The 137,726-nt window shown below is 43.1% G+C and overlaps 1 protein-coding gene across 3 annotated transcripts; it reads right to left on the bottom strand.

Moving 5' to 3' along the window:
- Positions 1 to 41,623: 41,623 nt before the first annotated feature.
- LOC115354602 (protein jagged-2-like) lies at positions 41,624 to 121,424 on the bottom strand. Of its 3 annotated transcripts, none has more exons than XM_030045017.1 (26): positions 121,128 to 121,424; positions 119,536 to 119,859; positions 98,826 to 98,886; positions 85,390 to 85,644; positions 83,780 to 83,840; positions 75,680 to 75,810; positions 74,113 to 74,232; positions 73,744 to 73,857; positions 72,221 to 72,334; positions 69,570 to 69,683; positions 69,078 to 69,124; positions 67,750 to 67,923; positions 66,683 to 66,833; positions 65,602 to 65,766; positions 64,801 to 64,914; positions 63,591 to 63,704; positions 62,426 to 62,539; positions 60,905 to 61,021; positions 60,342 to 60,369; positions 54,684 to 54,769; positions 52,306 to 52,419; positions 51,996 to 52,111; positions 50,341 to 50,619; positions 46,101 to 46,232; positions 43,307 to 43,466; positions 41,624 to 42,276 (listed from the first exon to the last, which is right to left on the bottom strand). In XM_030045017.1, the coding sequence occupies exons 1-26, from the start codon at positions 121,194 to 121,196 to the stop codon at positions 41,762 to 41,764; spliced, it is 3,789 nt and encodes a 1,262-aa protein (XP_029900877.1). In that variant the 5' UTR covers positions 121,197 to 121,424; the 3' UTR covers positions 41,624 to 41,761. The 3 variants fall into 3 exon arrangements, with proteins under 3 accessions (XP_029900877.1, XP_029900876.1, XP_029900878.1); XM_030045016.1 differs by having other exon boundaries at positions 67,750 to 67,926; XM_030045018.1 differs by lacking the exon at positions 69,570 to 69,683 and having other exon boundaries at positions 67,750 to 67,926.
- Between the last annotated feature and the right edge of the window lie 16,302 nt (positions 121,425 to 137,726).

The raw sequence follows: 137,726 nt of genomic DNA on the forward strand, positions 1-137,726 counted from the left end.
CATTGGCACATAACCTCCAAATGTGTTGCACCGGGTTCATTTAGCTTTGGAAGACGTCCATGTCTTGGGACAGTGGCATCACGAACATCTATCATAGGTCAGTTTCCTTGGCGTCACATCGATTCAAACACACTTTGGGCAATACTGATAAATTAACCATGCATAGCTGAAAATCTTGGGCCTCAGTTTTGTCTGTGAAGGGAGCAGATTTTCATGAACTTTGTTGTGATTTAGCAAACTAGCTTTCAGTCTGAGGGCCTTTTCCATTGGAAGATGACAGTCTGGTTTTGTCTTGTAATTGCATAGACACTCTTGAGAAGCATCTGAAGATTGTGGAAGAGAGAGGCCAGCAGAGAGACTTAAAAAAGATCTGACATGCTTATTTTCCATGTTTAATTTATCTGATTTTTTTTTAAATGGTCACATAAATTGCAGATTGGCCCTTTAAGCTCATAAAGGCATGCTGGGAAACAAAACCTCAGAGCCTTGAGACGTGCTGACCATCACCTCCACAACCCTGAACACACACGCTGCACCTTATCACCGCTGGGTTTGTCACCGTGTGTGTTTGCTCACCTTGAGATCACCTTGTGCGTTCACGTGCGCGCTCCCACATGCACACACATGCTGACTCATGCGGGCCCTGTGGGATTGCTACTGTATAATAAAGCGCAAGATGATGCATCAGCTCATCCTCTGCAGAAACACCTGAGACACACCGACACACACACGTACACATAGGGTGTGTAAAGGTAATGAAACAGACACATCAACATGCTAGCACACACACTACCTTGTTCTCACACAGATACACACACGAGCAAAGATTTACTGACAGAAATGTACACAGACGTACAAGACAAGACACTAACATGTTAAAACACACAAAGCACACACACACACACACACATGCTTGCCACCTACTGCGCCACACCCTCTGGCTGTGCGCCCGCTCGCCATCTCAACTCCATTTAAACCCAACACAGAGTTTGAACAAATAATGTAGCAGAAGAGGAAAGCGGTTTTCAAACACAACGCTTAGCAAATCATCATAAACTGTGATGTGATGATTACCAGCCAAACCACTGGAAAAACACAAACACACACATACACACACACACACACACACACACGCTGCTCTGTGCTTCATGCTGAAAGAAGTGCCTTTTCATTTTCTGAGAGAGAGGCCAAACTTAACGTGTGAGAACATGAGCGCCAGAGAACATTACAGCTCGGCGAAGACAGAGCGAGGCCTGAGAATCCCGACAGCACAAAGGTGGGAACTTCACCCGCAGAACCGCCGGACAGCCCGACTTTATCCTCCACAAACCTCCAGAACAATCCTCTTCCTCTGGGAAACTTTGTGTAGGATTGAATGATAAGGCACTGAGACAATAGTGACATCAACGGGACTAAGTGTAGCATTTTAACATCAATGAATCACTGCCACATTCATTTGGAGACGTCGGTGTAATTACTGAAAACCAGGGGAGGGAACCGAAACTTTGTTGGTTTGTTCAAAATGTCCCTTGCTTTTTTTTTTTTTTGGCTCCAACAGTCTGACCTATAAATTCAAGTTCACTACTATGGACCGGAAAAAATGGATAACAAGTTTACTATACCATTCATTTGCTTCTTCTTAACCTTTCAATCCCCCGATGGCATGTCTGACTTCCCAGCTCACTCTGCACGTTACGCAGAGTGTAAACATATTGCTTAACTGATGCTACCGTAAACCTCATTTATCCTAACCCCAGTATTCATAACAAATATATTAAAAAAAAAATCTAAACATCACTAACTGCTTTAATTGCTGCAGTGATAACAGCTATGTTCCACAATGGTTAACCCTTTGAATTTTTTTCATGAAAGATGTGGAAAAGGGCAATTAATCAGAATCAGAATACTTTATTGATCCCCAGGGGGAAATTACTTTTTGTTACAATAACAACTCCCACTCCAAGTGTACAAGTAAAAAGAGCAAATAGTCAAGAAAAATAAAGGAAGAAATATAAATATAAATATATATAGAATAAAAAATGTACAAGTGCAAACATGGACAGGAGTTATTGCACTAGCTTAATTAGTAAATTAGGAAGAAATTTTGCAAGAAAGTACAAATACACAGGTGATACACAGCTGGAGGGTGATAGTGATTTGAAAGTGGTTAGCTGAGTATCAATCCCTTTTACAAATGTGAAAATGATATGCAATTAACTCTACACTTGGGAAATATGCTATGAGCTGTTTTTACCACCACTGACCGCTGTGAGGTTATAGTTAGCAGCAAAACACTGACCTCCATTATAATTCCAGGCTATGATGATGCAGGGAAAAATTTCTGCCTGCAAAAAAAAAAAAAAAAAAAATGACAGAAAACCCCTGGCTGGCAGTGCAAGAGCTAGGCTATGGCTTAGGTGAGGTATTTTTCTGCATGGAAACACATCTTTCATTTATGGAGTTATCATGCAAACATAAGATATTCAATGCAAAGCTGTTTTGTGAGATAAATAGGCCCACATGCTGTGAGCAACTACATACAATCATTTCATAGTAGAAGATACTGAAAGAGTGATATACATGGATGTGTGCAGGCTCTACGTGAAACCAAAACTACTAAGAGACCAAAGGGACTCCCTCATGAGTACAGGGTAGACTAACTGGACAAGGGCCCCAGGTTCCCCCTAAGACCATAAGAGCAAAAGGCCTCAAATTAAGTCCTGGAACATTTTTAAAGGTAGTCAAGAACATGGCAATGTCACAAAACAGCTGCAAGCAGGAAATATCAGTGAAACTGTTGAAGGTAGGGTAGACACTGGACGCATAGTGGCGGTGATGACCCTTCTAGGGAACCAGGGGATTGCTTTTCAGGGTCACAATGAGGGGGGAGATAGTGGTAATCAAGGCAATTTCATAGAGTGCATGCAGCTATTTATGCATTTCAATCCATTTTTACCGACATGCAAACCTCCATTACACACTAGCTTCATCTCACGATCATTCAAAAGAAAGTTGATCCTCTGACATCATAACAGCAGTAATTATTTCAGAGATCAAAGCAACAAAAATGTCTTCAAGCATAGTAACTGAAGCTAGGGATTTGCATTCAGAGCTACTTGCTCTATGTGTTCGTTGTGTAATTTCACAAGATTCACTCCTGATCAAAATTTTAAGACCAGTTGAAAAATTGCAAGAATTTACATTTTGCACTGTTGGATCTTAAGAAGGTTCTAAGTAGAGCTTCAAAATGCAAAAAGAAGAAATGGGAGTGAGACAAAAAAAAAAAATAATAATTGAGTAAGCAAGTTATTGCAAACAACCATTAAACTGAAATAGGCTGTTCATCAGCTGATCAAAAGTTTAAGACCACAGCCTTTAAAAGCCCAAATCTTTGCAAAAATGTGGATTCAGTGTCATTTTCTGTCAGGTATCCACACTGTCACACACACTTTTGATCAGGAGTGTATTGTAAAGGAGTGAGTCCCTGGGTTTTGAAAGCTTGATGCATTTGATGCCAGCACCATCAATGACACCATAAAACAGCAGCTTGTCAAACATGGAGTTGAGCATCTCACATGTGTTGCTCAAACATATGATGGCACAGGAGGGGGTGTTCTAGTCAAATCAATCCTTGAAAACATCTCAACACCCTCAGGCATGGGACCGCAGTCAACACTTTGCAGATTTGCCACCATCTACATGCTGGAGATGTTCCTAAACTGGCTTTAAGTCACATAGGGTGTCAGGCAGAGGTTGTTCTTTCCGGTTCTTGATGCTGCAGGAGCTCGAGGGCAGGTTTTCAGGAGATGGAGCACAACTTACAACAGGCATACAGCCATGTCATCCAGCCTCAGAGCAGCTCCTCACTGAAAAATTGCTGAGACACCTTACCACTCATTTCAACATCCACCTACTCTTAGAGGAGATCATGGTCGCAAAGAGTTTATTGACCAGGAAAGACAATCCCTCATATCCAAAGTGTCTTTTCCCGCCTGGATGTTGACATGTCCCCCATGCTTAAGGTCATCTTTCAGGTGGCTTTGACGATCCCTCTCAGCAGCCTCTCTGAGAGAGCTTTCAGTGCCTTGCATCGACTGCATACCCAGCTTAGAAGCACAAAAGGTCAGAAAGAGCTCAGTCACTGACTCTAATGTCCATTGAAAAGGAGATACAGGCTGGTGTGGACCTTGGAAAGGTCAGTGATAGATTTGTTCAACCTAAGCTGAGAAGCCACAATCTCATGCTCACCTCCTTCAAGGTAATGAGACAGACAAGTTGAACAGAACAAGTAGAGACATGATGGTGACAAGGAAAAACAACATATATACTTAAAACCTGAGGAGAATGGAAAACAGAATGAGGAATACTGACGATACACACAAGCTTTGAGATCATTAACCAGAAGCAGAGGCAGACAATGTACTGAATGTAACTTAGAGTAACTTAGTGCTTTGGCCCTGCAGGATTAATGGTATTTTCTGTTTTCTAAATTTAGCTGAAGTGAGCAACATGTGACTGACATTTTGGGATCAACAGACAGAAAGAAGAGCACTATTTTGTCAAGTTAATTTAGGGAGAGGCCACCTGTGAGTCACTTCCTTTGAGATGGCTCAAGGCTTAAATTTCTGAGCAAATACTTTTCATTTTCATTATTTGACATCTCTTTTTTCCCTTCAAATGTGGCTACAAGGGTTTCTGTGAGTGAAAACTGTCCATTTAGAGGTTTAAGTTTTCAATATTTCCTTGCAGTGGGGAAAATGCCCCCCAGTCCTCTTGTGTTTACTGTGCAGATCTGAACATCTACGAAGCTTCTGTTTCCTCCATCGAAGAATTTTTGTTCACTTTCACTTTAGAGTTCTTGAAAACAAGTTAAACTGAAGAGGCACAAGTGGAATTAACTCACACCTTTGACAGGCGCCCTCAATTATTTGAAGACAGATAGTGTTTTAAGAATGACTCATAGGATTAGCTGTCTTCAAATGCCATTTCTTGAAATGCGGTAGTCTTGTTCCAGGTGATTGAAAGCTTAAGTCGAGGGGAATGGACGGTCAAAGCATTATGAGGCACTGATCCTTTCTTTTCTTCTCGGGAGTTTGTATTCTTGCAGGGTCTTTGCAGGAAGTTGCTGGTTGAAAAGTTTGGATAGGGGTGTGCCGCTGGGAGCCTCTCCTTTCGATCAAAGATGGAGAGACGGAGCCAAATCGCCCACTCGTGGAGGCTCTCTTGTTGAGTCACTCGTACAGTGCATGGGCCCCCGGGGCTATGTGTAAAAGATGTGTATTCAATGCCAAAGTATTTCAACCCACCAGTGAAATGCTCTCAGCCTCAACGTGCTGGCCCGCTGTTTGTCCGGACATGCAAAGGCTGGCATGGCGAAGGTGGCATGTTTATGCAGGGGAGAGGTTTAGCTCACTGTCAGTAATGTTCAAGAAGCAGAACAAAGAAACGCACCTTAATGTATTAATCACATAAGTCTCTGTCTGTCACACGGAGCTGTCTTTCTCCTTTGCTGTCACGGGGGATCAGCGGCCGAGAGAGAAAGTCCTTTTGATTTGAGGCGACGGTGGATTCCGCTGGATGCCGCCACTTGCGTTGGCAGGCGCAAAATTTTAAGAGGGTAATCATAAGATTAATAAGGAGACTTCACACAGAAATATCAAAATATATCTCCCACGCTTTGGATCAACTAAGTGAGGTCTCAGCTGTTGACGTTCTGGTCTGTGGACATTTCTCAAGTCAATATTTAACAGGTAGATCTCCAGATTGTTGATTCCTCTGTAATGACCCAAACGATGGCCTACTGATAAGCACATCACGCCTACAGTTTGTTTTCTTTGCTCTCAGCCATTTTGAAGGTGGAGACAAAATAATGCAAAGGAGAAGAAGTTATTCAGTTTCAAGATCTTTTATTCAACAGTGACCTGAGTTTGTCTCCGCAGAGCACAAGACTGGAAATCAATAACAGTTCATGTAGTTTTATAAACATGAACCTCCTCCTATCTTTCCGGGGACAACACCCATCTTCTCCACCAATGAGATTTCTCCACTCACTCCCTATAATCCTTGATAAACCCAATGAATGTATTTCTCCTGCCTCAGACATCAGTCATTTCAACAGATTTCCCAGAACGAGATTCACGTTTCGCCAAAACTACCTGTACCCTTTTGCAGAACAGCTGACTTTGATGCTTAGTTTATGTTCACGCTGTCCAATTACAAACAAACCAGGGCTTTTAAACAAAAGTCAAATGGGCTTATAGGTAGCTAATTTATTGGATGACTTGTTATCCTGACATGTTTAAGATTTTGGCAGATTCAAGGAGGCAAATCAAATCTGATTCTGGTTCTTGTACTTTTTCCTAAACTGACTACCTCGCCTAGTTCACACCAATTAAGAACACATGAAGAAATGAGGCACTGCTAGCTATTAGATGTCGACATGCTTCTCCTTATACCCATAAATCCATGTCATTTCCTAACATGGCAACATTGCAAAACTATCTCTCCAACCAAAGCCTCAAGCCACCAAATGGGCGGACCAGTCAGCGTCCTTTGGTGAACTGCATGGCTTTGGTCATGATGACAGTGTCATTGCAATAATATCCAAAACTTAAGCAATGGGGCAAGAACTCATTTACAATTTCCCATCAAAATTGGCAAGAATCCAACACACGCTTTCTGTTAGGCTTGCTGACTTTCATCATCGCAATTGCTGGATTTGTTAAACTCACACCACATTACATTAGCCTTGACACAGCTCCCTTTTTGTTCATTTGTTTTTTTTTTTTTTTTTTTTTTTTAGAATCAAGGGAATTTGGGGGGTTCTGTTTCCCCTTCTTCCAACTCTTTAAAACATGGTTCCACCGGGAAAGAGTGAAGAAAAAATGTGTGGTCGGCAAATACGGGGTTCTTAGAGGCAACTATTGAAAAGACCTTTACACATCAATGGGGCAATTAACAAGCTGCCCTTTCCTGTTCAAATTTGGATGGACAACTCAACAGACCAATAACAGGACGATGGGTGAGTCTTATTAGCCTCCCCCTTTCTCCACAGTTGGGCAGCTTCTTCCAGGCTTCACATTCAGTACTGAGGAGATGGTTGGCTTGTCTGAGTAGGTAAGTCATTTAACCATGGAAGGACGATTGATCCAACCACTTGCTATTGTTTAAAGACCTGCTGCCACCCTTATTTCAAATGGTTTGATCCCAAAAGTGCCCAGACCTTGTTTCGTGAAATGAACAATGAAAAAAAAATCGGACAATGGCTCTGCGAGGTTTTTCTGTTGCTTCTAATTCTGTTCTTATTCCTAATGAACTGCACCACGGCTCTGTTAGAGGAGGGCTGGGAACGGCGTATTCAGGCATTTTGATTCGGCCATTTGCTGCTGCCTAACTCTGAAAGACACTCTCACCTGCCCAACACAACTGCGCTCAACCTCAACGACAAACACCACTGTGAGGATGACAGGCTAGAAACAGCATGCTTACTGTGGAAAAAGGGTGAAACATGACAAAGATTAGGATTGAGCAATAATCTGGGTTTGTTGCAATGTTTTGGTTGCTTTTAATTTGTCTTTTTCCCACATACCTTTTTTTTTTTAAATAAAATTTGTGGTGACTGTTCCATGTTATGGCCTATCCCAAACGAAACTGAACCATCGCCTCCGGTTATCGGCAAAATGACTAACTGCGAAGGTTTGGCTCACTCTCGATCATTCTGATTGGTTCAACAACTACAAAATAGCCCAGTAATGTTTTTGTTTCTGTGCTTGAAAGATAATGACTTTCTGTGAGATTACAACATGACAAGATGAACGACGGAGTACAGAAATGTCTGGTGTGAAAGCGCCCTCCATGATCTCATGGTAAAATACTTTAAAATGCTTGTGGTCGCTGTCGCCGCACTCCACAGGGAAATCTTTAATAAATCACCAAAGACTGGCTGATGTAAATTCTCACCTACATAATATTAAAAAAAAAAAAAAAAACACTGCAGTGCTTTAGCTGTTGATGATTCAGTCCAGGACAATTATGATATCTGCAGCTCTGTAGATGTGAGCACAGATCTGGCTCCTTCCTACACATCCAAACATGGCCTTCTCAAAGGTTCGTCTCTTTCTTCAAGTTGTTTTTTTCTGTTTTCCTGCCAGAGGATCACTGATGAATCACACTGGACGCGCAGGTTTGCGTTAGCAGTCACAGATTGTGGAAGGGCAAGCCGTTCGACCGACAGAGAGAATCCAAGAAGAAATACAAAAATATACCTCCCACGCGCCGGATCATCTCCATGCACTGAGACTGCTGATGTTCCGGTCTGAAGGGGTTCCTCGAGACAATATAATCAGTAATTGTGCAGAGCTGATTGGACAGACAAACACCTGCGTTCTGTGGACAGATTGAAACATGGCCGACTAAGCTTTGAGATAATTAAGGGCAATTGCTTTGCAGAGTTTGTGTTGGCTACCAGATTCACCATCATTAAACTACTGTTGACTTACTGAGTATCTATAGAAATAAAACTTAAGGAAAAAAAAAAAGTCGGTTCCCATGGAATCCACTGCCAATGGCTTCTTTTGGTTGTTGACATTTCAGCCCGAGACTTTAGCCGAGACGACAGAAACGGGTAATTAGCAGATGAAGGAGACATGCAGATTTGCCAGAGCAATCATCGGATTATCGTGGCAAATGAATCAGTAGAACAAAAGACCAGAAGCCTCCCATTTGGTTAATAATAACTTCAAATGACAATTATTAATGTTGTTTGTATTGCATGTTTTCAAATGGATCCTCGTGGCCATCAATCACTGACAGACGAGCGCCAGAGAGAAACAATGAAAAGTGTCAGATCTGACTTCACGGCGGGATTAAAGAGGAATAAAACAGGAATCAAACACAAAGACCAAATGATATCAAACTTTACTCCTAGATATTTTTTTCTGCAATTGAAAGACTATTGATATTTACATCTGAAACCTTTTGTAAGACGATAACAACATGCAAGATATTAAAATGTAAGGCAATTAAGAAGTAATGGTGAGGTGTTAGATGAAGAGGAATCGAAATATGGCCAAAAATCCTCTATCTTGAAATAACCTATTAGTATTAGTTTTGCATGAGCCATTATAAACATTTTTACGTTTTTTCTTTCAGTTTTTCCATTTTATTGCCATTGCACATGCCTCACTGTTCTGCTCAAGCCATTTTTAAATCATGTTTGATTGTTAAATGCTGTTTTACTGTTTATTTTATTGTGTGTTTTTGCTGTCATGTGTTAAGTCCAGTAGTAATCAGGCTCACAGCAGCGGTGGAAGAGCAGGAATATAATGTATAATCATCTCTACATCCGTGATTCACTCGCTGACGTCTTGCTTTAACACCTCTTTAAAGACAATCGGGCAGATCTGGAGAGCCGGTCGGTGGGAATCGGCTCGGCCTGTTTCCAGGTTACAGATCCAAACACGAATCGCTAAGCCACTCTCCGGGAAGAGAGACGGGGAGGCGGGATTAGAGGTGATGCAGCGTCTTGGTCATGAGCCTCGCCGGGTGTTCGCTGTGTGAAAGGTCACAACACGAGGGCAGCACAGTGAAGCCATGCTCTGTGCGTTTAGCGACACATTTTGGGCTCAACACCCACATTTTTATCACGAAAATGAGCAGCGGGACATTAGATTTATTACATTTCTAGAGTGACAATGTCAAAATTGATCAGCCAGCATTTTTGCCAGTTTTTCCAACTAGATTTGAACTGATTATTGATATTTTGGGTTCATATTGTCATGGAGATTCCTCCCTGGTCACATGAGGAAAAATCAAGCCTGTGAAATTTGACATTCAGTTTTTCTTTTCTTGAGATATTTTATTTATTTCATTGTTTAATGCTTGTTCAGTGGATCCAAGAGTTTCTTTCACCAGTAAATGATTGGTAACTTTAGTTTAAAGGAAAATATGTTCATGTTTAACTGACCAAGTTAAGTTAATTGAACCAAAATGAAGAGCTGGTAGGTAAAATCAATCTGAGGTGGCCTCTGTGCTGCCTGCATCAGCCGAACCCAAGGAGAGGCAGAAGAAAACTAAAACTAGACTGACATGAGGAAAAACAGCTGAGGCCAAACACGATCAGAGGAGTTACAGTCATTACAAATTACAAATCTGCCACAGACTTGAAAAATGCCAGATTAAGATAATCCATCCCAATAAACATGCTGCTGTCATTATGTTGTTTAAAAAATAAACTGCTAACGTGTTTGAAACTCATTGGTCAGCAGCCTCGTTTTTACATCAAACTTTAACCATTTAACAATAAAGGCTTTTCAACATTTTTTCAACAAAACAATGTGCCTTGGATGATTTTTTTTTTTTTTTTTTTTTTTTTTTTAAGTTTGCCGGTCATATTCCACACAGGATATTAATATAAAAAAATTTAAAAATATATTTTCCATTGTTCTGACCCACTCCAAAGTAAAGAACTCCTGATTCTTATTTGCCAGATTGAGCACCCACACAAGCACTCCTAATTTGCCTTCTTTTTTGCAAACAAACAAACAAACAAACAAACAAACCAATAAATCTTTATTTTATTGTACTGGAGTGTGAATAAATTTTCCAATTGTCCCCAAAAATTGTTGCGCTTCAAAATTTCAGCTTGCAAATGATATCACTTTTTTTTTAATTTATGGCAGAATTGTTTATGAGGACAACATTCAAATTTAAGCCAGTCTGGACGTTTAACATTTATAAAGTCATAACGACAAAACTTTGAATTGTCTAATTAGATATGAGCCGCTAACTCCAAACAAAATATTCGTCTGAAAACTGTTTCAGAGGCTTTTCCATCCGGGCAAAACTAACATTATGGTAGAAATACGGAATATTTGATGTTTTGAGGAGCAGGATCATAAAAATAAGTTGATTTCTTCAGAAAACGCCTGTGAGGAGCCTCATTGGTCTGCCTAGCCGCATCATAATGTTACATTATTAGGGGAGATTTCATTTTCCCTCATGATTTTTTTTTTTTTTTTTTTTTTTTTTTTAATTTGTCAGTTCCCGTCCTCGCTGAGGGTAACACTCCTCACATGTCGGGGTAGAAATTTATTTCCCTGCATGTTTCTCTGTCGTACATCGACGAGCTCGTTCCCCCAGGCTCTCCTGACGCTCCGCTGACTCGCGTCTAGTCGGTGTGTGTGAGTCAGGCTGGACGACAATACAACAATTCTCTAAATGATGATCATCACCTCAGCCAAACTGTCTTGACTGATTTTCTCCGATAGACACACACACACACACACACACAGAGAAATATGCACACCCAGAAAGAGCAGCTGCAGAGGATCTCCTGCCCAACCACTGTCTTAACGGCATGAATAATCAGGCATGGTATGACTTCAACACACACACACACACACACACACACACACACACAGTGGAGAGCTGCTGTCCTGCATTTCTTAAATCCTACTACATAAAAGTGACTATTAAAGTGGCGTTTTATTGTTATTTCATGTTATTGCTTCACATTTTTCAAGTGAAAGGGAGTTATTCCTCCAGGACATATTGCCCCTTTAAACCTCAGCTTGCCCAACATGTGCCGACAAAACGATTAGCATCCTGCAAATCTGCTCATTCAGGTCACCGCTGCTTGTTTAGCGCGCCGCTGGAAACACGCAGGTGGGACGCAAATGGAGCAGAAAAGTCAGCTCAGGCTCTTCGGGGGGTCAAAGTTCAACACGATTTAAAAAAAAAAAAAAAAAGAAAGACAGGCGGCGACACTCGATGCTGACAGTCCAGCTGTTACAGCAGCCGTCACCGCTTGTAATGTTTTCACTCCGTGCAGATCTGCTCGCCATTTCCTGTCTGAAGGGATTCCCACATGGAACGAAATGAAAGAACATGATTTTGACCCGTGTGTGTGTGTGTGTGTGTGTGTGTGTGAGAGAGAGAGAGAGAGAGAGAGAGAGGAAGAGCACAAGTTCAGTGATCACAACCACATCCAGGCCAGGCGGGTGGATCGATCTCGACGTCACTCAGAGTCAAGATTAAAAAAAAAAGTCCATTTACTTATTTTTTTTCTCTCTTTTTTCCCTTTTTATTATTTATTTTATTTTTATTTATTTACTTAATTTTTAATTTTTTTCTCTAATTTATCATTGTTATCATCATTATTATTATTTTCATTTATTTATTTATTTTTTATTTATTTATTTATTTATTTATTATTTTATTTTTATTTTTATTTTTTTTTTTTTTGTCACAATTCTAATTTCATTTTACATGTCGGGCTGGGGTGTTTTTATTGTTGTTGTTGTTGTTGTTATGTCTTTTTTTCCTTAAATATAAAACAATAAATTTAAAAAATATATTTAAAAAAAAAAAAAAGTCCATCTGTGAAATTTTAATCCATTTATTGAGTCACATCTTCTGAAAATGTGGAACAATTTTTCAGAGATTTGAATTGAATCTGGCTTAGAAAAAAACAGCCTCACACACACACACACACACACACACACTCCAACATGAGAGCTGACCTCCTTAAAAAATAAAAAATGTAGCTATGATTGGTATTAAAAGGTCTGCCAGGGGAAACAGCGCCCACATTCTTTCAGGATTAAACGTCGGTCTTTGAAATAGCGAGTGATGAATTTCACATCATATTTTCTCTGCACATGGATCTGAGTGGATCCAGCCTCTGGGAGGACGAGCATGTGTGTGTGAATCAGAACCAGGTGTGTGTGTGTGTGTGTGTGTGTGTGTGTTGCTGGGTTTCTCTGTGTTTTGCTGTTTGGTGGATGTGTGCAGCCCGGCGGGTTCGACCCCCCGTCCCGCTGCAGCCGGAAGGAACCGACCTGTGAAGGTGTTTCAGTGTGTGTGTGTGTGTGTGTGTGTGTCTGTGTGTGTGTGCATATCAGTAAGTGTTAGTGTGTTTCAGTGTGTGCTGGTGTGTTTCAGTGTGTGTGTGTGTGCTGCTGTGTTTCAGTGTGTGTTTCAGTGTGTATTGCTGTGTTTCAGTGTGTGTGTGTGCTGCTGTGTTTCAGCAGTGTGTGTGTGCTGCTGTGTCTGTGTGTGTGTGCTGCCGTGTTTCAGTGTATGTGAGTGCTGCTGTGTTTCAGTGTATGTTGATGTGTATCAGTGTGTGTTTCAGTGTGTATTGCTGTGTTTCAGCAGTGTGTGTGTGTGTTGGTGTCTTTCAGTGTGTGTGTTGCTATCTGTTTTTCTGTGTTTCAGGGTGTGTGTTTCAGTGTGTCTAAGTGTGCGTGAGTGTGTGTTGGTGTGTTTCAGCAGTGTGTGTGTGTGTGTGTGTGTGTGCGTGTTGGTGTGTGTCAGTGTGTGTGTGTGTGTGTGTGTGTGTGTGTGTTCTCATGAACCTGCAGACAGAGGTCTCCCCTCCTGTGAAGCTGCTGTTGGGAGGTGTGGCACGCACGCACACACACACACACACACACACACACACACACACACACACACACACACACACACACCGGCTGCTCCGTGTCTCCAAGTCTGTTTCTGCTGAGTCGCTCTCTCAGGGAATGACGAGGCATCACACACACACACACACACACACACTACAGGTAAACTGTGTGAATATGATAATCATCATAATCAGGGCATAATAAAAAAACATAATGTGCAAAAATGTAAAGGGTGGAGTGTTTTAGATGATGAATGTATAGATAATGACACGGTGTCAGATTGGATCTAATTTTCTGATTTGTCTGATGTTTATATTCACTTTTTCTTTTTTTTCCCATAATGCCTCTTGGGCGTTGCCGTGCTTTCTTGTGCCAAATATTCATGTTTTTATTCCGCTACATAATTACAGCCTCTCTAAATGAAGTTAAATCAAAACGTCAGATATGTAACAACTCTGTATGCTTGTGTTTGTTGTTGAGATTAGGATCAAATCCCGACATCGGCGCGGGGATTTGTAACCGGGACGGTGACGGCAAAATTGGTTATGAGCTGGCAGATCTGGACGCTCACCAAAGCGTATGTATCCCAGTTTTTCCTGTGTTTTTTTGTTGGCGCTCATTTTCACGAGCAAATAAGACACAACACCTGGAAATAAACCGTTCACATTTATGTCAAACTGGAACACTGTCATCGAAACGTCAAAAATCCTTTGTCAAAACGTAACTCTGATGACAGAAGGAAACACATTTCCATCACGTGAACACACTTTCACATCAGCAGCAACACAATAACACACTGAACACAAAACACTGCTTTTTTTTTTTTTTACTGCTTTTCATTTATTTCTTCAAAAAGAATTCTGAAAAGCTCAAAATAGAAATTAAGCATCTTTTATTTTTCACAGTAACAACGGTTTCCAAAATAACCAAAAAAGAAAAATCAATAAGAAAGGTGTCAACTCAAACCTGTATACAGTGTACAGTATACTGTACTTTACAGGAGAGTAAAGCAAACATAAAACAATAGCAAAAAATAATATAAAACATAGTATGTAATGCAAAAAACAAACAAACAATACAACAAAATCAAACTAAGTGTTTTCCAGAGATGGGGACTCGAGTCATTGTGACTTGGACTCGAGTCGACTCGAGTCATTGCGACTTGGACTCGAGTCGCTGTTTTAATGACTTGCGACTTGACTTGACAAAAAATAAAAAACTTGTGACTTGACTTGGAAGTTTAAGACTCGGGACTTGACTCGACTTGAGACACGATGACTTGAATGACTTGATTGTTGTTCATTTCATGTTTTCAGTTTGAATATAAAATATATATTCAATAATATCATATATCATATATATTCATATTCTCTACTACCTACCTTACGTTTTGGAGAAACACGCCCCTCATATCAGACGGTCAGCATCATGTCGGCGGGAGCGGGAGGAGTGCCGAGAGTCGTCCTTTTTGGCTTTCGTAACTCCACATGTGAAGGGAAACGGCGAACTGCCGAATGCAAGATCTGCTCAACAAAGATTTGGGACAGAAACGCTACAACGTCAAACTTTGTCCGTCGTTTGAAGAGCCGTTCTGCCGAGTTAGTGCTTGTAAATGAGCTAATAGCCTATTACCCTGTTAGTCGATAGTTAGCTTAGTTAACGTTAGCTTGATACAAGCATGGATACGAGATGGTTTGTGTGTGATTTATAGTCTCTTACTGACTTGGCGAGTTAGTGCATGACATGTAGGGCCTGATTGACGTTAGGAAAGCAGATCAATAAAACAGAGCAATAAAGCAAAAAGTCATATTTTTTAAACAGGTTAACTAAATTAGCCGATAATATTATTTGACATTAGCAGGTAAGATTGTAATAATGTGACTTGACTTGACTTGACTTGACTTGACATAACCTGTGACTTGACTTGACTTGACTTGACTGGACATAACCTGTGACTTGACTTGATTTGCCCAAGAAAAAATTACTTGGGACTTAGTTGTGACTTGAAGGTTAAGACTTGAGACTTACTTGAGACTTGCACATGGGCGACTTGATCCCATCTCTGGTGTTTTCCCAATGGTAACCACATGATTTCATTTTTGAGCGAGGTATCTTCTGTATGAAATAGTGTCAAGGGTTAAGGAGGAAGTGTGTTGCACTTGTGTCTAAGGTATGGCCACGCTGTGTTTATGTTCTTAGTGTGTAAGCAATCGAAAAAAAAAACTGTAATCTTTATTAATCTGCATTCAAACGAGGAGCCTTCTCTTGCCAAATAAAAGTTTCCTCCATGTTTTTTCTCCACCAAGGTTTTCATTGTATTTTTTCTCTTTATTCTCACTGAGAACCTAAGGTGTGAAATTCTCATTCACAGTTTCATAATGCGAGCACTGTGAAACCCGGTGAAACGTACAAGTCTATACACACAAACTACACACACACACTGAATGTGATTGACACATTTGGCTTTGGAAACAAGGGGAAATGAAAAGCTGCAATGTTGTGGCCAAAGCTGCCAGCTGCCTTGACCCCTACGGGAAGTATTTCCTACTTTTTTATTCATGTTTTTTGTGTGTGTGTGTGTGTGTGTTTCTCCAAGGTGCGACTGCCTTATGGCGTCAGGAAACCGCAGTTCTCGCCCCTATCTTTAGACATGGGTGTGTCTGTTCAGCCAATCCCTCTGTTTTGCGGCGTTTCTACCTGTTTGGTCGTCAGTCATCATTCAGATCCATCTCCTGGCACGCTGCTCCACTTGCACAAGAAGCATCTGGGATCGTCTCTCTCTCTCTCTCTCTGCATCAGTTTTTTGTTAGAATCAGACATATTTTGCCTCTTTGAAGCCCGAGCCAACACGCCAGAGCTCCTGCACTGTTCAAGGTGCAGGTTAGCGAGCTACAGGGGCATTATGGGTCAGGGGGCAGGCTGGGAGCTGCAGCAGTAGGCCCTGATGTGTTTTTTTTTTTTTTCCACCTATGTAACACACAGCTAATCTTTTCATCACTGCGTGCTGGGATGTTCAAATTGCACGTTGCCGTGTTTAAGCTGTGAGATTTATGTCACCTGGATCCATTTACAAGCGGCATTCAAATTCCACTGCAGTCGGATGACGCATCAAAATTATTTATGCCTCCAAGTGGTATCGAATCAGTTTGAAGTGCACATGTAAACACACCGAGAGCAAAGAGGAGCTCGATCATAATTTTCTCCAAATGTATCACACCTCCAGGCACAGTAGCTTATATCACACCTGTAGCCACATGTCACAAAAAACTGCCATGTAAACCCAAACGTCAACTGTTCAAAACTAAAATCCTGGATAAAGAAAGAAAGAAAAATAATAAAACTGATTAACAATTCCTGTTGGTGTAACAACTCCCTTTATCTGACACATTTTTACCCTTATTTAATTATCACATTTTTTAAAAATGTATGTTAAGTGGAAGTTTGAAACCATAGCATCTTAGTCAACTACAACATATAAAAATGACTACATAAAGGTACTGAATTTTTAATTTTGTCATCATCATGGTGACATTAAGTGATCATTGCACATAAACAAGTGCATAAATTGTTGTAATAAATGCTTGTTAACATATATACCTATCATAAAGCGCAAACTCTGTGTATTATTTAAACATTTTGACATAAATAACAGTGTGTTACTGTGCAGAAATAAGTCTTTAGCCAAGTTTTTGTTAGATACTTGGTTAGGCTCAGGGAGAGGTCATGGTTAAGGTTAGGAATCGTAACATGCATGAACATCGCTAGCCAGCATAAACCAGCTATGTAAGATCATTGTCCGCAGATGTGGAAATTTGCCTTTTGGCCTCACAAGTTGGTTAAAACACATCACATGAAATCACCATAGATACAACAATAAAAGACATGCTTCCGGTGTGAATGGTGTTTATTAATTTACCTGAGTTATTGCATTTGGTATGAAAGACTTTTAGTAAATGTTTAGTTTGGCCGGTGTTTTGTTTCACCTGCATTTTATATGTACATCCTCGTTGTCAGCTAGATAAAAATGAGTATTGCTGTCACTTCACACGGCGCTCAGGCTCAGGGATCTCACCCACCACCGCCCAAACTTCTTTCAAACAGCCTTCAAACCCACTAGAACAGGGGTGTCAAACTCATGCCATGGAGGGCCAAGAGGCTGCAGGTTTTCATTCCAACCAAAAACTCCACCAGGTGATTTCACTGATCACCCTACCTCCAAACAGAGAGGCGGGACTAATCAGTGAAATCACCTGGTGGAGTTGTTGGTTGGAATGAAAACCTGCAGCCTCTTGGCCCTCCATGGCACGAGTTTGACACCTGTGCACTAGAAGGTACAGTATGATTGATAACGCCCGCTCAGTGGTGTGACAGCAGGCGACTCGGGCGTCTCCTCCGTCTTGACTGCAGCGAGAGGGGGAGGGCAGGGTTTTAAAGACCTGTCTGTCTGGGAGTCCTGATGTGTATCTTGAGATCTGACCTGGAAAGTCAGGGGTGAAGTGTCCCATTAACCTCCGTCTAGGTGGGGGTCTGCGGGCCGCCGAGGGCTCTTCACCACAGGAGCCACTTAGCGTCCCACGCCTCCGTCTCAGGTCAGCTGCCTCTGAAGAGCGGCGTCCCGCCCTTTCAAGGCAAGTCATCCGTCCCTCCAATCCATCCATCCATCCAGGTCCGGTTTTTCAAGGACAGGGGCGACCAGCTTGTGAAGAGGTGTTCACTTCAAAGGCCGTTTCTAAGTCGGGACATCAGCAGAAAAAAGCTCACCCCCCCCTTCTCCCCTCCTCTCTTCTCTTTCCCTCTCTCTGAAATCCACTGAGGTCTTTGGTTTCACTTGCAAGGTGGAAAAACACAGGTCCATTCTTGTTTTTGGACATCAAAGCAGAGGCCCTGGAAGGAGACGCTTTATATGCCGGTTGTGTCCTCCTGTCAGGTTGATCAATGTTTATACATGGCTCGCTCTGTACTTTGACAGCTGCTGTGGTCGGAGCTATTAATCTTAGATTAGTTTGGCAAAACCTAGTGGTAAGCTTGCTTTGTTCAGAGACTTATGAAAATGATTTGCAAACCTCACCCTGGTGATAATGATACCACACCGGTACCCAAACCCCTGTAAATTACAGATTACAGAAGTGTCTGGAAAATTTGATAGTAAGCATGGCATGAAGATCCGGTGGATGAACGAGACAAACCACAGATTAATTTAACCGCGTGTTTGCACCGATTCCCTGGTGGATGATATCGGCAAACTGAGCCAAAAGATTGACATGTTCATACCTGAGACAAGGGAAATAATAGATCATTTGCAGGTTGGCAGGCCGATCAGTGGTGAGACCATGCCCACAGTAAATCACGTAGCACACACTGAGGTAGGGTCATGAGTCATGATTTATAATGTCTTAATGTCACAGTATGATCCAAAGCAAATTCATCCTTCACCATTTAAGACTTAAAAGGTGCACGACTCAGGATGCAAATGTAAAAATGCGCCTGCCTCTCCAGTCTAAACACTCCGTCCGCACGACTTGTCAGCCCACAGAGGCACCAACATGCCCAACCAGCAGTGCACTTTATCGACAAAACTGAATAATAATAATGCTAAAGACAATAACAATAATAGTAACTTCATTTCATAATCATTTGAACTATCAAAATAACCTCTGCCACCAAAAGTTATGTTTTTGCCCCTGTTTGTTTGTTTATTTGTTGACAAGATAACTCAAAAACTCAGTCCCTCCATGAAACTTCATGGAGGGACTGGCAGCGAGTGAGGGATGAACCAGTTAAAGTTGGGATTATCTAGGTCAAAGGTCAAGGTCAAAGATCAAAATCCCCCAGTGGTCAAAATTCACATAACTGTACACTATTGAAATTGTTCATTTAACCATTTAACTATGCAATAATTTGTACCTGTAGGACTTGACAACAATTATATAGGTGTATATAGGTAGACTTGTTTTTTTTTTTGTTGTTTTTTTTTTTTACATATTGCCAGTTTCAAATTCCTGTATTTATTGTTGTAATATTTTGTAGGATTAATGCGCACACTTGATGCACATACTTTTGATACGACTTTATTAGTGTTGGAAAATTCCCGGAATTTTCAAAGTTGGAAAATTTCCATGGGAATTTTCGGAAATTAACAGGAATAAACAGGAATTTTTGGGGAATTTATATTCACTGCATTCACCCGGTCATATACATGTATACATAATTAACATTTTGGTTTGTTATAAGCAGATATGCATGCAAACATGTTACATTATAATGAGTTTCCAGGGAATTTTCGGGAATTTTCATAACTGGCAATGAGTCTTTTACATCGCTGTGGAGGAATTTTGGCCCACTCTTCTTTACAGAAATGGTTTAATTCAGCCAAATTGGAGGGTTTTCGATCATGAAAGGCCTGTTTAAGGTCATGCCACAGTATCTCAATTGGATTTAAGTCTGGACTTAAATTCAATTTTGTTTTAAGTCTGGACTTATATCCAATCCAATGACTGTTGGTAGAGATGTTATTTTCATGAAATGCTGTGTTAGTTTTATGCCAGATGTGACGGGATGCACACTTTCCAAAAAGTTCAACCTTTGTCTTGTCAGTCCACAGAATATTTTCCCAAAAGTCTTGGGGATCATCAAGATGTTTTTTGGCAAATGTGAGACGAGCCTTTGTGTTCTTTTTGGTCAGCAGTGGATTTCACCTTGGAACTCTCCCATGGATGCCATTTTTGCCCAGTCTCGTTCTTATTGTTGAATATTGATGCTGACATTAATTTTACTGATTATTGTTTATTTTAGCCCCATTCACCTTAAGTTAACAACAAAAACGAAAATTTCCAAAATTCTTTAAAATTTAAAATTTTAAATTAAACTTCTTTAAAAACCTCATTCAAATTGATGACAAGAAAAAAAAAAAAAGAAAGAAAATTCCCAAAATTCCCGAGCCGAATTTTCCCGGGAATTTTCGGAAAAATTGGAAAAAAGTGACAGCAAAAATCTCCTGAAAATTTCCAAAATTCCAGAGCGAAAATTCCCACAAGAATTTTTGGAAACTTTCCGGGAAATTTACCGGCAACTCTCCACCCCTTTGCAACACTAGACTTCATACATAGTGCACTGCAAATACTCCTTTAACAAATTTGTAAGGCACATATTTCCTTATATTTCTGATTTCTTTCCATTTCTTGACCCAGTTTTTGCATTCTGATTCATTATCTCCGGGATTAACCATCACGGAAAGATGCAGCATCGTGCTGATGAGGGGGATCGTGCGGCACGGTGGAGGTTGCCATCCATGACTTCTGGTGCTTTATTTTTTATGACTCTATCATTAAATACTTGCACTATAGTGCTCTATCATTAAAAATTTGCATAAACAGAGGTTTCGGTCATGGTTTGATCCGGGACCAAATTCCCATGGTTCTCCAGGTGCACCACACCACAATCACAGAACCAAGTCTTACCAGTGTCTAACCAGTGTCTTGTTCGATCAAATTTTGGCCTCATTAATTTGACGCAGATGCACAACCGGCCTGCTGGATGGGCACCGAAACAGATTTGGTGCTGGCTCGCCCCCGCTGGCCGCTGGCAGGGGTGTTTCTGCACATTCCTCTCCCACACTGAACCTGCTCAGTGTCCGACCTGCAGACCAAAGGCTGCCGCGACGGTACAAGTTTAAAATATCACTTTTTTTTTCTTTTTCTTTTTTTTTTTTTTAACAGAGGACATTTTCCTGTTTTAGGGGCATTTTTGTCCCCTCTGCGGGCAGGCACCACTGCATTTTGGAAATTAAACCGTAAATCTGTACGATGGAGATATGTCATCCCATGCCATAAAGCGAGCAATAAGCAGAGACATGTTCTGCCGCTTCAGGCTACTCGGTTGTTTTTTGATCCATTGCAAGGTCATGAGCTCCAACCGATCAAGTGACAGACACGTTCACATGTGAACTTATGACAACTCAGCCACAAGAATGTGTGTATGAGTGTACGATTAAAATAATAAAATACTCACAGTCATCTGGGGGCATTTTTTTGCAGCCTCGGTTTTAATTACACAAGCATGAAATGATCTTTCAAGGGCATTCCTGCTATGAGCGAACAACCTCTGAACATGTGCACCCATTTTTTTGGGCAGCATGATATTTGTGTATTGGAAAAGCCATTAACATGAGAGCGCTGTGTTACAGATGGACAGCAGAGGAATATAGACAGAAAGTCACATGTTAGTCATTAGAAACCTCATGTTCATCATACCCTATCATATCCTTTTGTTGTGTGTGTGTGTGTGTGTGTGTGTGTTGGCCTACACTGCTACACTCAGAGGCATCAGTCCAACAGCAGAGCAGCAGGATCAGGGGACAAAGCTAAATAGAAATAAACATATGTTGATGATCATGAAAGCTTCCCTAATCTGGGCAAAATCCTCATGCCTATCATGTAACTGTGTTCGGCTGGTGTGCAGGGATGTTTTTTTGACGTGAGGTATGAACACTCCTGCAATCAGAAATGTGCAGGAGTACAGTAGATCCCCGCTGTTAGGTGAGACCAATCTCCAAGGCCAGGACTTTGAAAAGACAGCGTCACTTTTTGGATTGACAACCTCGTATTATTGAAATTATACAACTGGCTTTCACGGGGCTTTCGCCAGCCAAAGGGTCATAAAGTCTTCAGCTCAGAGAGCATGTATGCAAAGTCTCCAAATTTTTTTTTTTTGTAGCTGCTCCTCTGACAACCCCGATATTCAAACGTACTCTCAGGGAGGCTTTTCTCTGTCTAATAAACTCCCTGCCCCCCTTCCTGCTCTTCCACTCTCTCTCTCGCTGCACTGCACCACGAGTACAGATCTGAACATGTTTGACTTAACATGCAAATTTTCAGCTCCTCCAAAACCCGAGGGTGACACTGGAGGTTTCTTCTGATTAGCCCGAGCTAACGAGACAAAACACCAAAAAACAAACAAGATTGATTTATCGTTCCATCATCAAAGCGTCTGATCGACCCGGGCCTGCGGTGTGGCTGTGATCGACAGGCAGCGAGAGGCGGTATGAGCAGAATGACACAGGGAGGCGAGAGCAGAGGCAGACGGTCCGGCGCAGGGCCGTGCACACACCTCGAGAGCGTCAGGTTCCCCCGAGCTGCAGGAGGGCACATGGATGAAGATTTCCCAAACAAACACCAACAACATCTTAACCTGCTGACCTCTAGAAACCAATAATCAACCACAGAATCTTACAGCAAACCGCAGGATTGCACCATAGTATATGATTAGACTGGCATCCCATACAAAAATATGGCCATATATGAACATGTATATTAAATAATGGGACATATAACTTTACATATGTGGACATACACTATATTACCAAAAGTATTCGCTCACCCATTCAAATGATCAGAATCAGGTGTCCTAATCACTTGGCCTGGCCACAGGTGTATAAAATCAAGCACTCAGGCATGCAGACTGTGAAACAAGACATTTGTGAAAGAATGGGCCGCTCTCAGGAGCTCAGTGAATTCCAGCGTGGAACTGTCATAGGATGCCACCTGTGCAACAAATCCAGTCGTGAAATTTCCTCGCTCCTAAATATTCCACAGTCAACTGTCAGCTCTATTATAACAAAATGGAAGCGTTTGGGAACAACAGCAACTCAGCCACGAAGTGGTAGGCCACGTAAAGTGACGGAGAGGGGTCAGCGGATGCTGAAGCGCATAGTGCAAAGAGGTCGCCGACTTTCTGCACAGTCAATTGCTACAGAGCTACAAACTTCATGTGACCTTCAGATTAGCCCAAGTACAGTACGCAGAGAGCTTCATGGAATGGGTTTCCATGGCCGAGCAGCTGCAGCCAAGCCACACATCACCAAGTGCAATGCAAAGCGTCGGATGCAATGGTGTAAAGCACGCTGCCACTGGCCTCTAGAGCAGTGGAGACGCGTTCTCTGGAGTGATGAATCACGCTTTTCCATCTGGCAATCTGATGGACGAGTCTGGGTTTGGAGGTTGCCAGGAGAACGGTACATTTCAGACTGCATTGTGCCGACTGTGAAATTTGGTGGAGGAGGAATTATGGTGTGGGGTTGTTTTTCAGGAGCTGGGCTTGGCCCCCTTAGTTCCAGTGAAAGGAACTTTGAATGCTTCAGGATACCAAAACATTTTGGACAATTCCATGCTCCCAACCTTGTGGGAACAGTTTGGAGCGGGCCCCTTCCTCTTCCAACATGACTGTGCACCAGTGCACAAAGCAAGGTCCATAAAGACATGGATGACAGAGTCTGGTGTGGATGAACTTGACTGGCCTGCACAGAGTCCTGACCTGAACCCGATAGAACACCTTTGGGATGAATTAGAGCGGAGACTGAGAGCCAGGCCTTCTCGACCAACATCAGTGTGTGACCTCACCAATGCGCTTTTGGAAGAATGGTCAAAAATTCCTATAAACACTCTCCTCAACCTTGTGGACAGTCTTCCCAGAAGAGTTGAAGCTGTAATAGCTGCAAAAGGTGGACCGACATCATATTGAACTCTATGGGTTAGGAATGGGATGGCACTTCAGTTCATAGTATGAGTAAAGGCAGGTGAGCGAATACTTTTGGTAATATAGTGTATATTTGAGATTCAAATATGTTTAACACATATATTTCAGGATATGTGTGCAAATATGTAGCATAAATATTTGGTCTCTGACATAAGGTAACATATGTGCATATACTGGATTGCATTATTTATTTTCCACATATATTTGGAACTTTAAGTGTGAACATGTGGCAGATGTATTTGTTTTGCACATATATAATGCAATTATGTATACATACATGCATTGTATATTTGGATCCTTAATATGATTAACAGTATATGACTAAATCGTATATTAACATTTATGCAATAGAAATATATTTGCCATATATGTGTATATCTGGAAAAATATATGGAACATATTTGAAAGTGGCCATTTTTGCTATATTTTAAAATATATTTGTAATATATGCCTATATATGGACTTATATGTATATCACATATATAACTATCATATATGTAAGAGACATACATGGACATATATAATTAATATGTAGTTTACATATTTTGCCATATATCAGATTTATGTAAAGTTGACAATGCAGCTGTTCAGTTAACCTAACAGAATTATTTTACCTCAATTGAAATATACAATAAAGAAATAAATAAATCTGTTGGGACGAAAAATCGATTTAGATTTGAATTTCAAAATAAATAAATAAAATAATTACACAACTTGTAAAAATGGAGTATAGTGTGCTTATATTTAAAAAAAAAAATGTAATAATCTTATTTTTAAGTTTATTTTTAAAAAATAGATCTAAAATGCATGTATGTATCCATAATTGCATTATATATGTGCAAAACAAATATATCTGCCACATATTCACACTTAAAGTTCTTAATATATGTGGAAAATAAATAATGCAATCTAGTATATGCACATTTATGTTACCTTATGTCAGAGACCAAATATTCATGCTACATATTTGCACACATAACTTGAAATATATGTGTTAAACAGATATTTGAATCTCAAATATGTCCATGTATGTAAAGTTAGATGTCCCATTATTTGATATATATGTTCATATATGGCCATATATCAGATTTTTGTATGGGTTATTAGCAAGTGTCTGCACTGTACAATGAGGCAAAGCAACTGATAATTTAGCTGTAGTTTATTACTTAAAATATACACAAAACAACAAAAGTACAACAATTCAGTGTCTATTTCTCCAATTTGAGCAGTGAATATCAGCCAGAAATATTATACAGAGTATTCTCATGGTCAATGCAAAACAAATATTAGTCTGTTTGGCTGTTTGAACTGTTTCACACACAAAAAACACAACACAAGGAAAATAAGATTTTTCCACTGTAGGAGCAAGGCAGAGCTCGCCACTGTGTCATTAAACTACTCATTCATTAACCACATTACCGATAAATAACTCTTTCAACCAATCAATAATGAAGTCAGTCTATTAATGACAGAAAACATAAATCACCAGACAGTTTTTAATTGTCGTTTGGTTCTATAATTGAATCTCTTCGTATTGTAAATGGTGCATGTCTTCTTTCTTTACCTTGATCTTTGTGTTACCTGCAGAATGAATAATGAATGTTTATCCTACATCTTGATGAATATGATGGATAAATTAGTAAAATCTGATGACATGTATAAAATTGTGATGGAAATATCACAGCTGCAATGTGAGCTCTTCAGTCTAGCATTGAATCAGAATTCAAAGGTGCATCATCTGGATATAACAGTAATATCAACACTACAAAGCACTTTTTATTGCTACACACATTATTGATATAAATGCTGAGTTCTAGATAATTGCTGGCCTGCAGGGAACGTGGAGCCGACAACACACAGCACTTTGCATCACCTACTGCTGCATGATTGACTCACAACACCATAAACAAACATAATGAGACAACATATTAGCAGCCGGGAGGCAACCTTATTCATTACACAATCAAATTAAACTGTAAACTCGCCGTCTGTGGTCGGATCATTTTTTTCTCCCTGAAGCAGAAACGCAGACCAGGTCACATGATGTCAGCTGACAGCACATTTCCTGTTATTATTAATTGAATTATTAATTGAAAAAGGTGATAAAGAACCTGGGCAAGGCTGTTCACCTCATTCGTGAATGCGGCGTTTACACTTTGTTGACAGTCTGTTATGTTGTTCCATCAACGCAACATGAGGTCGAATTTATTTTTAAGCGTGCGACAGTCTCAGAGGAAAAACACGGCCCTTGGTGTGCAGAGGCCTTTATTGCCTCGGACTAGATCGCGCTGCATGTCGGCCATCAGCTGTCGTCTGTGTGGCGTCTTCATGGACAGTTTTTGGGCGAGAGACGTGCAGGGACGCGAGGCGATTTGCCCGTCTGTCCCCAGTCGGTGTAGCTGCTTCCTCTCTGAAGTCAGTTTAAAGTCACTCTGCTCACTAAAGCTGCACCTCACAGTTTTAGGGTGTACTCAGACCTGTCTCGTTTCAAGCGGTTGTTCCGAGACAGGGAGCGTTTCCCCCCAAAGATCGGTTCATTTGGACACGTGTGAACACAGCGATCAGACTGAGGTCGCCTAGAGGGGGCGGTCTCGGCTCGCTTCCTTTCGAGCCCTGGAGCAGCTCGTCTGGAGTGAGAACAGAACCGACTCATAACTGTGGTTCATCCTCCAACAGAGGGGGGGCAGTAATGCACCCGGCTGCCAACCATCAACCAAAAAAAAAAAAAAAAGAAAGAAAGAAAGAAACAGCAGAAGAAGAAGCAACAGAAGAAGAAGGGCCCTGCGTTCCAAATCGCATACTTATACTTTTTACTTTTAGTATGTACTGCAGCTGCCCTTACAGTAAGTATGTAGTGTAGTATGCAGCATGCATGCGTATGCATCCTTTTGGGACACACTACATACATCGTCCCTGAGCTCCGACCCTCTTGCTCACTTCCGCCGCCGTCACATTTGAATGTTGTTGTCAAAATGCCGGTGCTGTTTCATACTGCGCTGTCCTCTGTCATATTTCTGATCTTCTGTCTTCCTGTCGCTGCTGCTGTACCTGAGCCAGTTTTGTGCGACATGTGTGTTTTGTTGTCCTCTGTATGTGGGCGTGGCTTGTACATGCAACTCAGTCAGTGCGACGTAACGTCCGCTGCGCAAAGGATTGTGGGTCAGAATGGTCAGAGCAGCATGCTGAAATCTGACCGGATGTAGGGGAACATCCTGGTACTCTTGGCATACTGCATCTGACATACTATGTATTGGGACATACTAAATCTTTTCTTTCCCTACTAAATAGTATGGTAGTATGAGTATTGGAATGCAGGGGGGGGGGGTTTCCTTCCGGGATTTCTGACCAATGAGAGAATAGTCGGTCCGCGCATGGCATTTGTTTACAACTTCGAAAATTGCAACACTTGTATGGATTTGGCCCCCGAATCGGAACAAAGCAAACGAGCCACAGGTCTGAATACACCCTGAAATACAGGATCATTAGCAGAGGTAACACACGGACGCTGGTGTCCCAGTAAAGGCACACAGACACAGACACAGTGAAGCCCTGGGTGGACTGGCTGACGGTGAGGGGGGGTCCCGTGGAGGCCTGGGGGGGCAGATCTGGACGCCGGGTTTGGTTTGGTGAAAGGAGGCCACGCCGCTGTCATGGTTGACGTGCTCACCCGTAATGAGAGCTGATCTGGGACTTAATCGCGCATTAAGCCGTATTGTTGCACCTCCGGCCAACTGATGACACAGTGGTCAGCCGATCCGGTGAGCGCACCGTTCACACTCAGCCGGCCCAGGCCCCCCCCCTCGCCCTCCCCTTGCCCCCCCCCTCAGGCCCACCCGCTCCACCGCCGTGCGTGCAAATGGCATGACGTAAAGCCAGTGAGGCCGGGCTCGGCCTGTGTCGGGGTGTGTGTGTGTATGGATGAGGGAATGAGTGTGTGTGTGTGTGTGTGTGTGTGTGAGACATCCAGGGTGAGAGAGGGGGGAATGAGAGGTCAGAAGGTCAGTGTGGTCTGTGCAGCCAATCAGCTGCCAGATCTGAAACTGTCAAAAAAAAAAAAAGGGCACAAAGTCTTTTCTAACATGAAATGCATGTTTTATCATAAACTTAGTTATTTCATTTTATTATTTTCATTGTATTATTTTTCTTGTTATTTTATATTCTAAAATACTCTAAAATACTATTTTATTTTATTTATTATTTTTTATTATTTATTTATTATTAATTTATTTTCTAATCTGGAAAAAATTGTCTTTATTATTACAAAAATGCACTGTATTAAATAAGAACAATAATATATTTATAATTTAATTAGTTTAACTTATTATTTCTTATTATATATTTTAAAATAAATGTATGTTGTGCATTTTCAATTTTTAATTTCATTGAGCTCTTCTGTTTTAGTGTTATTGAAATAAAAGTCTGTGTGTGTGTGTGTGTGTGTGTGTGTGTGTGTGTGTGTGTGTGTGTGTGTGGATTGCTACTGTGAGCCACCACAGTGGGTTTCATAATTACACTTGTTCACTCAGCTGCTGCTCTCTCTCCTCCAGAGGCTGTTTTCTCTGGCGTGGAGACAAATCACCCAAACACGTCATTTGACAAATTAACGTTTTGCATTGCACGCACAAGTGTGTAAGCACACGGGGATAATATGTTTTACCGTAACACATTAAAATCCACTTTCCCTTTTTTCCCGTGGCAGCGTCTCCCGAGCGTTTCTTCATGTGTGTGCAGATCCAGTCCATTTGGGATGATGAATAGGCGAGCGATACCGGGAGTTAGACGGCGTTCCTCTCTTAGTCGGGGCTTGTCTTTGAAATGCGTAGCCTTGGGTGGTGCGCACGTCAGCCAGGCGTGCCACATCAAACTCCACTTTCAAAAAAAGGCAGTGAAATGACTGGAACCGCTCGCCCTGCATTCACGCCGAGGGCTCGGCGCTGATCCCTGTACCTCTGATCACACCTGGGGTTTTGTCTCGGCTGCCGACAAACCTGGCAACCCTCTCGTGTTTCACGGTTTACGGTTGCCGGGGTGCATAAAGCGCAAACATGGCTGCATCGCTGAGACAATCGGATGTTTTCCTCCTACTGACCGGGCCAATAGTGAAACAGATGTTGCTGTGAATAGTGAATCGAATCCCCCGCTGCATGTATGGATGAAATTAGGGACGGGGATGGGGATGCGGGCGTGGGCGCCAAGTATGTGTTGGCCTTCTCTCTGTTCTCTGTGTGCATACCCACAGGATATAGGCATTAACGTCAGCTATTCTGATGAGGGGCCCAACCCACTTCTTACCCTCCTAAATCATTTATTCTCTCTCCCTCACACACACACACACACACTTTCACTCGTTCTCTCGCAGCCTGGAAGTGCTCATTGTTTTGAGTCCTCCTCCAGACTTTGAAGTGAAGGGGTCAAGCGGAGGCTCCCTCCTCGTCCCCGGGGAGAGGCGCAGAGGAGAATATTCAGTGTCAGGAACATCTGGGAGAGCGCACTAAGCAGGGCTTACTTGGCAGGCGGCTGGTATTGGCACCGACAACCTTCCTACCGGGGGCCTTTCATCTCCGTTTGAACATGTGGACTCTGCCCTAACCCTGGGAGGAGTCGGAGGGCTCGCCGCCAGGAGAGCGAGGGCGAGGCGTGGCCGCTCCGAGGAGGAATCCGGCTCTCCTGCTGTCCCCAGGAGCTCCGCCGAGCATTCCTGCCTCTCTGCCTTTTTCCCTGTGCAAACTTTTCCTGGCCTCCTCTCAACATGCCATCGATCCCCGGGCCCTCGGCTGTTTGAGTTGCACCCGATCGGTCCGTCAGGGCTCGGCCGGTGTGAGTTTTGAACCGAAGCTGGTGATCATTTTTATGACCACAAAATTCCAGGTATTCAGTGTTTTGCCTGCAATTTGACTCTCATCAGGGTGGAAAAACCTCTGACAGCCTTCGGACCATCGTGGGACACCAACACATGTCCATTAAAGGCCCGGTTTCAATGCTGCATGGTTTAGCAGCTCTTTAATGTTCTGCAACCACCAGCCTGCCTTTTCGATCATTTTTAATCATGATATTCATCTGGAGATGGCACGTTTGCCACATTAGACTGCTAATAGTCTCACAAGCAGCCCTCTTGATAATATCACACTGCAAAAACTCAAAATCTTACTAAGATTATTTGTCTTATTTCAAGTCAAAATGTCTTATTTCTAGTCAAAATATCTCATTACACTTAAAATAAGACATGATCGCCTCAGAAGTAACTTGTTTTTAGACAATTTTCACTTGTTTCAAGTGAAAATTTGCTTGTTTCATTGTCAAAATTTGCCAGTGGAAAAAGTGAAAATTCACTTGAAATAAGTGAAAATTAGCTAGAAACAAGAAACAAATTTTGCCAATGAAACAAGCAAATTTTCACTTGTTTCAAGCAAATTTTCACTTGAAACAAGAGACAACTGTCTAAAAACAATTTACTTCTGAGGTGATCATGTCTTATTTTAAGTGTAATCAGATATTTTGACTAGAAATAAGACATTTTGACTTGAAATAAGACAAATAATCTTGGTAAGATTTTGAGTTTTTGCAGTGCAGGGGGTCAACAATGAAAATCTCCGCTGTCCATCAGCTGATCTGTTTTGTTGTGACCAGCTGAAACTTCCCAGAAACTGGAATTTAAAATTTCACCTTGAAGCCTATGACTATTAAAGTAGACTCCACACAGTCTAGCATGAGCAATTTGTTAACGTTTTCCCGGCCAGAAACTTCAGTATCTCATAAGTTCTCACAGTATAAATCTGGAGCTCCATTTTGATCGAGTTTATGTGTTTTTTTTTTTTTTTTTTCACTGCAATAACAGTGGAAGAGCAGCTTCGGACCTCCTTGTGGCCTCTTTAAATTTCCTGCATGGATCCACTATTGGCACCAGAGGCTTCGCAGCTCTCTCAAGAGTCAGAGATTAGATTGCTGATGAGGCAGAGCGCATGAATAGATATTACATTTGAACTTAAAAGGCTGAAGTCTCACCGTGTGGCGCGACTCGGCTTTGAACCCGGCCCAGGCTCTTTGCTGCATGTCATGCCCTCTCTCTGCCCCGTCTTTCCTGTCTCTCTCCACTGTGTCTGTCTAATGATGCAGAATAATGCATCATGTGCAAAATAAAATCTTTCAAAAAGACAGCCGACAGTCTGTGCTGAATTGCACAGCGGAGAAAGTAAGGACAGCAACACGCCGAGCAGCCAAGAGTAAGAAGCATAAAGCCTGACAAAAGATTTAAAAAACATTCCCGCATCCCAAGAGCATATTATAGGAAAGTGCAGGGGAGAAAGTCGTTTTTTTTTTTTTTTTTTTTTTTTGAACAGGGAAGTGAAAGCCTACATAATGGTGCCAACCTGTGTGTTTGTTATGACGAGATGTGGCCTGAGATAGCAGCTCTGCGGCGCGAGCTCGACGCTGACGCGAGGACCGAGAGGGACGCCAGCCAACAGCAACAGCAGCAGCCGTGGTTGTGGCGGTATTTCATCATCGGCCAAGTGTGTGTAACTAAAGCACGCTGCTGGTGATCAGGGCAAAAATAGGTGTGTGTGTGTGTGTGTGTGTGTGTGTGTAGACAGGTATGAGCCTGTGGGCACAGGAAGCTGGAGCAGGCCGGGGAGAGCCAGAGAGGCTCCTGGGTTCAGGCCCCCGGCTTGGTTTTCTCTGGGTCACTGTGGCGCCGGAGCAGCAGGTCAGGGAATACCCTGGATGCTGGCACCGCCGCGGTCCCCGGCTGACTTCCCCAAAATCACTCGCCTTGAGCCGTACGAGGCCGCGCTTAATCCGGCAGGTCTCCAAAGACAACCGTTCCACGTGATTTCAGCCACATTTTCAAGGTCTGATTCTGAGCTTATGATGGCTTCGTTCACACCGACGCTGGAAATGTCCCGGTTTGGTTTTTTTTGGGGGTTTTTTTCTCCTCACAGACGAGATGTTTTCTCCAGCGGCCGTGCACACGTTCACATTACAAGCTGAGGTAACCCAGTGCTGGTTGTTTTCGCCGACATGTGACACACATTTGATTTTCTCTGAGCACAAACACCTGATCTTTTCAAATCAAGATTTGGGTCACTTTCCTAAGATCTCCTAGACTGGATATGAATCTGATTCCTGGCGTTGTGAGTGCTACTGATAATTAAAGTTCCCCTTCAGTCATTTAAAAAGCCATCTGTTCATCAGTGCTACACATTCATAAGTTTTTTTCCTTTAAAAAAGCCTCCCTTTGTGTCTTTAAAAGTAACTAAAAATTGCCCTCATTGAAAATCACAGATCTATGAATATGCAAATAGGCCCCGCTCCGTCATAAATTAAAGCAATGTTTTTGAGGAAAATAAAGAAGGTTATGAGGTAAATGTTGGACATTTGAACACAAAGCTCAGTGGTTTGGCTGCAAAATACTTTTTAATATCTACAAGCTACAAACTTCAAAGGATTTTAACTGACCAAGGGGTGAGCTGTTAATGACTTTTCATTTTGGAGTGAACTGCACCTTTAAAAAAAAGCCTCACTCAGCTGCACCTGGACAGAAGTTGTTGAAGAAGCAGGTTTCATTCAGTTTCCCAGGTAGAGGATAGTGGGCTACCAAAGGCTGTTCTTCCAACACACCAGTTTCAAAATAAAAGCTCTACATGGGAAGGTGTAAAAGCCACTGAAAAACAACACTTGTCAAATTAATAACAATAAAAATCTTCCTCCTCATCAGTATCTTCTCCTGTTGTTGCCATTCAGACTTTCTCAATGCAGATGAAAGAAAAGTCTGATACTGAATGCCTCCATAAACTGTCTTTTGGGGAGCTTTCATCCACTGTCCCTGCCCTGCTGGTTTCCCAGGGATTCAAACCAGCAGCCCTCCAGGTGCACTCTCACCTCTCTAGCCAACATGTTTTCTCTGGGATGAATGCGAGGTGTGGGATATGAGGCAAGTCTGTGCAAAATGCCACTGAATAATATTATTACTTGTATCTTTTTTTATGTGCAGCAGGCAGAACGCTGACCTCATCCCCAAGCTTGGTTAGCTTTGGTGGAACCACTATGCTTGGGTTCATCCATCCACCCTCGCATCCACCCATCCATCCATCCATCCATCCATCCATCCATCGCCCCAGTAAACCAGCCCACTTACCTGGAATGAACTGCCTGTGCAGGTAATTGAATCCCGGCTGAGTGTGGAAAAGGCGGCCATCCGTCCTCTGAGCAGATTAGCTGCTACACTGAGCCGTCTGTCTGCGTGCAGGAGATGCGAGACATTTGGTTAAACATCAAGCAAAGCGTCCGTCGCATCACCAGGGAGACCGGCCAGCTCTGCGCCGGCCGTTTGAGCGATCCGAGACGGCGAGCATCAAATGGGCCGCGAAAACTGCCGCGGCGTCTCAGTTAGAGCAGATTACTGCAGGCGGACAGGACAGCAGGCCCGCCACGAAACGGTGTTTGCAGAAACAGCTGCACGGTTCGGTTAGTGCTGCCGTGGTGCATGATGGGGGTTTTGTCATGTTTGGTCCCGGGTATTGATCTGTGATTGAACCCAAGAAGGAACAGTGTTTAGTGAATTAATCAGTTTATTGGCAGAAAATTAACTGATCATAATTGTGATAAATTGTCATTATCAAGTCAAAATGCCAGACATTTGCTGATTCCAGCTTCACTAAGATCAATACTGACGTTTATTTTTCTCTGTGCATGTTGTGCTATAATCAATTTGAAGATATGATGTCATTGCTTTGGGCTCTGCTGTCATCATTTTTGACTTTATTGACTGAATTATTAATTGATTCATGAAAAAATACCGATGAAGAATGAAAATGCACATTAGTCGCAGCCCTAATAAAATAGAAAATATCGATTACGAAACTTTCTATGACGGCCTATTGCAGAAACATTTAGAAGCTTTGCATTTTAACATCATTCAGAGGTGTTAGTTGATTCATGCACACTGCAAGACTTTTCTTTGCAAACACATGCATCTCAAATTGTATTCATGTCTATAAACCGTGATAATTAAAAAAAAAAAAAAAAAATCTGAGTCATGCTGAAGCAACATTTTGGCGTTACATACAACTATCCGGTCTTTTTTTCTTTTCTTTTCTCAGGAATGGCATTTCTCTGTTTTTGCACGTGAGTTTTCTCTGGATGTTTTAGACACTTTTTTTTTTTTTTCTCACATCCAGCCAGGACAAGACTGAGTTTGTGAACTTCTATTCTTATCGGCGGGTGAAAATATACCGCCGAACATCTCAATTGCCTTGATCCGGGTAAAGCCCCGACCCTGTTCCAAGAAGGTTAAAAACGAACCGCTGAGATGATTTGCGGCCGCTCTGTGACCCGGCTCTGTTTGGCGGTAGTACTTCACTCCAAGGCTCCACACGCTCGCTGGCACTGGAACAATGTGATGGCGAACACGCAGTATGGAAAAACTAACCTGCGTGCCTCCGACCAGCACCTCTAGGAATCCGGTATTGGCTTACACGGAGCATTCTGGCGTGGAGGCGGGAGACGTGCCGTCCTCTAGGCGCCCCCTCGCTCCACCTTCGCCCACAACACACACACCCATCCCTCTTTCTCCTCCATTGTGGCTCTTTCCAACTAGGTCAGTAATCACACACTGTACATACATGTGACCCGGGTGATACGTGATCCAGGATTCTGGACACGTCCCCCCCCCAACAACAACTGCCGGGTTAATGATCACACAGCGGGGCGCATCCCGAGCAGGACCCTCCACACAGCTGCTGGACGGCGTTCATGCAGCGTGGATTAGTGTTAATCATTACCTGCTGTGTCAGTAAAGGGCAGATGGAGACACGCAAAAGGACTCGCCTCATTGGCCTGCCGCTAAATTGGACAGGAGGGGCGGAGACTGATGGCTGATTGGCCGGCCGCGCACGGATTCCCGTCTCCAGGAGATGGGAGTTAATCTCCAAACTGTTGTCGATGCGTTTCTGAAAGTGGCCCCGTGAGATGACCCCACATGACTTCTGCTTCCTGTAAAACACAGTAACTTGAATAGTGGCATCGTCCTGAACCGGTAGGGGTGAATTTAAAAAAAAAAAAAAAAAAAAAAAAAATCAGCCAATAAAATCTTTAAACATCATCTCTCATCCAGATATTCACTGCAAAAACTCCAAATCTTACCAAGAATATTTGTCTTATTTAGTCATTTAGTCAAAATATCTCATTACACTTAACCCTATAAAACCATTTGTATCATATATGATACACATTTTCAATTCCGTTTTTCATTTTCAGTTTAATCAATACTTGACCAAAATCCTGTTGTATACCTTTGAACACTTCCCCTGTTCACCCTGGACCATACCATTGGCACTTCAAGTACATATCATATATCATACAACAGAAAGGTCGTGTAATAACATATATTTTTATTTATATATATATATATATATATATTTTTTTTGTTTTTGTTTTGTTTTGTTTTTTTTTTTTTGTTATAGGACTAAATAAAGGGTTCAGTTTCAAAAAAATGGATTTTTCTGCCAATTCTTTCATAGTTCAGGCTTTATAGGGTTAAAATAAGACATGGTCACCTAAGACGTAACTTGTTTTTAGACAATTTCCCCATGAAACAAGTGAAAATTCACTTGTTTCATGTGAAAATTTTCCTGAAACAAGTGAAAATTGTCTAAAAACAAATTACTTCTGAGGTGATCATGTCTTATTTTAAGTGTAATGAGATATTTTGACTAGAAATAAGACATTTTGACTGAAATAAGACAAAGATTCTTGGTAAGATTTGGAGTTTTTGCAGTGTTCCTTCATAATAAAACTGTTTTTCTCTCTCAAACTGAGATCCTGTTGGTTTGCTCTTGTCCCGCCCAAACTTCCTGTTTCAACAGGAAATACATCAAATCAAGAAAGTAGCCCTGCGTTCCAAATCGCATACTTACACTTTTTACTTTTAGTATGTACTGCAGCTGCCCTTACAAAGTATGTAGTTTAGTATGAAATATGCATGCGAATTCTTTTTTTCCCTACTAAATAGTATGGTAGTATGAGTATTGGAACGCAGGGTAAGAGTCCATTTCATTGGGGTGTTTAAATGTGAAGCACACTGAAAAAAAAAAAAAAAATCTGCAGTTTGACACGTCGTGCAGTCTGATCTTCAGCGTTAAAATCTTGGTTTTTCTCACTCGTGGTCACTCACTCGGGGACGTTTTGCAGGAAGTTTAGTGGGAAGCGTGTGCAGTTTGTGCTGCTCCTCTTCCCTGGAAAATTCCAGAAACAAGTGAAACTTCACTGGAAACGAGCAGCATTATCACATCCTACTGGGGGAGTGTTTCTTCACTGAAGAAAAAACAAAACAGGATCTTAAGGATGAAGTTACATTCCCACTTTTCCCCCATTAGGCAACACATCAGTTCACAATCAAGACCAGTCAGGACCAGTCAGGACCAGTCAGGACCAGTCAGGTCCAGTAAGAGTTGTACAGACTCTAATCTGAGTGAGTCGGAGCTGATTTGCTTGAATCAAACATGTTTGATCGTCACAGCTGGACCATGGATGTGATCAGGCAGTGTGTCATCAGCAGCAGCCAACAAATAACATGACACATCTGTATGATCACACTGTCACATCACACCATTACTGTAGTTTCCTAACTGCCACTGCAGCTTTTGCTCTAGTTTGAACTGACAGGTCGACCACTGAGTCACAAAATCACTCAACTCCAACTCCCTACGTCTGTTTTCCATGATTTCATCCAAATACTTTCTTTTTTTTTTTTTTTAGTGCGTAACAGAGCAAACAAAAGCTGCAACAGAAACTTCTTCCTGTTTGTTTTTACCTGCAGCTCGTAGTAACGCGAGATCTGGTGAGTTTGAAGTGAGCGGCTTGGCTCAGGAGCGAGAGGCATTTCTGTCATTTCCAGTCGTCGTGTGTGTGATGCCACGCTTCGAGTCCTCAAAATAAAATGTACACAATTCATTTGGTTTGTGAATATATTCAGTTTTTTTGGAATATGTTGAGAAGTTAAAAATTTAAAGTTGTGTAGTAGTCTAGTCATTTTATGACTCAAGGTCAAACAAATTGCAACAGAAACAAACTCAACTGATTTTGTATCCTCAGTATGTCCTGAGTGAGGGAAAAAAGCCCTGAAGAATCCCACTGGGGGAAAGTTTCAAAAAAGACCAAAATATTGCCCATTCAAACGCCTATTAACTTTTTTTCTCATGTGAATAGAGTAAAAATTTTAACCTTTAGGTATCTCCATGAAAATTGCTGAGTTGATTACTTACATATAGACAAATAAAAAATGTATTGCAAGTTTTTTGAAATTGTTTATTGACATGAGCAAATGGTGCATATTTGAATTATGTACACACTAATTTGCATAAATGCTACAACAGATATAAACCTTGGGTATAGCCAGGTGAAAATCTCATAATCAATCCTGTTGACATATAAGAGTCAAATACTAAACATTAAGGTCTGAATGGAACCCATTTAGGCTACCAATGAACATTAAGGAAGGAGCTTAAAACCAGTGTTTAGTGATTATCATTGCAGCATGTCATAACTGCTCCACTAAGGTGGTAGCAATCTTGAAAAATGGCAGCCATTTTGAAATTTCTAAGTGGTTACTTGTCAAGTGACCCATGGAGACCGCTCATCCCAATTTTCATGCTAGTATCATAAGAAGACCACTTTATATGCCCTCTGTAGTAAAGCTGTGGAGTTTATGCAAATTTATGCAAATTAGCCCGTTACTAAACAATTTCAAAAAACTTGCAATACATTTTTTATTTGTCTTAAGGTAAGTAATCAACTCAGCAATTTTCATGGTGATACCTAAAGGTTAAAATTTTTACCCTATTCACATGAGAAAAAAGTTAGGCGTTTGAATGGGCTGTATTTTGGTCTTTTTTGAAACTTTCCCCCAGTGGGATTTTTTGGGGCTTTTTCTCCCTCACTCAGGACATGTCGAGGATACAAAATCAATTGAGTTTGTTTCTGTTGCAATTTGTTTGACGTTGACCCCTTATTTGGCTTAAAATTACTGGACTACAGAGCATCCGAGGCCTAAGAGGCAGCATAAGACTTGCTGAGGTGGATTTTAAAATGTCATCAATCACAACAAGCAACACCGTAGAAAAAGTGTGGCATCGTTTCTGTAAATTTTGAGCTACAAATCAGTTTGAAAGAGTCGGCGTCACCGGTCTGCATGTCGTTTTGGAACAAAACTCTCCACATGCAAACTAAAGCCTAAAACCCTTGTTTTTTTAATCCAACATTTCTTTACTTCAGCACCTGAAAACTTGATCTTGTCACATTTTCCCGGCCAAAAAACCCTAATCTGCTCTGTACATGAAGAACAAAAGAATGAGCCCAGGATGAAGCTGAGCTCTGAGATATCTCAACTTAAAAAAACAACAAAAAAGACAAAACAAAGCACGTTTGGTATAAAATACTTTAATAAATAGGATTGTTCTAAGAACAAACAAAAAAAATCATCTAACAAACCAAGACTTTTGCCAAATTTTGTACAAAATAATTACAATGTTCTGCACATTCAGCCCGTCGTCTGGGGCTAAGAAAATGTAGAATTTACTGACAGAGTATGGATTGTGATTCGGGGTGGGTTTTCATAATTTGCATCATCATCATCATCAAAAAAATAAAATAAAAATAAAACATTGAAAACTTTATTCTCATCCACAAATAATACAATATCGGACTATGCCTATGTATTGAACAACCAAACCTATTTTTTTTTCCTCTCTCTCTCTCTCCTGTGTGTTCTTAGTGCAGAAACAGACTCAATACAAACACTGGACAACAACCACAACTGTCAACATCAACAACAACACAACTTGTTCCCTTCATTAGACCAGTAGAGATACACAAGGAGAGGCGGGGCTAAGCGGGAAAATAACGGGGACACACACACACACACACACACACACACACACACACACACACTCGCTCGCTGCAAGTGGGGGAAGCTAAACCGACTTACTGGACGTGCAAACTCTGCAGAGTAGGGGGCGGGTCTTCCTGCGACGTGCACGCCCAGTATGTCAGTTTAGTCTCTCCCCATTCAAAGCACATATCAGGAGTGTGTGAGCCACATGAGTGTGTGTGTGTGTGTGTGTGTGTGTGTGTGTGTGTCGAGCAGGGCTTCGGTGTCTCCTCTGTGCAAAAGAGTGAGTTTATATCTTTGTGGTACCAGCGGGCCAAAGAGAAGTGGTACCACCGGGACCCGAGTGCATCTACTGAAAAACAAAAACCAAAAATAATAAAAAACTAGAATTGAGATGCATCAGGGCGGGCCGAGCTCATTTGTGCCATTTGGCGTCCCGCAAACCGAGGTGAATGCCAACGCAGAGGGATGCAAAATGTCTGGTGTGACCTTTAACGCAAAATTTTGACATCATACTTATTGGGTGTCCATGCTCTGGTGTCATTTTTGAGTTTTTGTCTCAGATTTTTTTAGCGTTGTCGAGACTTCCAGTATCAAAAAGCGGAAGCGATCGCCTGTAGGAGAAACTTCCTGAAAATAATTTGTATTTGCATCTTTGCTTGTATACGAAAAAAAGGGAGTTTTCACACATTTTTTTTAGTTTTAAAAAAATAAACTGCTGACGGCTACGTGGAGATCTGAGGTCAATTATTATACATTAATTTGCACCCGGTGGCACCATCTCCAAAAAAAAATTAGAGTAAATTTAAAGTGGAATATTGGAATCCAATACGTCTTTCACTGTGGATCATACAGGAGAGATGAGCAGATTCAGGTGCACACGAGACTTTTGAGAGAATTCCCAATTGCATGAACCTGACTGGAAATCAAATCTTTTTTTAAATAATCTTCAGGGAGTCCAGATTATTCCGGCATCCTCTAATCCGACCTGCTCGGAGCCCGTGTGGTCCGCCGGCGCACTGACACACCTGCTCTCTGACGGGACATTTTCGTATTCACACACAACATCACAGCGAGAAGGACGAGGGTCTGAAATGCTTGGAACCAAAAGGGTCGGCTGAAATCGGCAGAGACCGAGACGCTTTTGGCGAAGAGCTGCTTGAATCGCCCACAACCTGTCCTGCTCGTGGCGTGAAAGAACATTTTGACCCCGTGACACTAAAATTCGACAGACGCCTGGAGGAGCCATCACCATCTTACCAAAAAAAAAAAAAAATACAAAAATGTATTTATTTATTTATTTTTTTAAACACGTAGAAGAGCTGCTGAAACATCATTTTGACTCTGGGATGCCGAACGTATCCATTCCAAACAACCAAAATAAGAGAGATATTTCCGAAAAGTGGCCCACATTTACTTTTCCTCTGTAAAATAAAATAATAAAAAAAAATAAAATACAATGAAATAAAAAAAAAAATGCTTGTTACAATAGCTCCAACCTCTCATAATGTCAGGCTTCGCAGACAGCGTGCAGACTGTATACTTGTGTTCTTTACAGCTGGAACAAAAAATCATAACGCAAAGACAAACAACCACTTATGATCTGTGATTTTTTTTTTTTTTGTTATTTTTTTTTTGTTGTTTTTTTTTTTTCTATCTTTTACCAATGCTCAGGATTAAGTGGGACCCTGGACATAGTCCGTCGTAAATCTGTATAAAAGCTGTCATAGTGTCAACGGACACTAATAAAAGGAATGACATCATTTAGAAAAAATAATAATAATAATAATAACAACCACAAACAATTCTTATTCTTTAGAATAACTATGATACAAAGCGTCACTTAAGTTACTAAATTCAAATATACACAGCCATTTTTCATATTTACATATGTACATCGCAAAGAAAATACCTTTTTTTTTTTTTACGGTGGTATGAAGAGTTGCTGCTAGGACATCTTTCCCTTTATAGTTATTTAAATTCTGCATAAACTCTATGAAAGGAGATTAAAAGGGGAGGAAAATAAGGGCTGAAGGCACTTTCTACCGAAGCAAATACTGAAAAAAAAAAAAAAAAAATCATCGCGTAGAAGCAAACACAGGAACTGTTAAGCCTTTACACAATATGGAAAAGATTATGTTTATGAATGTAAACAAAAAAAAAATGCTCATGCCAGGTATCATATACAGTGTTTTTTTTCTGTGCCAGCTTTCCAGAGGAGTTACATTTATTTAAATTTTTTTTTTTTTTTTTTTTAATTTTTTTTTTTTAATTTTGTCCTGATTGGACATGGTTTGAGGAGACAGTGTAGAAAAGGCACCGGGTTCGAGTCCGGGCTAAGGCAGACGACACCGACAGTAGAAACAACACCAACAGCTGCCAGCCAATCACGTTCAGCCAGATCTCCGAGGGGGGGGCGGCGCTCAGGTCACGTGACACGATGAGGCGAGGTGGAAGAGTAAAAAAAAAAAAAAAAAAAAAAAAAAAAAAAAAAAAGGGCTATTCCGCTGAACACAGCAACAGTTTGTAAACAACAACAATGACAAAAAAAAAAAAAAAAAAAAAAAAAAAAAAAAAAATAAGGAGCAGTGAAGTGAAAACGTTCTTGAACTGAAATCCAGAGCGGCCCAGAAGCTGTGGAGTCTGTTTTTTTTATTTTTTTTTAAATGTCTTTTTTTTTTTTTTTTTAAAGTTTTTGGTAAAATAAACAAGCCTCCATGTCGCGGACAGACGCTGAATAAAAAGTTAAATAAAGTGTGACCAACAAACAAAACGAAACAACAACAACAAAAAAAAAAAAATAGAAAATTAAAGCATCTGAAATCTTCACTTTTGGTGCTTTTGAAAAGTTGAGAATTCAATGACATTGAAGACATCGCAGTTTCTCTCTCTCTCTCTCTCTCTCTCTTTCTCGCTCGCTCTCTCCGTCCGAGCGCCGTTTTCATACGTAATGGTCATTGATGTCCTCGCTGAGCTTGGCGGCGTTGAGGTTTTTACACCGGTTGTCTTTGGGGCTGTACGCTGTCCGGTGCGGGGCCTTGACCGGGCCGCTGCGGCTCGTGCAGATCACCCCTCCCTTACCCATCATCCCTCGGTCCTGCGCCCCCGCTTTGGAGCACTTCTGGGCGGGATACTCGGCGAAGCCCAGCCCCCTGTCCTCCTCTTCCTCGTCGCCCTCCTGCTCCCCGTCCTCCTCGCCCTCGGCGCCGTCGCACGCCCGCTCCGACGAGCCCATCAGTTTCTTGCATTCGTACTGAATGTCTTTGTCGCGGTTGTCCTTGCGGGCGCGGCTCCGCGGCGGCTCCAGCCGGTTGTTGACCTTCTCGTCGTCGGCGGCGGCGGGGCGGGCCGTTCTCTCGCGCTCTTTCTTCCTCTTGCGGGTCCACCAGACGCACACGACGATGCAGAAGATCCAGAGCAGGCTGAAGACCACGCACAGCACCGGGACCAGGTAGTCTGCAGGGGGGACACCACGTCATGTCAACTTTCAACTCCTCACATTTATTTCCCCGTACAACTCAAATGCATTCCCAATTATGTTTCAAGAAATCATATTTTTGTTGTGGACAGCATTTGCTTCTGAATTTATTGCAAATACATTTCTAATCAATTTAACTTGCAAATCATGTCGAGCTGCATTTCAGCCACCAAAACTATGTGGTTAAGGTTAGAGACAGGTTAGGTTTAGGCACAAAAAACACTAAATTAATGATACGGAAAGGTAGAAAACCCATTTGCATATGGTAACTTAATGTGTAACATCTGCAACATCACTGATGAGTGATGAGATGGAACTGAGAATGCAGTTTAGTTGGAGGAGAAATGTCATTTATTAGCTTTACATCCCATAAAGTAAAGCAACTGTCTCCTTCTCCTACAAACCTCTTGCTTGTGTCCTGTGAGCTGGAACGTAATCACTTTCCCAAATTCAAAATGAAACGTGGCAAAGTGATGCAGAAAGCGTTTCTGAAGTTTTGAAAACCTCGGAGCGCTCCCTTCCATTTCAAGATTATGGAAGAAATGGTCAAAGTGTGCATGGTGCTTGAGCCACAACTTTCTGTCATAATCTGACTGCCTATTATTGATATTTTTTCAATGAATCAAGTAATCATTTAGTCAATAAAGTGTCAAAAAATGGCTTCAGATTGCTTCCTTAGTCGCACCAGCAGCTGTATGTATATATGTATATGTGTATACAGTATATATTCTTATTTTATTTTATTTTTTATTTAATACATCTTGTGTTTATATATATATACACAGAAATTACAGATGAACAAATTACTTTCTGTCTGATTAGAATGAAAAGGACATTATGATGAAATAGAGATTAGGGGGTAGGATTAAATAAGTTCTACTTCTTCCTACTCCTTTTCGAGCATGTTAATGATGATCAAAAAAAAAAAAAAAAAAACCATTAATAATCGTAATTATAATGTGTGTATTATAGTTAGAATGTTGTAATGATTCCTGTCACGTGACTCACCGACAGGCGGGGCCTCGACCTGCGTCTCCACCTTCACCTCCACCACGGCCAGCATCACCGTGCTGTTGTGGCGTTTGGACAGAGCGCCGATGATGGCGCTGGCCGCCTCCTGGATCTGCCCACGGTCGCCGTCCTTCGCCCGGCCGTCCTGCTCAAAGGACTGAGGGGACGGAGAGGGGGGGGGGGGGGGGGGGGGGGGGGGGGGGGCATGATGGGAGAGTCAGGATTAGGGAAGCTGCTTGTTTTGCATCAGTTTCAACAACCCACATTCCTTCCCTGTTACAAGAAATCCTAAATTCCTGCAGTTTCCATTAGGAGAAGGTGGAAATCAATGTGTTGAGTGTGTGAGATGCTTTGGCGATTGATTTTTGGAGTTTTAATTGGCCCGTCCGGACAGAGAGAGAGAGAGAGAGAGAGAGAGAGAGAGACACACACCCAGACTGGATGTTCTGTTGATGCCATTCGGGTGAGAATCTTTTGCTGGGACTGGAAAACGAGTGCAGGTGGAAAGAAAGGAAAGAAAAGCAGGATTCCTGTCTGAACATCTGGCGGGCCACCGAGGCGGCAGAGGGCGGAGCCGATCGCCAAACAAACTGATCAGAGTAACAGCAGGGGGGACGGGGGGGATTCGCTCTGTGCTCTTCAATTAGACTAAACAATAAAACAATAGAGAGGCGGAGCAGCTGACTGACACAAAGAGTCATTTCATTAAAGCTCGCTGCTTAGAAGCACCTCGACACGCACACGGCCAGCTGTTTTACCTCATTCTCACATCTGTATTTACAGTTCTCTGTTTCATGAGCTGAAATCCTCTAACAGGCTTTTATTTTGATATATTTGGCTGATATGTGCCTCTTATATTTGCTATATTAATCAGTCAGCCAGTGCTGTTTGGTTCATTACATATTTATTTTATAATGATCAAAAACCAGAACTGATACTAATGTAATAGCTGGGGAAGCCGTCAGCCTGGACTGATGGATCAATAAGTTTATTCATTAATGATATTATTTATTATTTATTTTGCCTTATCAGTTATTTAAAAAAGCACATCTGGGGGGGAATTAATAATTATTAATATTATTATTTATTATAATTAATTAATTAATGTGTATTTATTATAATTAATTAATTATTGTTTATTTATTATTATTTATTAATTATTGTTTATTTATTATAATTAATTAATTATTGTTTACTTATTATGATTAATTTATTATTATTATTATTATTATTATTATTTTATTTTTATTATTATTATTTTTAATCATTTTTCTACCTGTTTTCTGACTGTGTTTTCAGTTTCTTCATGGTGCAAAAAAAAAAAAAAAAAAAATCAAGAAATTTGACTCGTCTGGCTTCTCAGATGAAACGCAGCATGTTTGAACAGCGCTTCCAAATATCTGAGGAGCAGCGCCGTCGATTCTCCTGCCCACACACTCGGCGAGGCCTCGAGCGCGGGAATGCCGCGGGGGGGGGGGGGGGGGGGGGGGGCACGCCGCTTTGCGAAACGATGGCGACGGCGGCGGCGAATCGAGCGCTCCCTCGTTCTCCTCCGCCCGGCTCGAACCTCAAACACACCGAGGCTCAGAGCGGCTCGCCGACGGCCTCCGGGTCGGCGTCTGGACGCGACGCGGCGGGATGATGAAGATTTCACCCGCACGCTGACGTTTCGGTGCAACCGGAGCCGGCGGCGGGTGGGCGGGGCCTTGTCGTGGGGTTTTTTTTTGGGTTGGATGTCGAGCTCTCGCCACTCCTTTTTCCTGTCTCTGCCCCTCAGAGCCGCAAACATCACAAGAACAAACCCTAATCCCCTCCATTAAGAGCTTAGAGCCCCGAAGAGGCTGATTTCCCCCGAGTCTGGGTGGCCGAGAGACAGAGAGAGAGAGAGAGACAGAGAGAGAGAGAGAGAGAACAAAACAGAGAAAGACTGAGGGAAAAGGTGAAAGAGGTAAAGAGAGACAAAGGGAGGAGGAGGAGGAGGAAGGGAAGTGTAAGCCGAGAAAGAACAAGACAGACCGAAGACGAACAGGAAAAGAAATGGGGAATGTGGAGATGAAGAGAAAAGACGACGGAGAAGAAGATAAACGAGGGAAAAAAAGGAGAGGAAGATGCAGAGGAAAGGAAGAAGAAGGAGGAGGAGGAGGAGGAGGAGGAGGGGAAGAAGAAGAAGAAGAGCCGCAGAGCAGCAAGGTGCTCCAACATTAAACTAAATCTCCTCCAGATGTTAAAAGCAGGGCGTCGCACTTCAAACGCCTCTCTCTCTCTCTCTCTTTCTTTCTCTCTTTCTTTCTTTTTCTTTTTTTCTCCTCAACAAACAGGGAAGCAACAGAAAACAGAAAGAAAGGCTCTGATTTTACTGGACCCCTCTGGAACCCATTTGCAATGACGAATTAAGTGTGTGATTTAATAAAGAAGGGCGAGCGAGAGAGAGAGAGAGAGAGAGAGAGAAAGAGAGAGAGAGAGAGAGAGAGAGAGAGAGAGAGAGAGAGAGAGAGAGAGAGAGAGGAGGAAGCAACAGCTTTTAAATCTATAGGTGAGTGTGTGTGTGTGTGTGTGTGTGTGTGTCCTTGTACAAATGTGTGAGTGATTGTCAGGGTGTGTCTCTTTGTATACGTGTGTGTGTGTGTGTGTGTGTGTGTGTGTGCTTTTATGTGTGTCTCGCTGTACAGTGTCAGTGCAAAGCTGTGTGTTCACATGCATGCACATACTGTGTCTGTGAGCCCAAGTGTGTGTGTGTGTGTGTGTGTGTGTGTGTGTGTGTGTGTGTGTGTGTGTGAGTGTGTGTAATCACCATGGCGACCTCCACGGCGTCGCTGTTGGAGTACGACAGGTCGCAGAGGATGAGGAGCGCTCGCTCTCGGGCCAGCGTCTGAGTCACGGGGAGGTACCTCAGCTCCGAGCAGATGTTCTCCACGGTGGTGCCCTTTGATCACACACACACACACACACACACACACACACACACACACACACACACACAGATAAGACAGATTAGTATTTGCATTGCTTGCGAGGGAACAATCGGCTCCTAATTCCTCCTAAGTCTGTTTCAGATGCAGCCAATTAAAATGCGTGGCCCAGCGGGGGAGGAGGGGGGCCTCAGATGAGTATCTTGTCAGAGCAGCCTGTGTGTGTGTGTGTGTGTGTGTGTGTGTGTGTGTGAGCCGAGGAACATTAAGGCAGCGTTCATTTCCATTCATAAAACTTTATTCTTCGCCCCCCTGAGGGTCCCGTGAGGAGGCCGGGACGGTAAACAAGTAAACAAGCAAAGCAACATCTGGACTGCTGGGACGGGACGGGGGGGGGCCATGGGGGCGTGGGGGGGGTGAAGTCGTTAGCGGGGCATGTCGAGTAATATTTATCCCGTCATGTCGGTGACTTTTATAAACGCACACACACACACACACACACGGCTGGACGCTTTTCCCCGCAGTAAAGTCAACTCAGTTCCAACTCACAGTCACCATGAGGAGGCTTTTATTTTTTAAACTTCATGTACTTCCTGTAACAGGTTGTTGGGGCGGAGCTTTCAAAAGTGCCAACCAATGGGAGATCATGAAGGCAGTTTCATGCCTTTGATTGGACAGGGATTATTAAAAAATATGTTTTTATGGTCACACCTACTGGTCACTCGTTTAACCCTCCGATTATGTTTAACGTCTCTAAATAAACGATTAACATCATTTTTTTTGCTTCATATTTAATGAGTTTTCCTAATGTAATGGGTACTACCAGGTAAAGATGAAATTCACATGATGATATGTTTTCAATGTCCTGTTCATGCTTTGTAACACATCGGTTATAAATAACAAAAATCTGTACTTAGAAATAATATAAAGCCATTAAAACACCAAAAATTAATATTTCTTTCCAATTTTAGGTCAATAAGTGAGATTTTATGGTGATTTGCATATTTTTCCATTGTCGCCTAATAGGAATACTGGATGTATAAGTTATGTTTTATTTAAAGGGCTATTTAGGTCGTCAACAAAGAAACATAAAGTATTTGACACATAAACTTTAATAACAATTTTAGTTATAATAATTTTGTGGAAGTTTAAACTGCTGGGGTCAAATTGATCCCAAACATAAAGGATATTCAAAAATGTGAACATAACAGGAGGGTTAGGACACACTGGTTTCTAGGTGAATATTATTGCATTAAAATTAGCTACCATGCAAGACTGTTTTTTTTTTTTTTTTTTTGCGCCTTTAGCTTCATTTGTGCAGGATTATTTTTGTACCAGGAGCTCTGCAAAGCCATTTCTATCTGAGGAAGATGCTAAAATTAATGATCAATTTGCACGGGATGAGAAATCACTGTGTATTACAGAGCCGACCAACTCCACTGTGGCTTCTGCAGCTGATCGATGAGAGCGAGCACAAGCTTAAAAACACGGAGCCAAACTGGGAGAAAGAGCGTTTTCCAGTTTGGAGTCGGGAAGAGACTGGGAAAGCTCCCCCTCTCCCACAGGATGTGACATGTCGACGTGCACCGGGCGGCTGTTACCTCGGGTTATTTTTTTTTTTTTTACAAGGTCTTTTACGGGGCATAAAGACGCCATAATGTTTACAGGTGCGGGAACACGCAGTCTGTAAAAAGTCTGTAAAAGTGAGAGACGTGAGATGCTCTGGCAGCGATTACATCACCGCACCTCCTCAAGGAAAACGGCCTGAAAAGGGCTTTTATCGTTTTTCGGCGCTCGCACCGCTGGGGTCCGGCCCGGCGTCTGAACCCCGGCCACGCTGCGTTGGTGCTGTTTGCGTACGAGAGCTGAGCAGTGAGAGCGTTTTTTTTGGGTGTGATGACACACACATGGAGGCAGACACTCCCATCTGTGTCATCCTGAGGAGAGACTCCAGAGATCTTTCCTCCCGTGTGAACAGGACAGATTCTCCTCTCCCTGACAGGCGCTGACGTCTCAGACAGAAAAAAAACCTGAATGCCAACACCTCAAAACCATCAGGCCACTCACTTGAATTTCTGATGGAACTGCTTTTTTGATTCTGAAAAAACGAAAACCTGAGGATCTGAGGATTCAAGTCTCAAGATAAAAAAAATCAATTGTCAATCAATTGTCTTATTTCAAGTCAAAAATGTCTTATTCCTAGTCAAAATATCTCATTACACTTAAAATAAGACATGATCACCTCAGAAGTAACTTGTTTTTAGACAATTTTCACTTGGTAGCGCTTTTTGCGTCTTTCATACTAACTGTTGTGACACATATCAGAAGTTTTTTTTTTTTCTTTTTTTCTTTTTATATATACGCTATTTTGTACCTTTGTACTCCCATTTTTGTGGAAGCACGACATTGAGGAGCGTACTCTTGTATTTGGAAAAAGGGGGGCAGGATACAGATAAGCTACGCTTCCTCCTCTCCCTCCTTGAGCCTTTTTTTGTGGTCTCTCTTTTTTGTATCTTTTTTTCTTTTAATCACTTCTTTTTTTGCTGTGTATAGACCTTGTGTCTTGTGATTGTTGCTTTTCCGGCATCGAGGTAAATAAAGAAACTGAAACTGAAACTGGTTCAAGTGAATTTAACTCGAAACAAGTGAAAATTTGCTTGTTTCATTGGCAAAATTTGTCAGTGGAAGTGGAAATTCACTTGAAACAAGTGGAAATTGTCTAAAAACAAGTTACTTCTGAGGTGATCATGTCTTATTTTAAGTGTAATAAGACATTTTGACTTGAAATAAGACAAATAATCTTGGTAAGATTTGGACTTTTTGCAGTGTGACAGATCAAAACACTGGGAGAGAGTGTAGTGGTGACCAGCAGCAGAGCACTGTGGTTATACTGGGAAGCTCCTGACTGTGTGTGTGTGTGTGTGTGTGTGTGTGTGTGTGTGTGTGTGTGTGTGTGTGGTTCTTTATGAAAATGGAGCTGAAAAGAGCACGCATGTTCACAAAACACCGCACACACTGAGCTGAAAGCAACAATTTCACCCAGCTGACTGCAAGTGGGCCGTGTGTGTGTGTGTGTGTGTGTGTGTGTCTGTGGTTACAGATTCATTTCCTTTCCAGCAATCCCCCAGTGTTAACAATCCAGGGCGGGCAAGAAAATGATCAGAAATGTATTGTTATGACATTTTAGTCAACAGGGATGAAATCTGATGTTGATTTAGGAAATAAGGCTCGCTGGCCGTATTTAGCCGCCATCTGCCAACCACCTACATGCCGAATTTCTTTTTTTTTTTTTTTTTTTGCTTGTGAGGAAAATTTTGCACTGGCCAGGTCTCAAAAGAAGCGGCCAGCACAGGGCTGCACTGCAAAACATGACAGAAAACGAGGTAATGCCACTGATGTCCGACGCAGAGCCGCTTGTTTCGGGAATTTTTGATGGGAACAAGAATAAATACGCCGAAATATGATCAAATAAGGCAGATTAGGCCACTAAGATCAAGAAAATGACACTCGATTGATTGGAAACAAATGGAGCGATGTCATGCGGGTGGCAGATTTTTTTTTTTTTTTTAACCTTGTTTGAAATAAAAAACGATTTTAACATTAAATATGAAACTAAATGACTTGTGAAGATGGATTTTTTTTTTTTTTTTACAGTGCGTCCACGCTTCCAAAATTCCTATCTCTTTATTTAGTACAAAACAGATGGGTGCCACACTCTCCCCATTAAAATGAATGTCTTTCTGGAAAAGATTAAAAAACACGATGTCTCATTAGACGGGCCAAAATGTCATGTTTTTAACGTTCTCGGCTTAAATAAACACTAATGGAGACACTGTCATGCCCCTCAAATTCATACTTGTAGACTATTTTTGTGGTTCCATCTCAGCTCCTGTTGTTGCAGCCTATTTTTTCTTTCTTTTTTTGGTTTTTATTAGCCAGAAAACGGGGGAAAAAAAAACAAGTTTCAGCTCCACCTTGAAACATTTACTCAGTTATTCAGGGAAGCCGCCGAGTGCAAACAGACTTTCATGCACCGAGAGGCTTAAAAAGGAACGTTTCAGAGTCCAGTGTCTTGCTCAAAGGCTTAGCGGCAGCAGTCGCGCGAGCAGGAAGTCGCCTCACCTGTGGCACTTTGTCCCGTTTGAAGATGAGCGTGATGCGGGCGCAGCTGTTGTCCAGGTAGCCGCTGTTGGGCTCGCACTGGGTGTGCAGGGGCGTCGGCGGGTCGGGCGTCGAACACACACCCCACTGGTGGCAGGGCGGCGAGAAGCAGGTGAGGAACTGGTGCTCCACACACTCGTGACCTCCGGGGCAGGACGGGGCGCTGCTGCTGCTGCTGCTGCTGCCGCCCGGAGCTGGGAGGGCCTTCGGGAGGAGGCAGGGCCTGCGACCGCACCGCACCTGCAACCACATCACACCTCACATTTACCTCCTTCCACTGAACCTCAATAGAGCTTCAACAGTCCAGTCATTTTATGAAAAACCCTCGGACAAATTCCAAGAGAAGCAAACTCAACTGATTTTGTATCCTCAGTTTGTCCTGAGTGAGGGGGAAAAAAGTCCCAAGGAATCCCATTGGTGGAAAGATTTGAAAATCACCTCTATATGACCATATAATACCAAAAAACGCCCTTTTTACCACACAGGGGAAAGGGGCTCAACATTTTACTTTCAGATATCACTATAAAAATTCACAAGTTGATTACACACACAAAGACAAGAAAAAAAGTCAATTACAAGTTCTTTGAATTATTCTGTTTACACATGCATATCACACATTATCTGATTTGATATGCGCTAATAAGATAAGATATCCCTTTATTAGTCCCACAGTGGGGAAATTTCCAGCATTACAGTAGCAAAGTGGATAGCAAAATATGAAGCAAATTTACATTATAAACAGATAATAATAAGGAATATAAGGAATAAAAGCCAGAACAGATATTTAAACAGTGAATTAAAAGGTTACTATATATATAATAACCTTTTAATTCACTGTTACATAGTTACTAAATAACAGAATTCAAAGAACTTGTAACTGACTTTTTTTCTTGTCTTTGTGTGTGTAATCAACTTGTGAATTTTTATAGTGATATCTGAAAGTAAAATTTTGAACCCCTTTCCCCTGTGTGTTAAAAACAGTGTTTTTTGGTATTATATGGTCATATAGAGGTGATTTTCAAAACTTTCCACCAATGGGATTCCTTGGGACTTTTTTCCCCTCACTCAGGACAAACTGAGGACACAAAATCAGTTGAGTTTGCTTCTCTTGCAGTTTGTCCTTGTTTGACCCCAATTTTGGCCTAAAATGACTGGACTATAAGTTTCACACAATGAGATATGCATTTAGTCATTAATAATACAAGTGTGAATGTTCTTTGAAATGTCAGGAAATGAAGAAAAACTGTGAGAAAATCTTTTTTTTTTTTTTTTTTTTTTTTTTTTGGAATGACCACCACGGATGGTTTTTTGACATTACATAAGTGGCTTTGAAAGGGTTTGTAAGCCCAGGGGTCACAGCATTTCCAGAAAGTCTTTCACCAGTTCTCAGGATCTGATGTAACCGCTCCCCCGTGCCGTCCGGGGCGAGCGCCTGTGTAGAAACATGACTTGCATTTTGGAGGAAAGACGGAGAGGGCGGCTGACACAAACTGGCCTCGGTTCAAGTCAGGAGACCCCAAAAAAAAAATGGGCAAAAGCGGAGCCACGTTTTCGCCGGGAAATCGCGAACACGCCGGTGTAATGCGAGCCGGCGGCGGCGGCGGGGGCGGGCTCACCTTGGTACAGCTGACGTGGCCGTTGACACACTTGCAGGAGTTGCACTCCTCGTCCCAGCGGCTGCCGTGAGGAAACTGCAGGCCGGCGTGACGACAGGCCTTCCCGACTCCGATGACTGCCGAGAGGAAAAGCGGGGAGGAGGAGGAGGAGGAGGGAGCGGGGGAACGAGACAGCGCTTCAGATGTCAAAGGTCAACACCAAACATTTACTTGCTAAAGCTCTTATGAAACCTCTCGCACGTGCAGCGATATTTAAAGACGTGTTTCTCTCAGGTCTTGCGACAGCAGAGCGTGGCTGCCTCATACTCACACTCCTCGCAGCGAGGGCCGGCCTTCCCCGGAGGACAGACGCAGCGGTAGCCGTTGATTTCGTCCACGCAGGTGGAACCGTACGTACAGGGGGAGGACTGGCACTCGTCTATGTCTGGGGGGGGAAATCAGGCAGCTTTTAAATACGGGCGCATACGGAAATATCAGTCAAATCTAGTGTTGCAAAGGGGTGGAAAGTTTCCAGTAAATTTCCTGGAAAGTTTCCGAAAATGAACATGGGAACATTCGCTCTGGAATATTGGAAATTTTCAGGAGATTTTTGCTGTCACTTTTTTTTCCAATTTTTCCGAAAATTTTCGGGAAAATTCGGCTCAGGAATTTTGGTAATTTTTTTTTTTTTTTGTCATCAATTTGAATGAGGTTTTTAAAAAAATTCCATGGAAGTTTCAGTTTGGGAATTTTGGAATTTTTTGTTTTTGTTGTTAAGGTGAATGGGACAAAAATAAACCTGTGCTGTGAAAAAGTATTTGCCCCCTTCCTGATTTCTTATTTTTTTGCAAATCTGTCACACTAAACATTTCTGTAAAGAAGAATGGGCCAAAATTCCTCCACAGCGATGTAAAAGACTCACTGCCAGTTATGAAAATTCCCGAAAATTCCCTGGAAATTCATTATAATGTAACATGTTTGCATGCATATCTGCTTATAACAAACCAAAATGTTTATTATGTATACATGTATATGATCGACTGAATGCAGTGAATATAAATTCCTGAAAATTCCCGGAAAATTCCAATTTATTCCTGTTTATTCCCATTAATTTCTGAAAATTCCCATGGAAATTTTCCAACTTTGAAAATTCCGGGAATTTTGCAACACTAGTCAAATCTAAATCTGAAATAATCTACTGCCAAAAAATATCCAGGGAATATTCATAGAAAGAGAAGGAGTTTATAATCTAAGAGGAGAACTAAATTTCAAAAAACATAAAGTAAAGAACAGCGATGAAAAGTCTGTGCATATCAAGCTGTGGGGTGACTTTGTGGAACAGTTTGGAGCAAGAGATAAAACAAAGTACAAACATAAATATATTTAAAAAGAGGTACAAAACATTATTTATAAATAGGTATATGGAGGATGAGGGATAAAATAAATTGCTGAAATGATAAGGGATAAGCGGATAGGGGTAATTATGTAGTATAGACCAATGATTATATATTTTAATGGCTGTGGTAAACATGTTTATTGATATGGATATCTATGCAGCATATATACAGTGATATGGATAAATATGAAGTATATATATATATATATATATATATATATATATATATATACTGATATGGATAAAGCTGTAATAGATATATAAACTATAATGGGTAGGGAAGGGGTGGGAAATTTAAAAAAGTGCATACTTCTTCCCACTCCTGTTTCGAACTTGTGTTTATTATGATTTGATGAAGATGCTTGTATTATTATTTTTGTTTTATTTTGTTTTACGTATGCATGCATGTATGTATGTACATACACTTTTTGTTTTAGTATTTCTTTCTTTCTTTCTTTCTTTCTTTCTTTCTTTTTCTTTTAGACATGTTCGAAATAAAATTCATTCATTCATTCATTCAATTCCAGGCGAACACTGAGACCCTGCAAGCTAATTCTGCCTAAGTCTTCTTCTCTGATTCTTCCGAGTTCAGACACAGCTGATCCATGGACCGTGCAAAGGAGGTGCACTGCATTGTTAGGAAGGCGCTCCATATATCTCCTGTCATTTTTCTCGATTCGAGTGTAAGATCTTGACCATCCAGGTGGGGAAACTGTCAGAAAATGCGTCAACTTTTCATGCATCTGGGGCTAAAACCAGGCACCGTTTCAGCCTCAGTGCCTCTGAGGTGGCAGATAAGCCGCGCTCTCTTCAGTTCCTTCTCGAAACACTGATCCACTGTTTGTTTGGACAAATCTCCGTGGCATTGTGGCGCCGGCTTTCGAGTCGTTTGGCGAGCTTAAAGCGTAACTTCTGCCAGGAAAACGCTGAGCTCTGAGAGCATGGGAAGTTATGTATCCACAAGTATCATGAATGATTAATGAAATCCAGAGAATCGCTTTTTTTTTTACACAATGGATACACAGCGCTTTGGCCTGAAACGCCTCAGACTGGACAACACCCTGCCTCTGAAAGGGGCTTTCACTGGGACAATTCTCCCATAAGGCCGCGGGAGACCGCACCGACCCGTCTGCCGAAATCTCCGCTGACCTCCGCTCGGCCCGGAGGTGAGAGGTTAAGACCGTCTTGCTAAAGGCTTCCTAATCTGTCGCCCTGAAACAATCGGCTCGCGCTCCCCCGCCGCGACCTCTGACCCCGCCCCCGCCCGCCCGCCTGACCCCGGCCACACGCCCCTCCGGTTCCCAGGGACTCACTGATGCGGCAGTCCGGTCCGGCGAATCCCGGGGCGCATTCGCAGCGGAACCAGTTCACGCCGTCGACGCAGATCCCGCCGTTGTAGCTGGAGAAAGAACACACACACACACACACACACACACACACAGGGTTAGAGATGAATTATTACTGCAGACCTGACAGAGGCACAGCATCCCGGACATAAAATGGGCTGGTGCACACATTCCGCTGTGATGCAACCGAGATTTCAAAGATGTTGCAAAACACATTCTCGTAAAAATTCCTCGGAGCTGCCTGGCTTCTGCAGGGAGTTGATCAATCCTCCTGCTTCTCCCCGTTTGGAATGCATTTCTTAAAAAAAAAAAAAAAAGTCCAGTGGGTATTTTTGGAGTCAAACCAATTTAAGTGCATCAAATAAAACGGATTCTGGGCTGATATTCCCCGTCTGGAGTGCATTTCTTGAAATTTCCAACATTTTCCAGCAATTCCATGACCAATGCAAATGGTTCAAACTGGCACATGCTGCCAGGTGTCATATCTGTTATTACCTGGATGCTTTAAAAAATAATAATAATAATAATTTTAGATATTTTAACCAGTAGGAGTGAAACCCTGCCAGTGTTGCAGCTCTGATCTCTGCACTGAGCTGCTGTTCACCTCAAACACAACATCAGGAATCACAGTGCAGGTTAGTGCTGGTGCTGGTTCCAGTTCTTCCATTTCAATACCAGTGCCAAATCAAATTTGGGAGAAAGAGGTGTGACAAAGGTCCTGGCCCAGACTCAAGCCTGAGATGCCTTTGACTACCGGGCTAAAACCCACTTTTGGTGCAGTTCTTGCATTGGATAGTTTGGAATGGAATGGAATGTCTTTATTGTCACAGCAACAACTACAACGAAATTGAAAGGCGCAGTCCTCCTTAGTGCCATTTAAAATTATAAAAGAAAAAACACACAACATTAACACACTGAACCCCAAACCCGCCGGCGGGATAGAAAGACATGTATTTTTTAAAAAATCGCCAAAATTCAATCGTTTATCATAGCTGTAAAAACCTATTTTTTCGTCAGAAATTGAATTTTCTGACAGTCCCTGAATGCAACATGTCCGACTTCGGTTTAGCGGTAGAAAAAAGGACGAAACTAAGCCTAAAAAAGTGATTTTTCATTTGAATCATTTTATTATACATGCTTCATTCAACAATTCGCCAAAAAATAGTCGTGTACTCAATCCAGATCATTCAAAAAACAGAAAATTCTGCGGTCTTCAGCGGATCTGAGACATCTTGATTGATTCAGGTGAGCCCAACAGTCGTGTGACAAAAATTCACTGAATTTCAGTGTGTAGGCAGCAGTAGTAACATGGAAGGGCGCAAGGCAGTAAAAACGCCTAAATTTATACAGGTTGGAAAAATGTTAATATTTCAGGAAATAAATCATGTGAAGCCCTACTTTTTTTTTCCTGGATCAGTGACACTTGTGGGCACCTGAAAAAATGTTCTGTATATTTATTCCAATGTTTCTCGATTTTTGTAAAATAAATTATCAAAAAAAATCAGTTTGCCGTTTTTAGATTTTTATTATTTATGGCACTATAACTCTTTCATACTGTGTGAAAGACATTTTTGAATGGCTTCAGGTGATAGCCACAGCTGTGCTGTTTCCATAGAGGTGCAGCACTTGTAATTGTAGTGAAAAACAAGCCCACAGTGAGCCAAAATGTGAGGGCAGCAGAAAACGCCCAAAAACTGCTTGGGGTTCAGAGGGTTAAATTATCAAAATAATAAAAAAAAAAACACACACACACACACACAAGAACACACGAGAATAAACGTATAAAGAATGCACTGTAATATTGTGTAATAAAGCAGGAAAAAAAAAACATTGTAAAGTATTGCACATTATATTGTATTACACTTGTGTTCACAGTCAAACAGTATTTAGTGCAGTTATGGCTCTTGCCAAGTCCAAGTAAGCATGTACAGCAGCTAACAAAAAAAAAAAAAAAAAAAAGTCTATACTGCCTGCAGAGAGACAGTCACCTGCCCCAGGTCAGTCAGAGCTCTGCAGGTCAGAGCCAAAGCATCACAAGTTGTTGCCTTTTCACACACTTCCAATACGAGAAAAGCTTGTTTGTTGCTTGCGGCCGGTGAAAAAACACCATCCACACATAAACACATGATCAAAACCGGGGTGCAGGGACCACCGGGGGGTCCTTGAGAGGGTCACAGGGGGCCCTCAGCAAAAAAAGCAGGAATGGATGAGTTTAACCTGCGTGGTATTTTGTGTCTCAGGACGCACGGTGACCCCTGTTTGATCACAGCTGCCTGTTATTTCCCCACGTTAAGAACAAAGATCTTTTCAGGGGGGATTCCTCAGGACAAACCCTCTCAGATGGGGGGTCTGTGGGCTATTGTGCATCGACTTTGGGGGGGTTGTTGACATGAAGAAGTTTGGGAAGTCCTCCCATTCCCCTGAAATGGGACAGCTAACCTGGTGCTGTTAGTGCCTTGCTCTACCCATCGACTTACACAGGGAATCAAACTCAACACTGCAGATATATTGATATTACTTACTAATAAACTGATATTATATGGAATTTGGATGTAGTAACATTATGATATGGCATCTTTTCCTGGTTTTAAAGTCATTATAAAGACTTTACAGTAAATGGATGCAATTTTCTGAACTTATTAAACTGTTGCAGTGGTTCTATTTGCTTCTACCTGCTTGGTGATAGAATAGATAGAAGCCTTTATTGTCACTGTGCAATACAATGAAACTGCATCATATTCACATTTTTACTCATTGGCCTTTAACCCAGCATGAGACGCTGCTCTCTTTTATTTGTTCTACTGTTTATATTCCTTTTTACTGTTTTATCGCTTTTACTGTTTTGTTGTTTTATGATCATTTATGCACATTGATTTTAAATTCCAGCATCAGACGTGGCTCTGTTTTTAATTTGTTTGATTGTTTTTATTCTTTCTATCACTGCAAAAACTCCAAATCTTACCAAGATTATTTGTCTTATTTCAAGTCAAAATGTCTTATTTCTAGTCAAAATATCTCATTACACTTAAAATAAGACATGATCACCTCAGAAGTAACTTGTTTTTAGACAATTGTCTCTTGTTTCAAGTGAAAATTTGCTTGTTTCATTGGCAAAATTTGTTTCTTGTTTCTAGCTAATTTTCACTTAATTCAAGTGAATTTTCACTTGAACCACTGGCAAATTTTGCCAATGAAACAGCAAATTCTCACTTGTTTCAAGTGAAATTTCACTTGAAACAAGTGAAAATTGTCTAAAAACAATTTACTTCTGAGGTGATCATGTCTTATTTTAAGTGTAATGAGATATTTTGACTAGAAATAAGACATTTTTGACTTGAAATAAGACAAATAATCTTGGTAAGATTTTACGTTTTTGCAGTGTTTATTGCTCTGTTTTTAATTTGTTTGATTGTTTTTTATTCTTTCTACTTTTCTTTCTGTTTTGCTGTTTTATTTTCATTTGTGTACAGCACTTTGTTTCAGCTGTGGTGGTTTTTAAAGTGCTCTATAAATAAAGCCGAGTTGAGTTGAGTTGAGTTACTGATGATTGTTTATGAAAAATCTCATGTGTAAATATCTTACGAAAGCTCAAACTGTCATCCTATTAAATCATCATCGGATGAGGGTATGCTCACATGAGTTTTTGTCTCGATCGCCCGGCCCCGCTCTAAGACGCCGCCTGACTTCCTCCGTGGCGTTTCCCGCCGTGAGACTCTCAGAGACTCGGGGCGGCAGAAGGGAACGGCGAGAAAAAGGAGTGAGCCGGCCGGCGAGCTAAAGCCCGAGCTGATCCCTTATCAATGTCCGGACTTCATATGCAAATCCTCTGCTGACCGCATGCTGAGCCGCCCCTATAGGAGCCGCCGCCCCCCCCCCCGCCCCCCGCCGCCCTCCCCCCGGCCCTCACAGCCACCCCCGGGTCAAGGCTGGTGAATGGTGAGGGGGGCGTCTCTTCCCACCCTCCCGCCCCCCCCAGTCCTAATCCTCCTGTCAGTCACGGAGGCTGCAGGGAAGGAGGAGGAGGAGGAGGTGTGTGTGTGTGTGTGTGTGTGTGTGTGTGTGTGTGTGTGTGGGGTGGGGGGGGGCTTTTGTCCAGAAGAGCCTCTCTGATCCAGAGAAGCTCCCGTGCACAGCTGTCAGGAGACACACTTCCCTGCTTTCTTGTCTGTGCACGTGCACACACACACACACACACACACACACACACACACACACTGGTTCAAAGGTGCTCGCACACACATGCACACTGATGGGAGCGCATATAGGGAGAAATACACAGAGGAGCGTGAACAGGTGTGTGTGTGTGCTAATGCATACACACCGATGACACACACACACACACACACACACGTTTGCACGCTCAGTTTGATGCAAACGCACACTTTGATAAACACACAGATTGATAGATGTATGCACAGAGAGGATGACAGGTGCATCCACCCACACACACACACACACACACACACACACCATAATGCAAAAACACACTGACACACACACACATTATAGATATACACACACGGAAACACAAGCACACACAAAATCAGACATCTGCACGTTTTCTGACAAAAGCACAAAGATGGACATACACACAGGCAAACACACACACACACACACACACACACACACCTCCACATCCCCAATCTTTAATGGGAAAATCCCAGAGCATTAAATCAGATTTGCAGGATGAGAGTGGCTGCTCTCTGTGGGAAACCCCGCGGCTCAGAGTATTCCCTCTGCGTGACCGGGCTTGGAAGGCGTCTCGGCCGAGGTGCCAGCGGCTCCGCTCGGCTCCGCCCGCCGCGTACAGCCGGCTGAGCTCGGCGTTTTACATCCTCCAGTCAAAACACGGCATCTTCCATCGCTGGCACTCTGCAGACGCTCTTATTAGAGAGACTAATGAGCTTAAATTTCCGGATCAAAGGCGCAGCGGCCGGCCAACTGATGTAACAAGCATTTCCCGTGTTCCCTGAACGCAGCGCTGCAGTTCGGACCACCTTAGTCGAGTCCCGAGTCAATTCCCGGACCAGATCCGGTCGAGTTCAAGTCAACAACAGGAGGCCAGAACAATTCGAGGTCTGTTTGAAACCAAAACAATAAACGGTGTGCTTTTCCTTCCAAAAGCCGGAGTGATGATTAAGAGCCGCGCTAAAAGATGAACGGGGATGTTGATCCATCTGCAGGATCCCTGCTGATCCCACCGATCAACACGCCGGCTCGACGCCCATCTCTACCGCTCAGATACCCTTGGATAAACCCAACAATAAATCAATAAAATGACCCGTCTTCAAAGCTACGAGGCCCGAGTCATCGTTTTGAAGCAGACGTCTGAGAAAGCCCCCTGCATGACTCGTCGGTAGCTTTACGAAATCACATTAGGATTAAAAAAATCAAAGAATTTAGAATTAGGATCAACAATTAGGGCCATTAGGATCAAAAATCACATTAGGATAAAGAATTATGGTTATTTCTTCCCACAGCCAGCACAGAAATCGAATAAACATCAAACAGTTGCCAACATGAAAAATGTTCCCGGTCAGAGCATGAGACCGAGACAGAGGAAGAGAGAGAGAGAGAGAGAGAGAGAGAGAGAGAGAGAGAGAGAGAGAGAGGCCTTCGTCTTACCAGGGATGTGGATTGCAGTCGTTGGCATCTGTAAAAAAAAAAAAAAAAAAAAAAAAAAGGGAAGACAGAGCGGAAATCAGTTCATCTCTCAGGGAATCAAAGCTGCAAAATCTAAAACACCAAAACCTGAAACTCTGAATGTCCCTCAAAAAGCTCCCACACTGCAAAAACTCAAAATCTTACCAAGAATATTTGTCTTATTTCAAGTCAAAAATGTCTTATTTCTAGTCAAAATATCTCATTACACTTAAAATAAGACATGATCACCTCAGAAGTAACTTGTGTTTAGACAATTGTCTCTCGTTTCAAGTGAAAATTTGCTTGTTTCATTGGCAAAATTTGTTTCTTGTTTCTAGCTCATTTTCACTTATTTCAAGTGAATTTTCACTTTTTCCACTGGCAAACTATCAGTGATATGAGATATTTTGACTAGAAATATGACATTTTTGACTTGAAATAAGACAAATATTCTTCGTAAGATTTTGCATTTTTGCAGTGCAGATGTTTCTGTACTTTATTCTCGATTCGTTCTAAAGCTGTAAATGAATGGGGCGGTGTCGTACTCTGAGCGCAGGTGGGCCCCTCCCAGCCGTCCTTGCAGATGCAGGTGAAGGCGTCTCCTCCTCCGACGCAAGTGCCCCCGTTCTCGCACGGCCCTGAGTCACACGTGCTGTTCTTGGCTGGAGGAACAAACAGGAGAACACACACATTTAGGATTTAGGATTTAGGATGACTCGGTGTTTGGGACTTACTGCAGCAGGATTTGCTTCCACGCAGGATTCATTTCCATGACTTTCCACATCAAAAAAGAGCTTCCACCACCCTAAAACTCTGAGTCATTCTCATGTTATAGTCCAGTCATTTTAGGCCAAAACTGGGGTCAACCCAGGTCAAACTGCAAGAGAAGCAAATTCAACTGATTCTGTATCCTCAGTTTGTCCTGAGTGAGAGGAAAAAGTCCCAAGGAATCCCATTGGTGGAAAGTTGCATATCACATGCATATAAATGGCAGAACAGATATTTAAACAGTGAATTAAAAGGTTACTATATATATAGTAACCTTTAAATTCACTGTTATATAGTAACCTTTTAATTCACTAAAGGTTACTATATAACAGTGAATTAAAAGGTTACTATATATATACAGTAACCTTTTAATTCACTGTTTAAATATCTGTTCCGGCATTTATTCCAATTAGCGCATATCAAATCAGATAATGTGTGACATGCATGTGTAAACAGAATAATTCAAAGAACTTGTAATTGACTTTTTTTCTTGTCTTTGTGTGTGTAATCAACTTGTGAATTTTTATAGTGATATCTGAAAGTAAATTTTTTTTTTAACCCTTTCCCCTGTGTGTTAAAAACAGTGTTTTTTGGTATTATGTGGTCATAAATAGGTGATTTTCAAAACTTTCCACCAATGGGATTCCTTGGGACTTCTTTTCCCTCACTCAGGACAAACTGAGGATCCAGAATCAGATGAGTTTGCTTCTCTTGCAGTTTGTTGTAGGTTTTTTCATAAAATGACTGGACTACTATTGATGTTATTTTTCTACTCGAATTCATATCTCAGATATTTTTGCTTTAATTCTGCTTTAAGGTGGTAAATTGCTAGTTTGGTTAGTTTTTTTTTTTTGGTTACTATTTTGCACACGTCTGGCTACTGCTGTGGTGTGTCTACACTAAACTTCCCAGAAATAACCTGTCAATCAAAACATGTGGGCGGGACTTGGATTTCCTGTTGTATTTGCCAGTTCTCCTTCTTGTATTTACTCCAAACAAACCAGACACATAAAATCTGTCTCTTCCTGTGTGGAAAATGATTTTTGTGTTGAGAACAGCAAATGCAAACAAATGAATCACTATTTTATTACATCAATTAGCTTCACAAAACAGAAAACAGGCATTTATTTCTATGAAAACGCCACATTATGACTGAGCTAGACGCTGACCGAGCGGGCCCGGGACAGCGAGCGCCGTCTCAGACAGATAACGGAGCGTAATGGCGGCGTAATGGCACGCGGCGTTAGCACTCTGTTATTATCGGCGCTGTAACGGTGTCATTAGGGTGAAGGCCTGACCTGTGTTGCAGGTGCTGCCGCCCCAGCCCGAGGGGCAGCTGCACAGGAAGGAGTCCCCGTGGTCGTAACACGTCCCGCCGTTACTGCAGGTCGTGGAGTCGCACTGGCTCTCACCTGGACCAGAGAGTGAGAACGAAAAGAGTGTGACACTGAGCCAGGGCTGACTGAAGGCACTGCAAAAAGTCCAAATCTTACCAAGATTATTTGTCTTATTTCAAGTCAAAATGTCTTATTTCTAGTCAAAATATCTCATTACACTTAAAATAAGACATGATCACCTCAGAAGTAAATTGTTTTTAGACAATTTTCACTTGTTTCAAGTGACACAAGTAAAAATTTGCTTGTTCCATTGGCAAAATTTGTTTCTTGTTTCAAGCTAATTTTCACTTGTTTCAAGTAGATTTTCACTTGAAACAAGTTATTTCTTAGGTGATCATGTCTTATTTTAAGTGTAATGAGATATTTTGACTAGAAATAAGACATTTTGACTTGAAATAAGACAAATAATCTTGGTAAGATTTTGACTTTTTGCAGTGGGGGATGACTGCGGCTCCAAAGCAGAGCTCAAACACATAATAATAATAATAATAATAATAATAATAGTAATACAACTTTATTTGTATAGCACCTTTCATACAAGAATTGCAGCTCAAAGTGCTTCACAATAAAAAGAAGAACATTTGAAAACACATGAAATAAAACATTAAAAAGAATAAAACACAGCACAGGGTGGAATTAAAAAAAAAAAAAAAGGAAAAGGCTAAAGACGAGAACTTTGAAATAAAACAAAAGATGCAAATAAAAACAATAAAAGACAAAAAAAAAAATCCTGGTGCTTATTTTTATCTTTATATGCATTTTTCACATTTTGCACAATGTCAATGTTTTGCCCCATGATATCTCAGCTGTCCAGTGCCAATTTGCTGAGATTTATATCGCAATATAAGATCATGCACACACACTTTAGCTCTGCACACACATACATTCCCTCGCTTTCTCTATCAGATTCTTTTCTCTATAAACAGAGACGATGCAGAAAAGCCATGCACGTTTACATAAACACAACACAGACTCACTGAGGGCTATAGACAAGCACTGCCGTATGCATACAGCGTACACACACACACACACACAAACACACACACACACACACAGAGTGACTCACGTGAGTGGCAGGTCTTGCCCTTCCAGCTGTCGATGCAGTGGCAGTAGAAGTCGTTGAGGAGGTCGACGCAGTGGCCGCCGTTCTGACACGGGTTCCTGCTGCACTCGTTCACGTCTGCAGCCACAGAGGATCAGATCAGCTCAACACGTCTGGAACTACTTTTTCACAACGACCGCAGTGCGTCCTAAAGATTCCTACGCTTCCTACAGAGCAGTGCAGAGAGCAGCTCGGACACTAATAAAACCAGTTAGAAAGGACATGTCTGACTGTGCTGCTGTGCCTCCTGCTTTCAAAAAGGACAGGCATCATTTTTTTTTTTTTTTTTTTGAGTGTCTTGTTGGACTGTGTTGAAGGGTGTGGTCAGGTTCTCCCATAGAGAGTCAAAGTGTCCAACCTTCAACCTTTATATTCTTTATTCTAACCGGCGTGGGCATTTGGTGTTGGTATTTATTGTGTGTTATTTATTTATGCGAAGCACCTTAACTCCAAGTCAAATTCCTCGTTTGTGAAAACTTGGTAATAAAGATCTTTCTGACTCTGATTCTGATTCTGGTTCACAGCACATAAAACTGTTTCCGGGTGATTCCCGTTGTCAAGGCAACAGCTGTGCACGTTCAACCCTGTCATCGCATCAGCAGAAGAAGAAGAGTTTGTTTACGATGGGAAACCTGCTGCACAGCTAACGGAAATGAAAGAAAATGAATGAAAAAACATCGTGAAAGTAACTTTGTGATTCATGATTTTGATTAAAAAAAAGAATTTTTAGATTAGTGGCATTGACTTGGTGCTGAAGTATCGGTTCTCACGACGTCTCTAATTTGAAGCCAGGGCGGTGCGGTACGTGCTCTACCACACTCTACTGACACACGATGGAATCAGGATTTTAATACGGGCCAAACCTATCCTCTAAGGTATAAAAAACAATGAAGGAGAGAAAACCAGACACCTCCTGTGTGTGATGCTGCGTCCTCGTCCCGGGGCCCGGCTGTGCTGAGGGCCCGGGCCGGGCGCCGCCACCGCCGCCACCCGCCCGCATGACTCACACACAGGCAGCATGGCGAGGCTCGTCCAAGTCTGCCTGTCTGCATGACTTTCATTTTTCCCTTCACTCTCTCATCAACGCCCACTCAAATACCTGCTTCACCCAGACACTCGCAGACACACTCACACACACACACACACACACACACACACACACACACACACTCACCGACATCACACAGGCTGCCCTCCCAGCCGTCTGGGCAGAAACACTGGAAGGAGTTGATGCCGTCGATGCAAGTGCCTCCGCTCTTACATGGAGATGACACACAGTCATTAATGTCTGGGAGGGAGAGAGAGAGAGAGAGAGAGAGAGAGAGAGGGAGAGGAAGATGGTGAAGCTGTTTGTCAAATTCACAGCAATTTAAATTCAGTGCAGATTTACATCATCGCATCCTGTCGCGTTGCCGTCGCCATTTTCACAGAAAATCCACAAAACAAAACAACCCCCATCCAGCCAAACTGCACCGGGGGTGAGGGGTCACAGGGGTCACAGACCGGAAACCTCGAAAAAACGCACGGAATCCCACATTTTAGACTCTCTGTTTGTTTTATTTTGGGTGAAGTGTCCCTTTAAGATTTGCAGAAAAACTATGGGTTTTCCAGTGATTTCTACACATGTGAGCGGCTCAGGAATCCTGACAAATCTTCTGTAAAAAGCCCCCAAAAATTATTGTTCATTATAGCACAAAACTGCAGAGTAACTGGAGGTAAAAGGTTCAGGGAGGTGGCGGTGTCCTCGCTAATTAATTGTTATATATTATTGATATTATTATCGATAATTATATTTATATTCCTAATTATATTTATATTCCTGGTGCTGTAAACTGAACTGCACGATGATGAGAAGTGAGACTGGAGCCAGAATTACTGTAAGAATGATGTGGTTCACACTGATGGTAACTGATGATAAATATAGTCTGTGTGTGTGTGTGTGTGTGTGTGTGTGTGTGTGCTCATGATGACTCACTCTCGTGGCAGTAGGTGCCAGTGAATCCCGGCTCACAGGAGCAGCTGAAGTTCCCGGCAGGCAGGCTGATGCAGCGGCCGTGGGGGCCGCACACGTTGGACGAGATGTGCCACACCCCTTTCTGCGTGTCGTTGGTTGCCACGGCGATGGTGCAGCTGTCAATCACTTTTGGGATCAAAACGGGGGAACCAACCGGTAGGAAATAAAGAGAGCAGGATGTCAGAGAGGTGGAGGTGTGTATCTGTCGAGCCTGTCAGGTCACTAATAGAAGAACCAGGCTTCAAAAATGACCAGGCCATTATTAAAAACAGGTTGTTAGTTGAAAGGAGTAATTTAACCCTCCTGTTATGTTCACATTTTTGAACATCTTTTATGTTTGGGGTCAATTTGTCCCCTGCAGTTTAAACCTCCACAAAATTATTATAACTAAAATTGTTATCAAAGTTTATGTGTCAGGTACTTTATGTTTCTTTGATGACGACCTAAATAGCCCTTTAAATAAAACATAACTCCGCCCACCCCCATTTATACATCCACTATTCCTATTACGCCACTATGGAAAAATATGCAAATCACCATAAAATCTCACTGATTGACCTAAAATTGGAAAGAAATATTAATTTTTGGTGTTTTAATGGCTTTATATTATTTCTAAGCACAGATTTTTGTTATTTATAACCGATGCATTACAAAGTGTGTGCAGGACATTGAAAACATATCATCATGTTTACCTGGTAGTGCCCATTACATTAGGAACACTCATTAAATATGAAGCAAAAAAAAAATGATGTTAATCATTTATTTAGAGACGTTAAACATTGGCTGGGGTCAAATTGACCCCAAACATAATAGGAGGGTTAAGAAACATTTTGAACAAATGATCCCATGCCAGCAACAAAAACGCCCCACACAGAGGCACTAATGTCCAATCAGCTTTTGATTTGAAAAAGAGCTCATTTTGTTTTGTTGCTCAGTTTGAACTGATCTAAGAGTCTGGACAGATTTTCCATCCCTGGGTGACACTTTCAGCCACTGCCTCCATTAACAAAAGGTGGTCCTGTGTGGAGAAGGTGTGTGTTACCTTGACACTGGTTGGTCTTGCAGTGATCCTTGAGCTCGGAGCAGGTTTTGCCCTCGTAGTCGTCCGGACAGGCGCAGAAGAAGTCGCCCGGCAGACTGTGGCACTGGGCCTTGTTCTGGCACGGGTTGGGGCTGCACGGGTTATTCTGCACCTACAGAGGGACAGAACAAGGCAGAGACAGAGGAATCAATCAATCAATCAATCAATCAATCAATCAGTGACTGAATGCAGAAAGGAAGGAATGTAGAAAAGAGGTGCTCTGTGATTTAGAACAGATTGAAAATGAGATTCATTTTATGTTCTTGTCCTCTGTACAATGAGCTTAGACATGTATTTTTTGAAAAAATGAGATTATTATTCATTGGTTTCTTTTACCTGGATGATTATGAAAAACTTGAATTATGTTTTTCATACAGCTAACTTTATTTCTAAAGCGTGGGAAAAGAGAAAAAATGTGCTGTACATTTGATTTGAATTTGGTAATATATACAGTATGTAGTCCATATGTGCAGGCATAAGTGTATGTATGTTTTTCTTTATTTTTGTTTATCTGTTTACACACTGTGCAATGCTGTTTGTCATGTTTAGTGTCTTATAAGCCCATGCGGGTTGAATGCACGACACTTAAATAAAATATTCATTCATTCATTCATTCATTCATTCAAGGATAGAATGAGTGAATGAATAAACCATCACTGTCACGATGGCATTAAAAACAATTAAAAGTCTGCAGAGGGTTGATTTAAGCACATAATTTGTGAGTGTGTCGGGCCACTCATGATTTCTATACCACCAAATTCCATGCATATTCCATATTTTCCATATTTTTTCTCAGGTGAATCTGAATGTCACTTAAATCGACCATCAGCAAGTTTTGGTCTCCATCATCTTCATCTTTTCTGCCGAGCTGTGGTGTTTCTGCTGGACTTCCTGTTTTCTGTAAAACCCATCACTTCCTGTGCAGTGGAGGATTTTTCCCTGAGAAAAATTCCCTCAGACCGTGTGTTTAGAGCGGCTAAAGCGAATCCTCTCCTGGTTTTTGCTCAGCGGAGGGATCCCCGGCTTACCTCGCAGGTTGTGCCGGAGAAACCCTGCGGACATTCGCACATGAAGCCGTCCAGCAGGGTGTGGCAGCGCCCGCCGTTCCTGCAGGGGCTGCTGGCACAGCGGTTCCTCTGGACCTCGCAGTGACGGCCCACGAAGCCCGGCTGGCACACACACTGGTAGCCTCTGGGAACCTGCTGCTGCGGAGACGGAGGACGTTACAGTGAAAGCAGCGTCCGCACCGCAGCGGAGCACCAAAACCAGCGAGGAGGCTAATCAGGTTCGCTTCGCTGCGGGACGGACTGCGAGGAATCTGACACGTGATACGCCACAGATGTCACCTCAGCTTTCATCATCATCTGCTCCGAGCATGGCGCCAAAAATCATCATCTACTCAACTTCAAAACACTGGCCTCAATCTGATTACAACTGGCTGAGTGTCACTGGCTGATGTGCTAACAGACAGCTTATGATCAACTCTTCTGTTTTGCAATATTACAGATGTTGTACAGAGCATAATACCTAGCATACGCTGCAAAAACTCAAAATCTTACCAAGAATATTTGTCTTATTTCAAGTCAAAATGTCTTATAACACTTAAAATAAGACATGATCACCTCAGAAATAACTTGTTTTTAGACAATTTCCACTTGTTTCAAGCTAATTTTCATTTGAAACAAGTGAAACAAGTTGGTAGCACTTCACAATAAGAGTACAACAATTAACGTTAGTTAATGCCGTAATAAACATTAAGTAACAGATAATAAACATTAAGTAACAGGTGATAAACATGAAGTAACAGGTAACTAACCGTTAACTAATGTGTCTAAGAATCATGTACTAATGCTGTTCATGCTAAGGTTTTAATTTATATGTTATTTAAGGGTTATTGTAGATATTGTTAACATTAGTAAATGCCATAATAATCATTAACTAACAGTTAATTAACCATTACGGCATTAACTAACGTAAACTAACGTTAATTGTTGTATTGTTATTGTAAAGTCTTACCAACAAGTTACTTCTGAGGTGATCATGTCTTATTTTAAGTGTAATGAGATATTTTGACTAGAAATAAGACATTATGACTTGAAATAAGACAAATATTCTTGGTAAGATTCTGACTTTTTGGACTTGGACTAAGTGCATCACCTTTACCTGCATGGTCATGATACAAAATGCTCTCTTATGTTTTATTGCTAATGGCTTCAATTTTCTGATCATTTCTTGGTGAGATGATTGTGGAAAGCATGAGATAAGAAAAAAAAATCTAAATTTTTTAAATGTGCAGAGATCATAGTGTTTGCCACAGTGATGAAGCGCCTCCAGGTTTCCCATGTCTGAGCCTCACCTTGCACGTTCCTCCGTTCTGACACTGTCCGTGGCAGCTGTTGAGATCTGCGGAGGGAAAAATCAGCGAGACACGGGTCAGTTTTTGAGCCTGGATTTAACATGTTAGCACGTGAGGCGTGTAACATGCAGTCACTACGGGGAGGCGGCCGGTGCACCGAAGCAGACTGTCCATGCCGAGAGGAGGCGCAGGTTCAAAGGAGCGGGCAGATGTGATTCTCTCTGCGGTTTCAGCACATGCAGTGAAGCCAGGTTGCAGATGGGAAACTACCCCTCAAGATCCCCCATAAAAGGTTCCCGACAGATGCAAGACAGCCATGTGGAAAAATCACAGCCCGTTTTAGTCTTTGATAGAAACGAGAAACAGTTAAGCCGGGGTGTAGCGGATACAGACAGGCCACGGAGAGCCGGGTGGAAGAGCGAGCACAGGCAGGTGGAGAGAGAGAGAGAGGCCGATGCAGCGGCTCTGAGGGTTTGCTCATACGATACTAACTGATGTCACACTTCTGGCCCGCCCATCCACGAAAACAGGTACAGAGATATCCACCAATCAAGTTTTTGCAAGAGTAAGCATTGAAGCAAGGCTTCCCCAGACACTCATTAACGTCTGCAAAATGGAGACGAGAGAGAGAGAGAGAGAGAGAGAGAGAGAGAGAGAGCTAAGAACTGATTTACAAGCCCCGCCACCAAGCGTACAGCAGCTTCCTCGCTGCATAAAAAGCTTAAAATCCTTTTTAAAATCTTGTTTTTCCTCTAATATTAATAATAATCCACCAGTGGGATGAGATAATCCCACTTGTTTCCGGTGCAGTTTCACCTGTTTCAGGTAGAAATAAGCTGAAACCAGGCAGAACAAGGCAGATCAGCCGACGAGGATCAAGTCAAATGACACTCGACTCAAGAAACTTCTGGAAGCAAGTTGAACAGCGCTGGAAACAAGTGGGATTATCTCATCCCACTGGATTTTTTTTTACCTTGTTAGAGGAAAAGTACAGTTTTAACACCGAGGATGGGACTAAATGATTTTTTTTTTTGCAGTGCAGTGAGGCTGAAGCCAAGATCTGCTCTTCATGTCATTGGATTTTGAGTGTTTTCAAACATGAGATTATGGTTTTCCTTCATTTCTTTTCTTTCTTTTTTTTTTTTTTTTTTTTGTTCAAGGCTCCGGTTCACATTCCCTGCTATTTCTTTCACAGCTCTCCAAACCGACCAAACCTCCACCCCTCCCACCACCACCACCCCCACCCTCACGGGCTTCATTTCTCTATTGCATTCCCTGCAGGCCGACCTGTGGCATTCCAAGTGGTCAGTTTCAGAGGCGGCGGTCGCAGCGAGCCCGCCGCGCCGCGCCGCGCCGCCTCGCTCGCCATAAACCCAGCGAGTGCATTAATACTTACTCCCAGGAGGTAAGCGGCACCTGTTGGCCGGCTGAAACTCAACACCGCATCTAACCCCCCCTTCACCCCCACGCTTCCACACCGCCATCCCTCCCTCCTCTCTCACAGGTACCGCCCGCGCCCTGAAAGGGGAAGCGCTCCGGCAACAACAGGAGCCGTAACAGGAGCCGCGGCGTTTCGGTTCCTCCCTCCCGCGCGTGTTTACAGGTTGGGAAGTGTTTCCTCTCCTGCCTCGCCGCCTCGTACTGCGGCTCCGCGAGCTCCGGCAAAGCGGACGACGACGAGGGGGGCTCCACCATGCCGGAGCCGCGCCGCGCCTCGCCTCGACTCACCGTAGTGTACATACTCCCCTTTTTTTACGCCCCGTCTGGAGCCAAAGATAACCCCCCGCCGGAGTAAATTTGGCCCCAAGGCTAGCAGTTGCCAGGCGGGAGGTTATTTTTAACTTTACTCAAGTCACCTGGCTCGAGTTGCAGATGATACCCGGCGAGTCTCTCCGTTGGACATGCACACACACACACACACACTTGCACACACACATTTCTCATGAGCAGCAAGTAGTGCCTGCGGTTCGACACGGCAGGATAAACAAACAGCTAGATGTGTCTGTGCAAGCGACGCGATTCCTGGAATGGGTTTCGAACGCGCGGCTCTGGCGGCGGCTGCGACACACGGCGACACGCGGAATCACATGTTCACAGGGGAACATCACCACAGCATGCAAGCAGGAGTCCTCATCATCCAGCCAATATCTCAACCTAACCCTCTCATGTGTCCCCGTATTTTGATGTGCACACACTCGCATGTAAATATATGAAGAGTTTCATTCCAAAATGCCACGAGGCAAATTTTTTTTTTTTTTTTTTTTTTTTGCCTCGTGGCCCATGTTAGGCAATATTTCACAAACACAGATGAGGCACAGATGTCTATCATGAAAATATCCATATTCCCTGATCAAAGATCTGAAAATGACTGAGGGCTTTATTAGTAAACCACAATAATTTACTTCACTGCCAGCAATCATTGTGTAAAAGGAGGCATTTCTTTTTTTCTTTTCCCCCAAAGGAAGGAAACTTTTCATATAGTCTCATTCACTTCAAAAAAAAATAAAAAAATAAAAAATTGCATTGCTCTTATCAAGTCATTCAGTCTCACATGTGTTAAAATCTTTTTTCCTCAAAAAAGGTAAAAAAAAAAAAAAAAAAAAAAAAAAACCTGCCAGTGGGATGAAATAATCCCACCTGAAAATGACCTTTTATGAAAAAACAAACAAACAAGATTTTAACACTGAATGTGAGACTAAATAACTTGTTAACCCTTTATCCAGCAAGTGACTATTTTTGGTAATTTCAAAAATTTTACATATCAGGCCTATAACCTGTCTCAGTTAGTTCAATGATCATTTGGTCTTCACCCAGCCAATCAGCAAAGATCGCTCTACATCCCGGGTCACATGATTGTGGCAGTTGACCAATCTCATTGGCTTTGATTTTCTACAGGAAAATGAAAATTTTAGAAAAATTTTATAAAAGTAATAAAGTCCTGTCATGTTCACTAATAACAGTCTAGGGCTGTTTTTTTGAAGTATTTCAATGAGTGCCCTATAAAGGGTTAAGATGGATATTTTTCACTGTCGACACTCTGATTTTAGTCTTCAAAAGTCTGTTATTATCATCTTTGTTCACGATGCAGTCATTAATAATTAATAATTAATAATTGCGTGATGGACGGGGCGGGCGGGGCGTACCTATCTGGCAGGTCTTGCCCGTCCACTGGGCGGGGCACAGGCACTCGAAGCCGTTCTCCTTGTCGATGCAGGTGCCGCCCTGAGCGCAGGGGCTGGACGCGCACTCGTCCGTGTCTGCAACACAGGAGGACACGGGCCTGACTTGAATAAAACACGCAGGAATTACATAATCACCACCGACACACACACACACACACACACATACAGACGTGTGCGCACTCACACATATAAACATAAACAAACTATATTTACCATCAGCGGCCATCGCAGTGATAAATCACTCTCCGGTTTCACATGCACTATAGTGGGAAATTAATGTAAGCCCCGAGCCAGCGCTGATATATATATATATATATATATATATATATATATGTGTGTGTGTGTGTGTGTGTGTGTGTGTGTGTGCGCTAGCGGCCATTTTGGCAGGAAGTCAATTTCATCATTTGGACGTCCTCTTCGGTTTTTAGACGCCGACCTGGCTGGCAAAGTGGTGAAAGTGGCTGTTGCATGCTGGGAGGAGCCCTGATCTTTACCCTGCAGGTTCACTCAACGTCCTTTATTTTTTTTAAGTTTTGGCCGCAGAGATGTAAAGAAACCTTTTGATAAACGCAATTTTTGACGTTCATACAGAGCCGTAAAATAAGCGAGCGTCTGTTTCTCAGGCCTTGTGGGAGCCTGGTTAATACTCCTTGTAATCAAAGTTTATTTATTATCTATATATTACATCCCAGGTTAATATACATTCACACTGTTTTTCAGACAGGAGGGGACGTGGTGATTCCATAAGAGGCCGAATCAAGTCGGATAGTTCCTGAATCCCAGTGCCGGGCATCGGGTTCTGCCACTTGGTTAGAATAGAATAGAATAGAATAGAATAGAATAGAATGCCTTTATTGTCACTATACACACATGCACAATGAGATTAAGAGCAGCTCCTTTCAGTGCAACCATGTAATAAAAACAGAACAAAAAGATAGATTTCAATATGAATAAATGTAAGTAACATAAGATAAAATAAGTTATATATACAGTATGAATTCTAAAAAAAAATATTGCACAGCTTGGTTCTTGGTTTCGTGGTTTCATGCTAACTCTCCTTATCTATTACAATCATGTATATACTTCAGCTCCATCTGTATATTTCATTTAATATTCATTACCATCTGTATATTTCACATCTCATATCTCATATTCTTAGGTTAGCCCTTATTGTATATTTTGAGTTTTTTTAGTCTTTATAGTCTTTATTGTATATATTTAGTCTTTATTCTATTTTATTTAACTTTATTATATGTTTCTACTGTTGCTGCTGGAACACGAGAATTTCCCTGGTTGGGATCAATAAAGTATATCTATCTATCTATCTATATGCACTTGGCTGCATCCCAACTGTGTTGTGCTGGGTCAAAAATATCACATTATTACTTTAAACTTCATCAGAACAGACAAAATGGATTATCTGACGGCTGCACGTGACCGTTCAGAGTTATTTGGTGTTTAATTTCTTTCGAAGCGACACTCACCTTTAGCGCAGGTCGGCCCCGACCAGCCTGCGGGACAGTGACACTCGAACCCGGACGGGACCTCGTGGCACGTCCCCCCGTTGGCGCAGGGGTTGGACACGCAGGCGTGCTCAGCTGGAGACCCAAGAAGGACATCAAGACGTCGAGATCGGGAGGAAGAGAAAGACACGGGAGCGATCAAAGAGAGGGTGGGAAGCCAGAGGGAGAAAGAGGGAAAGTGTGAGTCAGTGTAATACAGGTGTCGGCACTCGTAAATCTCTCTTTCAGATTTATGAAATCCTGCAGAAACTCGGCCTAAGCGTGCCGTGGCACCGTCGGCGTGAAACCCAAAACCCCCGCAGATGATTGGCGTTTGATCCGCCGACTCACCGATCTCGCAGTTCTTGCCAGAGTAACCGTCCGGGCAGGCACAGTTGTACTCGTCGGGCTCCGTGTTCATGCACGTCCCTCCGTTCTTACACGGCCGGTTGGTCCCGCAGTAGTTCAGATCTGCACAGCGGAGGCCAACCAGTCAGTATCTGGGTTAAAAACCTTCCCCCGTGCGTGTCAAGACATCTTTAACTTACTTAATTTACCCGCTGCTTCCGGAAATAGCGTAATTACAAGGATGGCACACATGAAAACCCTACCTAGAGGTAAATACAACAAGGTAAAGTCCGAATTCCCCGTGACCTGACTCCACATTTAGGGGGCGGGGAGCGTGGAAGCAAGGTGCACACTTCAATTAAAACATCAATTACACTGCAAAAAGTCCAAATCTTACCAAGAGTATTTCAAGTCAAAATGTCTTATTTCTAGTCAAAATATCTCATTACACTTAAAATAAGACATGATCAGCTCAGAAATAACTTGTCTTTAGACAATTTTCACTTGTTTCAAGTGAAAATTTACTTGAAACAAGAAACAAATTTTGCCAATGGAATGGATTTCTGAGTGGTTCTGCCACTTGGTTTTCCTGGTTCCATGGTTTCAAGCTTACCCTGTGCCATACCATCTACTATCTGTATATTTCATTTTTCATACTTATTATTGCAATTGGTATATCTTACATTTCAACACTTAAACATCTCTTATTCTTAGGTTAGTTTATTGTATATACTTAGCCCTTATTGTCTTTAGTGTATATATTTCGTATATTTAGTCTCTATTGTATATACTTTTAATTTTAATTTTAATTTTATTTTATGTTTTTTATTGATGATGCTGCTGTAACGTGTGAATTTCCCAGTTTGGGATCAATAAAGTATACCTATCTATCTATCTATCTATCTATCTATCTAAAGCGCAAAGTGGCTGCTTGATTTCTTGATTCCAGGGTGCATTCTGCTAGTGTTTCCATCCAAAAGCATCAAAACCATGGCCAAGTCCTGTTCATGATGTGAAAACTCGAAGGCAGCACGAGGTCAGAGTCACTGCAGCGGCAATTTCGGCTTCGTTTCTGCGTCCTCGTGTGACCCGTGCGGCGCAAAAGGCAGAAAAACTACAAGCACAACAAGCCGAAAGCAGCCGTGAACCCTGTAGTTTCGAACGCTGCCCTTGACAGTGATGGGTTAAGAAAATAAAAGCACTCCCTGGGTTTTTTTTCCCCAATCTTTATTCCCACTTAAAAATAGCCTCAGTCAGACCTTTCTCCTGTAATGCCGCCGTACAAAAATAAAGTGAAACAAGAGTGATGAGAAAGGTTTGGCTCCCCTGTGCTCTCTCTCCTAATCAGCAGTGACTCCAGGTTTTTTAATTTGAAAGGGCTGCAGAGGTGCACCACAATCCAAGCCAAAATTGTGGAGGAAAAAACATCTGCATGGGAAAATCATACCAAAATACTATATTTACCTAAAATTTTTCCAGTTTTCTGTCACACACCCAAACAGAAACTCACTTTGATCATGTTTCAAAGGACAAACACCTTTTGGAAATGGAAGGAAGGGAGAAATCGAACCTTTATCGCAGAGCAGGCCGCCCCAGTTCTTCTCACACTTGCACTGCCAGGGCTCGTTGCAGGTCCCGTGAACGCACCCCGGGTAGGGCACGCACTCGTCACAGAACGGGCCCTGCCAGCCGTAGTTGCACCTGCAATGCAAAAACACAGGGGAGATGAGCTGGCGGCGGGTTTTGACACGTGAATCTGTCGTGGCTGCACATCTGCATCGCTATAAATGAGCTTTAATGAGCTCCACGCCGTCAGGCAGGGCTGCAAGTTTTCACAGAGTACAATAACACTAGTAAATTAGCTCGGACACACGGTGGGCTGCGCTTGTGTTGGACCTGCTGCACGGCTGCATGGGCGGAACGGTGGTTTATTGCGTTTTTCGAGTCAAACGAATGCCTCTTATTTCACCGGGCGGGCGGGCGCACCAAGAATGTGCTCTTATTTACAGCCACAGCCTGGGGGGATTTCAGGCACACAGAGGCACTTCATAACTCAGGCAGAGCTGGCCACGGAAAGCGGTGATAGCTGCGTAGTGATAGCAAACAAGTCATTTAATACATTTCCAATGTGTGAAAACACCAAAGGAACACTTGATTCGGGGCACGGCGCCAGTTTCATGTCCCGCTGCAGAACTCAAGAATGTTGCAGGTGCCAAAGTAAAGAGAGAAAAAAAAACTTGGACCTCTTTCAACCGCATCAATCAAACATAATTCTGCTCGCAAGATGTTCAGCTTAATGATTTAAAGAGACAGGAAGCTAAAATATGTAATTTATCATTAAGACGGTTTTCACTGTCATCGCTGGCCGTGAAAATCCTCATGAAAACCGTTGGGAGTCGAGTTCTTTTCAGCCGATTTTGCTGGGGAGCGAGGCCATCCAATCAGAGCACGACCTCAGCTTTGACTCCTCCCGCCCACGTTTGATTGACAGCCTTCACCTGCGCTTTCATTTTTAACGAGAACAACGTTAATAAAGAAGCGAAGATGCCAAGTTGTTGCTTTAACTCGCAGTTATGGTTACACTGCAAAAACGCAAAATCTTACCAAGATTATTTGTCTTATTTCAAGTCAAAATGTCTTATTTCTAGTCAAAATATCTCATTACACTTAAAATAAGACATGACCACCTCAGAAGTAACTTGTTTTTAGACAATTTTCACTTGTTTCAAGTGAAAATTCACTTGAAACAAGTGAAAATTTGCTTGTTTCATTGGCAAAATTTGCCGGTGGAAAAAGTGAAAATTAGCTAGAAACAAATTTTGCCAATGAAACAAGCAAATTTTCACTTGTTTCAAGCAAATTTTCACTTGAAACAAGAGACAATTGTCTAAAAACAAGTTACTTCTGAGCTGATCATGTCTTATTTTAAGTGTAATGAGATATTTTGACTAGTAATAAGACATTTTGGACTTGAAATAAGACAAATAATCTTGGTAAGATTTTGAGTTTTTGCAGTGTAATCTGGGCAACAGCTCAATAATATTTTTCAACTTCTGATTCTGATGTCAGTATCGGATCAGTTAAAAAGGAAGAGGAAGGAAAAGCCCATGTGACATGTGAGTGTCCGCCTCCCGGGGCCGCTTTCCCGAGCTCGCCAGAGCTGCTCAACTTCCCGGTAGTCAAACCACATCCTCACACGGACGGGGGTTTTCCCTTTCGCTGCCTCCAAAGCCACCTCTGGACACTTTCAGCTGCAGGGGAATAAATAAAACCCTCCCCTTCCACCATATATTTACCCTCGCACCCGCAAACACAGCAAGACTGCAGCACTGTTTTTAGTCACCTGAGTGATTCTATAATTAGGGGTACATTTCGCATCAACCAAAAAGTGAGAAAATCAGTTTTCTTTTTTGATAAACAATCCTGTTTTTTCCATAGTATACCCCTTAAATGTGCTAAATTCATCAATTGCCAAGCGTAAGTTTTAATGACTTGTAAATATTTTAATGAAAATAAACATTTGAGTCGTTCTTTTGTCAACTGTGTTACGGACAAATGTTGTGTCATAAAAAACATGAATGATGTCCTACATGTTTAATAACATATTTGTTTGAAAGTTTTGGAGTCTATTCACCAGGGATTTTATAGTTGCCTGTGTAGCTGATTTGAAAATATTAATTTTGAGCTTAATAATGGACATTCTGTGGGTCGGTACCAGGAAGGAGGAATATGTTTTCAACATGAATCCACATTACTTGGAATTCAGAGTTATTCACCATCCTTATGCAAGACTACCCTCTCCAGAGATGTCATCCACTTTTTTTTTGTTACGGTTTAGCCAACATTTAAGAGATTTATGACACAAAAACCACACAAAACACAGTTGACATACAAGGTAACACAGTTGACATACAAGGTAACACAGTTGACAAGAGTAACACAGTTGACAGGACACATTTGGAAAGCATTTGCTGTGGCTTTCGGTCGCGTTCGTTCATCCCGCGCTGAATGAGACGATCCACATTTCTGACCGGGTGTTCCTTCCTTCCCTTTAAAAGCATTCCAGAGGCGGCGGGACGGCTTGGCCAAACGTCCCGGCGGTAATTTGCTCGGAGCTGGACGCAACGTCTTCATCAAGGTGAATGACACCCTTCGCTGCGGCTCCTCATCTCAGGACACACAGCGCCAGGGGACATTCCAGAGAACTGTCTGTCTGTGTGTGTGTGTGTGTGTGTGTGTGTGTGTTTTGTCCAGCTTGCCTGCATGTGTGTCTGAGAATGTGCATTATTTTGTGCTTATTTTGTTGTCTTGGACTTCTTCTTGTGCTCAAGCGAGGACGAACCCAGAAGGAACGGCGGGTTTTTTCTGGAACGAGGCTCTTGTCTGGGACGGGTGGGTGAGATGGGGGGTGGGAGGGGTGTTTGAGGCTAAGGGGGGGGGGGGGGGGGGGGGGGGGGGGGGTCTCTGGAGAGCCCGAGGGGCCGTGGAGTGGCCGGTGAGGGGTTAGCTAATCTGTTGGTTTATGGCAGCAGCCTGTTATTCCAAGGCCAGCGGTAACCTTGCCCCACCTGTCCTGTCATTTCTCGGGCCCGGGCTATTTTTGGTTCCAGCACACACACAGACACACACACACACACACACACACCTCCCCCACTCCAACACACATCAAAATGGATGCCGACCAAACAGCGCTCTAACCCAGCCCTCAGCAGCGGTGATCTACGGCTCTGAGGCGGCTGTAATGTGCTGCGTCGCTGCGGCTGCTTTTAGCCCACAGGAGCCGGGACGGACGACTTTTACACTTCAGGTTTGATGGTTTTTTTCACACCGCAGGTATAAAACAGTGTCCCACAGAGAGAGGGGATGCAAACAGCACCCTAATGAACGCCTGAACATTCTGACAGGACTCAGAGGATGACACAAGTGAAATCTAGAAGTAAAAAAATAAGTTCTTGCACAACAGGCCAGGAGGGGGGGGGGGTCAAACATTTGAATGCATCGGACTCCCAAGTTGACTTTCAGCAAACCCCCTCGACAATTTCTCGTGAATTAAACTAGACTGAAAATGAACTATTCCTCCGTTTTGCTGGCCACCCTCTGGAACCCCTTCAAGGACTTCCCATGCGGAGTGGGATTTTCAGCCGTCGGGACGTGCGACACACACACCGACTCGACCGCTCGTCCTCAGAGTTGCTGCCTTTGTGTCTTTTGCACGTTCCAAACGCGATGAAAATCTTACGAACATCTTGGAATTACGAGATATCGATCGACTAAGACGAAAAAAGAGCTGCTTTATCGGTTTCATTTCCTGCACCGTCTGCAAAAACTCTCCATCTTAACCGTGTTCAGTGGTAAAGTCTTGTTTTTTGTATTTTTTAATCAAACAATGTAAAAAAAAAATGTCTTAATCCCAGCTGTTCCCGGACAAATTCCTGAAGCGAGCGAAACGAGGGGAAATGTATCGAAACACGGCAGAATAAGGCCGATCCGCCCGCCGGGATCAAGCAGGCGACACCTGATCTGATCCGAGAACATTCTGGAAGACGATTAGTGGGATTATCTCCTCTCACTTTTTTTTTTCTTGTTTGATTTTAACACCAAACATGAGCCATGTGGTATGATGGAGTTTTTTTTTTTTGTTTGTTTTTTTTTGCAGTGCACTCCGCCTGATGCACTGCCGCAATAAATCTAGCAGAGTCCTGTGTGTGTGTGTGTGTGAGTGTGTGTGTATTGTTTACTACAGTGTGTGTTGGTGCGGTGCCACGGGCCGGCGCTGCGGTCGGCGGCGGGGCCCTGCACAGTGTCAGCTCTGCTCGCGGCGGCGGCGGCGAGAGCGCGGACAGTCAGTCTGGCTGCAGTGTGGGAGAGCGAGCGAGCGGGGCGAGCGAGCGGGGCGGGCGGAGGGAAACCGCCGGCCGGCCACAGGCCAAGGGTGGCATTACCCACAGAGCGCGCCGCCCGCTGCACGCTCGTCCCGTCAATGGAAGGGGCCACGGGGGCCAGCCAGCGCCCAAAATATCCCCTCAGGCTCAGACAAACCACACCCTGCAGCCTGCATCCTGAGGAGGGGGGTAACAGTGTGTCTGTGTGTGTGTGTGTGTGTGTGTGTGTGTGTGTGTGTGTGTGTGTGTGTGTGCTCATCCTTCCCCGACCCCCTCCTGCTGAATTATTCACAGGCGAGCCTCGCGCCCAAACTCCAGCGGACGGACGGACCGGCGGACGGACGGACGGTTGCCTAGCTACGCCTTGAGTGGTGTCACATGAGGGAGCGTAGGTTGTGAATGCGCTGTGTGTAAGGAAACAAGATACCAAACACACATTTTTAGGTTTCCTCTGCCAGGCAGGGCTCTCTCTCTCTCTCTTTTTTTTTTTTTTTCCTTTTTTTCTTCTCTCTCTCTCTCTCTCTCTCTCTCTCTCTCTCTCTCTTTCCATCTTAACCCTTCGTTCTCCATCCTCTGCAAAAACCCCAATCTTCACGTGTCCTCGAAACCTCGTTTCTCCTCCAGTTACTTGTTGTTGTTGTTGTTGTTGTTACTGATAATAGGATTGTGACTGTGATTATGATCGATGATGTTAATAACGTGAATGCTTTTTTGATAATATGAATATTGCTACTGTAATCTGTTGCTTTGAGGTACAGCCATCATCCTCCTGGCAGGGGGACTACCGATGGAAATGAGCGTTTTGGCTAAAATTGGGTGCATTTACATTTTACTGTCTTTTAAAATGTTTATTAATGTACACTGTCCCTCTCTAACAAATAAAGGTTAAAGAAAGAAAGAAAGAAAGGAAGAAAAAATCTGGTGGTGACTCTGACGTCGTGACCCGTCCGGATGCAGATCATCGTCGCGCGTCGTTTTTTTTTTTTTTTTCATCCCTCCTCTGTCCGTTCGATCGAGACGGAGGTGACAGATGGATCGGCTTTCTCTTTTTTGCACTCTCTCTTTTGCACTTCTCCTCTCTTTCACTTTCATTCTCAGACTTTTTTTTCTCTCTTTCTCCATTCCCCTCTCTCTCTCTCTCTCTCTCTGTGTGTGTGCCTCTCCCTCGCCCTCCCCCCCCCACCCCCCCACCCCCCTCTCTGCAAAGTGTGTTCCTGATTGCGATGAAGCTCCAAATCACATGCTGAGGCACATTCCAGGGTGTTCCTCTGCCTTCCAATCCTCCGGCCATTTCCAGGATGAAACGTCAGCTTTATTTCATTTATTTATTTCTTTATTTATTTATTTATTCTTTAACAAGATCTTGACTAAATCAAAGCTGCCGGCGTCCCCCACCTCCCGGTTCCAAAAAAAAAAACAAAAAAAAAACCTGGCAGCGTCCGCGTGGGTTCGGCTCTTTAAGGTTTCCAGACGCCTTCCAGTTGCATTATGGCTCGGCGTGTAATCAAACCTAAAGGTCCCTGCCCCCGCGGCACCTCGGCCCACCTCTCATATTCACATGCGTCTGCCTGGTCAGCCCTTTTTTTTAAAAAACGCCGGCCGCCCACCGTGCAGCCAGGTTCCATTTCGACGTGTGATAAAATCTAATCAAACCCGCAGCTCCCTCCTCCTCCTCCTCCTCCTCCTCCTCCTGCTTTACTTTCCACTTTATTATCCCCGAAGGAAGCTGGTTTGCAGCCGGCCTTTCAACAAGGTCACAAAGCACAAACACGCATTCATACACAAGGACACGTCCAATTATAAGAGCATCGGGGAAGAGCTGCACGAAAAGAAAGGCCGAGCAGGAGTTGCCGTATCAACCGGCTGGAATTAAAAACAAAAGTTACAGAGTCAGGGCTCAGGCATGATGTACAAAGTGCACAGTAAAAGAGAGAGAGAGGGAGAGAGAGGGAGGTCTGTTTTGGGCTTTATGTTTCCTCTCCTGCGTCTGCCTCCTCACATATTTACATATTCACCTGCCTGGCCGGTGCATTTACAGCACATGCACCCAGTAACGTGCTGGTGAACCAACAGGTGGGTGGAGCCTGACCTCCAGTTACTGATCATCACAATGCAAACAGCTTAGAAAAAAAAAAAAAAAAAAAAGTGGCTATCACTGTTGCTTTAAGTGAAAAGGTGTGTTTGCAGCACAGCCCGGCCCTCACCCTCACAGGATGCAGGTTTTGGTCGGCGATGATCAAGACGAGCGCCCGAACAAACAAAAAAAATCAAGTGCAACATCAGGAAAAAACAACTTACTGAGGTGAACACTGTAAAATTCAGGGTTTACACAGCTCCTGTGCTTTTCACTGCAAAAAGTCAAAATCTTACCAAGAATATTTGTCTTATTTCAGGTCAAAATGTCTCATTTCTAGTCAAAAAGAGCTCAGAAATTACTTGTTTTTAGACCATTTTTGCTTGTTTTAAGTGAAAATTGTCTAAAAACAAGTTACTTCTGAGGTGATCATGTCTTATTTTAAGTGTAATGAGATATGCTGATTAGAAATAAGACATTTTGACTTGAAATAGGACAAATATTCTTGCTAAGATTCTGAGTTTTTGCAGTGTTTGAATTTATTTCCAAGCAGATGCCCCCCCCCCCCCCCCCCCCCCCCGCACGCTCTTCCTGTGTAGTCCCGGTGCTTTTCTCTTAGAGTTTTATTCTGTTTTCCTGGGGTTTCCTGTCGTGTTTTTATATTTGCTTTCAGCTCTTAACTGCTTTTGTTGTTTTTTTTATTGCATTGCTGATGCTTTTTACTGCGAGTCAGATTCCCCCTTGGGGTCAGTTAAGGTGTGAACTGAAATGAACTCGTGTGTTTGTCAGTGATTTATTTTAATGCAACACAAACAGAAACGACTTCTCATGTGGGAAAAAACAAAGTCTGACACAAGTGACTATGATGAATATTATGAATTTAAATCCTTACGATGTTCATCAGGCTAAAACAAATGGGTGAACAGCAGCAGTGCAGATAAGAAGGTGTGTGTAAAACGTGTTTACGCCACATTTGTGCCTTCCATTGCATTGCATTGCGTTACATGACGTGCACGTTTCAAGTGCCGGGCTGGAATCCGCACTTCCCAGCGGGCCGGTGCCAGCCATAACAAGGCCCGGGGTAGGAAGGGGCGATGTGGGCTGCAGACGTGGGTGGGGTGGAGGGTGGAGGGTGGAGGGTGTGGAGAGAGGGGATGGGGAGGGGGGGGGGGGGCTGTGTACTTGGTGCCTTACTGTTGGAGGACGAGGAGGAGGGGGAGGGAGGGAGGAAACGCAGAGCGAAAAACAGGCCTGTGTCTCTCTGTGCGGCGGGCCAGGCCAGCTTTGAAACAGGAAGCAGAACAATGGCTTCTGGATCAGAGTGGAGTTGAGGGATATGGGGGGGGGCGGGGGGAGGTGTGTGTGTGTGTGTGTGTGTGTGTTGGGGGGGGTGTTACGCTTCACAGAAACAGGGGGGGAGAAGTGGGGAGGCAGGGGGTACAGACCGCCTGGTATGTTATCATCACCACCTCCTCCTCCTCCTCCTCCTCCTCCTCCTCCTCCTCCTCCTCCTCCCCGCCTCATTTTGTCACCATTGTTTTCCTCATTAAGCACTTCGGGGGTTTCCAAGCAAACAAGATGACGTTTTACACACTTGACACCGCGCTGCCAAGTTTACGGTGGTGGCGGCGGCGGCGGCGCGGACTGGAAAACAAGTGGAACAAGAGACAAGAAAAAAAAAAAAGAAAAAAGAAAGAAAGATGAGGCGACTCACTTGCATTCCCCCGGCACGCGGCATGTTCCGTGAGCGACGCTGCATCCTTGCTTGCAGATGGCTTTTGAAGGAGGGGGGAGACAAAGAGAAAATAAATTAATATTTGACTACAAGTTTTGAAGCCTCTCATTGTGTTTGACTGTGGCCCGGCCGCTCTGCTCGGCTCGGCTCCTCGTCGTTAAACTCTCATTTCCCGTGTTTCCTTGTTTGCGGACGGCAGAGAAAACATCTCTGCCGCCGTCACAATGGATGGAAAACGAGCCGCTGCAGCGTTTAAAAGGAGCTCCAGCTGTGAGGAGCGGGGTCGGGGTCGCGGCTTAAATTTTTGTTTTAGATTCTGCAGAGCGACACGTGAGCCTCCGATATTCTCCACAAACAGATTTAAAACAACAACAAAAAAAAATCACCTTACAATGAAACGTTACACCACTTTAGATTTGATGTAGCTTATCGTAGTTATAGATTGAGTTTTAGAATAAGCAACTAACGCTCATTTTCACTGTTGATTAATCTACTGATTATTCTCAATTAACCAATTAGTCATTTTTTTCCCTATAAATTATGTCAAATGATGACAAATGAGTCTTCAAATTGCTTCCATAGTCTGACCAGTCTGACCTTTTTTTGACCAAGTCAAAAAAAGGCAAGAAAATATTAATTTTACAGCGATATGAACTGAGACAAATTGTATTCCTACTTGATAAATGATTTAATTCATGATCAGAATTAGGATCCAATAGATTTCTGTCCATTAACCCTCTGAACCCCAAGCAGTTTTTGGGTGTTTTCTGCTGCCCTCACATTTTGGCTCACTGTGGGCTTGTTTTTCTGCTGCACCTCTATGGAAACAGCACAGCTGTGGCTATCACCTGAAGCCATTCAAAAATGTCTTTCACACAGTATGAAAGAGTTATAGTGCCATAAATAATAAAAACATAAAAAAGGCAAACTGATTTTTTTTTGATAATTTATTTTACAAAATTCGAGAAACATTGGAATAAATGTACAGAACATTTTTTCAGGTGCCCACAAGTGTCACTGATCCAGGAAAAAAAAAGTAGGGCTTCACATGATGTATTTCCTGAAATATTAACATTTTTCCAACCTGTATAAACTTAGGTGTTTTTACTGCCTTGCGCCCTTCCATGTTACTACTGTTGCCTACACACTGAAATTCGGTGAATTTTTGTCACGCGACTGTTGGGCTCACCTGAATCAATCCAGACGTCTCAGATCCGCTGAAGACCGCAGAATTTTCTGTTTTTTGAATAATCTGGATTGAGTAAACGACTATTTTTTGGCGAATTGTTGAATGAAGCATGTATAATAAAATGATTCGAATGAAAAATCACTTTTTTAGGCTTGGTTTCGTCCTTTTTTCTACCGCTAAACCGAAGTTGCATTCAGGGACCGTCAGAAAATTCAGTTTCTGACAAAAAAATAGGTTTTTACAGCTATGATAAACGATTGAATTTTGGCGATTTTTTAAAAAATGCATGTCTTTCTATCCCGCCGGCGGGTTTGGGGTTCAGAGGGTTAACTAGCTGTGTATGCTGCACACGGTGTATTTTGGAGTGTGTTCTGGTGTGTGTATTCTGCGATCCCCTCACCGGTTTTGCAGTCGGGGCCCGTCCAGCCCTCCATGCAGCCTCGGTTCCCGAACTGGTCGCACACGTAGTGTCCGAAGTAGTCGTCGCGCGGCCGGCACACCTTGTTGCACTTGCTGCCGTAGTAGTGCTCGGCGCAGCGCACGCGGATGCTGTACTCGATGGTGGCCGTCGAGCTCTTGTGCTGCACGACCTGCTTCTCCTCGCCGGGGTTGATCATGCCTTTGCGGATGTCGCGCTCGATCAGCAGCTCCTCATCTGCAAAACAGACGAGAGGCTCAGGTTATTTTTGCACGTTTGAATCAAAAATATCAAAGAAATGATCACTACATTTTTTTTTTATATATATATTTTTTTATTTATTATTTTATATTTAAGGAAAAAAAGACATAACAATAACAACAACAATAACAACACCCCGGCTCAGACATGTAAAATGAAATTAGAAAAGAAAAAAAAAAATAATAATAATAATAATAACTGTGACACTAGTTTAAGGGGGGGGAAATAATAATAAAAAAAAAATAATAGCAGTAATAAAAAATAATAAGTAAATAAATAACTAAATTAATTAATTAATTAATTAAAAATGATGATAATGATAATTTAGAGAAAAAATATAAAATAAATAAATTTAATAAATAAATTAAAATAATAATAATAAGAAGAAGAAGAAGTAAATGAATAAAAATAAAAGAAAAAAGAAAAAAGAAAAAAGAGAAAAAAAGTAAAATAGAATAGAAATGATCACTACTTTGAATAGAGAATGATATTCAGTTCCCTCTGTGATAAAAAATCTATGCACTTATTATGGATGAATTTTTTTGTTGTTATTATTCCAGTAAAATTCAAACGCTACAACATTTGTCAGGTCCACCGCTTGGCTCAGTTTTTAAGGTAAAGCACAGAGTCTGAAAAACAAAAATTCCTCATGACATTCCAGGGAGAAGCTGCGATTCCGGCCACGGGATTTGACCCGACGACCCGGCGGTTGTTGAGATTAGACAGCTGAGTTCATAGAGTCTCATCTGCGAGCTGTGCCTGGTGTTTATCTGCTCCTATAGATCAGACAGAGGGGTTTAGCCCCGGGTCACACACCGCTCTGTTCTACCAAGAGTGTGGACGCAGAATAAAAAAAAAAAAAAAAAGAATAGAATAGAAAGAAAGGGAGAAGAATAGGAAACTGAACCAAACACAAACAGAGGGTGTAGGAGCCAGGGCTGCGAGGGTTTGATAACCGAAATGCTTTTTCAGTTTTCCTGCTTGGCGAAATGCTTTTCTCCCCCCGCCTCCTCCTCCTGCCTGCGCCCCTCCCCTCCCCACTCCACCCCCCTCTCAGGATATCCAACCTTGACTCCATCGGAGCCAGGCCGGAAATAATAAGAGACGGGGAACAGACGAGGAAGGGCGACATAGGAAAGGGCCTTTAGCTTGTTCTCAAGGAACAGAAGCAGCATGACCCAGCAGGCTTTGCAGCTTCCACCGCCGAGGGCAAATCTGGACGAGACGGAGCGGGACGGGGCGGAAGGAAGGCCCGGGCGGCGCGGGACAGCCCCGCTCCTCCTCGCCCGCCGTGCTGAGAGAGGACGCCGCTGCAGCACAACACCTGCAGCAGCTCTGGGTGTTTTCTCCCAAATCATTCCTCCTGGCGTGTTCAAGGCAATGTACTGCAAAATATTTCAAAGTAGTTTTTGAAATACTGTGGTAGTAGTACTAGCTTTTTGCGGATTCTTCCTGAGGCAATCAAAAGAGTAGCACATACACTGCAAAAAGTCCAAATCTTACCAAGATTATTTGTCTTATTTCAAGTCAAAATGTCTTATTTCTAGTCAAAATATCTCATTACACTTAAAATAAGACATGATCAGCACAGAAATTACTTGTCTTTAGACAGTTTTCACTTGTTTCAAGTGAAAATTAGCTTGAAACAAGAAACAAATTTTGCCAATGAAACAAGCAAATTTTTACATGTGACACAAGTGAACAAGTGAAAATTTGCTTGAGTGTAATGAGATATTTTGACTAGAAATAAGACATTTTTACTTGAAATAAGACAAATAATCTTGGTAAGATTTGGACTTTTTGCAGTGTAGGGGGGCCTTTATTTTGTAGTTCAGCTTCCATGCATGATGAACAGCGAGCAGGATACAAAAACCTGCTTTTTTCCTGATGCATTTTGTTCATGCACACCCTCCTGGTAAGTCAGAGTAACTCTACTCGCACTCGTTTTTGCAGGGAGACGCAGTTTCAGACAGGCACCGCGAAGACGTCAGAGGATCTCTGCCTCTACGAGCTTGTGCCGCACTTCCTGCATCACCTGTTCGACGGGGCTTCTGCTTAAAGCGGCGCGAGCTGTTTGTGCTTTGGCATTAACCAGAAAGTCGTCCAAAAAGTCATTCAATCAGCGATAATGTGCAGGTTTGTCACATAAAGCAATGCAAAGGTACAACCAGAGGGATGCAGAGGGATCGTTGGGGCTGATGTCGATTTCGATATTTGGGAGTAAAAAACAAAAATAAAAATCCACACTGCAAAAAGTCAAATCTTACCAAGATTATTTGTCTTATTTCAAGTCAAAATGTCTTATTTCTAGTCAAAATATCTCATTACACTTAAAATAAGACATGATCACCTCGGAAGTAACTTGTTTTTAGACAATTTTCACTTGTTTCAAGTGAAAATTTACAAGTGTCACAAGTGAACAAGTAAAAAGACAAGTTATTTCTGAGCTGATCATGTCTTATTTTAAGTGTAATGAGATATTTTGACTAGAAATAAGACATTTTTACTTGAAATAAGACAAATACTCTTGGTAAGATTTTGACTTTTTGCAGTGCAATGACAAGGTAATGGCATAAAAACCCATTTCTCCCCAGGAGGTGCAGCAAACAGAAGGCTTGGAGTCTGCTGGAGTCAAGCCATTTAATGATAATGCTACCTATAAACGATCTCATCATTTTTATTGCACGTATTTTTTTTTGTTTCTCCCAATGAGCTCACACGGGCCAGTGATATGAGTCTCCTGGAAGCGGGCCCTGTTTACCTCATCGCGCTCTGGTTCTCTTGGAGCTGGAAAAGTGCCGACCTTCAGCGTGTAACCCTGAGCGAGCATGAGGCAACGCGCACCGTCGCGGGCCTTTAAATGTGTCGTCTGATCTAAATAACAGCGACGACTCAACGGTTTTGTGGCGTTATCAACAAAAGAACAAAATCTGAGCGCCGACTGTTGCTGTTTAACCGCCTAGAGCCGAGCCGCCGAGCCACATCCAGCGATCATGACGGCTCGAGTTAGCAGAGAGAGAGAGAGAGAGAGCGAGAGAGAGAGGGAGAGTGAGAATCCACTACAAATTCATTTTCACGCTGTCCTGATTTACTCAGTCTCGCTGAGAGTTAACACACTGCCACAGATTTCAGTCACACACCCCCACGACCAGCACCACCTGAAAAACCCAAGCACTCACTCGCTCACTGCTGTTCATCTCCAGCAATTAGATATAAAAATATAGACCAATCATGTGCTCTCTCCCCGCACTGAAGGAGACACTCTAAGAGAGGCCGTTGTTACTAGGGAGAGCAGGCGGGAGAGAGAGAGAGAGAGAGAGGGGAGGCCGTGTAAAACTGGCTTACATAAACAATGAGGGGGCTTCACATTCGCGCAGTTGTCCGTGTCAAGAGCAACATAATTGTCTGTCTTTTTCGAGAGGACGGTTTCATTTTGGGAGCTTCCACAAAGCACATTTTTCTGTTGTCGGGCAGGAAACGCCACCGGAGTATCTCTCCCACAGCGTCTACGGTCGAGGTTCAGCTCTCTGACCTTTGACCTCTTCCTTTTTACTGTCGTCGCCGACCTCCGAGCTGAAGCCACAGCTGCGCGTCCACCGTTCTGATTTTTTCCCCGCCCGCGCGCGATCCACACATCCGACGTCTCCTGACAAGTGTGAGCGGCGGAAACCTGCACCGAGTCACATTTTTTCAATTCCTCCCCGCGCCACATGAATGCTTCATGCGGTATCAAATCAGATCCCGAGGCATGCAACTTAACCTGCATGTGACTCCGGCCGAACGCTCACATCTCAGTTCGTCAGCGCCGCTGTGACAACAAACGATTCTCGTATCACCGAGCCGGGACAGGTGCTCGGCTGAGCTCGGACAACAACACACAACAATGAACTTAAAGACAAATAATTCGCTTTTTGTGAATTTATTGAACCATTAAGTCCCATTGAGAATGTGAGAGCAGTATTTCCAACATGACTCACCACAAACAAGTTAAAAACAGACATTATGAAACATACAAAACATAACATATGTAATATAATTGGCTAAAAAGGAATGCAGTTACAAACTCTTATGGATTCTGCCTCCATATTTGGCGCTCCTATTTGGGATAATTGTAAAACATATAGCATATTTATGATTGTTTTTTGTTCTCTGGGACTTTTTAATTGTTTTTACAGGCACCACACATGGAAATCCACCAATTTTTACTAATTCTGATATTTTTGCATTTCGTTTAATGTGCATTGTCCCTTTACAAATGAGCAAATATTCAAAAATTCAGCTCAGTTAATAAGCGGGAAACGTGTTTGAAAGAAAAAAGAACAGCCGTGATTTGTTGTTTTGTTGTCGTATCTGTTTGACAGTGTGCTCGGTTCACGCTGGTATCGGATACGAGTGACTTCCTCGAGCAAAAATGAAAGAGCTCTTCAAAAAAGATGCGATATGAGAGTGGAGGGTGAGGGCCTGCCCGCTGTAAGCCGTCCTGAATAAAGCCGTGATCTCAGTGCCTCAGTGTAAAAGTACACCTAGAAACAGACAGTGTACGAACAGTAGTCGGGCTGTGTTTCCACAACAGTGATACAGTCATGATGAGTTGGTTGTCAGGGTGTTTATTTCTTTTTGGCAGTAACTTTCTCCAGGTGGTTTATTGCACCAGCCACTTTTTATAGCCGTGCATCGCCCTCCCCGTGTTCTGGAGGCAAACACCAGCAGCCACTTCGCCTCCCTTTCACCGATGTTTAGAGGGGAAGACGGAGGAGATCGCAGTGGCCGGCACGTTTCAGCGATTCGTCACTCTCAGAAGTGGGTCAAGCAAAGGTGCAGCTAATACTGAGGATTTGTTTTAACCCCCTCCACGTGCCAGACGGGCGGGGTTTACTGCTTTAGGATGATTCGGACACCACCAAGTGAACCATCATCATCATTCTCAATTTTCATTCATTCATTTTCATTCAACACTGCAAAAACGCAAACTCTTACCAAGATTATTTGTCTTATTTCAAGTCAAAAATGTCTTATTTCGAGTCAAAATATCTCATTACACTTAAAATAAGACATGATCACCTCAGAAGTAACTTGTTTTTAGACAGTTGTCTCTTGTTTCAAGTGAAAATTTGCTTGAAACAAGTGAAAATTTGCTTGTTTCATTGGCAAAATTTGTTTCTTGTTTCTAGCTAATTTTCACTTTTTTCAAGTGAATTTTCACTTTTTCCACTGGCAAATTTTGCCAATGAAACAAGCAAATTGTCTAAAAACAAGTTACTTCTGAGGTGATCATGTCTTATTTTAAGTGTAATGAGATATTTTGACTAGAAATAAGACATTTTTGACTTGAAATAAGACAAATAATCTCGGTAAGATTTTGCGTTTTTGCAGTGAAACAGTGACCTGTGGCTGCCTGAACGTTCTAGCGCTCGTTTTACCGCCTTAAACAGGACAAAACAAACCAGAAATACAACAGTGGAAATAAAATTTGCAAAAAACTAAAGCAAAGTCCACTGTAGAAACAGCAGCACTGCAGGAAAGATGCATGCAACTAGGGACGTTTCTTGTTTTTTGGTTTTTTGGTCCGATCGCGATTCCAATCCCAAGACCGATCGCAAACTTTATGCCATTCGTTAGATATTTGTGCACATTAAAACAAAGATTTGGTTGTCCTACTACTTGAAAGATTAGCCAGATTAAAAAACTTTCTGACAGCACCCAGAAATAAATAGATAGAAATAGATTAAAAAAAATAAACTGACCTACATAATATCACATTTTCACCGCCGATATCCGACTTTTCATGGTCGGTCCATACTGAGGGACAACTTGATGCATTACTTCTACAATGCAATAAAGTCTTACACAATTAATTTGGGGTAAATGGGCATGAATTATTAAAATATGACCCTCTTCTCCCCCCAGGAAGGATCTAACATTCTTCAGTATGTGGGGAGAATAAAAAGCAGAGAGTTGTGTCCTTTTGCTCTCTGACATGTCACACTCGGCTCTTTGTGCCTCATATTGGCTTTAGGGGCATTTTTCCAGCCTGATGCCCCATTCTAGCCTGGTATCGGCCAAATATCTGAGCCGGAGGTTTGTGTCCCTGCCGTGCAGAGCGAGTCCCCACCTCGCGAAGTCAACAACAGCGCTTTGCTCTCTTCTCCGGCCAGTTCTGTTTTGTTTTGAGACACGCAGGGGCTTCCTGAAGCATAAACAGCGCCGCACAAAGCCTCCTTTTTCCTGAGGCCTCTCCGACCTGCCGCCCAGCCCAACCTGCCTCATACAAACACGCCGTCGGAAAACTACAGACTCTGGAACGCGGCGTTTGATTGCACTTTGATCACCGTCGATCGGAGAAAGTAGGAAAAAGGAAGCCCCGGCTCAATTTGAGTGTAATCGTCCTTTAACGCTGCCATAAAATGACTTTAAAACGTTGCATTTCTGTGTTGCTCAGTTTTTGTGGTGTGTTTTTTTTCTTGTTTTGTGAGCACAGCTCTTACTCTTACTATAATAACACTGGTTCTCTCCCCACCTGCATGTAAAAGCAACAGCTGAATGCAACAAGTTCACATCCATTTTCTGCAGCGTGCAGAAAGTCTAGAGCATTTAGGAAATCTGAGGGTAGAAGTAGACAAGGTAGACTGAAGATGGATGGGTTCAACAAAAAAAAAAAAAAAAAAAAAAGACTTTACGGAATATTCCAACTTGTGGGCAAAATAGCTTTTTTCCAACTTCCCCAGACTGGGACAAAATGTTCAGCTCAGTGCCTGAAGCGAATGTGACTGTAAATCCAACACGGCGTAACTCTCAGCTCTCACTTGTCATCCGTCTGTGATTTTCAGTTTATTCCCTTTCCCGGGGTTGTTTCATACCGGAGTGCTTCTTATTTTGTTTTGGGCAAAATAGTCTCAAAATAGTCCCCAGACTGAGACAAGATGTTCGATACCATTTGCACCTCTGTACGTCCAGTAGTTCAGTTCGGTTCGGTTCTGGTAGCATTTTGTGTTAGCTTAGCATAAAGACTTGAAGTCTATGGGAGTCGTTAGCCTGGCTCCATCAAAGTGAAAAAATAAACCTTACTCCCACAGTGGATCATGTGGATTTGAAATAAGACAGCTTCGGAGTTGCTGTAAGGTTTATTTTTTTCAGTTTGGCAGAGCTAGGCTAACGACTCCCATAGACTTCAAGTGTTTATGCTAAGCTAACATGAAATGCTACCCGTAGGAATTGAGCCACCAAACGTACAGAGGTGAAAATGGTATCGAACGTCTTGTCTCAGTCTGGGGACTATTTTGAGACTATTTTGCCCAAAACAAAACAAAAAAAAAAAAAAAAAAAAAAAAAAAAAAACAAGAATTACTCCGGTACAAAATAACCCCTGGAATAAACTGAAAATCACGGACGGATGACATGTGAGAGCTGAGAGTTACGCCGTGTTGGATTTACAGTCACACTCGCTTCAGGCACTGAGCCGATGTGCTCATCCAGTGTGACTTACAACTGAGTCAGCAGGTGAGGCTTCACTTTGACAGGACGCCTGATCGAACATGTGCTAAAGCAGTTAGAGCACGTCAGCGGGGCCGGGCCCGGCGGCCTGCCTGTCAGGGGCTCTTCCAAGATCTAATAACGCAGCTCTCCTTCACACCACCAGCTCTACAGGTGGGCCAGAGAGGGAACACCTCAGTGTCCCCCAACAGAAGCCGCTGGCCGGGACCGGACACGGCGGTCGGGTGCCAGGCGGGGCCCGCGCCGCCCGTCAAGACGACCCCGGGCCACGATAATGAAGTGGCGAGCGGCAGCCGGGCCAGCTGCCGGGACGCTAATTAGGAGACAGACATCAGGGGAAAGAGAAAGAGAGGAGGAAAAAAAGAAAGAGAGCCGCGGCCCATAATTAATGGCTTAACGAGGCGATGTGCTCACAGGCTTAATATAGAGAGGAGAGAGAGCGCGGAGAACGGCCTCGCTGTCGCTGAAGGGGGTGATAAAAGGGAAGGAGGGGAGGTGTGATGGAGAGAGAATGGGGAAGGGGACTCGCCTGGCCACACTGACTATAAATCACACACACTGGCTTTCACACTGCAGGCCTTCATGCTCAGCTCTGAACTGCTGCTCAGATCTCGGCTTTTTTTTTTTTTTTTTTTGAGGACGTTTCTTATCCGTTTGAAAATGAAACCCAAATCCAGAACGAACTGACAGTAACACTGAAAATGTATCTCCAGTCTTGTGTCTTCACCGTCCGTCATGCTAACGCTGCTCAGCTATAGCCACAAATAATGACAACTGTGTCAGGTGAATGGCGTCAAGATTTAAATATTGTCATGACAACATGAAAAATCATGAAAAAATTGCCTGGTTTTATTTATTTATTTATTTATTTTTTGTTAAAGGAATACTCCAACATCATACCCTGTTTTCCAACTTTCCCAGACTGAGACAAGATATTTCTCCTCTGTACATCCATTGGTTGCACTCCTATGGGTTGCATTTCATGTTAGCTTAGCATAAATACTTAAAGTCTATGGGAGTCGTTAGCCTAGCTCTTCAAAAGTGAAAAAAAAAATAAACCTCACCGCAACTCCGAAGCTGCGTGATTTACACAGTGGATCCTGGATTTGAAACACACATGTTGGGATTTTTCTGTTGCTTTAGGAGAAGCTGGTATGGTTGGAACTATAACCGCTGAACGCATGTATCCCTCCGCCTATAGCGCAGTGATCCGTGCATGCTGTGTAGTACCATCGGCGGCATTAAACTTTGATCTTGTGTCAGTCTGGAAAAGTCCGAAAAAGGAGATTTTGCAAGTATTCCTTTAAGAAAAGTGCAATGTAAATTAAGTTTATTATTATTGTTATTACTGAATTTTAATCTGAGTGTAGAAATGCATGTAGCATGTAGGCTGCATGGCATATCCATGACCTGAATACAACAACAAGCAACTACATGCAGCTTTTTGCTCCTCATAACAGTTAGGAAAAATCAGATCTGCATCCTGTGTGGTGGAAATAAAATAAAAAATCAGCATTGAGGTACTCCACATGGGGCCACACGGGGCCACACGGGGCCACACGGGGCCACGCGGGGCCGCGGCTCAGGAACGCCGCCTCCAGCAGCCGCAGGTTTCCAGTGGAAAGTCCTGCAGCAGGTCCCGGCTCACTGAGTGACAGCGACACTGTCCGAACACGCCGACATGCTGAGAGGTCACCCAGCGACACCGAGGCTATCAGATGCATAGCATGATCGCATGATAGCAGCTATCGGATGTGTGTGTGTGTGTGAGTGTGTGAGTGTGTGTGTGTGTGTCGACTCGGCATTATCTCAACTCAACCGGCTACGTTCACACAGCGGTTGAACGTGACCCAATTCTCGTTTTGCCTCGACTGTTCACCTTTTTCTTCTTTATCATATTTGACCCCATTTCTGACATCAGTGCAGGCAGATCTGAACCATGACCGCACATTATTTATTTATTTATTTATTTATTTTATTTGAATAGTTTGCTGTGGGGTCGCGGTGTGGTGGCCCATCAGCTGCTCAGGCTGAAGACGAGGACAAAAAAAAAAAAAAAAAAAAAAAGAGCTTGGACTGATGCATCTTCCCATAAATCTGTTAAAGCTGTAACCTCCTGTCTTCCTGCTGTTGCTGCAAGCCTCCAGATTTCGTCGTCCACCACTAACAATGAATAATGACACTGATATGAGCATAAGATAAGATATGCCTTTATTTATCCCACAGTGGGGAAATTCACATGTTCAATGGGGGGATTTAGGACCACATATGGAGGTATCCCAGATCAGAATAAAAAAAAATCACCAAAGCCGCCTTTCCTCTATTATTCCATTGTGAGTTAGGACTATCTCCAAGCCAGATGATGTTAATGGCCCATGGTTTGCATCTGCATCTCAACTATCTATTGCCCTAAAAACCTGTCCATAACACACACCTTGGTGTAAATGCTAGACACACTGACACACTGCAGATAACATAATCAGACTCGTCAGACTCCTATAATTCCATGTAATTTCATCCATAACACAAATGGGCCAAAATGTCTAGAGTTAAATCCCTTTCCAGCACCGGCAACATGACCACGGTGTCCCGGGGCGGTCTCGGCACACACCGCCGATTTGCCGCTGGACGTTCTCCTCTGCACAGATAGTGAGCCGAGCCCTCACGTCCCCATTGACCAACACGGCTGGCTGCTGTTATCTCTGCTTATCGGCTGCACCCGACTCCCTGCCCAAAGCTATCTGAGCCCTGTCTGTGGCCCCTGACTCCGCCTCCGGCCGCGGTCAGCCCCGTCTGGCCCCGTGGGGATTCGGCGGGCCGTTAGCACCTGGAAACCGACCCCGACGCTGCAACACAGAGGCGCCATCCTAACCCTAACCCTAACCCGGAAGAGACAATGGAAATGCGACTGCTCTGACCCGCGTCCATAGGCGGTTCTAGGGGGTGGCAGGGGGTGGCAGCTGCCCCCCCTAGAAAAATGCCTTGCCACCCTAGTTGCCACCCCAATTTCAGACAATTTATTTATTTATTTTTTAATTGTGGCTGTTCGGAAACTCGCTGTTACGAGACTCAAATGTCCGAGTGCAAGTAAATGCAGCAAAAGATGACACTCCCACTATTTAAGGGGTTGATAAATAAATAAATAAATAAATAAATATTTCTAATGCCACCTTTTTTAAGTAAGTAAGTAAGTAAGTACACTTTATTAATCCCACAAGGGGAAATTCCAATTTAAGTTAAGTTTGGTTTTCTATTCAATGCTTTGCTCATGTACCACAATAATAGAATGTTTTTGAGTTAAAATATCCTCATTTGGGGGTTTTCCAAGCAAATACTGATATATGTGATCGTTTGGTATTAAATCAGCATATATATTTCTGCCACCTCTTAAAGTCTCCATGCCACCCTCTTGCCACCCCGTGAATATTTGTCTAGATCCGCCCCTGGTGTCACATTAAAAAATCAGATCGCTTTCTCTCCACTGGCGGTCTGAATCGATGAGACTCTTCAAACCTGCAGCAGCTATCGACTTGTTTTGTGACCGGGTCGCTCGCGTCGTAAATAAAATCCACTGTTTCTGGATGTGGAAAGGAAAATGAGAAGCAGACAGGTCGACTGACAGGTGGAGACAGAGAGGCACAGCGGAGGCCAGGCTGTTATTAGATGCATGGATTCACGCGGACCGCTCCTTCGCTGGCGGTGAAACAAAAAAAAAAAAAACAACAAGGCACCGCCACTCGGTCGGCAGGCAGGCCGATAGGTGAGGTTCCTGAACGATCTGAGCCCTAAATCAAACCCACTTGGCCAGAGGGCGAGCCAACACCTAACGAGGAGAATCGCACATTGTCTCATCACATAGATTACATTCCTCAATTAACCTTTCCTCCCCCCGGCGGCGCTTGGAAAACAAAGCGGTTACGGGGCCCAGATGAAAGGAGCATGTAAAAACAGGATACAGCTGTATAGCGAATAGCTGGGGAGGCATGTGGCAATGCCGAGTCCAAACCCACGGGTCTGACGGGGCGTTCTCGCTCCTCTCCCAGGACTCCCCGGGGGGAAACAGCGCCGCCTTCGTGAAACGTTCCCAGAGTTCTTGGCTTGTTGAGGAGCAGGCCTACGCTGACACGCCACGAGTATCCAGGATACCAGCGTGTACACAGGATGAGGCGCTTTATCAATCCATCTCTGTCCAATCATAAAGGCTCTTCCCTCGCCCAAGAGCGAACGCCTGCGTGTCCTTGGGCAAGGCATTACATCACCCAGGACATGCACGCTCAGCAGAGCTTTCTTCTTTCTCACATCATCTTATTCTGTCACATATGAACTTTCTGATGCAGCAAAAAAACAGGGAAGCCTTTTTATCACACAGCAAAGGCACCTCGTCATCAGCCTGCACTGCAAAAAGTCCAAATCTTACCAAGATTATTTGTCTTATTTCAAGTCAAAATGTCTTATTTCTAGTCAAAATATCTCATTACACTTAAAATAAGACATGATCAGCTCAGAAATAACTTGTTTTTAGACAATTTTCACTTGTTTCAAGTGAAAATTCACTTGAAACAAGTGAAAATTAGCTTGAAACAAGAAACAAATTTTGCCGATGGAACAAGCAAATTTTTACTTGTGACACAAGTGAACAAGTAAAAATTTGCTTGTTCCATTGGCAAAATTTGTTTACTTGTTTCAAGTAGATTTTCACTTGAAACAAGTGAAAATTGTCTAAAAACAAGTTATTTCTTAGGTGATCATGTCTTATTTTAAGTGTAATGAGATATTTTGACTAGAAATAAGACATTTTTGACTTGAAATAAGACAAATAATCTTGGTAAGATTTTGACTTTTTGCAGTGTGGCTCTTCCTCTAAGGCACATTTTTCCTTCACATAGACATAATGAAGCAGTTTTTCCACCCAAAATGCCATGTTTTTTATCATTTACACACTCCAAGTTTTCTTAAATGTCTGTTGAAAAACAACGCATAAACGGCCTCGACGTTTGGGACCATCATTAGCGTTTTTTCGTCAAATGGCAGTGAGGAAATGATATGAAACATATCAAGTATTTCTGCAAGACATCAGAGTAGCAGCCTGTCTGTTTACACTGATGCAACCTGGCCTCTCTTTTTGATCCATCAGATTAACGTAACCAAGTCACTGGCAGCGGAAACACAGCAAGTTTCAATTAGATTTCAATGAAATGCTTAATTTTTCGTTTAACAGATGAATCAATTCGTCTATAGATTATTGAAAAAGTTATGACCAAAGCAACAACAGAGGTGATCAGAGCTAAAAGTGATGCTCTCAGTCTGACCAGCAGCCAAAAAAAACAAAAAAAAAAACAAGAAAAATATTATTTTATAGAGACATAAATGGAGAAAAGGAAGACAATCTTAGCTTCTTGGTGATTTTTAATGAAGCTGGAATCATTTTAACTTCATAAATAACTAATAAAATACATCAATTATCAAAATGATAATCGACTAATCGAATCAGACTGCAACCTTTATAAACTCTGCCAATGCATGGAGCACCTCCGTGTCAGCAAAACAAATAAGAGCTGAGGAGAAACTGAGGAGGAGCCAAAGAGAAAAAGATGGAAAGTTCTTTGTTTTTTTTTTTTTTTTAATATGCTGGTGAAAACTGGTGCAAGGGGCAGGTCTGGGCTTACCGTTGGTGTTGTGTGTGCCGTTGTCCCGGTCCCACGCCTCCACTATCAGAGTGTACGACCGCTGGAGGAGAGAGAGAGAGAGAGGGACAGGGGTTATCAGAGTTCACACTAATACAGAAACACACACACACACACTCTCTCTCTCTCTCACACACACACACACAGAAACTCAGATATGCCCTCCTGCTTGTATCGAGACACAGACGTGCGTAATAATGCGACGTGAAGTTTTCACACACAAGCACTCGCACAGAAACTCAGCTATAACCTCCTGCCCACATACACACACACACACATCTACACACACACACACACACACACACACACACACACACACACAATTTTTGCATAAAAACTGAATGACGGTGGGAACAAAACTCTGGTTCCCACACTGCTGTCACTGATTAGCCGCTCTCTGCCTCGGGCGAGTTAACGAGTGTAACCAGCCTCCTGCTCCGCTCGGGGAAACACACACTCACCTGAAAACTACAAACACACACTCTGCATGTGTCAGCCGTCACACAGCCAATCAGACCTGCTTTTTTTGTTTGTTTTGGGATAATGGGATTCACTGGATCGGACAGGGATTCAGAGATCAAGGACGCCTTGCCGTGACATTGCATCGATCCCAGCGGGGGCGGAGTTCGTCTTTTCGCTCCCCGCCGCCGCCGCTCCGCTGGGAGGTCGGCGCCCCCTGGAACCGGCTGGGATTCGCCGACGCGCTCAAGGGCACTCCTTTGTGGCACTGCGTTGATTTCAAATGGAGAAATAAGGACGCACCAGCACTGAAAATGGTGTCGGTGCTGATTGGGTCAAAACAGAGACTTCACCGGGGCCGGGGCTTAACTGGCATACTGGCCGTGCCTACCCAGCATGCCCTGTGCGTCCGAAGAGACCTGAGGGCCGAGCACGGGAGCAGCAGAGGGTTTTCAGACGCCACTTCATCATCAAATAAACCTCAGAGAATTTTTCGAGGCGATAAGTCAACTGTGTAGATTTTGAATATCATGAAAACTGATGGCAAATCAAAAATCTGTTTTTCAGGCAAGACAAACCCCATACCTCACTGCAGTATTTAAACAGCTCATTCATCACCAGGTAAAAGCCACACTGATGAAACAACATTTGAAATTGGCAAAAAGAAAAAAAAACCTTAACACCGTTCGCCTGTTTCCGCCTGTTTCTGCCTGTTTCTGCCTGTTTCTGCCTGTTTCTGCCTGTTGATACCACACGTCTCCTCCACTGTTTCTCAAAGAAAAGCAACAGAGGAGACCGGACCTGCAACTTTCTGGTTGCAACCCAGTCTTGTGCCACTTGTACCAGTTTTACAGCAATAATAATAATATATATAGTCTTTTTGGTGCAGGGCTACAATCAATCAATCAGTCAATCAATCAATCATACTTTATTTGTCCCACAGGGGGAAATTCAGTTTACAGTTGTCCCTCACTGTAACGCGGTTCACCTTTCGCGGCCTCGCAGTTTCGCAGATTTTTTTTTGTGCAATTTTGCATGCTTTTTTTTTTTTTTTTACTGGACTTATTTTTCTACAAAGGTTTGAACTTTGAGAGAAAAGTGAGAAAATGTTAATGCCTGTCTGAGAAAAGTGTATAAAGTGTGTAGTGAGGGGTTTTACAGCCTTAAAACATCTAGAATCATTGTAAAAAATAAAGCTGATTTCGCCTGTTGCGGGTTATTTTTAGAACGCAACTCCCGCGATAAACGAGGGACCACTGTACTACCCACTAAATAAAGCAGGTAACACTGTTTTCACTGCATGTTTCACCTCCAAGTTAACTGAGACGCCGTGTTTTCTCCACTGTTCCACCCCGAAAGTGGAAAGTCAGCGTCCGCTCCAAAAGATGATGACTTCAGGCTCATTTTATCAAACTGCGTATTTAAGTTGCTGAGGTTTTCGATCGTCTACCTGAAATGTAGAGCGTGACCCGTGTCATTGCGCCCGCATGGGTCACAGGTTAGCAGGTGACCCGTTTACACCTCTGCAAATTGGAGCTGCAGCCAATAATTACCCGGGGGTTACCTGCAGGTTCACTGAAATCTCGGTTAATCCGGTTCTACTGAGCTCGAGTCCTGGATTCTGGTGGGATTTTAGGTCACTTTAAAAGAGGAGTAGGTGTCGGTCACCCTGTTTCTCCAGGTGGTGATGCAGTTATTTTTACCTTTTCAATCCCAAAATGAAATGAATGCCTGCATTATTTCCTTATTGCATGCTGTTTTTAGTGGTTTTCTTGTTGTGCAGTCCTATCTGGATGTTGTGTGGAAAAGCCCAGCACGCCTACACGCCATGCCCTACTTTCCAGAGGAGACAAACTCCAAACTCCACAAACAACAAACTAAAACTCTGGATTGTTTCAGGTGCAGGCTAATTTTTTTTTTTACTTTTTTTTTTTTTTTTTTTTTTCTCGGGCATCGGCAAACAAACCGAGTTGGAGCTCGCTGTCCGTCAACTGCATGGGGCCAGACGAGCAGCTGTGAGTTCCCATGACCCAGGAGTGACTCAGAGCGACCGAGGGGCTGCAGGGGAAGATTACAGGGACGGCTGCAGCAAAGTGGCGCTGGGAGAGATTAGAGACGGGGAGAGCACAGCTACACGCTCCGAAACAAGAGGGCAGAGCCGCTTTGAAGGCTGGTGAGATGGAGGAGGACATGCAACATCGGTCACCCGTCAGATTGCGAGCCCATGTTGCTGCAAGTACGAGCTCTTAGGGAATGTTCACACCAAGCATGTCGGTTTATTTGGCAAGGTGAGAACAATCCTTAGAAAAGCAAATTTATTTATTTATTTATGGGACTAATAAAGCTTACAAAGACAAATTAAAAAGCTAAATGATCCAAGTATCACAGTGTTTATAGTGGATGCTTATTTGCAACACCAATCTGTAGAAGGCCTTTTGTGAAAATCAGTGAAAAAAAAAGAAAAAAAGAACAGTAAGATACAATAAAAGACACATTTTGTAGTAACATAGCAAAAGAAAAGTAGAAAAGGGCATCATTGTGAACGAAAAAATAAAAATAAAAATAAATTAAATTAAAAAATAAAAAAAATGAAAAAAACTAGACGTGAGTTTTGCAGCTAATTTCAAGAGATAACGCGGCGAAATCCAGGACTTTCCTCTTTTCACAGAGAGAAAAGTGTCTGAGAGCAAAAGAGTGAGACTTTGCAGCTGCTCTGGTGGATCTCAGCTCGGCAGCCTCTTGATGTATCTGCAGAGAGGCTGAGGAGCAAGTCCATTTCAACATACACACATCACACATGGAGTCCTGTGTGGGAGAAAACATCCCAAAGGCTATAAGAGAGAGAGAGAGACGCTCTTACTTGCAATAAACTTTATTTATGACGATGTTTCCTTCATCGGGCACCTGATGAATGTCTGGGGACCGAGAGCTCTTTACATTAACGTTTTATTCATTTCTTCATGTGTTGTTAACTACAAAGAAACAGTGCAGAGGAGTATAAACTAGTCCATTAGAGGAAAAATACAGATTGGGATCAAGTCTCCCTTCACCACAACAAAGCAAAACAAGGCACCAAACCTGCACAGAAACAAATGTATAGAAATGACTGATACGAAAGTGGCACGGTTAATAGAGGTGTCACATGTTCCTGGACTGGGGTCGAAACGAGAGGAGAGACGACACACCAGTAAAGGCCTTACGGAGGAAGAGACGACTCGACTGCGACCTGCATTTATCTCTGACACCGGCTGACCTTAGGAGCTAATTAAAAGGTGCAACAAGTTGACAAAAGCCCACAGATGACTGACAAACTCAAGACTCACACCTTTGAACCCACGTACACTCTATCAGCTCCACCTGCACAATCTAATCCAGTCTAATCCAGCTGTTGTGCCAAAAAGTTTCCTCTCCTGCTGCCGATAATGTTCAGGTTTTCTTGTTGTCACGGTAACAGAGGTGTTCATTCACTACTATGTTTGGCATTGAGCTCATAGTTAGTGCTGCTGCTGGACTGGACTGCATTTTAATGAGAAGTGTTTCCACTATTCTGTCCCTTCTCATTGAATATATATGAGGAGGGACAAAAAATCAGAAACACCTCTCAGTATAATGCAGTCCAGTAGCAGATCTCTGCAAACTACAACCTCAGTAATAAACACAGAATTAAATTTACACATTCTGCACAATGTCAACACAAACTGAACATTATAAACTTTGTTAAAGGGTGGAATTTATTTTACATTGAAGTGCATTCGACTGTACAGGACCTAATATAGTAACACTGAGTGTGCACCACTGCTGGCCATGCACTGAATCCCACCTCCCTGGTTCTACCTCGGATGCACTGATGTCCCTCTTTACAAAAAAAAAAAAATAAATAAAATAAAGGTAAGGAAGACTGGTTTGCCTACTTTCCTTTGGAAAAATGGCAAACAAGCTCAAACAAATAAATCATTTAAGAAAGCGATCAGACTGGTTTTGTGCTCCGTGTGCAAACGTCCAGAGCAGCAACGCCAGAAACAAAAGTCATTTTTTTTAACCAATCCTCCTTCCAAAACTGCAAGTACACATTACAACATCATCAGCCGGGCGGGATGTCACAGCGGAGAGGCATAGCTGGACGATGACATCACCGACGCGGGACCAGATAGGGGCACAGTGGAGGCTGAGGTTTTCAAACCGTCCCGCTTGAGGCCATTAGCGCTCGAGCCTCAAGGATTTCATCCAGGCTGCTGGTGGAGAGGCTTCCTCTCACACCGCCTGACTGTCACAGCGACATCAAGATGCTAATTACACTGCGGGGACTTGGGATTGCAATGGCAGCGGAATGTATAATCAGCCAGTGGAATCACAGAAATACACACACACACACACACACTCACACACACACAAAAATCATTTTCCAGTCAATTAAGATCAGCTGGTTGGTTGTGAGTCACTCTCTGAAGCTGGCTAACCTGCAGGACATGTCATTTCAATTTTTCTTTACTTTTTCAAGCAGCTAAAAATTACAGAGGAGCGAAACTCGTCCTCAGAGGCGGACGTGGAAATTTGACCAGCCAAACAGGATGAGGGCGGAAATCACACCGTAATTTATTCAAGGTAAAAAAAAAAAAAAAAAAAAATCATATTGTTGCTTTGTCTGGGGATGTCACAGGAGTCAATACTTAGAAAAAAAACTCTTTTTAAACAATACAAATACTAGGATTTTCATATCAGTAGTATTGACCCTTATTCTGAAACTCAGCTTTCTTCTTCAAATGTGGCTTTAGCCTGGATCTTTATATTTACAGCTCCATTTAAATGTTATATGTAGAGTATACATGTTATATAAAGGGATTTTTCATGTTTTTGTATGACACATAACACAATTTTTCAGGTGGAGATTCGACCCTTTGCATCCCATTTCCATGCCCTCCAATTTTCAATACCGGTTCCAATACCTTGACTTCGATACCGGGTCTTGATTGATACCAATTTTACAAAATTTCATAATAAAAATCAGTTTTATAACATCTCTGGGTGTAACGTAGTGTTTTTCCTGGATGACTCTCCAACGTGTAAGATTAGACAGCCAATCACCAGCTTTATTAGACTGCGGTACGAGCATGCTGCATTCTGATTGGCTCATTGGCGCTGATGGGATTAACTCCTTAGGATTAGCGTTTCGGTGCCATGGCATCTTTTGATTCTCGACTGTAATGAAGCGATTTGGTCAGTTTTTTTTTATTTCCACTGGTTTTATTATCAAGGTGATCAAGGCATCCCCGGTTTTAACTCTCGTCTATTTGAATATTTATGTGAGCCCAAGCCGAACCTCCGTCGTGTTGAAACCGTCCGGGACGCGGGACGGCCCGAGCAGATGTGACACCACCGGCCTCCCGCAGACCACGAGGCCTCAGGGAGCAGAGCCCTCGCTCCCCGTCCATTAGAGATGACAAAGCGGTGATTTATGAGCCGGGCGGACTCCCACAGCCATAACTCCATAATGAGTGATAATAACTGGACATTATCATAATCAATCTTCCCCTCTTAATCAATTTTAAATGTCACTGCGCCTGGCTTCCAGACAGATGGGGCCGTCCCCTGGCCCCGTCAGAGTGTGACATGAGACTGTGTGTGTGTGTACGTGTGTGTGTGTGTGTGTGATTCATGTGCATATGTGTGCAAAGAGAAGGAAAGTGTGTGTGTCCCGCTATGTGACAATATGCCTGTCTGACAGCATGTGTGCATTTTTGAGTGAATGTGCATGGATGGTGTGTGCATGAATGTGGCAATGTGTGTGTGTGTGTGTGTGTGTGTGTGTGTGTGTGTGTGATGTATGTGCCAAACAGTGTGTGTTCTGCATTCTTTCCTTTAGAATGAGATCATTTTTGACAGTGTGTGCCTGTTTGACACGATCTGACTCTGTGTGTGTGTGTGTAATTGTATATGATGTATATGTGTGACAAGTGTGTGAATGTGTGAGCAAGTGTGTTCCTGTGTATATATATGTGTATGTATATATAGTGTGTGTGAGAAGCCGGTGTGTGTCCTTGAAGGACAGGAACTTGAGGACCAAATTGTAAGTCCCCGCTGTCTATAGTGGGACGACCTTATACAGTCGGGTGTGAGTGTGTGTTTGTGGGGAACGGGAGGGGGGGCAAGGGGGACACTTGACACCTCTCAACCAATTTACAGGAGTCGGAGGGATTTGCGTTTTCATTAGCCGCGGAGAAACGAGCCCACTCCTCACCGGCTTCACCTGTTCAATGAATAAATTACCGCCGCTCGCTTTCCCACGTCAGCGAGGAGCAAACAGCCGACGGGACGCTCGTTTCGCTGGAGTTTCAATCCGAGCTGCATCGTATAGCAGCGGCGGGACCATATTCAACATATGCCAGTGCCAAAAAAAAAAAAAAGTGATAATACGCATCACGAAGCAGAAAAACCAATCATGTCTGCAACGTTTATTCTGGCGTCGGGATCACAAACGAATCCGCTCACCCGTCACAATTTCACGAGCTCCTCTTAGAAATTACAATACCTGCACTTTGTCGTGACAACATGCCCAAACTGTTTATGTTCTGGCATAATCTGCACCGTTATACTCTGTTGTCACTGACTATACACTGCAAAAACTCAAAATCTTACCAAGATTATTTGTCTTATTTCAAGTCAAAAATGTCTTATTACTAGTCAAAATATCTCATTACACTTAAAATAAGACATGATCACCTCAGAAGTAACTTGTTTTTAGACAACTGTCTCTTGTTTCAAGTGAAAATTTGCTTGAAACAAGTGAAAATTTGCTTGTTTCATTGGCAAAATTTGTTTCTTGTTTCTAGCTAATTTTCACTTATTTCAAGTGAATTTTCACTTTTTCCACTGGCAAATTTTGCCAATGAAACAAGCAAATTTTCACTTGTTTCAAGTGAATTTTCATTTGAAACAAGTGAAATAAATTGTCTAAAAACAATTTACCTCTGAGGTGATCATGTCTTATTTTAAGTGTAATGAGATATTTTGACTAGAAATAAGACATTTTTGACTTGAAATAAGACAAATAATCTTGGTAAGATTTTGCGTTTTTGCAGTGTATAACTTTTGGCTGCATTGAATCATGAAGCCTGCGTCTCTTGCTGAATCGGATCATGAGGTAATAATACCGTCCCGTGCCTGTTTCTTATGAAGTGTTGTTGTTACTCTTCAACCCCCCCCAACAAAAATGTTCTGGAAACCTCCGGAGATCTCTCCAGGATGCTTTCCGAGCCACTTTTACTGTTCATCCCGATGGATTCTCCGTGGAAGAGCACGTCTGGCCTTGAGTCGCTCACAAATATGCAACAACAGCTCATGATTGCAAACGTGAGTCACGTCCGGGTTCGCTGCTTTCTATCCCCCAGTGATCGGGCTCAGGAGCGACTCAGCCCAAAGCCACTTCATGAAAGCGTTTTCTGTCACAAACACCTGGAGTCTGGTATTTCCTTGGAAAAAGGAAGTGATGCGTTTCATGTTTCCGGCAGCAGCAACAACAACAACAACAAGAGCGGGTTCTTTGGAAGAAGCAGAAGAAGAAGTGGGTAGACTGAACGGTCGAAGAAAAGAGCGCCACCTGCGGAAACTCCAGCAAAAAGGAAATCCAAATGATCACTTTAAGCTCAACTTTTACATTTAAAGGCGGATTAAACTCATGGAGAATATTCCTTCCATTGAATATTCACAGAAAAAAAAAAAAAAAAACAAGCTCGAGACCCAATTAACAACTTTTGCAGAGTTGTGATCAGAGGAAGGGGAAAAAAAAAAAAAAAAGCAGCGGCAACACCTGTCATGTCACCTGTTAGGCTATTGACATGAATAAAACATGTGGCTCCCGGCGGAGCGGAGTGAGGATGGTTAATTTAGCACGTTATTAACAGAACAAGCCCCCCCCTCCTCCTCCTTCCATCTTCCCTCTAAGGAGGGCCTCTCCTCAGCAAGCCTCCCCGCGGGGGCCCCGTTCAGACAGCAAATCTAATCAAAGCTAATCTAATCAGGTCTTTATACGATGCCGGAGAAACGGTGAAATGACCCAATTCACTTTTCCCACACCAAACGCGTGAAAATCTATTTCTGTCGCTCGGGGTTAGAATGGCTCTTTGAGGAACGCGGAGGGATTCTATGAATTGGCCTTTTATGGTGAATCGATCATACGTGTTTTCCATGAGGAGCGCGGCGACGGGACATACCGCCTTAAATCCATTAGCCCACCGTGATTCAATCACAGCCTTTAACTTGATTTTGAAGCCGCCGTGAAAGTGAAAAACGACATTCTCCAGTTGTTGAGCGATGCACTTGGGACGTCAGGAGTCCCAGGGGAAGGTAAACATCTAGAAATGTAAAAGTTTCCTCTCAAACTCCTTTCCTTTCCGTCTCAGATCACAGGCGGGCTTTTCTGACTGACATCTCTTGGCAATCTTAACACCATCAGGGGTTTTCCAGGGAAACATATGACACATTTCTCTTTGTTCCTCTTTGTTTCTGTTAAGCACACTGGTGACTTTCAACCCAACTAAATTATTCTGGTTAACCGCAGCGGCGACGGCGGTAAAATCTGCATGAGTGCGGCGATGTTTTGTCACCGCTGCTGTCTGTTTTTTTGATTGCCACCTTGTCAAATCCTCTGTAATCAGATGCCGCCATTGTAAAATCTGGTGAGCGCTGACTTCAGCCGTTTAAACACACATAACTCCCGTACATGCGTCCCATTCCCCGGCTGAAATAAGTCACAAACCGAGCTCTGCCTTCTGATTTGATGATGTTGTCTTAGCCTTCGCTGCGTCGCCTCTGCGCTGCCAAAGATCACAATCACTAATCACACCTCTTGGAGTCAAGAAAATACAACATCGAAGGCACATAAATACGCTCTTTTCCCTCGAATGGGCGATATCTTTCCGAATTTTGACCTCATTACAACAAAAACACTCACAAGGCCATAATTTCAACTTGGTACAAGGTGTAATCCAGTCCCGAAGGCCCCCATAATCCCAGTAGACAACATCCTTTAAGGCGGTACAGCCTGAAAGGTTCTCTATAAAGTAGTACGTACACATTTATACCTATATTTAATAACTAAGAAGCAGGAGAAAGTAAGAATGATTGCTAACCAGCTCCTTGGTTATCATAAGAGCTGAGTCTGTGAACGGTTACTATGCGAAAAATAAAAATAGGCTGCAAAGAGTGCAAACTGTCCAATCAAAGTTGAGCACTAAATCCAAAAAACCTCCATGGCTTTACAGCTCCACGCTGACCGAGCAGACCAAAACAGCACTGCAACAGTGGAACTGATCAGTTAATCAACTATTATCATGTCATTTGTTTAGTAAAAATGCCAAAGTTAAAAAAAAAAAAAAAAAAAACACATCTGGCTGTGGCATCACAAATTCTTACAGTTGGTTGTTTTTTTGTTATTCATATAATCATAAAATAAATACTTGGGTTTTTTTTTTGGTTGTTTATCCAACTAACTTAACATTTCTAAGATATGACTTTAGGTTACAGTATGATAGGCTGGGCATTTGCTATTATCTTTGGCCAAAGACAAATTGATTGATTGGGAAAATAATTGATGGATTCATCGACAATATAAACATCATTAGAGCTGATATGATCAAACTTAGATGGGCAGCACTGTCACCTCCCAGCAGGAGAAGGACTTCGGGTTCGTTTGCATGTTGAGCTGGGCTTCCACTGGCTGCTCTCAGTCTCACCCAACTTTCAAAAAAAAAAAAAAAAAAAAAAAAAGGAAAATCAGGTCAGACAGACTGGAGAGCCTAACCTGCTCACCGAGGCTGGGATGTCGGCAAAAGGACGTCCTCATAAAGACATGATTTTTTTTTTTTTTTCCTTTTCATTCATCCTGTGCCAAAGCGGCGGCGGCGGCGGCGGCCATAACTCAGAGCCTGATGTCGACAGAGCAGCAGAGAACCCAACACCTGAGCGAGGCGCTGAACACCAGATACGCCGCGGGCCGGCCTCCGAGCGCAGCACAAGACACGCCTCATGGAAACGCTCTCAAATCCACTCCTGACATTTTGCCCGACGCAGCTGCCCTTCTCCCTCTGCACATTTCTCTCCATTCGAGTCCCCCCCCCTCCCTCCTCCGCTCGCCTTGATAACTCAATATCTGGGCACAAAAGCGAAGGTATAAAGTCATTGTTGGCGCTGAAAGGTGCGCTGACAAAGAGGTTAAGGCAGCTCTGCTTTTCTCTGAGCCGCCGGGAAAGTGATATGGACGCCCTGGGAAAACCCCCGAGCGAGCGCCCGCCGCTCCGCCGACCCACCTGACCGACAAACCGAGCATCTGCATCAGGAGTCTGGAGCAAAGACGGATACAAGCTCAAGGGATGTGAGGAGGCAGAATAATTATTCACGTCCAAACCGAAGGTGGGCTGAGATTCGAAAAGATTGTCATTTGAACCTTAAACTCTTCACTCGGAGGAGAAACTTCAGCAAGGGGGAGGGAGGTTGTGGCGACACACACACACACACACACACACACACGCACTCAAGCCTGCATTCACTGAGAACAGCATAAAAACAGGCCCAAAGTAAATCCACAATTTTGATGACCGATTAATCATTTTAGTCATTTATCGAGTAAAAATGAACTAAACATTTGCTGATTCCAGCATCATTAAGATAAACAGACAGACAGATAGATAGATAGATAGATAGATAGATAGATAGATAGATATTTTATTCATCCCGAAGGAAATTCACAGTTTTCAACAGTATCCACAGATTACAAGATTAAATAAATAAAAAATAAAGAATAAAAGATGACACAGAGACCCAATGTGCAAAAAAACGTGTGCATAGATGTATACAATGTGCATAGATGTGGGCAATGTGCAAATTTACAGTATCAGTACAGTAAGACTGCCTTCCTTTTCTCTGCTCATATCTTTATAAAATTAATACTTTGGTTTTTTTTTGGCAGCTGGTCAGATTCATCACTTTGATCATTTCCCATTTTGTTATTTGTTATTATTTTTCTCACTTTATAGATGAAATGATTCATTGCTCGAATTAAAACAAAACAAAACAAAACAAAAAAAAAGCAGATAAATCGACAAAGAAAACAATGTTTAGCTGCGGCCCGAGTCTTTACCTCGCTCCCTCACACACACACACACACACACTCCTACACGCCTGGATTACTCCAAAGCGAGTGGGCCAAGAGTTTTACACTTTTACACTCCGCGGCTCAGCAGTGTGTCAGAGTGTTACCGGGCTTTCTCCATGAGCCTGGGGTTGGGAAATACGGGGTTACCAACAGAGATTGTGCCCCCCCCCCCAGATGTGTTGAGAAACCCCGACGCTGCTGAACCTTCACCCCGTCCCTCTGGAGGGGACGGTTACAACAGTTTGCACGTCCCTCCTCGTTGCTGCAACGGCACGGAGCGAGGACAGCGTGGCGGGAAGCGAGCGACTTTAATATTCACTTCTGATCCGATTTTTTTGGATGAGTCATGTTCGGAGCTGCTGATTCAGACTCTGCAGCGTTTCCTCCTTGACATCATGTTGAGCCTTCAGGGGCGGCTGACATGTCAAAGTGTTTCTCCTGATTCCTGATGAACTCGCTCCGTGCGATCGCCACTAACATGAGAGCAGCTGATCCACCTTAAAGGTCAGTCCACCTTAAGCGATCCTGTTATGTTCACATTTTTGAACATCCTTTATGTTTGGGGTCAATTTGTTCCCCTGCAGTTTAAACTTCCACAGAATTATTATAACTAAAATTGTTATTAAAGTTTATGTGTCAGGTACTTTATGTTTCTTTGTTGACGACCTAAATAGTCCTTTAAATAAAACATAACTCCCCCCCACCCCTACCTATACATCCAGTATTCCTATTAGGCGACAATGGAAAAATATGCAAATCACCATAAAATCTCACTGATTGATCTAAAATTGGAAAGAAATATTAATTGTTGGTGTTTTAATGGCTTTATATTATTTCTAAGTACAGATTTTTGTTATTTATAACCGATGCGTTACAAAGTGTGTACAGGACATTGAAAATATGTCATCATGTGGATTTCATCTTTACCCGGTAGAACCCATTACATTAGGAACACTCATTAAATATGAAGCAAAAAAAATTATGTTAATCATTTATTTATTTAGAGACGTTAAACATTGACTGGGGTCAAATTGACCCCAAACATAACAGGAGGGTTAAGCGATCCTGTTCCTGACCTTCAGTTTAACCAAGAGGAGCCGAGGCTGACAAAACTCCACGTTCAAACCCGAGAATTTATTGAAATTTTCTCCGTCTGGAATAGACTTTTCAAAATTTGCATGGCTTTACGGAAATCCTCTGACCTGCGGGAACCCCGGGACGACGTCATCAAACTCCAAATAACGCCTGAAAAAAAAAAAAACGCCACAAGCCTCGACCCTCTTCTTCCAGGAGAACAGCAGTGCAGCCGCTACAGGAAGAACGACCACAAACCGTTTTTCTTGCAGGACGACGGGCTTCCAAAACGCAAAATAAACCAGCCGCTCGTGAGTCCATGTGACTTTTTTTTATTCATAAACCCCCCCCCCCTTTCCTAAATGAATTTGGGCAGCAGGAACCTAAACATACCAAACACAGAAATGCAGCAAGGCGAGCTTTCCCACTCGCAGTTTGGACCACAGAAAACAGCCGGTAGGTGTGATCGCACCCTTAAAGATAGCAGAGCGCCAGCGACAGCCGACGCAGGAGCCAAAGTGTTTCTGACGTGAAAAACACGAAGCGACGGGGTTTTTTTCTCTCGCAGGTATTCAGAGGAACACGCAGAGGGGCGATCGAGGCATACGAGCTGCTCTCTCTCTCTCTCTCTCTCTGGCTGTGAGGTCCAGCTGAGCTCCATTAGCCCAGTGAACAACTACTGGGAGTCAAGTGGGAAATTAAGCTGCCCCGTGTGTGTGTGTGTGTGTGTGTGTGTGTGTGTGTGTGTGTAATAACATTCTTTAATCACTTCTGCGCTCCATTCACCCCAGCGCCTACAACGCATGCATTTCATTACCACTAACACACACACGTACACAGTTTCACTCACACACACACACACATGCATACACACAGACATACAGTGGGCATGTGGCAACACACACACACACACACACACAGTCACACCTCATATGCATGCAAATGTATGAACATGCATAGATATACATGCATGCACAGGTATACACATGAGGTATATGCAAACATACACCTCTCTCTCTCTTGTTCTCTCTCTCTCACACACACACACACACACACAGGCATGCCACCAAGCAAATCCCAGGCAGAGCGATCAGTCACACGTACGAGCCAATCAGCAGGCGGCATCGGCGGCGCGGCAGACGGAGCGGCTCATCGCACATTTCACACGCCGGCGGGCGAAAGCAGGTCATCTGACGTGGAGCCGCAGGAAGCGAGGCGGCGTGGGAAAGATGAGCGGGCCCCCGTCCTGACCGCGGTTAACGTCCCCGATCACCTCGGCCCCGCCTCACCTGGCCACCGCACGCACACACACACACACACACACACACACAGGCAACGTAACGGAGACCCACTGTGCTCATCCTGCAGGCTTTTAGGCTTATTAAAGACAAGAGGCCTGCAGGGAGAGCTGGGCGAGGAGGAGAGCAACACACACACACACATGCACACACACACACACACACACACACACACATGCATCTCTCGGTCCAAATGCATTAGTTTTTACAGCTGATATATCAAATTATTCTATAATATCTGCTCCATTAAAAAAAAAAAAAAACGATTTTATTGAAATGCTTTCAGTTTCCAAAGTCCTAAAATGTCAGGTGCTGCAGCCTGAAAACAAAAGTGCAATAAAATTTACTCAATAAAATCACTCAGCTGAATTTTACGCCGAGCAGCTTAAAGAAATGAAACCTGTGAGGCGGCCTCTTCCCATAAATCATCTGAACACCTGAAAAAAAAAACTGAAAATGAACAACAACCGACATAAACAGCAACTGAGTGTAGGGCTGCCTACTTATTTGTACTTTTTGTATATTGTTGTATATTGTATACAGGTTGTTCATTGTATATAGGAATGTCATATATTTTTTCTATTTTATCTTTATTTTTATTTTATTTTATTTTATTTTATTTTTTATTATTATTATCGTTATTATTTTTTTATTATTTTTTATTTTTATTTTTTACTTGCACAGTGCTGGAGTTGTTGCATTTACATTTCACTGCTGCTGTAGCTGTACATTCATGCATGTGACGAATAAATCTTGAATCTTGAATCTTGAATCTTGCAGCTAATGGTCAATTTTTCTGTTGATTGATCTATTGATTCTTTCTCTGGTTGATTGACTGATGAATCATTTGGTGTCTATTAATCACTGGGAAGTTATCAGAGCCTAAAGTGCCGTCTGCAAAGTCTGCAAAGTCCTTCTTTTGTCCGGCCAGCAGCAAAAAACATGTTCTAATGGCATGAACACAGCAAAGTTAAGACTCGGTGTTTGCTGTTTAGAAATAACTTCAGTTGCAATCAATTATCGGAATTAGAACTAAGTCCCTGCCTATTGATTAACTGATTAACTGCCCAATCCTTTCAGCTTTAATTGAATGTGATGTGACTTTAAGATGCACGTAAACAGCGGGGACATCTCAGCGAAGACACAAAAGGATCCTGTAATAAGGGTGAAACACACACACACACACACACACACACACACCAACCCCACACCTCCGTCAAGTTGGCATCACACCCTCCCCCTCCTCCTCCTCTCAGCACTAATCAGCCATAAAAGCTTCGCGGCGGCGGGCGGGGCCTGTGACGGGGGAGAGAGCGGGCGAAACGCGCCAAAGACGCACTTGGCAAATGAGCCCCCAAACGAGACAAGCGCCGGCGGCGACGCCACCGAGCAAAACAACCCGAGACAATGAATCGCTGTCATCCAACATCGCACTTTGTGATTGCTCACTGATACGCCTCGGAGCGGGTGCGTAATCCAATTCTTGCGGCAGCGCGGAGCCAAGCGCAGCATACTGTAACCGGCCCAACGCCACTCTCCTAATGCTGCTCCACTGAAACATTTATTCTACGGCGCTCCGTGGCGGTGGGAGGAGGAGGAGGAGGAGGAGGAGGGGGAGGCCTCCAAACAACAGCTGTTCCACCTCTGTCCCTCCGCGCCGCTACAGCCGAGCCTGTCAGAGCCGCCGCCAGGCCGAGAGGGGGGGGGGGAACTCTGCCAAGAGCGGGCCATGAAACTGAAGGAGTGCGCGCCCCTGATCTACTGATTTACTCACACAGAGGGGTGAGGGGAGGACATAGTGCCTCTAAAAATACCCCATAAGGAGAAAGCGAGAGGGAGACGGGGTGGGGTGGCCGGGTGGGTGCGGGGGGGGGGGGGCGACTAGGGAGGAGAAGAATTAAACGCTTGTTTTTCTCCTCTCCTACAGTAGAGAGAAGAAAAAAAAGCAACAAAAAATGGCATCTTAAGTGTCTGTGCAAAGGACCGGCTCCTAAAAATACACCTCCCTCGTGACAGAAACCTCAAGGAAGGCGGGCGGGGGTGGAAGGGGACGGGGTCGGGAGGAGGGGGTGAGGTGGGTGAGGGCGGGGAGGGTCTGCTTCCCCTCTCTTCCCCAGCATCCCTCCCTCTCGCTGCCCTCCAAGCCTTCCTCGCTCCATCGGTCAATCCCTCCCTCCCTCCCTCCCTCCTTCTTCCCTTTCATGAAAAAAGATGTCACTAAAGACCCAAACAGCCAGAGGGGTTAACATGAAGGGGAAATTATTGGCGAGGAGGAGGTGGTGGAGGGCGGGCGGGCGGGCGGGCGGGGGGGGGCAGAACAATGACTTTTTTTTTCTCCGCTAATTCATGTCAGGAGTCAGTGGCCCAGATACTGAGGCCGACCGAGGGATTCCACTATACCACCACGGGCTACGGGGCACGGCCTCACATAAAAACCCCTCTGTGACTCACCGCCCGTCCCGTTTCAGCGGCCCGGCAGCGCGACGGCGTGCCCGCGAGCCCTCCGCCCCGGCGGGGAGCGGCGTTTCGACTTGCGAAACCCTCCGAGATCTCTCGTCTTCCACGCCTGGGAGCCGATGCCGACTCATGCCAGGTGATTGATGGCAGAAAATTAAAACAAATAGAAGCCTGAAAAAAAGAAAACACCATCACCGATCGGCTCTTCGATCGACTCAAGATGCTGAATTAACGCACTTGAGCCAATGATTTTTTTTTTTTTTTCATCCAAAGAGGATATATATTTATCGTTATTGTGCAAACAGAGTTGGAAAAGGTTGGCCGATCTCACAGCAGTTTTAAAATCTAAAAGCGATTTCAGTCCAACGCCGGAGACAAGCGTGCTTTTGTGCACGGAGCGGCGTGAGAAACCCGGCGGGCTCCTGAGATTCACGCTGCAGATTCCCTCCAACGTCAAACCGAGCGGCCTGCAAGTGGGATTTTCTTCAGCATCTCAAAAAAAAAAAAAAAAAAAAAAAAAAAAAAGTCTTTGCTGCATGAGAATAACATGAAGTACGTGAGGAAATCCCCGACGACAGGCTTCCTTCCACTGGCAGCTGAACGGCACATTCGCTTTAGGGGTTCTTCAGAGTTCACAAACACGGACGTGCGTGTGGACAATAATGACGCGGCGCCCGGCGTGTCTCCGTGTCTCCGCGTGCAGTAAACAGCCAACAAATGCTTTTCCTAACGTCCTCTGACAGGCTGCTGTGAGCGGCCTCAGCCCTCCGGTGCCAGCAGCCACAAATTCTTTAAGTTCAATGTCATCATTAACCAAAACATGTCTGCATCAAATTAACATGATACTATTTTCAGTTATTGCTTACAATCCCAAACACATAATATAAATTACATTTCACTTTGCAGTCAAACTGACCTGAACTCCTGAGCAGCTTGTTTTACTGCTCCTATAATTTCCTATATTTCAACTACCAGCATCTTGGCATTAGCATTTGTATTTTATTAGTGGAATATTAGTGTATAACTGCAGTGTCTAATGCATAAAAATAATTAACAAAGCAATTGCATAACAATAAAAACTTGTGCATATGTATTTCCCTTTTAAAGTCGAACCACTCAGTTGATTTACACGAACCGACCTGGTAACCGCCGTCTCGCTCACTACAGTGCCACAAAACCACAAGTATTTAACTAATTGATTTCATAATTTCATATATAACTCATGAACTCAACACTTAATACAATGTTATCCTCAGAACGAGAAACTAACAATAACTTTTCTTGGTCACTTCGGGCTCGGCAGGTTAGGGTTAGGGTTAGGGTCCTGAAAAATAAACTTGACTCAAAACTACGTCCAAACTCGCCTTTTTTTTTTTAAGTGCTTAGATCGCCTGTAAATCCAGCCGAATCATTAGCGACCCCTACAGTCACAGAAAATAACAGCAACTCCACATGTACTACTTTGACAGAGACTGATTTATGTAGTAGCTATTGACATGTTTTAAAAAAAAAAAATAAGGTCGTGTCAGCTCTTATTTTACTTTTAATAGAGATGAATAGAGTTCAGCATGCTCTCTGAACTGTGAATGAACTATTTACAACACGTTTAGTAATGTTAGTGGTATCCTTACACGCTCTTACGACCATGTCAGTGAGTGTTTGTTAATTATTTGCACGTGCTTCATTGCAATAAGACGTGACCTGGGCCTGTTAGCCGACACCCTGCTGCATGAAAACACATTAAAAGACAATATTTCAAATGCAATCCAACAACATTCAGCATCCATACGAGCTGTTCCAACTTACATTAGCTAAAGGTCACCGCTGTGCCACAGACAAGAAATGTGTGATGCAAATATAGCTTTTAAATTAACTACGGTAGCTGTGACCAGACAAAAAAAAAAAAAAAAAAAAAAAGGAGGGTCCTGAGAGCAAAAACGAAGAAATTCAGCACAAAACACAATCAGAGCCCGCAACCTCGGTCACATATTCACTGTCAGCAGAGCGGCGCGAGGCAGTGACATCACTTTATTCACAACTCTGCTGTGTAGCATGAGGGAACGCCTGTTTATGATTACAGCTGCTGATTAGTGCATTCCCTCGGGTCATAAGAATATCATGTGCACGCTTTAATTGAGCGATATCTGTCCAGAAACATCTCAGAGAACACAGACCAGGAGCAAACACAGGACGTCAGGCAGAGACAGACCTTCAGGACGGGGATAATATGGTGAGACACGACTCTGCTGTTTGAACTGATAATAAATCACAAATTATTTAAATCTGACACTGATGAAACAACTTCAAGGATATGATTTGACACTGATCACATCAAACCTTTGGCATTTAACACGTACTTCTGTGTCAAATTGCGATGAGTTGATATTTTTAAAAATTCTTCTTCTTGAGTATTGTGATATTGATTTCAAAGCCCCCTTGCATCCAATACATCCAGTTTGCATTCAGCAACTCTGCCTGTTTTACTGCTTTGCCCTTGACAGCCTCATCAAAAGAGGCTGAGGAACACTGATACCCCCATGCCCCCCCCTCCACCCCCCCCCCCCCCTCGTCCTGGGTGGATAGTGGAAAATACTGACCCCACACACGCCGAGTTAAACAATGACCCAATAACGGGCCGAGCGTGAACCTGAGAGGCGGCGAGGTAAAGGCATCCCCCGGCCCAGATTGACTGGGGATCTTCACTTGTTTGAGTAGTTGGTGACACTGATATCCACCGCCTGTGTCACACACAACTTAGTGGTAATCGTATCCGCCCGGAGGGCCCCAACTTACTACTTCCATCTTCCCCTCTGCTGACAGCTGACCATGGGGAGTGATGAATGGATAGGTCACATAGCCAGCCAGCCATACAAAACGCCCAATATGTCTGCTCTGGCATGAGCACACTGCCAGGGCTCCATGATTATTGAAATGCTGATTATTTGGGGTGTTGTGATCATTTATAGTTGATTGCACTGATGGTTTGTGGATCAAAGGTATTTAAGTAAACTTGTGGCACTGCAGATCCACATTTTGACTCTTTTAATCAATTCAAAGTGCAGGTCTATGTTTCTTATATGCAGGTGACTGTGGAGGTACATGGCTCTGCTTCCTGCTCGGGGATCAAACTTGTGACATTTCGCCATGACATCCCAGATGCAGAGCTCTGGGTGTAACTGAGACTCATGTAGCAGCGGTTTTAATGGATTTCCACTGCCAAGATTGTTCCTGTTTCCCACGCTGCCTGTGCAAATAAGGAAAGGGAGCGGAATTTGATTGGCTCTGCTGCTCTGTTTAGATTAGATAATAAGTTACCAAACACGTCTTAATGAACACATCTACTGCAGCCTTTTTTATTTTTTTTTTTTTTTCCACTCCAGCACACAACCAACATCTCACTCTGCTCCATCACACTGTAACTGAATCCACAGACGCATGGCCTGTTTGGTAACTCATCAAACCCACACACACACACACACACATGTAGAGCCGTTGTGCGTAAACGTCTCCAAAATCCATTACATTCTCCTGCGCGTCATGCAGGGCGCACGCCTTTATGCGCGCTGCTCCGCTCTGTCAAAATAGCCCAGGCGTGCAGTTCCGGCAATTTCTACAAGTCTCCAAGAAATATGCAAGTACCTCACGACCTGCGGTGTGATATATAGCCGTGCGCCCCGCTAGAGAGCAGGGCGCGCCTCTCCAAAGTCGCCAAATGGACCACGCGCAAGAATGACTGGCACGCAGAGACTTCCACGGGCACTGAACTCGTACAGGGAGCTGGGCTTGCTCAAACAGCCGTAAAACCTGTGAGGTAACGGGTGGTAATGTGTTGTTAGGAGCGAACTCCGGAGGCAAAGTTCAAGAAGAAGAAGAAGAGTTCCTCCATCGGATACAACTGGCCACCAAAACTCACAAAATGGCCATAAATTGCGCTTAATTTTCTGCTTACGAAGCGCACCAATCACCGACAGGAGGAACATTTTAATCAAAATCACAATAAAATCACAAACCCAGGTCAACAAATGGGCACAGCTTGGAGAGAACATCAGTCCTGGGTGCCAACCAAGATGTGATTTGGGTTCCAAGGAGGGTACATTTCTGCTATATGCTAAACACACACACACACACACACACACACACACACACACACACACACACACACACACACACACACAATATCAAACATGAACTCATTCAATCTAAGGAATGGTGAGTCTCCACTCCTCCGTTGCCCCAGTGTCGCCCATGATCCACTTACCGGCCAGGCGTAGTCGAAGCGGATGGCAATCTTTCCGGCGTCACTGTTTCGGCTCTGTCCGGTTTTCTGGCCGCTCTTGAACTGAAAAGTATTCCCACCGATAACGTCAGTAGTTCCCATGCCGTAGGTGCACGGTCCGTTGGTCGTGACCTCCGCTTGGTATTCCTTTAAACACGCTCGGAAGTAGGTGTCGCACTCGTCCTCGCTGCAGCGGCCGTCCGCTGCGCTCCGCTCCCCGTCGCAGCAGTCGCCGCTCAGCAGCTCACCTTTCGGGTTCTCCACGGAAATCAGCTGCAGCTCGAAATACCCGGTGGACTGGCACACCTGGCACGCACGGAGGAGAGGAGAGAACGTCTTGTAAATGAGGTGGAAAACCGACCATGAGCACCGCACTGCACAACAAGATCCACATTCACATGCCATTTTTGTCCACCTGCCTTCAAAAGCGACAAGTTCTGCAAGGGAGGTGACATGTTTGCATGCATGTTCACTTTCAACGCAGATATTACTTTTGTCAATACTTTGACAAGAGGGACATGAAGGCAGATCAAGTCACTAGTGACACACTAAGGAAAAGACACTTGGTGAAAATTCCTAAAAGAAGCAGATTTTTATTGGAAACAAGTGAAAATATCCACACCTTTAGGCAGATTTAAGCTTTTCTCGTCGAAGATAAAAGACTTTTCAACTTGAACCATTTGTTTGGGGTGATATTTTTTGCAGCGTACAGTCACAAACTGATAGTGTAGTGTACGTTTTGGCAGAGTTGAACTTCAGGGCTGGACACACGACCTACTCCAATTCAGCTCACTCCGCAGATCAGGCTACTCTGGCGTGCACTGCAAAAAACACCTTAACAAGCCCGTTAGACTGACTCTCATAGCCTCAACTTGTTTTTTTGTTTGTTTTTTTTTTCCTGAAAACAAGTGAAAACATCTGTCCAGTCGAGTCCTACCAAACACTGAAAGAAGTGAACAGGACAGTGACTGGGACTCGCAGGTTTGAGCACCGTCCTGCTCACCTCCTCAGATCTGAGGGCTCAAACTCTCCCAACAGGTGAAGCTGCACTGGAAACAGAGGAAAAACTAGGAAGCTCATTTCACCCAAATATGAGAGGTTTTTACTTGTTTTATGTATTAAAAAAACAGTTTAAATGATATTAAGATGGATATTTTTCCAGTGTTACGTCTTTACTGGACGTTTAAAACCTGTATCGTTCATTTATTTAGACATACTTTTCACCAAGTCGTTTGCGATGTTGCTGTGTGACTTGAATCTATGATAAAAAGTGCTAAACCAGTTGATATGGACATCTACAGACGACTGCACACAAGCACCATCACTGAAGCCAGTGTTTTAACTTTGCCTGTAAACTGAAAACCTAATTTATCTCCGAAAGGAAGCGCTAAATTAGAAATTCCAAGATCACATGATTCAACTGTCGACCGAGCAATTCAATTAAGGCTGGAATTTAACCCCTCCAAAAACTAAAGCGAGGCCTCGTTTTTAAGATAATCTCCTTCCTGTCAAAAAAAAAAAAAAAAAATGGTGTTTGATGTGTGGGGAAAATGGAGAGAAAAAGCCCTTCTCACCTCAGCCCACAGCGCCAGCAGAAGACACACTAGTGAAAAGCGGTGCGATTTCCCCATACAATTCCACATGGCTCCGGCTGGGAAGTGTTGGTTACCATTAGGGAAATAAAAAAAAATATTTATGTATGTCTCAATCACTCAAAACAAAAAACCTGCAGGATCCCCCTCCTCCTTCTCTCCGAGGCATGCACGGCGCGGAAAAGCGGGCTCTGCTCCCCGGGATGCCTGCGGGTTTGGAGGAGGAAAGCGCACGGCTGCTTGGTCCACGGACGCACAAGACGCGCAAACTCCACTTTCCTCCGCCGCTCAATGCACTGAACAGCGGAGCGGGGAGCAGCGCTGCGTCTGCCCAAAGCCAGAGCCGGTGCTGTGTGCGTGACTGACAGCTCACGGCGACCAATCGCCGCGCCGCCTGGCTCCGTCGTCTGTCAGCCGCAGGCCAATCACGCAGAGGGGGGGCGGGAGGCGGACCTAAGGGAAAATGACGCCTGGTGGTTTTATCATTGAAGTTTGTCCACATGGAAACATGAATTATAGGTATCACGCCTTTTGTTGTCCAAACGAGCTCGCAATGAAACTGCAGCGTCGATACAAAGAAAGGGGCGTTTATTCCCACCAGTTCAAGTCTAATTTTATTTATGCTGCACGACATACATGGCAACCCTGTAAGCCTTGTTTAAAAAAAACAACAATGAAAGCAGAACACATGCAAAAGTGATATAACTAGTCATAACAATATCCTTCCCACAATATACACATACACACATGCACACTCCAATACCCTACATACAAACACACACACACACACACACACACATCAGCTTCAACTCCATATGATTTTATTTTTCTTCTCAGTTATTGAGTCCTTTGTTGGTTTATTTGTTTCTTTATTATAAATTGGACCATAAATAAGCAGGGACTGTAAAACGTGCTGAGTGTAACATACGCTGTGTCCTGCTGCTGTATCAGATACCTGAGCTGCCTCACTGACGTGACAGCAGGGGAATACATGGCTGCTAGCGCCCTCTACCGACTGCACGGCAAAAACCCCTGGGCCAGCGCTGAGATGTCAGTGTAACGTCATTTAGGTGGACAGTTTACTGCAAAAGCACCACGAGTGAAGCTGTTTTCTTGTTCCGGTGTGCACCGAGGAGCATCTCCTCTATCTAAAAGTCTTGGTTTCAGTGTGATTTACACTTTCCTGCTGACTTGGAGAGTTTCGGTGTCACCTTGTCCAAATTGCTCCTTTGGGAGTCCCTTTCCACTTTATCACAAAGTCTCTGATAGGAAACACTGGTGTGGTCTGGGTACTGTGTATTCTGGCCGCACAATCCAAAATACGTCAACAGCGCTGAGGCCGATGGGTGTGTGTGTGTGTGCCTTTAATCTGCATTTATGCCCCTTTGTTGCTGTGTGAAGCACTTTGTGGCCAAGCTGTTTTTTGTTTTTTTTTTCTCACCGTGCTCCTCAGTCTGATTTGACCCGACATGACTTCTTCATAAACCCAGGAGGAGGACATGGGGAAACTGGGTAATTTTGTATAATTTTTGATTTTACCGTTCTGCCTCCGGGGTGAGCAGGAGCACATCAGACATCTGACCTGGGTTTAGGTGAGCAGAGCAGACCAGGATGCTGATCCCCCATCTGCACGCTCAGCATGTTCACACACGTGTCCTGACAGATGAAAGTGTCAACATGTTAATCACTAAATTATCGGTTTTATTCCATAAGTGATAAAGCAACGTGTTTGCACCCTGAAATTCATCAGTCAGTGCTTACAAATCAGTATCAAATTATTGCATTTGTTAGAAAACGACTTGCGATGACACTTTTACATGAATATTAACCTGCAATGTGCTTTAGCGCCATGGCAGCATTGACTTTGCATGAGTAAGTCTACTTTTCCAAAATTGCAGATTAATCATTTTGGAATGAGGCTCTTCAAGCGGCATTTCTCTGTGGGAAACATCCAGCCGAGCTAAAATTACTCACTAAATTAATTTACCTTCAGTTTGGGCAGCCAGGCAACGCGGTGAACAAGACGGCTGACTTTGAACCGGGAGGATCAGGTTGAAGCCTGTTGAAATGTCCCTGAGCAAGGCACCGAACCCATCCCAGCCCTGGCATATCTTCTGTTTCTATTATTAGCACGATTGTTGTTGTCTTCTGCAACAGGCCTCTGATCAAAAGATGCAACGTGCAGATTCAGGCAGGACAAATGACTTTGGTCCAGTTTATCGGCTGTAAAAGGATCTTACAGCTGCTCTTTTTCACATTTTAGTGCGACAGAAAGAAAACTGCTGGACGTTTTGAGAGACTTCTTTACTCAGAAATCATGAATGCGACAAGATGCCAGTCAACCGTCTCAGCGTCCGGTCAACCCTGCTGTCACCAGGAAGCTTCGTGCTGCTGACGGGGAGAGACGGCCTTTATGAAACGCAGCCGAGTTGATATTTCTGTCTTTATGGAGAACTTTCTTCCCACGCTCAAGTTACCAAGTTGAACACAGGAACGGAGAACACAGCCCGTCCTCGTTACACGCTGTGTGCTTGGTATTGCACCGTTAAAAGAACAATTGCTATTCATGTTTTAGGTCATGTAATACGCTGCATGCATAATTTACATTACGGCCAACCATTTTCCAAAACATGCCATACTTACTCATTGATTTTCCTTCCTCCCAGGCAGCCACTCATCATTTCCATTCATTCTGCTGCAGTATAAAAGTCAGCTTGCAGAGACTTGGAGCCTCCTTGGGTTTGCTATTCTAATACAGTGCCCATATTTATTTTTCGCCACTTGCTATATTCATGTAGAAAGTGATTTGAAAATCTGCAGGTCTACTGGTGCATTCACATGATGAGAAGAAGCTCCGACATGCAGGACTCAAGTCAGCTCCGAAACTTGAAACAGAAAAAACACAAGTTGAGAGAAGGATGAGGCCGATTTGGCTGCTTAGCTCTTTGGAAAGAGGCGGCCTGGGTGGGAAGCAGGAAGTTCATTTTCCAACTTTCCACCGACACATTAACACGCCCGCGGATCTGCAGACTTCTCAAATCAGCGAGCGCAGTCATAAAGAAACTGTGAGGAAAAGTAAAGTCAGGCGGGACGCTACCTGTGATGGATGAGCTACTGCAAGCAAGTTTTAGGTCTGTGGACGCTGATTTTTATATTGTTGAAAAATGAATGGAAATGAATGAAAACACAAGAACGGCATGCTTTGGAAAATGGCCGGTCAGTGTAAGCTCCCTTATGGAAAGAAAATATATTTACCAATATATTACATGAAATATATTACAATATATTACATTTAATATATGGAATTACAATAAATTTATATGTTATGTATTTGAAAATGTCTTAGCAATACATGGAATAATATATTGGTGAAACATATATAATGCAATATATTTATATATATTGCATCAATAATTTTAATATATGGAATACTACATACGTAATTGCGCATTTCAGATATTGCAATATATTGGAAAATATAAAGACTAGTTCCCATATATGGAAATGTATTATCTAATATATCACATGATATTTTCCAATATACTGCAATATACTTTTGTTTCGTAAGGGCTGCCCTAAAAAAACACAGCTCTTCAGTGTGAGTGATAACCCACTCAGCACTACAAATTAAAACTGTATGGATGTGACACGTGTTTTTCACAACAGATCTTGGGGTTTTCGTATTCGGTGTCACCTGCTGAGTCACTCCCTGTTGCATCTTCAGTTGGAAAACCCTTTGTGTTTTTTTGTTTTTTGTTTTGGAGCAGTACCACGGTATTACGTCAGTGGAAGACACAAGAAGGCACGGGAATGCTCGCCCTGAAGTTTCTGTCACATCCTGTGTGTGCACAAGGTTTCCTGCCGGTGACGAATCACCACCCCAGAATTTGATTTGGCCACACTGAGGTCACTTCACAGCGTCTCGGTTCCCGGAGGAGGGACGCTGCTCTACACTGAAGCCACACTTTGTGATTTTAGACTGATGTTATAAATGTTTTCCTACAGAGAAGTCCTCCTCGGTGCTTTTTGCCACCACGTGTAGGCGGTTTAGCCGAAAGCAGGCCATTCAGCCGGAGCTGCTGTGAGCCTCAGTCAGCAGGACGGAGTCAGACAGGTGGCCTCTGACACTCTGCAGCAGATGTTTCCTCACAGGGAAGCAGGTGCAGACACACACACACACACTCACACACACACACTTACACTGTCCCTTGCATATATTTGTGCACAAAGACACACTCTTCTACACAGCTCCACGCCCCCTCACAGGAGCATAAACCTCCTGTGTTCGTCTCTTTACGGCGGCTCTTATCAGCGGTGATAAGAAACCATGAGAAACGCTGCTCCTCCAGATAAACCGGGGAAGTATGGAGGTTAATTAGCCCGACAAAGTTACTCAACTTACTTTCAGGAAGGGATTCACGTGTTGAGTAACAGCATGTTTTTTTGTTTTTTGTTTTTTTTTAAAGATCACATTGTGGACCATATTCACATGGCGGACATTTTCCTCTGACATCACGCTCAGGATGGAAAGATCAAATGCTGTAATCAGAAGGACAGGAAGCTGACGAGCCACAGAGAAACTCACAGGACGTCCCAAGGCCCAGCACAACAAACATCTTCATTCGACTCAAATCCAGAGGCTGCAAACGACAAACGGAGTTCCTCTGCGTAGATGATCTCAGAAAGGTTCAGGTCAGTCACAGGATGCCGGACAGGATGTCAGAAGGTTTCGGGCCTGAGGTCAGACGCTGGCCACAAATCGAGGAGACGATGTGACCGCTTTCTGGCGTCAGGCTGGCCTCTGCTGCGGCTGTGAGCGTTAGCCACTTTAGCCCAAACTAAACACGCACCATCCAGCACGACTCCACCAACGGCACCGCCATCATCAGCCCGAGGATGCTGGCATGTTGGTGCAAGACGGCTCTTAACGTACACTGTTACCTGAACCAGCTTTACCAGCCATATATGATCAAAGTAATGCATCTGGAGCTCAACACACACAGGAGCCAAGAAAAGGAAAGCCTCAGGCTGGAAGATGTATAACTAGCATGCAAACTTCTCTGGTAAGATGGAGACTTTTGGACAGGCAGCCGACAGCGTATAAGTTCAAAATTACACTGCGAGTTAGTTTGAAAAGTCAAATGCAGGGATTGTGTAGAAACTTTATAGCGAGCCTTAACGTTACATCCTTTTTGTGTGGGAGCTCCTTTCCTTTGCAAACCCCCCCACCTTCGCGTCTGCCACATAGTTTGGCATCCCTGCAAAGGCGGATATTCCAGAATTTGCCTTCAGCAATTCTTGGAGGAGACACCAAAACGTGATGAATCTTTATCATAAATAAACATCTGACACTTCTGACAAAGCAAACCGCTTGAAAATCAGTCCAGAATTCAGGGAGCTGTGATCTGAACCGGGGACAGACGTCCTGCCTCCGTGAAGAGAACGGCATCAGGGCATGAGCAGGTTTCACCGCAACCGCCGGATAACGGAGTGACAAAGTGCAGCCGGTAAACGGGTTCTATTCTGCAGAGGAAACCTCTTTTTTTTTAAGATCTGTCTCTGCAGAGTGACGACTTACTAGAGGCTTGCAGGCCACCACAAACTGTGATCAAGTAGAGGTCTCTCCACATTGTTTTCTGCACATAATTAACACAATTGCTTCCAAAATATATTGTATGATTTAGTGAGAATCATCAAGCTGCAGCACGGCCGGTTCTCTGATTTCTAATTTCTGAGTTCCCGCTCCACATCACCACCGAGGGACTAGATCTCTGTCTCCAGCGTTCTTCTTCTTCTGTGTTTCTTGACAGAATCTCTAGCATTTCGCCATTAGCCTAGCCTTTAGCTTAGCACCGGCTCCGTTTCCCATGTATAAGACAATCCACTTCCTGTTTACACCGCCTGGCGTATGCTCGACTGTTTTTGTTTGTTTGTTTGTTTGTTTTTCTTGGAGAGCCCAGCTGCTACCAAACGGTATCAGTGTGGACGCGGCCTGAAGCATGCAAGATTTACTCATGATAAGCATACATATATATATATATATATATATATGTAATAAGAAACCCCCCATTGGGCGGGTTGTTTATTGTTTGATAATAACGTTGATGCTATTGACATTGGTGTAATTCCCCCAAATGGGTGGACTTTTCATTGTTCATTGCTTACTGCAGTAGATTCATATCACAGAATTTATTTTTAACGGTGACTAACCCTTCCTGCCACTCAGCCTGTGGAAATAAAAACATTTGAGATTGTGAGATCGGGGACGGATTTAGGCTCCGAGGAACTTGTATTGATAACAAGATGACGTCTGGAAGCAACACGGATTTTAGACGTGCAGAAGCTGAGCAACGTCTGTTAGTCTGGAGGCTTTTCTCTGGTTTGTTGTCATTTTGCTGGATTTCTATAGCAGCCTGGTGGAAAACAACCTTCCAGCAGCCGTCAGTCAGCTGAAGAAAAACGGTGACATCCATAAACCGTGTGTGTCACTGCATTTTATCTGTACAGCCTTGGTTGCACGCCTCTACTCTATTCCTCTTATAAGAGGTTATAATAGACTTTCCAGTGAACACACAGCACCATGACTCTGCCTCTGCTGGACCTAAATGCAGCACAGCCTTAATTAATGTCATTAGCAACACCTGTGTGATTTCATTTCAAACCTGCAGCTGTAGAAAAAGCTCCACTATCTGACGTGTGTGTTGTTCTGAAAAAGTATTCAAAGTAAAGCTCGTGGCGTGCAGATTTTGTTTCATTTTCATAACCGGTAAAGAATTAAAATGACTCTCATGAGTGTAAAACAAATGCACACACACCTTCTGGGTCACTGAAAAAGGGATTGTGCAATCCGTCCGGCCCCCACCACCACCGCCACCATCGAAGCTGCCCATCCCTGCTTCAGGAGAAGAAGAAGAAGAAGAAGAAGAAGAAGAAGAAGAAGAGGGAGGCTGGAGGCTGGCACCGAGCCTGTCAACCTGACTCAAAAACACCACAAAAAAAAAAAAAAAAACATGTTTTCATGTTCGGGAGATGCATCTTTTGAGGGATTAAGAAATTCAGCAGGAGATAAAGTCCCATCTCACATTGCTGGGGCCTCTAATGCGGGACAAAGACTAAACAAGAGGCGAGCCGCAGTCTACACAGAGAGACTGGCACAGATCTGATCTGTCCAGCGATGCAGATACCAACTGTGCTGTTCATGAGCCTGGTACCACGTCCAATAAGACTGCAGCTGCCATGCGTATCACTTCCACTCCTCTCCAAAACGCTGCACAGGTTTAGTTACTCTGAAGAAAAGCTTATGCAGTTCTGCAAGTTATTTACTTAAAAACCTTTGAGCCTCATATTTCCACTCATGATGGCACACTGCACTGTTCGCTCTCCATGGCTGCAACAATAATGTATGAAATATCACCTAAGTGCATATAGTGACCGAACAATGAGCGTATGGCTTATTTGCAGAGAGACTGCTATGTGGATCAGATCCATAACATGCATTTTTGTGTTTAAATCCATTATTTTCCCCATCAAAGACACATGTGATGTGTGATATTATTCTGCATCTTTCATTTTTTTGCAACACACCTTTTAAGAGTTTTGTTGTTGCAGGGAAGTCAGTGGTGCAGCAGCCGTGTGCAAAAGCAAAATGCAATAGGGTTTATGCGGTTTATGCTACGTGACCAACCCGGAAAACATACAAGTCCACATCCGGTAACAACAACTTCCGCTGCTAAAAGCGAGTCATCATGACGGTTGGGCTAGCTGGCTCCGAAAATTGAGAGCAAAGTTTGAGGGAATGGTTAATCAGGATAGTTTAATGAACTTATTATTTATTCTGGCATGTCTGCAAAACGGGGTAAGGGGAAAATATATGCAACCGACAAAGCCAAACAGCGATTTCTGCTGTGTCCCTCAGTGTGCTAGTTGAATAATAATAATAATAATAATAATAATAATAATACTAGTTGAACGCAGAGTCTGTTATTTATGAATGATTTATTAAACTTCTCAAAACAGAGGAGATGAGGCGTGCTATTTAAATCACATCAACAATAACCATACCTACAGACTCTGGAGTAGTGAAAACGGTGACAACACACTAAAACTAAAACCCTGGTGGACATGTGAGGCGACTGTAGCCAAAATAAGTTATTCACACGTTTGCAGGTGTGAATAACTTTGGATGGTTTCGGGGTCCTTTCTACTTTGAGCAGTTTGACAGCGTGTTAAACAGATTGACGTTATGGCTACTGGTGGTGCTCGCTAACTAAACCATCATCCCTACTCTCAGCTTAGCTAACGTTAGCTATCTAGCTTTGCTCAAAGTAAACACCCTCATAGTCATGGGTATACGACGACGCGTATAATTTAAACCCTTTATCCATTAAACTCGTGGGGGCGGTCCTGGACGACGAGTTTATTATCCTGTTCACATCTGAAATTGGCAATTTCAGAAGCTCTTGCAAGCAGCGAGTACTTGTCGCGGGAGTTACGTTCTAAAAATAACCCGCAATAGGCGAAATCCGCAAAGTAGTCAGCTTTATTTTTTACAATTATCATAGATGTTTTAAGGCTGTCAAACCCCTCACTACACACTTTATACACTTTTCTCAGACAGGCATTAACATTTTCTCACTTTTCTCTCTTGTTTAAACTCTCAAAGTTCAAACCTTCGTAGAAAAATAAGTCCACTATTATAGAATGAACACATTCTGTACTGTACAGGAGACACGGCACGGAGGAGACTGATTGACAATGGTCTACAGTCCCTTAGCCAATCAGGACGCAGAACACAATGTGCTGTAAAAAAAAAAAAAAAGCATGCAAAATTGCACTAAAAAAAATCCGCGAAACTGCGAGGTCGTGAAAGGTGAACCGCGTTATAGCGAGGGACAACTGTATAAGACAAGGCCATAGCTGCAGCACTGACTGTTCCTGGACGGACCGGAAGTGGTTAGGTATGTTTTGCAAAAAGCAGAAGTAGTTCAGCATAAACCCTATTATCAATGCAATTATTTAGCGAGTAGTGGATAGATTTTAGTGTCGACACTCCAGCATTTAATGGTTTTCTGTTTGTGTTGTGGTAGAAACCTGACAGTGAACGATTCACAATTTTTACGAGTGGAAAGATCAGAAATCCTGTCAAAACTGACTTAAAAATTGCATTTTAAAACGTTTTGGTCAGAAATTCATTGTCTTTTCACTTGTCACAGCCTGTATGTTGTGACACACAGCCTCTAGTGCAGGGCTTCTCAAACTTTCCTACTCCAAGGCCCACCTATTAGTATTTTCAACAGGGTGGGGCCCAACACCCGCTTATTTTCTATAATCTATTTTCCATTCTAATTAGGTATTGATGATGTTGTAAAGCTCAAGCAAGCTAGGATATTATTTTTAAGATCTGTCTCTTATGTCTAGTTTTAGTTTAAAACATTGAATTTCAATCATACATTTTATCAATATTGTTCTCTACTAAAATCACTTCTTGCTGGAAAATTAGCCTCAACTTGAAACATATTTGTGGCCCACTGGATGGTGCTTCGCGGCCCACCAATGGGCCCCGGGCCAGTGGTTGAGAAACCCTGCTCTAGTGTCTGTATGTGGATTGGTATGTATATTTACTGTCTAAATGTGCTGCATGGACCATGTATCAATATGTGCTGCATTACTGTACAAGCTGTGTGTGTGTGTGTGCAGGGACGGTTTTTGCTATGGGCAATGTGGGCAACCGCCCAGGGCGCAATCTACTTGGGGGCGCACAAGCGCCGTCCAAAAAAAAAAAAAAAAAAAAAAAAAAAAAAAATCGTTTCTACACTAATATCGCTCATTTCCATGTCAAGTTGGTGCAGTGGGCGCTAAGGCGCCCCCACTATCACGTCAACTTGCTGCTGAGAGTCATGTATACAGGTCGTGTGTGTCAGAAGAAAAGGCAAGGGGGAGGGGGGCGCGGGGGATCAACATGCGACTGCAGAGGCTGTGCGCAGGTTGTGAGTCTCAGGAAAAGCAAAGGGGAGGGGGGCGGGGGATAGACTAACCTCTGATATGAAAGATCCCAGGCCAAACAACACAAACTGCTGCTTCCAAATAAATTGTATTTCATTCATAAAATTAATATAGACCCCTTATAGCTACGTGTAATTTATTGGGTTATGTGAAAATGCCAAACAACAACAACAACAAAAAGTCAATGGAGTATCATGGACAAAAGGCCAAAAAAAACATCAGGTGCCCAGTTCAGAAAGAGAAGGAGAGAAGAAGAGGAGAAACGCTCAAAAGATAAAGGTATGCAAGTCTCTATGCGTGATGTTAATTGTGCATGTAATGAAACAGTAGCCTATACCCTATTTATTAGCCTCTTGCTAATATGTTGCCACTTAGCCACAGAAGTTTTTTTTTTTTTTTGGTTTTTAGTTTTGCTGAACTAGCAACTATTAGAATTTTAGGCATCATGTCATGGAATTAATTTCACCCATAGGCTAGTTTGTGTTTGCAACACAACAAGTGCAAGTTCACATTGGCCTGTTAGTCTGTGGATTTGGTAAACAATACGTCCTGACTGTGGAATTTTTAATTTTTTTTGCTATACGTGGGTCTATGGTAACCTAAATAACTTCCTATACACTGACATGACATTTTGTAAGCTATATGTGATATAGCTTTATGAGTAATTTCTAGTGTGTTATTCTTAGTTAATAGGATGTTAACAAATGATAGGCCTGATGTGGTGGGGGTGGGGGACGGTTCGCCCAGGGCGCAAAACTAGCCAGGACCGCCTCTGTGTGTGTGTGTGTGTGTGTGTGTGTGTGTGTGTCAGTCCCACCAACACAAATTCCTCCACATCGACCATGCCTGTGCTTCAGGTCATGCTGATCCCGGCGAGTGTGTTATCATTGGAATGAGCGGACATAAAATATTGACATTCATCCCTGTGTCATTGTTAAGAAATCCTGAGTCAGCTCTGCAGGTTGATACAGCGACTGGAGGCCGGCGTGTGCGTACCTGCACGGGAAGCCTCGCGAACCTTTTCCCTTTTTTAGAGCTCCGTCAAGTTGATGTGCTAATGTGTCCTCGCTGCAGATCCACCTGCCCGTGGCACCGACTCCCTCCGCTCAGCCTCTATCTGCCTTCCTATCTGCACCGCCAAACAAAGGGCTGCACGCCAGAACGCCATATATCAAGATTTAAAGGGGAAAGCAGAGTGTGTCCTCTGCAAATTAAAATCCAAAAAGACTTTCAAAGGGGGGGAGGCAAAAGCTGATCAATCTTCCAACTTCAGCCTCCATAACTTAGCCGCCGATTTGGAACCGATTTCCCAGAGGTGCATGAACGCAGCATTCACAAAAATCATATAACAGCAGAAATCCTAAGTTTTTACAATTGGAGATTTCAAAGACAGGCAGACACACAGACAGACAGGTAAGGTAACTTTATTCGTACCCAAGGGTAGATTTGGTTGCAGTTAAAAGAGATGGCTGCTCACACACACACACAACATTTACAACATCGACAGAGACAGTGACATAACAGTGACAGAGGTGCTCCAGACATGAGACAGGGATAAAAAGGATCCAAAGGATAAAAAGTATACAAAAAGGTACAAGTATCAAAAGACAAAAGATAAAAGATACAATGCAGAATAAAAGCCATTATGGCATATACAAAAACCTAGAATAAAGAATAAATAAATAAATAGATTAGGAAAGGCTGTATAGTCCATAAATTAATAAGTTAATGCATAGTCCGCCAATAGCCTAAATACTATTTAATGTTTTGGCTGAGGGAACAAAACTGCCTCTGTAAACAGGGGTGAAAACTTTTTGCTGGAAGTTTAATTTTCACCCTTGCCTCTTATGTAATCTCTCCATCCAGAGAGTTTCTGTTTGACTCAGTGAGGTTTGGGGTTTTCCACCATTTTCACTGCGTCCCACCGCATCAAGACGACGGGCCTGGACGGGTAGGAGTATGTGGTGCTCTGTCCAAAAGCAATGACACAGACAGCCGACAGAACCCACAGCAGCCCTCAGGGGTGAACAGTAATGTTGGGAACTACTTCTTGTTAAAGAGCCGTGCAAACCGTCTCTCTTCACAAAGTTTGCGCGCCTCCTTTGCTGCAGATACATGTCGTTTGTAAATTTTGGACATTTTCAGCTCCACAGACACACACTCATCCAGCTCCGTGGTGCAGACTGCACTTGTTGTACGTTAGAGAATATCGCTTTTTGTATTTCGGCTGAACTGTCCCTTTGAGGTGTCTGTAATGAAGGCACCTATGTCAACATGTGGATGGTAACTATAGGAAAATCAAGGCTTTTTTAAAGATGCATGCAGACTCAACCTGCAAACTGCTTATTCATTGTTTTTCTTCATTCATTTCAGTCGGCACTCAGCAGGTCTTCATGGTGCACCTTTACTTTCTGCACACAAAAGGAGAGTTCCTTAACTTTTGTTTTCACATTGTTGATTCATTTTGCTTCCTGAAATTCATCAGCCAATATTTCCAAATCTCAGATGGCACTGGCTGCAAAATCATACCTATTTTGGAAATGAAGGGCTCATGATGACTCACTCGTGCCAGCGCGGTGCCTCACTTTCATTGTCTAAGACTTTTTTTTTTTTTTTTTTTTTCAGATGATGGATATCTCATTTTGGCGTGACAGTCTCCGTATTTGTCTTTGTGCCTTCATGCCCTGTCAGTTTCTCTCCATCTGCATTTCTGTCTTACTCTCTTTTGCTTTATGATTTTGCGCGGCGTGTTGTAAATCAAACAGAGCCCTAATATGTTTTCAGGCAGGAACGTGCTCACACACACAGAACGGGCTCGGCCTCCTCCCTCTGCTCCCGAACACATTGTTCAGCGCACAAACAGGCCGGGAGCCGAGCGAGCTGCCATAGAAACGTTTACAAGTCCCGTCCTGAAGAATGCAAACAGAGCCGAGTGGAGCTCTTATCTGACAAAAGAGTAAACTTTAGACAGTCTTGTTGCGGCTTGCCTGTGTGGTCTCTTCCACTGCACGAGATCGCTTTCCGTCGCAGCCGAGAGTTTCGACCCGGCGTCCGCTTCTGTTCCCAAGCTCGCACGTGGTGGGAGCCGGGTTCGGTGCCTTGCTCAAAGGCATGTTGGCGGTGGCTGCTCAGGGAGGGGAAGGTGTTACTCATCCGCTCTTGATTTCCCAGCAGAAATTCACAGTAATGACGTTTAATTCCCAGGCCCATTATATCAGTCACGATGTTCCTCTGACGGATCAGTGTGGCTCATCACGGGCGCGGTGAGCGTCTGGGTCAAACGGTCAAAGCGTTCGGCGTTTGTTTTAGTCTGCTTGGAGCGCCACATGGGCGGGGTTACCACATCAGGAGTATTCTGACAGGTTGACGCTTTGCCTCTGACTGAAAGGTCAAATGTGATAAACCCTGTAATATTAGAAATAATCAGTACAATAAAACAAAGGTCAAGGTAATATTTATTCTCCTTGAGGTCAATTTTTTGCACGGCTGGTGAGTATAATCATCAACAACAATCGACACACACCAATTCACACTCATTAAAATATACAGAAAAACAGAATGACATATTATTCAGAGGGGGGCTGTTAACATAAGAATATAAGAAGCCAGAGAATTTAAGGATATATGTTGAAAACGGCACATCTGAGTCATTTGCTTGTCAGATCCAGCTGCTTGGGCTGAAACCCACAGCGTCAGAGGTTTGAACCGAGGCAGTTCATACAAAATGAAACAGTACAAAATAAAGCAAATAAAGTGAGTAATAAAAAAAGCAACTCAAAAATGGTCTAGACAGCAATTATTTTTTCTGAGAAGTAGTATAAAATATGTTGTGTTCTGGGGGGTTCCTTCCAGCTTTATGCCTGTAAGGGTTAAAGCATACATACGTGTCATTGCACACATGCATTATTGTATATTATTGTATATTATTGTATAAGGCGAGTCAATGTGCCTGGTTTGTGGGGATTCACTCGCGGTGATGAAAAAGGTCAACACCGAGTGCCATTACAGCTGGAGACATCCTACACTGGACGAGCTGCAGGGACAAAAGTGTTTGGGTTCAAATGTTCCTCTAGCGCTCTTCGATTTTGGAGTTCGGCTGCCGGACAAGCAGCTTTCATGAGACGGCAGCCTGACAGGGACAAAAAGCTTTTGTGTTGAGTGAGCTGACTCAGAGAGGAGAATATCTGCAGGAGAGCATCTCTGTAAAGCTTTGAGCAGGTCTTGGCTCAAGACTGACCGAGCAGCTCACACCTGGAAAACCAGCCGCCAACATCATCATCATCATCATCATCATCATCATCATCACTGCCATCTGACCATCAGACACATCGCCAACGAGAAGCAGTTCCAGCCATCACGTTCAGGTTAATGTGAAGTTTAACCAATGAAAAGCATGTTAATATAACAATTCAATTCTTATTCTCTAATTAAACTAGCAATAACAATATTGCCATCAATTTTAGTTGAATCATTTTGTAAAACTGAGAAGTTGAAGCAGCCTTGTGTGTTTGAGTTTGATGCTCAGGGAACACAGCCCGTGTGGTCAGGAAGGTATTTATCAAATATGTTCCTCAAAACAAATGTGCTACAACAGTGCTAACCATAAAACAAACCTTTTTTAGGGGTTATTTGGGGGCATTTCTGCTTTATTAGACAGTCACAACGCAGAGAGAGAGAGAGAGGAGAGAGAGAGAGACAGGGCAGAGAGAGGGGATGACATGTGGGAAGAGCCTGCCCAGAACTCCAGTGGAATTCATAAATGTATTCACTTTGAAAATATCGGTTTTCGGACTCGAACCCTCTGTGTTGGTGCTGCTGGACGACCGAAACAAAGGAGGGAAAAAGAGATATAATAACAAACGTAAGGAAATATTTTTTTTGCTTTTTAAATGAGAAACAGCCCATTGGAGTGAGATCATCCTTCACCTGGTGGACCAGGGTTTGAGCAAGCACCCTCCCGCTGAAGTGCTTTTGAGCAAAAGGGCCTGGCAGCTCCCTCGCTCTGTGACTTCATCTGACCTGCATGCAGACGAGGAGGCTTTGTTTTAAATCTCAGATGAATCACCGAGTCTTTGGCTGGAGGTCTGCCGGCATCCTCAGCTCACCTCCACGCCTCGGGAGGAACACGCTGTTTGATCACCTGACAGCTCGCTGACAGACTGGGAGCCCACTCTCCCCCACACATACCTACTGGGAAGTCAAGCACACACACACACACACATTCACACACACTCACACACATATCTCGCCCATATGAACAAACTGTTGAAACAGGCATTTGAAATGAAGAATTATTCAACACTTTTACTTGCCTCACTTGTGTGTGTGTGTGTGTGTGTGTATTACATGCTCTCCCCCCACATTTCCCTCTGTGCTTAAAGTTGGCATGCATCGAGAGTAAAAAAAGAAAAAAAAAAAAAAAAAAAAAAACCCTCATTATGCAAGAAACCTCACTGATGAGTTGTGCTCGCTCTCTGCGGGTGAGGCCCGAGGCTCTGGTTGCATCTCTGTCCTCGCACGTCGCTGCAAAGTCTCACACGGCCAAATCATGTATTTTTGCTTCTCTGGCATTTCCTTTAAAGTCCCCCATGAAATGACCTCACATGACTTCACCTGACTTCATGACTTTCCTGTAAAACAGAGTGTCTTAAACAGTGACGTCATCCTGCACGAGTGGCTGCAAAAACTAAAATTTCGACCCATAAAACCTTCACAAATCTTCAAAAATTCTCTCTCGTCCACCGTATCCCTTCAAAATAAAAGTGTGTGACTGAGATCCTGTCGGTTGTCACTTGTGAATCAGCACTGTGTCCCACCCGAACTTCCCGTTTCAACAGGAAACTACACAAAATCAAGAAATCAAGAGAGCATTTCACGTGGTTTTTAATAATGTTACATCATGCTGATTAGTGCTGGGAATTTTTGGTCACCTAACGATTCAATTCCGATTATGGGGGCAACGATGCGATTATAAAGCGATTATCGATGCATCTTGCTGCATCTCGATGCATATTTTTGTGTTTGTCATTGAATCATTTTTTGCATCATTTTTCAGACAATTTGTTTTTTTACTGTGCGACAACTAAAACAAGGTGTATTTGTAGTGAACGGTGATTAAAAAGAATGCTAAATAATTAATTTACTGTTATTTACTGTAATTTCATGTTGCCAAAATATTTCAGTGTTGTGTGACATAACCCTTACGGAAAGAAAATATATTTACCAATATATTAAATGAAATATATGATAATATATTAGAATATATTACATTTAATATATGGAATTACAATATACTGAAATATATTTTATATTTGAAAATGTCTTAGCAATACATGGAATAATTATTGGTGAAACATATTATGCTATATATTCATATATTGCATCAATATGTTGTAATGTATTTCTATATATGAATAATACATAAGTAATTGCACTTTTCAGATACTGTAATGTATTGCATATTAATATATATGTGTTTATATCCCGTAATACGTCATTTTATGTTTATAAGTATTCTCCATAATGTATTTAGATTTATATGTGATTAATACTTGGTACATACACTATATTACCAAAAGT

This window comes from Myripristis murdjan, chromosome 22 (genome assembly GCF_902150065.1).
Source record: "Myripristis murdjan chromosome 22, fMyrMur1.1, whole genome shotgun sequence".
Classification (NCBI taxonomy): Eukaryota; Metazoa; Chordata; class Actinopteri; order Holocentriformes; family Holocentridae; genus Myripristis; species Myripristis murdjan.

What these genes read in the sequence shown, in the direction of transcription:
- LOC115354602 (XM_030045016.1), bottom strand. Translation starts at nt 121,196, where the DNA reads ATGTGGAATTGTATGGGGAAATCGCACCGCTTTTCACTAGTGTGTCTT. An exon ending in GCTTCGACTACGCCTGGCCG is followed by an intron (nt 98,887 to 119,535) that starts GTAAGTGGATCA and finishes TCTCTCCTCCAG; the next exon opens with CGGTCGTACACTCTGATAGT. An exon ending in ACGCCGTGGAGGTCGCCATG is followed by an intron (nt 43,467 to 46,100) that starts GTGATTACACAC and finishes CCGTCCCCTCAG; the next exon opens with TCCTTTGAGCAGGACGGCCG.